This window comes from Tamandua tetradactyla, chromosome 17 (genome assembly GCF_023851605.1).
Source record: "Tamandua tetradactyla isolate mTamTet1 chromosome 17, mTamTet1.pri, whole genome shotgun sequence".
Lineage (NCBI taxonomy): Eukaryota > Metazoa > Chordata > Mammalia > Pilosa > Myrmecophagidae > Tamandua > Tamandua tetradactyla.
This window is the reverse complement of record NC_135343.1, coordinates 50,554,156-50,698,334: the sequence shown is the minus strand read 5'-3', so window position 1 is coordinate 50,698,334 and position 144,179 is coordinate 50,554,156.

The following is a 144,179-nucleotide window of genomic DNA, read 5'->3' as shown; positions in this document are numbered from 1 at the left end:
TGCACCCCCAAATCACCAGTCAACCTCCTGTCCCTTCTCTAACTTTTCCATGGAGCAGGGCTAATCTCGAGCTACTCTAGTCATGCATCTTCCCAGAAGTCCACCTGTTAAAGGATAACTTTTTAAAAGGGTAAAATCATATTTGCTCATACAAATATGAGCAAACATGTGTTAAAGATTTTATTTAACTCATAATGAGGGAACACACAGAGATTAGTACTGGTTCAGAAAAAAAGTCAAAGAAGCATGAATTTGAAGTGAAAGAATAGTGAAAATGAAGTTATAAATAGATGGAAAATGACTTTTCCACGGAGGGGAAGAGAAGTCAATTGAAACGCCACCTGACAGAATCTATTTGTAGTCTGCAGACAATCATTTAACATAGTTGTAAAATAATTCTTATTGAATCAGAATCAGATAACCTGGAAATGTGCACTATAGACAATGCCTAGTTTTCTGCCAAAGCACAGGTTTTCCTATTACTCTTTTAATCCTCACAAATCCTTTATTTTGCTCCATAGAAGCTTCCTTTTCTTTCCTTATCCCTATATTTAACCCCCCAGTCTTCATTTTCAACTAAACAACTTAATCAATAAGTATTTGATGCTTACCTAAATAGATTAGTCTTTCTGCTTGAAAAATCTGATCTCGAAATGTATAAAATAATGGAACATGATATGTGAAAAGATCCAGAAACAGTGATTAGAGCAATTTAGGAGGGTACAAAAGAGGGGGTGTTCACTATGGACTGCAAGATGCCAACTGATAGCAGGCTAAGGATTTTTAATACAAATTCTAATCTCCTTATACCAACTGTGTAATCTGAAAGTTTTCTCTGTAATAATCTTTCTCTACTCAACCATCATGTTTCCCCAAATGATCGTTATTTCCCAAGTTCTTTTTCGTCGGCTTAGGTGAAATATCCTTTGCTGTTTGACAGGCCAGTTTCCTTGACTGGTGGATGCTGTCCTTCCACTTCCTTTGGTGCATGTTTTTTGTCTTGTGGGTAACAAGATGGGAAATTTCCCCAAAGCATTCCTGTATGCTTTCTTCGGATATACCTCTGGGTTCCCCTAGTCACCTGGCCATGGCTGGAAATAGAAAAAAATGACAGTTAAATCTTTTCCTGAGGAACTTTTCACTGTGTTCAGCCAATCAGGGTGTCAGCAGCCTGCTGACTAGGATGGCTTTGATTTTGATTCTACCAGCAGGAAGAAAAGAAATTGCAAGGGAGGCAATATGAAAATTCAGGCCTCTCTGCATTCTTTAAGCAAACTATTTTTGGTTGTCAACCAAGAAGATAATGTATTCCTTTGCAGCAGCCTTATAGCCTGTTGACACAGGGTAAAGAAATGAAAGGGGACCGCTTAGAGAGCAGGAATCAAAGAAGTGGGAGAAATTGTGTGAATTCAACTGCACCTCCTCCACATATTTTTAAAACTAAATTTTAAAAAGCTGCTACTAGCTTTCTTGCTATTTTGTTCTCCTGTATTAGGGTTAAAGTAGAGGAAAGGTAAAGGAAAATTGAATCAGACAACTTCTTCAAGTGCTGCAGGACATATAGTCATGATTTTCAAGCTATAAATTTAACCATAACCAATTTTATTTTTAGAACAGAATGGCAATAAAATGAATAAAAGAATTGACAATATTTTATAACAACTTGTCCTTGGTAAGATTGTTTTTCTTGGTTTATTTATCATATTGTGTTTTCTTGAGTTTCCTTCATATATTCTAAATATTTTCAACCTTTGACATTTTGATATTTATAATCTAAGGAAAACCGATCACTTGGAAAAGAACGTTTTAAGTGTGGTTTATTTTAATGGTTCATGGTCCTCGGGAAAATAGGCTAAAAACTTACTTTCTTGTTCTATGAGTAGGAAAGAATTTGTATGTTTCTTTCAATCAATGTGGCAGGTTTCCCAGAAGAAGTTGAATTTGAGGTGAAAGTTGAAGATGTAGCTTGCCAAGACACTCATGTACCTTATATTTTCTGGAATCACAAACTATTAAAAAGGTAGGAGCAACGAAGTATCATCCAACTAAAGTGCATTTTGTTCGGAAATCAATCAAGCAGACTATCTCTGATTGACTTTTGCTGCAGGTATCTCTAACCCTGACTCATTTTGCTTCTGCTTTAGACACAGGCAAGGCTTTTTCTTCCTCAGGCAACACTGTACACTTCATCCACCTGGACTTTGTCTTTTAATATTCATCATTAAACATAAACTAAGAACACAATGGCTTAAAGTCATGCTATCAGTTTATATATGGATTTGTTAAGCTTCTTGTACATCAAAATTGACTTTATTTTCCATTAAGTCTTTGAAACCTTTCTGTTACATGAATATGAAAAGGGTAAAATAAATTTCTCTATTCTTCAACAGCTTAACACATGCCATCTGACCATTTGCCTTACTTAATGGCCCCTTATGAAGTCTATTATTAATATATGTTCACGCTGAAATATTGGTAGAAAATATAAACATTAGAAACACACTCTAAGTTAAATAGAAGATCTTTCCTGGATCACTATACTCAGGCTGATTGAAGTATCCAAAAGATCTAAAATATGATTTGCTTCTTTTCCCAACCAAAATTCACTCTCCCGGAATGCGTCTTTATTGGAAGTACTCCTTAGCTGTTTTAATAAATATCCATCTGCTCTGTAGAAAGGACATCGTTGTAAGTAGATGGTCTATTTTGCTTAATCCCTCTAATTATTAGTTTTATTAGGCCACTTGTTCCAAGTGCTTAACCTCAGAAGGGAAATCTTAGATCTTCATTTGAGAAAAGATTTCTTTCAATACAAATATTTCAAAGTCAATTGCTAAAGCCATTCTCATTCCTAAAATCGGGTGCAGACTATTCAAAATGCAGATGTCAGTGGAAACACAAGATAGGAATTTTCAATTAGGTGTTTATACTGCCTTCCAGGAAAATGTATGTAGCAAAATATCTTTGAAGAACTTGTATCTAAAGAGTTGATTTCCTACTGAAAATTGAATTGAATGTTGATACAGTCATCTTATAAAAGAACAATAACTAGGAAAAGTTGTTAGGGAATTTAAATAGGATAGAATAAAATGAAAAGTCCCAAATTGCTTCAGTGCATCTTAAAGTACAATCTGCCACTCAGTTTATGAGTTTCTATTTGAATTGAATTAGTTTGGCACAAAATAATTGATTTCATAATCAAAGCTTTCACTACATACTGGGCTAAAGTAAATAGTTTTCCTTAAAGCATATTTACTTAACAGTCTTAGTATTTGATCATTGTGAAAATAGGTTAAAAAAATACAGGAAGAAATTCAGTCTGAACATAAATATCCATCATATAAATAAATACACACACATACACATATGTACATATGACATGGTGAAGCCACAAACTGGAATATCACAATATCACAAACACAGTTATTATTATTTTAAAAAGCAGTTCAGTTGTGGGATTATGTTATTTATAAGTTTGTAGGAAGCTATTCATGCATGTAGTGAAGACAACATTGCCTTCATCATTTCAAAATCAGTGTCCATAACAGATACAAATGGAACAAAATTACATAAAATGCCTCATTTGAAAATATGGTACTTATGTAGTTATAAAAGATCAGCTTAAATTCCATCACTTTAGTGACAAACACAGCAGATACCTATATGTGTTAGATTTATTTCACTGTGTTGTTAAGACATAGTAACTTCTAAACTATATTTTTAGAGTATATTTGAAAAACATTTTCATGACATCAGATACGGTTTTCCATAATTGTTCTCAAAGTTTGCCTAGAATTATGTTACATGAGTGAAAAGTAGTGTAAACTTATTTTCCAGACAGCATATTTAGGAACTGAATTCTTGGTTTCTTTTTTTTTTTTTTTAATTAATTGGGCTCCACCTGTGCTTCTATTTTGTGAAACAATTGTTGTGAAGACCAAATATTAAATCAGATATACATGAAAATATCATAAAGTTTGGGTTATTTTAGCTCAGAAAATAAAAATTGTATTTGGGAATTATTTGCAAAATATAATTACTCACATTTTCTCACTTTCATAATACAAATAATGCCAGTAGCCAAGAAGTATAAAATTCATACATTTTGTTTACTTTCCAGTTCTGTTTTTTTCTAATGGAATATTTAGATATTATCAAGCACTTTAGTTGTGGGTCATTTATAGTGTAAACTCATACACATCTTTCTCGCATTTCATTCTGAAATACTCATCACTGAACATTGCAGTTAAAATATAGAGCACTGTTCAATTCATTTCTAACTCACTAACCTCAGATAAGCAAAATGTTTGCAAGAAATATCCAAGTGGAGCAAAATGTTTATATGGGAATTAATGTTGGTATTGTGAAATTTGGGAACATAGTGGCCTGGTTTTAAATCCTGACTCTGCTGGTAACAGGCACTATAGTTAATGTCAGTTAAACCATCTGGAAAACAATGAGAATACATACTTCAGAGAATCATTCTCAGGAGATGAAATGGGCATACGTCCCAATGCCTGGCACACAGTAGTCACACGATGAAAGGGAGCTAATTTTATCGTGATTTAATTTTCTAGTGTAGTTTACTGAAAGATTTGTCACAATAGCAGTTTGTTCTAAATAGATATAAAATAAAGCACAGATAACTCTTTCAAGTTTTTATTTTGTTTTTTTTTTTTTTTTGCCTTACATTTGCCTATGTTTGAAGTCAATATTATATTTCCTGTGGAAAATCAGCTTCCCAAGTGTCACCCACACAATTTGCTGATAAGACGATGCTGAGTTTATTGCTTATGGCAGAAAGGGAGAATATCTCCTCAACAGAGTTATAATCAAGAGGAGAAGGAAATGTTGACTTCATTTAGAATATGGAATTGGTTTAATGAGGGTCTCTCAACATAAGAAAAGGGTAAGTATCATTAAGTGACAATTTAGGAATGGTGGAAACAAGAAGACAAAGATTTTAAGGCCTTTTGATACTTCTCATTGAGAAATTAAACAGTCAATTATTTGTTTTGGCCAGAGTCTCCTGGAATCACAAAGTTATGCTAGTGAAGACAATGGGATAATAAAGTCACATTAATATGGAGAACAAACTCTGTGTTGGGGGTGGGAGGTGGATTGGGAGGGCTGTGAGACAGGTACATTTTGTCCTCGAAGTCCACACTATGTGTTGGGGTAGTTGGCTGTGGTCTTACTCCCTATTTTTTTAACGTTTGCATTTGGATGGTGCGGAAAGACTATTCAAGTTGAAGTCCAAATGCTTGAGTCGTGAAAGTTCTTCACTGCGTAGTCGGAAGAACCCTCCCTAGATTCATCTCCCCGCCTCACACACGCACATGTCACATTGGGTTTTCACTTCCTCAGAAATGCCATTGTCTTGCCTCCTATCCTTTGCATTTGGATTTCTTCTGCAGGAAATGTCTTCTTCCCCAGCCCACTCTCTTTACTGGGGCACCGAACATCACAGGTCATTTGGATTAAGGAGCATTCTGTCTGTCTTCCCTTCATACCTCTATGACTTCCTAGTGTAATTGCTGTACTATTTGTTTCTTTTCTCCAGCAGACCATGAGCTAAGATAGGGAAATTGTTTTGCCAACTGTGCATACCCTAGCATCTGACCCAGTGGCAAAACAATTATTAAATATGTGTTAAATGAGTGCATGGTCACTGAAGACAAATTAGAATACACAGATAAACAGAAGAAAAACTAGCAAGTCATATTGTATAGCTGTTTTCAGAGAACCAGTTCAATTATTTATTCAATAATATGTTGTCTCTCATTTAATTCAATAATTTGCTAAATTCCTTCTTGAGACATGGTCTTTCCCCCATGGATTTAATTCATTATGATTTTTAAAATTTGCTTTCTTGAAGCAAATGTTGAGTTCACTTACTTTCATTCTTTCTTTATGACACTAAAAATATTTAAGGTTTTACATTTTTTCTCTGAATGAAAATAATGCAATTTATGTATTCATTCTCTGTTGGAGAGATTTGAAATGTTCCAAATAATAACTAATGCTGGACATTTTGTGCACAAGGTTTTCTCTGAACACTCTTTGAATGTGTAACTTCCCATACCGAAGCACACATATATCTAAGATATATATATTTTCAAAGAAGCAAAAGAATAAATGTTAAAATATACTTTGAAGAAATCGATAATCTTTGATAAAGGCTTAAACAGTTGCTATACGGTGTGCTATTGATCTGAAGATATACTTTTCTATCCCCACAATTTTATGATTCTGAAATCAGTAAGTGACTTAAAATCAAAGCAATATGGTAGTATTTCTATATTGTTATTTTTTTCTTCTGAACAGCTATAGTTATCTTAAATTAAAGCTGTATTTGGCAAGAATGGGATTTCAGAATTCTGGAAATATGTTATGCCTAAGAAATAAAACTTACTGATTCCAAAGTTAAACTTCCTGTATCCTTATTCACTATTTTGTCAGCATAGTCTGTCAAAAACCAAGATAAAATATTCCATTTCTCTTTGGATTTCCACTATTTCTCTTCCTAAAATATTTTTGGTTTATAGATATATATTTTATTGATGAGCTATTCTGCATAAAGATAATAACTCTGAACATTTTAATTTTATTTTTTGTCTTTTATTATCAGTTGTTGCCTTTGCTTTGAATCCTTTGTTTGGATTTTTTTTTTCTTTTAGTTCAACTTCAAGGATGAAATCACCTTCCTGTGTGATTTAGAATTTATCATTTTCTTGCCCGTATGTATATACCACACAATATAGTAGCTTTTAGTTGAAATGATATGGGTTTTGTCACTAGTTGGTTATTCTCTTTTTCAATAATTCTTTTCCATTATTTTAATACCATATTATCAACATTTGTTTACACATTCCTAAATGTCTTGTCCTCACGGCCACCACCACATCTTTCCCAGTCTTGGAGCATTTACTTTGAATGCTTGCATTTGTCTCACACTTGGTCACAATGTTCTGATGTTTTTCTCTTTCTTTGATGAGATGAAGAAAATCCTGGACCATAGCATTCCTCAAAGTCACCTGGGTAGACTTTCCTTCAAATCCCTCACGGTTCCCAGGGATTGAGGAAGCTTTCTGGGTGGCAGATGGAACACACCCCCAATGAGGATCCTTCCACATTAGCAGCAAGGGAAGGACTCAGAGCCTGAATCTCTCAGGTAAATCTGTGCAGCTTTGGGCTCACCTCTGTGTTTGCTACCAAATGAGGTGCATTCCAGGTAAACTGGTTTTCAGTTTACCTGGAAAAGATTCCAGGAGAGCACTTGCTTTCCTTTTACCCCAAGGAGGTAGTCTAGACAAAGCCCTCAGAAGTGACAGTGTTGGGGCTCCCAGGTATTTACATGGGAACGTGGTGGAGTCACAGTGATGAGATAACTCCAGAAGGAGTCTTTGCTTTGGCCCACCTCACCTCTAGTCCTCATTCCCACGTTATGGTCATGTTACAGGATATTGCCTGATTCTTTTCTGAGTCAGAATGGGTAGTTGTGCATCTGCCATTGTTTTCTTTGTTAGGTCTAGCTCCTGCTGCATTAAATCCCACGGGAATCCTCAAAAGCCGTGGTAAACGGGTGGTCTTCTACACGGTTTCCAAATGGCTCCTGTAGCCATTGCAATTCCAGCCTCCCACCACTTTTTCTTCCTTTGACTCAAGAGTGAGATAAGGTTTAGGAATCTGTGATCATAAAATCTGTATTTTCTGTAATACTGAGTGTCACCTTTTTGGGGTGGTGGTGGTATGGGGGGTGAGTTCAACCTGGCTTAGAAGCTAACCTGGGAGAAAGGAAGACATTCAGGCACCAGGAATTACACTGTTAACCAGAAATGTAACAGCTGCAAGGGCTTGCAGTTGCTAGTAACAGTCAAATTTTTCTTTAGATCTTTTCTAACTGTTCTATAAATGAGGAACATTTGCTAGCAATCTATTTTTTGAGGATTGCAGAGACAGGACTAACTTGGGCTCTTAGAACACTAAGAATGCACAGTGTGAGTACTTAGTTGACCTAGAAAAACTCTCCCAGGGACTGAGCAACAATTAGAAATTTAAATGCATGAAAATGGAGACATATTTCACATTATGTCAAATGTTTGAATTGTACCACTGGGTGGGGGAAGACCTTCTTTGACTTTGTTGATGAATGTTTTAATGCTCAATATATAAAAGGAGATACATGTAATATACTTTACTTTAATCAGAGAACCCGAAGTGTTTTACAGATAGCTATTCATCTTCAAAAGCTATTCATCTTTTGAAAATTAGAATGACCTTTAAACAAGAAAAAGGAATCTAACTCTCCATCTACAAACATAAATATTAACAAATAGAAAACACAATATTGGACATCAACAGTCCCATATATAGTGCCAGGTAACTGGAGGGATCAACACACAAATCCTGCCACCCAAAATCTTATGCATTATACATGCATATGCATATACACATAAATACATATGCACATATATATAAATATATGTATAAATATCACTATCTAAATATGTATGTACACACACACATATGTATTCTAGTAGAATGAGTTTCCTGAAGGAACTGGTTGATATTTTCTGTAAGTTTTGAAGGATGCCAGTCCATCATACATATACCATGCCACTAATCCTTCCAAACATGACAATGTTTATGTAAATATGTTATTTTCCTTTCTACGGCCCATTATGGAACTTAGGTTTTCTTCTTCTCTAGTAACTCCAGTCAATATGCTTTTTGTCTGATTACCTACATCTGGTGACTCTACATTTCTTATGCATCAGAACTACCTATAGGACCTGGTGAATCACAGGTTCCTGGGTCCCAAACCCAGAGGGTCAGTTCACAGGTATGACATGTAAAGGTTCCAACCTTTGCATCTCTAACAACTTCCCAGGTGATGATGTTGTTGCTGCTGGCTGGGAAGAACCACTTTTCTGGGTTCGAAATAATTACCTTTATTTTTTAAAATGCATTTTTAAGTCAGCCTTAATGGAAACACAGGGCTGTTATCCAGCGTAAATATAGTTGCCCTTCTGGTAACTGATTACTGTGAACAACTGACCCGCTAAAGCAGTGCTGCTGAAGCTTTAATATGCATATGCATCACCAAAGGGTCATATTAAAATGTTGATTCAGATGCAATAGGTCTGGGGTGAAACTGGATCCTTCATTTCCAAACAAGCTCCTGGTGATGCTTATGTCACACCTGGGATGAACTGGCTACAAACAGACACTGAACACTGCACCAAAGCAAATATATTAGTATTTTCTAGTTGTAAATGAGCTTCCCTTTGTGGATATCCCAAATCTGCAATTCATCTAATTAATTTCACAAATTCAGTTACATTATCACTATGAACAGCTCCCTATAGAATAGACTTTTTTATATTCACAGAATACACCGAATAATAAGGCAAAATGCATCTTAAAACACTTCCAGATTAGCCTTATCATTTTACTTATAAGGAAGCTTTTTTCCTAGTCCTACATCTGATTAGGAATAAGAACAAGGTGCAGTTAGTGGAGACCTCTTCTTTTGTGTTTTTTATGGTAGGTTTAAGTGATTTGGAAATAGAAAGGGGTTCCCTTAGTAGCAGCTGTAATTCAGGGAAGCACAGTAGCAAAAACTGAGTCTTTCAGTCCATGGGAGATGTTAATGACCTTCTCCTGTCTTTGTTCACAGTTATGAAATGAAATACATAATTTACAATCCCACCGGTCTTGAAACTAGTTGATTATTATGGGGAGGTCCTCAAAGGAACACGAGTCATTTCTTAAGCAGTGCAGCAACATGCTTTATTTGATATCTTTGTTCAGACTCCTCTATACCACTAATTAGAGTGAGGTATACATCAAGAAAAGACATTTCTGTGTGTCTGTTTCATGTGAAATTCGATATAGTGTGTCCTCTGCACACTAAATTCCCTACGAAGAGTGAACGAAGAATCTTTCCTGATAGAAATCCATCTTAAGCAGGAGGAAAAAACATCCTGATTTCAACGACGTCTCTTAAGTGCCATGCGAGAAAGCCATGGTGTTTGTCTTCTGGGGGAATATTTTCAGAGAAAATTGCCATGAGAATTGGGTTTTATTTTCTTAATATTTGAGGCTTTACTGTTGGCTATAAAAAGACAAAACAAAAGAGTGTTTTGAATTTACAAGCATACGCTTCCAGTTTTAACTCTTTCGAAATCCAAGTTTAGGACAAGTACGTTGTGCCTTGAAATTGGAAATGCTTTCCTTTTGGCAAAGAAAACATGTTTACCTTCAGAAAGAGTATTTAAATCTCTTTAAAGAGACCATCAATTCCTAGGTAGTTCTTGTGCATGCTATAAATTTTGAGTTGACCTAATGAAAAGCCAATATTTACTCTAAGACAAAATCTTATTTCACTCATCCACCAATGGATTCATTTATCATTGTGTCAGCCGGACTCTCCGCTTTTAATATTAAATATTGTACATATTTGTCATGAAAAATGGATGGGATAGGTCACCATCCTTAAGATTATTGCATGTAAAGCAATACCTTTTCCCTTACTATCATAATTCCTTATAGAAAGAGGCTACTTGCCCAGTTTTTGAAAGTATTTTCAGAGAAGCTACCGCTTTCAAAATCACCATTTTATATTTTTAAACCAATGCCCTTATATAAAATAGAGTACTTCATCCTTTAAAAAAGTTTTGTATCTCTGTATAATATACATATAAATTAAAAGCTACTTTTTTTCCATGTTTCCTAAATTTAGTCTTTAAGAAGAAATCGATTTTATGGTCACAGACTCCTTATGAAGTTAGCTTATATCGTCATTTCAAGATACTGGCACTTTGAAAACGTAACCTTTAAATGATTCTGTGCTTAACATTTCATTAAATACCAGGAATAGGCTTAATTAATATTTCACATATTCTTTTTCTTCCTGATGGCTTGAGTGTCATTCTGATTGAAAATTGAGCCTATTTCATTTTAACATTTAGTGCCACTGGCTTATAGACCAGAGGCAGACCAAAGTTTTGCAAAAATAGGTAAGAACAAAAGAAAGAACAAAGTAGAAATGAAGACGCATGTGAGAATAAAGAGGAAGGAAGAACAAAAGAACAAAAGGAAGAAAGGTGACAAGACAGCAAGTACAGAAAAGTAAAGTGAATACAAAGGAAGCACAGGGTGGGAATGTGGCATACCATCAACACTTGGCTAAGATGCCACTCTGAAAATTCCTTCTTGCTTTCCCATTTAAATGATTAACTAGAGCCACCTGTAGCTTTCTATGTTGCCAATGTTATAAAGCTGTTTATTTCTAAAGGCAGAATACCCGCATGAGGTAGTGGGTAGGTACCCAGGCTCAAAAGCCAGGTATTCAGCATGTGACTTGGGCAAATCATTTCATCCCCCGTGCCTCGTTTTATTACCTTTTAAACAAGGATAATATCAGCACCCACTTCATATGACTCTTTGAAGACTAAATTAATTAATTCATATAATGCCCTCATGAAAGTGTGTAAAACAGAGATAGCACCCCATAAATGTTAGTAATTAATATTGGTGAAAGAAGTTTGCAATTCTATCTCCAATTTAAGCAAACTGCATGTAATGTTAAATGTCCATATCGATTTCTTCCTGTGAGTTTAACGTGTTATGTGAATCAGAGTTCCAGGAGAAACATCACACTCTCAAGCATTGACCCAACAAAAATTTAATGAAAGGACTTTTATAGAAACGAGAGCAGAGTTAAGGGAGAATCAACAAGGGATGGCAACGTACTTCAGGCAAACAGAAGATACAGGTACCAGATCTAGGAAACAACTATATCCATGGAGACAGCCCATCTAATAGGAGCTGTAGCCATAGCACAGAATTTCTCAACAGTGGCCCTGTTGATATTTTGGACCAGATCATTCTCTATTGGGGGTTGGGAGGATCCTGAGCATTGTAAGATGTTTAGCAGCAACTGTGTGTGGCCTCTGCTGATTGGATGCCAGTAACAACTTAGTCTTGACAAAATCCAGACATTTCCAACTGTTTCTCAAAAGACCAAATTGCCCCAAGTTGAGAACCCCTGCTTTAGAGGAAAGCAGCCTTTGCCAGAACTGTGGAAAGGCCAGAATGGGGTAGCAAGGAATAAATCCCCTGACCACGTTCTCCAACTACCACCAGGTGTCTCTCATTTACTGAAACTAATCAAGGCCAGCTAGCAAGGGAGCTTGGCAAAGGATGCTGGTCATAGAATGAGCCTTTTTCCCATAAGGGTGGGAAAAGGGTCTAAAGGAGCAAAAGGAGAACAACCAACACACAGTTCAAAAACATGCATTAAATTACAGCTACATGGACCCCTTTTCAGTAGCCGTGACCCTTTGGGGTAACATTAAAAAACAAGGAGTTCTTTGGCTTGTAAGATCTTTGGTAAATGTATTGAAGTCATGGGCCCTAGCTAGACAGCATAGGAAATTTTGGACCGATGGATATACATGTCTCTCACTTGAATCTCAAGTAGGCATTAAAAACAAGGTTCAAGGAAGGAAAGAAAAAAGATACCACCATGTATAATCCCTTTAGCCTCATTTAAACACTTCAGACATCAACATTGTATAATGAAGTATGGGGGGAAGATATTCAAGAAATGCACCTATAACCTCTGCCCAGAGCTCAGAGATATTTTGTCTTGGCTATCTTGTGACAGCCAATATATGTATCCTCTGTTTCCTCCTCTCCATCCAGCATCAACAAATCAGAAAAATAATGCTGATACTGCTGCATGCTACTATTAAATAGCAGGATTTCACTTGTCCTTCAGAAATTGGTTGAAGTCATCTTGAAGGTCTGTAGGAGCAACAATGATACTTTCTCAGAAAATAGTCCATCAGCTGTAGTCATATTTCTCCCTTCACTGTGACAGCATCCACCAGTCCTTGTGTAGAGCTTTATAGCACTGCAGTACCGCTATCCTGCCCTGAGAATACTCCTGATTATATCAAAGGTGCAAGAGAGCTAATCTTCAGAAGTGGATGTGGGGCATGGACTCCTTGCTGAGTCTATCACATATTTTGAACTCAGTACTTCAAATCCCTTTCATGAACATTTTCATCAATTTCTGGCATCTCAAAGCAGAAAATGGACAGGAAGGGGATGCCATCCCATTGTCTCTTTATTCCCCCCATTCTTCCCAGCCCCTGCCTACACACCAAGTTCTCCCTCTTGTCAAGGAGATAAAAATGATCTTGGATTAAGCACAAATTTCCTCTTTTATCCAATGAAGTGGGCTACAATTTTTTTTTTTTTTTATTTTTTATTTTTTTTTTATTAATTAAAAAAAGAATTAACAAAACAATTAGAAATCATTTCAATGTACATGTACAATCAGTAATTCTTAATAACATCACATAGTTGTATATTCATCATTTCTTAGTACATTTGCATCGATTTAGAAAAAGAAATAAAAAGACAACAGAATAAGAATTAAAACAATAATAGAAAGAAAAAAAAACAAAAAAAACAAAAACAAAAAACCTATACCTCACATGTGCTTCATTCAGTGTTTTAACATAATTGCATTACAATTGGGTAGTATTGTGCTGTCCATTTCTGAGTTTTTATATCCAGTCCCGTTGTACAGTCTGTATCCCTTCATCTCCAATTATCCCTTCTCTTTTTTTTTTTTAATTAACAGAAAAAAAGAAGTTAACCCAACATTTAGAGATCATACCATTCTACACATGCAATCATTAATTCTTAACATCATCACATAGCTGCATGATCATCATTTCTTAGTACATTTGCATTGGTTTAGAAGAACTAGCAACATAACCGAAAAAGATATAGAATGTTAATATAGAGAAAAAAATAAAAGTAATAATAGTAAAATCAAAACAAAACAACACAAAACAGAACAAAAACCTATAGCTCAGATGCAGCTTCATTCAGTGTTTTAACATGATTACTTTACAATTAGGTATTATTGTGCTGTCCATTTTTGAGTTTTTGTATCTAGTCCTGTTGCACAGTCTGTATCCCTTCAGCTTCAATTACCCATTGTCTTACCCTGTTTCTAACTCCTGCTGAACTCTGTTACCAATGACATATTTCAAGTTTATTCTCGAATGTCCGTTCACATCAGTGGGACCATACAGTATTTGTCCTTTAGTTTTTGGCTGGATTCACTCAGCATAATATTCTCTAGGTCCATCCATGTTATTACATGGTTCATAAGTTTATCTTGTCTTAAAGCTGCATAATATTCCATCGTATGTATATACCACAGTTTGTTTAGCCACTCTTCTGTTGATGGAGATTTTGGCTGTTTCCATCTCTTTGCAATTGTAAATAATGCTGCTATAAACATTGGTGTGCAAATGTCCGTTTGTGTCTTTGCCCTTAAGTCCTTTGAGTAGATACCTAGCAATGGTATTGCTGGGTCGTATGGCAATTCTATATTCAGCTTTTTGAGGAACCGCCAAACTGCCTTCCACAGTGGTTGCACCCTTTGACATTCCCACCAACAGTGGATAAGTGTGCCTCTTTCTCCACATCCTCTCCAGCACTTGTCATTTTCTGTTTTGTTGATAATGGCCATTCTGGTGGGTGTGAGATGATATCTCATTGTGGTTTTGATTTGTATTTCTCTAATGGCCAGGGACATTGAGCATCTCTTCATGTGCCTCTTGGCCATCCGTATTTCCTCTTCTGAGAGGTGTCTGTTCAAGTCTTTTTCCCATTTTGTAATTGGGTTGGCTGTCTTTTTGTTGTTGAGATGAACAATCTCTTTATAAATTCTGGATACTAGACCTTTATCTGATATATCATTTCCAAATATTGTCTCCCATTGTGAAGGCTGTCTTTCTACTTTCTTGATGAAGTTCTTTGATGCACAAAAGTGTTTAATTTTGAGGAGTTCCCATTTATTTATTTCCTTCTTCAGTGCTCTTGCTTTAGGTTTAAGGTCCATAAAACCGCCTCCAGTTGTAAGATCCATAAGATATCTCCCTACATTTTCCTCTAACTGTTTTATGGTCTTAGACCTAATGTTTAGATCTTTGATCCATTTTGAGTTAACTTTTGTATAGGGTGTGAGAGATGGGTCTTCTTTCATTCTTTTGCATGTGGATATCCAGTTCTCTAGGCACCATTTATTGAAGAGACTGTTCTGTCCCAGGTGAGTTGGCTTGACTGCCTTATCAAAGATCAAATGTCCATAGATGAGAGGGTCTATATCTGAGCACTCTATTCGATTCCATTGGTCGATATATCTATCTTTATGCCAATACCATGCTGTTTTGACCACTGTGGCTTCATAATATGCCTTAAAGTCAGGCAGCGCGAGACCTCCAGCTTCGTTTTTTTTCCTCAAGATGTTTTTAGCAATTCGGGGCACCCTGCCCTTCCAGATAAATTTGCTTATTGGTTTTTCTATTTCTGAAAAATAAGTTGTTGGGATTTTGATTGGTATTGCATTGAATCTGTAAATCAATTTAGGTAGGATTGACATCTTAACTATATTTAGTCTTCCGATCCATGAACACGGTATGCCCTTCCATCTATTTAGGTCTTCTGTGATTTCTTTTAGCAGTTTTTTGTAGTTTTCTTTATATAGGTTTTTTGTCTCTTTAGTTAAATTTATTCCTAGGTATTTTATTCTTTTAGTTGCAATTGTGAATGGGATTCGTTTCTTGATTTCCCCCTCAGCTTGTTCCTTACTAGTGTATAGAAATGCTACAGATTTTTGAATGTTGATCTTGTAACCTGCTACTTTGCTGTACTCATTTATTAGCTCTAGTAGTTTTGTTGTGGATTTTTCCGGGTTTTCGACGTATAGTATCATATCGTCTGCAAACAGTGATAGTTTTACTTCTTCCTTTCCAATTTTGATGCCTTGTATTTCTTTTTCTTGTCTAATTGCTCTGGCTAGAACCTCCAACACAATGTTGAATAATAGTGGTGATAGTGGACATCCTTGTCTTGTTCCTGATCTTAGGAGGAAAGTTTTCAATTTTTCCCCATTGAGGATGATATTAGCTGTGGGTTTTTCATATATTCCCTCTATCATTTTAAGGAAGTTCCCTTGTATTCCTATCTTTTGAAGTGTTTTCAACAGGAAAGGATGTTGAATCTTGTCGAATGCCTTCTCTGCATCAATTGAGATGATCATGTGATTTTTCTGCTTTGATTTGTTGATATGGTGTATTACATTAATTGATTTTCTTATGTTGAACCATCCTTGCATACCTGGGATGAATCCTACTTGGTCATGATGTATAATTCTTTTAATGTGTTGTTGGATACGATTTGCTAGAATTTTATTGAGGATTTTTGCATCTGTATTCATTAGAGAGATTGGTCTGTAGTTTTCTTTTTTTGTAATATCTTTGCCTGGTTTTGGTATGAGGGTGATGTTGGCTTCATAGAATGAATTAGGTAGTTTTCCCTCCACTTCGATTTTTTTGAAGAGTTTGGAGAGAATTGGTACTAATTCTTTCTGGAACGTTTGGTAGAATTCACATGTGAAGCCATCTGGTCCTGGACTTTTCTTTTTAGGAAGCTTTTGAATGACTAATTCAATTTCTTTACTTGTGATTGGTTTGTTGAGGTCATCTATGTCTTCTTGAGTCAAAGTTGGTTGTTCATGTCTTTCCAGGAACCCGTCCATTTCCTCTAAATTGTTGTATTTATTAGCGTAAAGTTGTTCATAATATCCTGTTATTACCTCCTTTATTTCTGTGAGGTCAGTAGTTATGTCTCCTCTTCCATTTCTGATCTTATTTATTTGCATCCTCTCTCTTCTTCTTTTTGTCAATCTTGCTAAGGGCCCATCAATCTTATTGATTTTCTCATAGAACCAACTTCTGGCCTTATTGATTTTCTCTATTGTTTTCATGTTTTCAATTTCATTTATTTGTGCTCTAATCTTTGTTATTTCTTTCCTTTTGCTTGCTTTGGGGTTAGCTTGCTGTTCTTTCTCCAGTTCTTCCAAATGGATAGTTAATTCCTGAATTTTTGCCTTTTCTTCTTTTCTGATATAGGCATTTAGAGCAATAAATTTCCCTCTTAGCACTGCCTTTGCTGCGTCCCATAAGTTTTGATATGTTGTGTTTTCATTTTCATTCGCCTCGAGGTATTTGCTAATTTCTCTTGCAATTTCTTCTTTGACCCAGTCGTTGTTTAGGAGTGTGTTGTTGAGCCTCCACGTATTTGTGAATTTTCTGGCACTCTGCCTATTATTGATTTCCAACATCATTCCTTTATGGTCCGAGAAAGTGTTGTGTAAGATTTCAATCTTTTTAAATTTGTTAAGACTTGCTTTGTGACCCAGCATATGGTCTATCTTTGAGAATGATCCATGAGCACTTGAGAAAAAGGTGTATCCTGCTGTTGTGGGATGTAATGTCCTATAAATGTCTATTAAGTCTAGTTCATTTATAGTAATATTCAGATTCTCTATTTCTTTGTTGATCCTCTGTCTAGATGTTCTGTCCCTTGATGAGAGTGGTGAGTTGAAGTCTCCAACTATTATGGTATATGAGTCTATTTCCCTTTTCAGTGTTTGCAGTATATTCCTCACGTATTTTGGGGCATTCTGATTCGGTGCGTAAATATTTATGATTGTTATGTCTTCTTGTTTAATTGTTCCTTTTATTAGTATATAGTGTCCTTCTTTGTCTCTTTTAACTGTTTTACATTTGAAGTCTAATTCGTTGGATATTAGTATAGCCACTCCTGCTCTTTTCTGGTTGTTATTTGCATGAAATATCTTTTCCCAACCTTTCACTTTCAACCTATGTTTATCTTTGGATCTAAGATGTGTTTCCTGTAGACAGCATATCGAAGGATCCTGTTTTTTAATCCATTCTGCCAATCTATGTCTTTTGATTGGGGAATTCAGTCCATTGACATTTAGTGTTATTACTGTTTGGATAATATTTTCCTCTAACATTTTGCCTTTTGTATTATATATATCATATCTGATTTTCCTTCTTTCTACACTCTTTTCCATATCTCTCTCTTCTGTCTTTTTGTATCTGACTCTAGTGCTCCCTTTAGTATTTCTTGCAGAGCTGGTCTCTTGGTCACAAATTCTTTCAGTGACTTTTTGTCTGAGAATGTTTTAATTTCTCCCTCATTTTTGAAGGATAATTTTGCTGGATATAGGAGTCTTGGTTGGCAGTTTTTCTCTTTTAGTATTTTAAATATATCATCCCACTGTCTTCTAGCTTCCATGGTTTCTGCTGAGAAATCTACACAAAGTCTTATTGGGTTTCCCTTGTATGTAATGGATTGTTTTTCTCTTGCTGCTTTCAAGATCTTCTCTTTCTCTTTGACCTCTGACATTCTAACTAGTAAGTGTCTTGGAGAACGCCTATTTGGGTCTAATCTCTTTGGGGTGCGCTGCACTTCTTGGATCTGTAATTTTAGGTCTTTCATAAGAGTTGGGAAATTTTCAGTGAAAATTTCTTCCATTAGTTTTTCTCCTCCTTTTCCCTTCTCTTCTCCTTCTGGGACACCCACAACACGTATATTTGTGCGGTTCATATTGTCCTTGAGTTCCCTGATACCCTGTTCAAATTTTTCCATTCTTTTCCCGATAGTTTCTGTTTCTTTTTGGGATTCAGATGTTCCATCCTCCAAATCACTAATTCTATCTTCTGTCTCTTTAAATCTATCATTGTAGCTATCCATTATTTTTTCTATGTTTGCTACTTTATCCTTCACTTCCATAAGTTCTGCGATTTGTTTTTTCAGTTTTTCTATTTCTTCTTTATGTTCAGCCCATGTCCTCTTCATGTCCTCCCTCAATTTATCGATTTCATTTTTGAAGAGGTTTTCCATTTCTGTTCGTATATTCAGGATTAGTTGTCTCAGCTCTTGTGTCTCATTTGAGCTATTGGTTTGTTCCTTTGACTGGGCCATATTCTCAATCTTTTGAGCGTGGACAGTTATCTTCTGCTGCTGGCGTCTGGGCATTTATTCAGATTTCTCTTGGTGTTGGACCCAGCAAGGTTGTAATATTTTTCTGTGAAATCTCTGGGTTCTGTTTTTCTTATCCTGCCCAGTAGGTGGCGCTCGTTGCACACGTTTGTCTGCGGGTCCCACCAGTAAAAGGTGCTGTGGGACCTTAAACTTTGGAAAACTCTCGCCGTCCGGGGGGTTCGCTAGCCGAAACGGCTTGAGCCGGCCCGGGGTCCGAACGCAGGGAGGGTTGCTGGTCGCCGCAGCCAGGGAAAGAGCCCGTCCGAATTTCCTAGTCGGCCCTGGGCAACAAGCGTGGCGGGAGGGCGCCAGCGGCCGCGGCCCGCCCGAGAGAGTGCACGTTCCCCGGGAGTCACGGGTTTGGAAGGGGCCTCCCCCACCCGTCACCGTTCTCCGCGGCCTGGGGGTTTCCGATCCAATTCTCTCAGTTGGTCCGGGGGCTGCGCGTGGTGTGGGCGCCAGCCGTCTTTGTTTCAGGGGACCGCCTCTCCAATTCTCCCAGCCGGCCCGGGAAGGGGGAAGGGAGTAACTCCGGCCGCTTGCCACCCCGCCCGGTAAGGCCCGCGCGCCTCGGCGATCTCACCCGAGCTGCTTCTCTCAGCCAGCCAGCCGTTCCAGGATGGGGTACGCTGTCTTTTTTATCTCTGTTGTGGCTTTGGGTGCTTTCTGTATCGTTTCTACTCCCCTAGTAGGTGTCCTGGAGAAGAAACTAAGATCCGCGCGTCTTACTAAGCCGCCATCTTCCAGGAAGTCCCTGGGCTACAATTTTTAAATGCTATATAATTTGTGGTTTTATTGAATGATCATTCCCTAGTTAGTCTGAATCAATAAGATTTTAATGAATGTTTAGTTAAAAATATATAATGAGACCTCCCACGTTTTCAATTGGTTAAATACAAATTACCTGCCATCCATGCTGTACTGCTGTGAAATTGTTAGGTACCCTCAGAAAAGCCATGCTCTTTTAATCCAATCTTGTGGGCACATGTATTGTAGGTGGAATCTTTTGATTGGGTTGTTTCCATGGAGATGTGACCCACCCATTCAAGGTGGGCCTTAAGCAATTTACTGGAGTCTTTAAAAGAGCTGATGGAGGGAGAGACAGCTCAGAGCAGATACAGAGAGCACCAGAAGTTTGAGCAAACAAAAGTTTGAAGATGCAGGAAATAATGCCAGAAGCCAGAAAGATGCACAGGCGCTGGACGAGCCATTTGAAGCCAGAAGCTGGGAGAAAACAGCAGATATCACCATGTGCCTTCTTATGTGTCAGAGAAACTTCAGATGCCATTGGCCTTTCTTCAGAGCCAAGGTATTTTTCTCTGGATGCCTTAGTTTGGACAGTTTTATGGCCTTAAAACTGTAAACTTGTAATTTAATAAATTCCTTTTGTAAAAGCCAATCCATCTTTGGTATATTGCATTCCTGCAACTTTAGCAAACTGAAACACTGGCAAATGATACTTTGGGTTGCCTTCTGGTATCCACAAAAAATTAAACCCATCCAAGTATGTTGTGAGCCCATTCTCTCTCAACTCCCAAAGCTAGATGCAATTACAAGCATCTAGGTCTTCCCTGAGGGAGTAAGTTTATAATGAAATAGGCCAGAACCACACTTCTGTTGGCACTTTAAACAATTAGGCATTCTGTCAAGCATTCATAGTACCATTCAACAACTTGGGGCCCTTCTTGTTTTAAGACTTTGCTTTATCAGCATTTAGTTACTGTTCAGAGTTAAGAATTTCCAAATAAAATTGTAATGAATATGTGAAAATTAGGAATCTAGGCTTAGCGCCCAATCTAGATTCCGATGCCCAAAAGTCAGGATCTAGGGAGAAGCAGATGCAGAACACTAGACAACAATAGAAAATTATAAATGATCTACTTATGTGAGGTCATGAACAAAAGGTATCTAAATCATAATAAATAGAAGAGAAAGTTCGAAGCATTATTTTAGTTGGTTTTGGATGGAGAGTAACCGTAGAACCAGAATTCAAGAACACAGGGTAGAATTTTGGGTAGGAAATGCAGAAAAGAAATTTGAGCAAGTATAGAGACATAGAATATCATGGAGAGGAGAGCTTACATGCTCAGAAGAGGTCAAATTTTGGGTTGAGTAAGGAAAGCAATGAAGGGCAGTACGGTGGGTTTATCTAACTCCCCTGGAGCATGAAGAACAATGCAGCTACTCAATTTAGTTTCATTCTGAGAAGGGACCAGTGGAGGCAGTCTGAAAAGCTTAGTGTAATCTGGGGAACTACAGGCATTTGAACCTTGTGGCCCTATGGGAAAGCATGGTAGTAAGAGCCAAGTCAATACATCCCCTGGTTTTTTGGCAGCTGGAATTGGTGGTGGTGGGTAGAGGGTGAGAGAATAGCTCCTTCAAGCTCTTCTCTGTAATCTCACACATCTGGATCCTTTCTTCTTATAAATTACTACTACAGATGGCTAATTTCATCAATTATATGTGGACTCATTATTTTAAGCATCAGAGGACACTCTTTTATAGCACCCTATGCATATGACCATCAGGTTGTTTCAAAGTAAAGAAGAATTTAATGATCCTTCTCTAAATTTCTTCTAGTCATTATTGCTTACTTGTAAACACTTTCGGCTTTCAATTCTTTTGGTTTCCTTTTAAATTTATCGCTGATAGAAAATAATTGGGAGGTTTGAATATTTTTCAACAGTGGGAGTCTTTATTAGCTTTTAAGCAGATAAAAATATCTTTTCTTCCCTATAGTGCAAAGTGGAATGGGCTATTACTAGCATCCTAGTAAATTAAATTACTTAAAAAAAATAAAAGAAAGAGGTTGTGAAAATGTTTAGTCAAAGGAGTTCTCCAGCTGACTGAACATTTATGGGCACTTCGCCATCAAGGCAAGGTAAATTCACTGACAAGTAGCTATTTTAAAAAGCCTGTGTATAATGATAGTTGTTAAACTTATCCAACTGAATTACACCTAACTTTAGACAAAAGAGTTAAGTATATACATAAGCAAATTGCTGATGTCTAAAAGGATGGCAGAATAACAGACAAATATATGAACAGAACCAAGTGAAAATGCTCAGATTGGCAAGACAGAATAATTAGTCATAACAAATTAAACATAAGAGAAAGTAAAGCTTAATTGAAGAGTAAAAATCCCCAAATATGTATCTTATGTTGGGTGGCTTCTGATGGAAAAATAATCTGCTTTGTTTTGAGCTGGCTTTTCTCCAGGAGGGTGTGGGGAATTAGGTAAATCAGACCATGTACTCCCTGCAGAGTCCATATCTTTCAGGGAAAGTAACCTAAATTTAGCATGAAGAAAGTGTTCCCAACCTCGACTGCACATTTGAATGACCTAGAATGCTTAAAAAATATTGAGGCTTGGTCCTTCTTCAGAAATTCAGGTTTAATTGGCCTGGGATAGAACAACTTACAAAAGTATTTTTTAAGTCACCAAAGGCATGTCAAAGTTGAAGCCAGGGCTAAGAACTACTGCTTTAAGGACAGTTAGTGTGGTTGAAGAAATCTCAAATGAGGAATGAAAAGAAGGGGAGACATTCCCTTCCTTAGCTTCCTAATTTGGGGGCAGCACGAGTTGAATGCTTTGCCTTTCAGCAGCTCCAGAGAAAGCAGCTGTAGACTGTCCTACTCCTTCCACAACCTGGGTCTCTGATCAGTCTCTACTGCTCAATAGAATTAGAGATGATTCAATTGCAAGAGATGAAAGCAGTCTGTTTTGGTTTGCTAATGCTGCCAGAATGCAATATCCCTGAAATGGGTTGGCTTTTTCAATGAGGATTAATCAGGCTACAAATTTACGGTTCTAAGACCATACAAATGTTCAAACTAAGGCATAACAAGAGCCTACCTTCACTGAAGAAAGGCAGATGGCATCTGGGGCTCCTCTGACACATAGAAAGGCACGTGGTAGTGTCTGCTGATCCTTTTCTTCTGGCTTCTGATTTCAATGGTTCTTTCCAAATGTCTCTGGGTATTTCCTTTCTCTCTAAATGTCTCTGGGCTCTCTAGGCTTTAACTGTTTTTTATCCTCTCACAAATGACTCTAATAAGTAGGATTAAGACCCACCTTGAATTGGACAGGTCACATCTCCATGGAAACAACTTAATCAAAAGGTTGCACCCACAGTAAGTCTACACCCAAAAGAATAGATTAGAAGAACATGTTTCTTCTGGGATACATTAGCAGTTTCAAACCAGTACATAGTCCTAAGCTGAGAAGTTAGAACAATGGGTGAAGAAACCGGGACATGGAAATCCAGTTTTCTATGAGGCAAGTCCTGGCAGAGCATTAAGATTTGAAAAATACTCTTTTGGATATGTACCACCTGGCAGTAGGCCCCAAATGGCACATAAACTGCCATGTGCCATGGCTGCAGGAGCAGAAGGGACTGTCGGTATATGAAAACTTCAAGTGCCACCAGTCTGCCTCTTGCTGGCTTAATAAGTGTAGATATTTGGGATCAGAAACCACCTGATAATCATTTCACCCTCTCTTTTGTGCTGCACTGTCACTTTATCATAGTCACAGTATTGCTTTTTGCCATGAATTATGTTATGTTGTAAACATCTACTTTCATTTGTCTTCCTTTTAGGATACAGTTTTCCTAAATTGTTGGGCAGCTTTAGTCTTTCAGATATCTTTGGCTCTCAGCACAATGCCAGGCATGCAAATATGCATAGACTGAAAATATTTGGGTGAGCTACTAGATCCCTTGCTGAAATTCAAAGTGAGAATGGGATGGGAGGTAGTAGAGGAGTAAAGAGGAAAGGGAGGAGCTCATAGTTTTTGAAGTAAACCTCTCCATAAAGACTCAATTCTCTAACAAATATCACTCACAAATTCGTATACTCTTTCAGTATCTATTTATTGAAGTACTTTTCAGCAGACAGCAATGAGCCAGTCAAAAAAGGACTTCATAGACTGTATGTTGGCAAAAACAGATGGCAAGGAGCAAAAAAAATACACAGTGAATGATATTTAACATTCGGATGCATGCCTTGGAGGAAGTGAACGGGCAATAGAAACAGAGATTGGCTTACACGTGTGAAGAGACAGGGTGGTATTTTAATCAAGATAATTAGACAGATCCTCTCTAGAAACATGGTATTCAACCTAAGAGTACAACGATCAGCAGGAGAACACTGCTAAGAATTGGAAGTAGACTATCCCAGGCAAAGAATGGTGAGTACCAAGACCCAGATATAGGAAAAGGCCTGAGGAGATTGAGGAATAGAGAAGAGGTTTATTTTTAACTTCTCAGCCAAAAACTGTTCATAACTAGATGACTCGGGCACCTAACGTCTTTTATAAAAACACCAACATTCTCTCGTGCCTTTTGTTGTAAGCCATTATGCACCCAGGGGCAATTCCACCAGTTTAAGAGTGTCATGTAACAGCCTCACTGAAAGGTCACTGGGATTTTATCCTGCCAGAACACGTGCTGTGGAAATAATCTGAATAGAGGCTCAGCTCCTTCGCCTGAAGGTTCAAGCTTGCCTTCCAAATGTGAGTCCAGCTCTTCGTCCCCGTCCACTGCAGGCTTCATGCTAGAGTGAGAGATCTGGGTTTGCACAAGGAAATCTGTAAGGCTCATCCACCAATTTGGTAATGCAGTCTAAAACACAGGGAATTAGAATCAGATTTGTCTCATTTTATCACTTCTTGGTACGCTTCTTGAGTGAAGAGGTCTTATTTTCATCTTTTTTTATATCAGGACCTAGCACAATGCTTTGCTCACAGAAAACATCAGATAAATCAGGAGGCAGCAAACTACAGACCACGAACCAAATCCCACCCATGCCTGCTTTGTTATGACCCACAAGCTAAATCTTCACAAAGTGTATGGTTGAAAAAATAATCCAAAGAAGGTTATTATTGTGTGACATGATAAATCTATGAAATTCCCTGCCCATACATACAGGTTTCATTACATACAAGTTTTCTTAAAACAGAGCCACGTTCATTCGTTTACACTTTGTGCCTACTTTTGTTCTGCAGAGTTGACTAGTTGTGGCAAATTCAGGGGTTGCAATGGAAATGGTATGGGTCCCAAGATGGAACTATTTACTAATGGCCCTTTATAGAAAATGCCTGCCAATCCCTGCAATATATATTTGCCATGTGAGTGAAGAAACACTTAAATAAATGAACTCTGATGGCAAATTCACTTTTATATAATTACTTCTTAATTGTATATACTTTGTGGCTGGGATCCAGGTATTAAATTAGAGTTTAACACATTTAAATATGAGACCAACATTATTTATACATCACCTTGCCATGCTGGTTCTAAACTATATTCAATCAGAATAAAATATTGAAGTTCCTAAATAAGCTTCTCCTCATTAATTCAATATGTATCTCATTGCCTCATTTTGTTAAGAACAGCAAGTATCCCGAGAAGCCCCCAACTAAACTCTGTTAGAGTCACGTGACTCATCTCATTCTATCAAGCATGTTGACATCACCCTAGAGTGTTTGTTGATTCATTTTGAACTTTTACACTGGAATAAGTGATTGTGTTTAAAAAGGTACATGCTGGCCAAAAATTCAGTCACCTTCCTTATATCTTAATCTTATTTCATTCTCTTTTACATTTTTTTTAAATTTATAGTATTTATAAAAGTCCAGTGAAGTATGGGATAAGATGTAGTGGGGGAAGGGGTCACAAATTCAGTATACACACAAAAGACAAACAGATCCAGTCATATTCTGGTTAGACAAGATGCATGTCCATACATAAAGCGAGTAAACCATTTAACACAAATCTAAACAGACCACTACACAAAGCCATGGAAATGCATAGAATACAAGTAGATACAGTTTCTCTGAATACTGTGGGAAAAATAAAAGTGGACTTGAAAGGGATACAGCTCTATCTCCCTTCCTATTGCTAGCATCTTCCTCAAGTTGATATTTTGTCATTTTTATTTCCTTACCAAAATGATGAAAAGGAATTCAAAAGACAAAACAAATTGAATACCTTACATGTTCTGATAAGCTTTATCATTTTTGTTTGTTTTCTTTGGGTACTGTTTTTTCTAGAAGTGGATTTGAGCCCAAGTAATGATCACCGTCTTGGATTTTAAGATAGACTTGTCTTCTAGGCATCATTGCAACTGTGGCAATCTTTTTCCATAGGGGAATAAGAAGTGCATTTTGAAATTTCATCATCTCTATTTTTGTGTAGCACCTTGAAGGCAAATGTATATACATTTCACTTAAATAGGATGCTTGCTTGCCTTGTACTGCTGGGGATCTTTCTCTCTCATAGAATTCAGAGGCCAGAGCTACAGAAATAAAGCTTTTACAAGTTAATACCAGCTAATTAATCCAGCTCATTAGCCCAGAACCTTACTGAATGCTGAGAGTGCTGCTAATGTAATAAGCTTCCCAGTTAATGGAGTCAAAGAACTTCAAAGAACAGCTAGTACCTCATTCATTAACTTAATCAACTCTCCCAACACCTCACAGACAACGGGTCCTGGTAGGAGAGCAATAAAGATGCAAGCGGACGTTCTGCTCTGTTATCCCATGACTGACTTAAGGTTAAAATTTGGATGAACATGAGTGCATAAATAGTACACATTCCTACCTTTAAATAAGAACAGATCAATAAACACAAACTCTACAGAACAACTGTTACCAGAACTTCAGTTTAAACTAGCCTGTAAAGCCCAGTTAGCGTAAAAAATGCAACACCTAGTGTGTTTATTGTTGTACAGTATATGTGCTGGAGATAAGACACATATTTTAGCACATAAGCAAAATGGAAGTGGGACACTGGTTATCAATGTGTGCCATTATCTTTATGTTTTTCTTTGAAGGTATGCAAACATTGTTTATTCAAAATAAAGGTCATTAAATTTAATGACTGAATTTAACAAATAAATTATTTTACATGTCACATTTATCATTCATTTAATCTTCAAATCAAAGTAAAGAAACAAGGTTGTTCTTGTTCTTTCACTCAGCAAACAGTTGGGTACCATATTATGTATTCAAATGCTGTGTAGATGATGAAGTTCAATGAAAATACATTTTTAATTGCTTCTATTTTTATTCCTTTTCAATAAAACTTGCTAAGATAGTCCTTATTGTATAGTAGAGGCTGATATGTTGGTTTTGCTGTATAACACACCGATCCAAAACATAATGTGTTTAAAACAACAACCATTTACTTGGCTCTGTTGGGGTTGGCAGTCTGAACTGGGCTCAGCTGGGCAACTGTGCTCTTCTGGGGACCGCTGGGTTTCTTTTTCCTGGGCTTGCTCACATGCTCATAAGGAGCTTCTAAGGGCCTTGGGGTGGGAGGGGTGCTAGCTGGTCTGCAATGTCTCAGTTACACCACAAGGTCTTTCACCTTCCAGTGGGCTAGCCTGAGCTTATTCACGCAAGTGGTATCTGGCCAGGCTAGGGCCCTGAGAGCCTTGGAACTCAAATAATTTCACTTCCACTGGGGTCAGTCAGCTAAAGCCAACCTGCATTCTAGGGCAGGGATAATATTCTCCACCTCTAGATGGGAGGAGCTAAAAAGAACTGTGGCCATTTGTGCAATCACTATGGCTATAAAATGTAAACCTCGGTGTATTAGTTAGGGTTCTCTAGAGAAACAGAATCAACAGGGAACACTCACAAATATAAAATTTATAAAAGTGTCTCACATGACCGTGGGAACACAGAGCCCAAAAGCCGCAAGGCAGGCTGTGAAGCCAACGATTCTGATGGAGGGTCTGGACGAACTCCACAGGAGAGGCTCACCAGCAGAGACAGGAAGAGCCTTTCTCTTCTAAATCCTCCTTAAAAGGCTTCCAATGATCAGATTAAGTATTACTCATTGCAGAAGACACTCCCCTTTGGCTGATTAAAAAATGCTGTGGATGCAGCTGACATGATCATGATTTAATTCTATGAAATGTCCTCATTGCAACAGACAGGCCAGCACTTGCCCAACCAGACAAACAGATATCACCGCTTGGCCAAGTTGACACATGCGCCTAACCATGACACTTGGTAAAGGTCGAAGTCACAGGTCCAGTCATGTGGAGAAAGCCCATTTGGCAGACAGGAGGTGAAGGTAACATGTGGAGATAATGGGGGGTGGCCAACTGAAAGGACCCTGGTGTCATTTGTGTTCCTTATTTCAGATGTTACTGACACCCAGTAATGGCCTTGCTTTTCTCTCAATTTAGTTCTTACATTCTTCCTTGTAGTCTATGAGCCAATTAGGTTTCCCTTTTATCCAATTAACTTAAATGAGTTGAGCTTCTGTCACTTTAACCAAAAATCTAGAGAAAATCACTAACCAAACTTGGTTAGGTTTTCTTATTTCCCACCAGGTCTGGTCACATACCAGCAAAGTTAAAAGAATAAGGGCCAAGGTAGATACTCATTTAGCTATTGCCCTTCATTTTTTAATCAGTTTTACTTCCACTAAGCTCAGTGTCCATCCTCATTAAGCAATTGAAATGTATGGAGTCCTTCATGTGTGTGTGTACCATGGTACTTTTTAAATGGACTGAAGTAGTCAGACACTATACTTTAATTTGGGAAATTAGAGACCAAATGTCATTTAGGAAATTGAAAATCACTTTTATGACTTCAATTGCAAGAACGCATAGTGGCGTGTGGACAATGTTCATGAAAAGTTAATATATATGACTAATGATAGTTCATGGTAATTTTTTTAATGATCAGGTTCTTTCAATTACTTCCAAGTAATACTAATACTTTTAAGACAAGAGGGTAATGGTATTGGAATTCCATGCCCATAACAAAACTGAACTTCAAAAGCCTTTCACGATCACATTTATCGAGTCTACTTCACATGGCACTCACGTTTACTACACAGACACATTCATTTCTCACTTTAAATATAATTATTATGGATGTAAAATTAAGGGATCTGAAACAATTTGCAGACTTCTGAAACTCCATCAGTCCCTCTATAATTTTGCCTACCATCTCAAAATTCTAAAACATTCCCTTTCCCCATCTTTGCTCTTTGTATCACTAAAACACTGTAGATCTCTGTAATTGAGAAGAGGATGTCCTTAAACCCTCCCTCCAGGGTGTTAGGAGAAAAACCTATCCTGGGCAAAGGGCAAGTGATATTATTAGAAAACCAGAACTGCCAGAAGCTTAGTCCACAAAGTAGGACGGAAAGCCTGGGTTGCTGAGCAGCACTTGGACCCCGCACGCACTTTCGTCTCTCTGAATGGAACCTATAAGATGGATGGGGCAATTTCCAAGAAAGGCACTCTCAGTGTTTGGGTAAAACTAAAGAGTATACATTCTTTCTGTGTTATTTCTTCTTTCCTGAGAATCAGGGAGTATTTCCAGAGTTGTCTGCACTTTATAGAGGTACAGGAGGCTTTACTATTACCTTTATCTTCGGGAAAGTCCTGTGAAACATAGGAACGTTAAGTGATTTACAAATGTAGTGATAAAAATGGCCCTTCCCCTTTGTAACCTACCTCAGATTTGGCTATGGAATACATCTCTGTAGATGAGAAGTTTAAATTTGCTGTCAGTTAAAGTGCTCCTACTCTTGATAGGAGAAAATGGTGGCATTTCAGGACCATATCATCTCCAATGATTTTTCATGCCGTCCAGTACATCCATTCCCTGTAAATAAAATGCAGCCTCCAGTGCAGTCAATGAGCAACCAAGCATGCCGAGGAGGCCGTCCTTAAAATATAGCACAGCTTTCTGCTGTGCTGTAAAGTGAAGTCCCTCAGAGAGCTAATGGAACAGGGGGACCATTCGGAAAAGCTCTGAGAGCCCTTTAGAAAAACACCATATCTATGTTAAGCGGAACTTAAGGATACTTTATTTTGACTACTGGAAAGGAAACGATGATACGCATAGGGACCCAGGCGGTTAATGTACTGTACATTATTACTAGAAAGTGCGAGACCTCCGTTTCTCAGTGCCTCAGAAACCCCAAATTCAGTTGATTACATAGTGCCGTACAGAACAGACTTTAAGAGTAATGAGCAGACACTGCAGCTACCCTTTCAAAGCTTGCCAATTCACTTGGCTTTTGAATTCTTTCCATTCTGGTCACTGCACAGGCAAAAAACCTACAATGGTCTCTAGCCTGAAAGAGGTTCTAATTCTATCTCCAATACAAGGGGCAAAAATGTCATGAGCCCTTGTGCGTTTGAGTTTCAGAATAAATAAATTCTTAAACTGCAAGAATCAAAACTGTAACAGCAAGTAAATAGCAGCTATAATAGCCAAACACATTTTCTTAAGTTCAGAGAGGATGTAATACATAAACCTAAAACTCTGTGATTTACACAAGCTCCTTGAGATTTGCATCAACTTCATTTGAAGACAAATGCTCTGGTTGCTTAGACATGAAATTCTGCTTCCCCATTGTAGTTTAATCTTAAGAGCTGTAAGTAAATACTGAAAATTCAACTATGTTCATATATGAGCTACTGGCTTTCACCTGTAAACTAACCTGGCAGTGCAGAAGGCCCTGTCTTCTGGCGTACACTGCTCAGGTGTGTCGTGAATTCAAGTGTCTGCTGATTGAAATGACAGGAGAAAGACCATCCACTGTGCTACAGGTACACATAGTAAAACTGAATGCTGCTGTCATGTGGAAATAATTTGGTGAATTTTTAGGTTGTTTTTCGGGTTGTGCCACCCCATCTATGCACAACAAAGAAGTAAGAGTGGACTACGTTAAACTTAGGGAAACTTTTTCTTAGCATTATTCCTGCTGCAATGTCAGAACAAAGTGTCTATATCCTTTTCTATGCTTTTTCAGTTTTGCTGACCCCCGACAGCAATCACAGATATCTGTACCTATCTGACACACTGCAAAATCCTATGAGATTTCCCAAAACAGAACTTGCTGACAACATTTCATATCTGAACTTGAACTGATTTACAGAGAGAGGTCAATGTAAGTTAAAAAAAAAAAAAAAAAAAACAACCATACAAAAATGGACTATAGATTTGGGGAGAGGTGAAGCAGACCTAACTTTACATTTAGTATTTATCAATTCAGCCATGTCACTTTATAATCTGTTCCTTGTTTTCACTGTCAGACATGGAAATTAATGTCTAATCTGTAAAATATCTGTATATCAATCACAGTGCTGCCCTGGCAGGTAATGTTTTTTGATCTCCTTTATTTGGGAGGAGAAGTACATATTTAAGGTTTTATATCTACAACCTGTTTGATGAGAAAGAACTTCTTCATTTCTATTTCTTAGAAGATTTGCTGAAACTACATTGTTTGCCTTCCACGGGAAGTCAAAGTGCCTGACCCATTTAACAAAGCAAGATATTGGTCTAATTTTCCAACTCACAATGAAAAATAGTGAATCATACACATTTTAAAAAGGAACAGTAAAAGCATGATGGAAATGCATCCAGGCTTTTCCATTCAATTTAAAATAAACTGAAATCTTAATATGTGCTTCAATCAACACTTTTCAAAGACGACTTTTACTATGATTTCCAGTTTTTAAAAAAATTCATGATGTGACCCAGAACACTTACACACTCAGATGCACACATATAAGTGAAAAAATGAATCAAAACTTGTATGACACAACATACCCTTTTACATATGGTATACTCTGATTCTCTTTATTCCGATTAATTTAATTTCACAAATGTTTATCTGAATTCATTAAACTGATTTCTTAACCTACTACTGAGTTGGGATCTGTCATGGAAAACCATGCTTTATATTTCAAAAAATGTGACAAGGTGACTTTTACCTTGATAAGCATAAGAGGTGTCAAAAACATAATTCACATTCAAACAGTGCACTTAATTCACATTTTTATTTATCACACTAAGTTGAAGAGTTTTTGAGGGAGAGTCTTATACACATTGACTATTTTAACAAGGAATCCATATAAAGAATTGCTAACTAGCTATAGAGTTAAAAAACTACTGACTGAACGCAACGCAAATGCTCAAAGATATTCTACAGTCCCACAGAGACCACCCCTACCACCAATAGGGCGTAGGAAAAGGAAGAGACTGGAATCATGAAAACCTAAAAGCTTGGAGAAAGGTCTCGTGCAGGTGAACTACAGACTTTTCAGGAGCAACCACTTCCTGGCTGGGGCTGGCGTCTGACTGATGGGGGGATGCTGAGATTAGTTCTGCAAATGTTGAAAAGAATATACACAGAAATCAACTGCTGTCAGGGAAAGAACTGTCACGAGCCAGAGTGAATTGTTGGCGGGATAACCCCGTGGAGCAGAGAGGGAAACCAACAAAATAAGCAAGTCCCTCTCCTTCCTCTACCCTTACCTTACCATTCCCCTCAGTGGGCCCTACTCGCAAAGCCTAACCTGGAAGCTACTGGTAAAACAACAGGGCGGTTTGCAAAGCGTCAGCCCTGGATGGTGGTTTAAAACTACCATGATCTATAAACCTACACCAAGCTGCAAAACGTTTGCACATTTATCATCTGTGGATTTTAGACAGAGAGCGTCAGTTTGGATATAGCAGGTAATTAAGGGCTCTAGCATGATATAAAAAAATTAAGCAATCACCACTCTCCTTTTTCTAAATTTGGAATACATCTTTTTCTTTATCAGAGATTTGTGGTTTAATATAAAGCTACACAGAGAATTGAAATTAGGATAGCTAATATTTTCAGCTTTTTCTGTAAAAGGGATTTCTCTGGAGTACAATTCAGGTTTTTTATGCTGACAGTAAACATGTTTTTGGCTTGTTGACTTAAAAGCAAGTAATATCACATATTACAAACACAAATTTGTGCAAATGTTTCTAGACTTCTTTGGTCCAGAATTTACAAGTGCTGAAGTGTAAAAGTTTAAATAAAAGTTATGCATGACCGTAATAGGTATTCCACCTATAAAGATATTAAATGAAAAGTCAAATTATATATATTCCGCTATATTTATGTCAAATGGATTACATATACATTCTCTTGCACATCGTTTACTTAAAAATTCCCGATTGGTTGGCATTTAGGTTGCTGCGGTGCTAGCTAGCTAGCATAGCAGTGACAAATCTTTGTATTTGGTTTTATCTACAAAGTCCATACATAAAATTTGACAGACAAAAAATTATATATTGAGCTAAATAGTAACGATCATTATTTTGATAAATTAATATGTTTGGTAATGGATGAATCAGCCGTAGATGACATTAAGCCAAAATGAAGGAGAACAAAAATGCAATCTGAAAAGTGCTATCTTATCTTTTCAAAGCGTTTTTATACTCAGTCTTTCTCTTTTCCCCACCCAGATCTCACACCACGTGAAGCCCTTGCCGTATTACAGCTACGACCCGCCGGTGATCGGGTACTGCCAGGCGCACCAGCCGCTGCACGTCCACCAGGGCTATGACGCCATGTCCGCGGAGCAGGACGACACCCCCGGCCTGGAGCTCGGGCGCGATCACAGCTTCATCGCGACCATTGCTAGGTCGGCAGCCCCGGCCATCTACCTGGAGAGAATAACCAACTAACGCCGAAGCCCTCTTCTTTTGGGGGAACTCCGCGGGGGGGAGGGAGGACCTTCATTTTAAAGTATCCAAAACCGGGCAACCACGCAAACTCATCGTTCCTGTTAAAACATTTATAACATAGAGAAAAGAAAATTGAAACTGCATTAAAAGGACAGCGGATGTACCTGCAGCATAACCGGGAGAAACTACAGAGCTTTCTTTACTTTAAGACATAAAACAGACCGACAAACAAAATGCTCCTGGATGTAAATAGTGAAAGTGTCAAGTTCTTATAAAAATAGATTTCATCCTAGCTACATATAGGTTTGTTTGTATATTTGGTTTTTCTATACTGCATGGTTCCTGGGCTGGAGAACCAGGGGGGTGGGGGTAGAGGAGGGGTGTGTGGAAAGTTGGGGAAAAAATACAACTTTCCTTGAGTGTGCATAACTCTCACAGACTTTATTTCCATTCCTTTCTTTTTCTTTTACTTTTTTTTTTTTTTTCTTTTTAAGATGCTGTTTGTTCCTGTTTGGTTTGTTTTATTTTTGTTTTTGTTTTTCTGGACAAGTGTTTCTGTTTCCAGTTCAAAACATCGGCATTAAACTTTGTTGTACCTAAAGAAAATCTGCTTTAGCATAAAACTGGAAAAAACAAAGTTGACCACAGAGTTTGATAAAACTACTGGAATGAAAGTCCAATGAAAACTGGGTAATGTTCCTTCAAGAGACATGTAGTGCATATGAGGCGTTTGTTTTTTTCCCTTGGCTGCCCCTCACTCTGAGGCTCCCTTCTGTGGGAAAGCAGAAAGGGGGACCGGTGAAGGCCTCCAAATGAGAAGATCAGCAGAGCAGGTGAAGTTCAGAAGAGCTGGGACCATGTGGTCAATGAAGAAAATCGCCAATCCGGCACATTTCTAAACACAAAACATAATGTGTAATGTTGTTTTTTCAATTAATTATCAATTAGCTTTTTGTGTTTTTTTCTCAATAAAAGAAAAAATGTTGGAAAAATAAATATATTATTTTGTGGTTGGTACACCACAGCCCATTTAATGTTGAGTGTTTATCTCCATATTATGGCATGCTCCTATCTTTATCTGGGCAATTGAATGCAAATCAGTCAGAATTACTCAAGTGCCTTATGAGGGTTTTGGCGTACTGCTGGGGCAACCCTATGAGGTGTACAAAAGAAGTATGAAATGTGGCTTTTGCAGGAACACATTTCATAATTTTTTCAGAAGCATATGACCTTACTATAATATAATGATATGAGTAAAAGTAAGTATCCATGTAAGGGTTAGAATTTGTACAATCTCACAGGAGAGAAAGAAATGTGTAGAAATTGATTACTATTTGGGAAGAGCCATGGTGATCACCCATTTCTTCATAAAGGAGATAATTGCATGCACATTAGTTGAGCCATTTTCTTTTGGCTTCCTTTGTGTGTGATACTGCAAGAAAATTCAGCAATTCTCTGACTCGCTATAGACATTCTTCTGATCTAACTCCTGATTGCTTAGTTTCTTAAAATGAAATTTCAAAATATATGTCATCCTTCATTAGGACATATTTTGCATTCTCAAGAGTGCTAATATAGCATGGCACTACTGGGTTTTCTTAAGAGCTAAGTCGATATCTGATCTCCATTTAACTCCAAATTCTACTACATAATAATAATAAAAGAACCTTGTGAATATGTTCACATCACGGTAACCTAGCATAGAATTTTGAACATTTTCCACTATTTTGTTTCACCATCATTTAAAATTAGACTTGAAGTTGAATTCTATATTAATTGATAAATAAAATAGAGAATGTCATATTAGAGGAAAATTCAGTCAAAGGTGGTTTTCTTATGTTGGAATATCGGGCCATTACTATCAAATTCATGTGGCTTTCTTCTTAATTATTTATAATCTAGGTTACTTATTTTTTCCTGAACATAGGAATGAACAAATTGACCATGAGTTTAAAAGTTAAAGATAATTCTTTGTCATCGAAAATTTTCCTTTAAGAACTGTTTGGTAGATTTTGAGCAGAATGCTTTGGGGTGTCTACCCAAAGTGCAAGGATTTTCTTAACCCTTTCCACCTCTCCATCTCTCCACATCACCCATATTCACAATCTACCACCCCACCCTTGCCAGAGTTGACTTATCAAAAGTCATTTCTGAAATATCTTGATCAAAGGTGTCTTAATTCAACTCCAGATTATTATTGTTTCTTATAATCAGGAGTCTTGAATAGATAATAAGATTATCCTAAACTGCCATATGTGACCAATAGTTGCCTCAAGTCTAAAATGAAATACTAAATGACTTGTATTTTAATTTGCTAAAGCTGCTTGAGTGCAATATACCAGAAATGGTCCAGTTTTTACAAAGGAGATTTTTTTAAACAAGTTTACAGTTCAAAGGTCATGAAAATATCCAAATTAAGGCATCAACAAGAGGTTACCTTCACTCAAGAAAGGCCAATTCCTGTCTGGGGGTTCTCTGTCATATGGAAAGGCACATGGTGACATCTGTTGGCCCTTTACTCCCAGATTGTATTGCTTTCAGTTCCTGGTTCTAGTGGCCTCCTCTCTGAGTTTCAGTCTGTTTCCAAGCATTTCCAAATGTCTTTATCTGCGTGGGTTCTGAACTAGTTCTTTCTCTGTGAGGTGTCTTAAAGACTCCAGTAAACAAATTAAGACTCACCTTGAATGGGCACCGTCACATCTCCAGCTAATCGAAAGATCACACCACAATTGGGTGTGTCACGTATCCATGAAAATCTAATCAAGAGGTCCCACCCTACAATATCAGATTAGGATTCAAAGAACATGGCTTTTCTGGGGGAACATAACAATTTCAAACCAGCACAAACTGCTAGCAACACAGGTATGGAATCTTTCATGGAACTCATTTAAAATCGTTTACATATGTCAGAATAAGTTTACACTGAACTTTGCAAATCTATTAATGATTAAAACAAAACAAAACCCCAATAACCTTTGCTTGAGAAGACTTTGAAAAGTCCTTCAATGACAAACTCTGCCTTGATTTTTTTGTGAGGGATCAATTAGGTTCTTAGAGAAAACAGCATCTTGAAAAAAGAGAATGATCTTTTAACAAAGGATTTAAGAACAAAATATTGAATTATTGATCCTTTAAACCCAAAGTCAATTGTGTCTGTGCTGAAACCCTGTGTAACCAAGGAGGATGCAAGGTTTCCATGAATCAATGTTTAGGCCAATTAGTGTCATGTCTGCAAGTGACAGAGAGCAAGCTTGACCATGCAGGTGATTTTATCACTTCTCTCTCATTCATAGAGATTTTCCAGGCAAGCTGATTGACCTTTCTCCTTCAACGTGGAAGGTTTGTAATTTTGAAATGTGGCACTATTAGAGGTTCCGCGCAGTGGATCAAATAGCACATATGCTATCTTCCCACTGCACAGAGAAATAAACATCATACCTATACAAACGTCTTTAATTTTTGCTTACTCTGATTCTAGCTAATATGAATTTTTTTTACTATCTTGGGAATTCAAAAATTAAGTTGATTCTTTTAATTTTTTATGTTGAATATTAGAGTCCTCTCAAAAAAGGTTACACTCTATTTCAATATGATACTAATTAACAATTTGCTCATATATCATAATCTTCATTAAACCTCCAAAGGCTATGTAGGCAACTAATTTCAAAGTTGAGCTGCATCATGGAGTATTTACATAGCCAGGATAGTAAAACCATGCCTAGAAGGGACTGTAAGCATGCCATCTAGATTGGAACATTCTTATTGACTTTTTTCCATAAATATTCTTAATAATGCTGACTTTCATTTTCCTGATATGCAATAAGGAAAGCAATGAAGTTCGGAGGTATGAACACATCTGTGTGTCTAACTGAGATAGACACACAGATCCTCTTGTAGCTCTACTCACACTTCATATATGACTTCCTGAGGTTAAAGATATAAATTATAAGGTCACTACTTTCAAGATGCCAAAAACAGGAAGACCTTCTAAAATCAAAAGCAAATTAAGTTATAATACTTCAAAGAGTTCCACTCCATAGAGAAGCAGTGGAAAAAGGGCTCTAAGAGCATGCCACTGACATCTGTCATTGGCCTTTATTTCACACCTATCAGCAGCTTGAGTGCAGCTATGGCATATCCATATTACAGTGAAGTGATCGTGTCCTACAGTTGAGAAGGAAGAAAATTGTAGCAGCTCAATATCTAAACTTTGCATTTTATGAGCCATCAATAAAATGCAAGATGACAGGTAGGTTAACATTAATTGGTGGTATATTAAGACCACTTAAAAAATTCCGAAATGAAGTGTCCAAAATAAAGAAAGTTGCCATTCAAATGTAGGTTTTGCTGGTGAGACCACACCTGGAAGTATGTAATGGTGTCACACTGCCAAAGGGGTCATCTGAGAGCATCACAACCAGAATATTGAATGTTATGCAAGCCGTAGCATCTGCCCTTGCTTAATATAACATCGGAAGCAGGATCACTCACTGGGTGAAGCTATCAAAGCATTACAGATAATCAAGCTGTGGAGAAAAGCAAAGGAAAGCAGATTTACTCTGCTCTAAAGGCCCATGACAGCCAGGCGATGTTGGGGATTGATTATTTAACTGAGGAATCCAAGGTTTTTGTGGCAATAACCTCTCTGAGTCCTTGCCAAACTCCTCATCCTTGCACTTCTCTAATTTCTGAAACCACATGACCTCTCTGGAAGGCATATTAGCCATATCCCAGGTTATATAACCTTTAATTGCCTTTTAGTCACAAGAGCACAAACAGTTCAAGCTCAGAAACTGGTTTAATTTAAATCAATTCAAGTTCCCACCTCTGGTGACATTGCTTCTGCACTGTCCCTGTAACAAAATACTCTAACTGCTTCTGCTTTGTTCCCTGGAGTTCTACGTTCCTTATACCTTTACACAGCTCCCGGATCCTGGTTCCTGTAAGGGATGAAATGCTTTCTTTCTCTTGCCCATAACTCTGGGCATCTGATTTCTACCTGTGAATTCTAGTCACTTGTTACCAAACCTGCTCTGCTCACCTCTTAAATGGTCTCTGCTCTGCAGACATGTAGTGTGTCCTGCTGGGCCAAACTTTGTTTCCATTTGTAGTACCTCTTAGGCCAGGAACCACCTGTCTAATATAGGTGCTCTATTCTATTGCTAAGTTGCCCTGCTAGGTAGCTGTATTCCTTCCAGGCTGCTACAGTTGAGTGTGCGCCACTCCAGGAGTAAAATCCAGTTCCCAAAACCTGCCCATTGCACTCTGCTGAGATCTGAGTTTCCAATCTGATCCTGACACCTGAGATCAGTGGTTCTCAAATGTTAATGCACAAAACAGTGATCCAGAAACCGTTTTAAAACAGTCTACTTGCCCATACCACAAGGGTTTCTCACTCAGGAGGTTTGGGGCAAGGCCTGAGAATTTATAAGTTTAAGTTGCACAATGATGGTGAACTGCTGGCTTGTGGGCCTCATTTTGAGAATCACTGCCATAGAGCAGAGATATTTATATCCTTGTAAGTTCATGGCTCTGTATGGAGACTAAAAGTTTGAATTTGTTGTTTTCTTAAGACTCCAAATTTACTGAACCTTAAAAATAAGAATTGGTTAAAAACAAGGAGTAGCATTATACCAGCATGCAATATGTTAGGTTTATGCCTTCAGTAAAGAGTATTTTCTAAAATGTGCTCTGTGTAATACTAACCAAGGGTGCTCTCTGTGATTGCAAAGATGCAAAAATAAGCATCAGCAACAACAATGCCAAAAGAGATTTATATATTCAAATAAAATTCTAAAACTTTTGTATGTTATATGCCCCCTTTGGAAATTTACAAGATACTTTAGCATTTAAAGGATATGGAGTCTTGCAATCAAGAAACCTATTTAACGTTGTTTAAACCTGGGTTTTCTAAATGTATTCAACCATGATACCTTTCTTTAGTTTAGTACCTAGCAAAATCCTGCAGGACTAATGTTCTATAGAACTCACTTGGGAAATGTTGATTTGAGAAATATTTTTCTTAAAGCTATCAGTGAAACATAAACTTTTGCAGAAAGCTACTTCTACATTTTCAAGCAACTCTCCTTTCTGAGAGGTATGAAAGCTTTTTTTCTTAAATGAAGGACTCAGTATATTTTAATCTCTCTAATAATGTAGCAAATGTCAAATTCAACTGGATTTAGTGAGAATGAATAATTAAAATGATGAGAAACTGCTATCATGAATGTGAAAAGATCTGATCACATATGACATCCCTCTTACCTTACAGGAAGTTAGGCCCATTGTTTCTACTATGTAAGGCATTACAAAAATCATAATCAATCATCAAGAGTGCACAGAATCCTGGGAAGCCCTTATTAACAGAGTTGACAAGTACCTGATCAGTTACTATGCTCAGGCAATGTCGTCCATCTATCTTTTTTGGTCCAGAGGTTTTCCCTGGACAAGGCAAAAAAGAATGAAGGAAGAAAACCAAACGTGGATCTTGACTCATCCTATCTAGCTCATTTGCTCAACAGATCCAGGTTATTGATTGCCACGTTAGATTGGATTTTAGATTTCCTACACGCATTTTTTTTTTTTTTTGCTTTTTTTCAAAATCACATAAATGCCTGTATAAAAGTGAAGTCAGACATGAGATCAGATTTTGCATGGGTTAAGAAGTTACCCTACTGGAAATAATGGAAGAACTGCATGGCAACTATTTCCTGGAAACAAAAATTTTCATGTTATCCAAATTCTTGAGCTTGGTTTTACCCTTTTGGATAGACACATATTTGATTATTGACAACAGAGGGAATACAACCCGGGATGACTAGAACCCAGGAATTTAATTCCCAGGTGGAGATTAATCAGGCAAGAAAACAGAACAATAAGCAGCTGCAGTATACCTACTGGAACAGTCCAGCAGACTTCATGGAGAAAAAAAAAAAAAGTAAGGATTTAAGCAGAAGAATGCATGAAGGAAAGTCAGATTGGCTGGTATTCTGAATGGGTCCAAACTCTAAATGGTTTACTATCTGTTTCAGACATATGGAATATTAAAATATCCCTTAATAAGGTCATCAAGAAAGTTAATTAACTTAATTTTATACAGTATTTTCATGATTTTTAATGCAATCTATTGCTTAGAAAAAGCATTTCCCAAACTGCTTTCCACTAGTTCTGTGCTGTATTCTGCTGAACAAAGGTCCCGAGGTCAAGTAACCCAGAGGGAAAGCTGCATATTTTATATACCCTCTTAAATATTCCCAGTGCTCATGAATACATTAAAAGAATTGAGAATTCCTTTAGTAAAGAAGCTTTTTTAATTCAGCATTTCTAAATTTTATTGGATTGTGGAATATACTTCAATGAACTAACAGCTCCTGAGAACCTGTGATGTCAGCTTACCAAAGAGTGCATTCAGGAGTGCATTGTACATCTGAGGAAGGGCTCACCTAAGGAAGAGAGAGAGGCATGTTTGTCGTGGGTATAGAATTCTAATACCTACAATTTTAACTTTCTGGGAGAGATTCCTCTCTAAAAAAGAAGTACTCAGTATTTCTTCAAATGTGAATATTCAGGAAAAAAAACAAATATTCAGAGTTTTCAATCAGACTGCATTATGTAAATAATGTATAATAAAGCACCAATTCCTATAAAAGCAGAGTGTCCCATTTCTCAGTATTTTGCTATTTTAACCCAAACTGGAATACTGTGTCGAATTCCAGCTTGAAATTCACTAGAATGGGGTGAAAAGAACACTGAGATATAGTAATGCAAATCAGAATTGTAGAGTAAACTGGAGAATTTTAGGCTGAAAAAGAGGTTCAGGTTCTGTGCAACATGTTCACGTCTTTGAAGACTGAGAAGATTGGACTGCAGCAATGGGAGTGCTATGTTGCTTTTTCCAGATTAAAAAAAAAATGGTAGAAAATACTACAGGATGACAACTTTTAATTAAATATATCCATTCATTAAATAAGTAGTTAACAAGCATTGAAATAAGTGTATCTTTGTCCTTTTTTGAGACTATAGTACCTCTGGAGATACTTCACAGAGAAGGAAATTAGCAATTTTATTCAATACCAAAAGTGCTGTAATAGGGACAAACTGGTAGAATTGGAACACATACCAGAGTGACATAATTAGAAACAGTGGACGTATAGTTTGGGAATGGTTTTGTTAAGATGAAATGAATATTTCAAGTAGAGCGACAGGCAGCCTAGACATGAGAAAAAACCTGAATGGCGCAAGAAACTGAAATGCAGTAAGCAAAGAAGACGTAGCACAAATGAAATTGGAGAGCTAATCAGGACCCAGATCAGCTGGTATAGAGGCAACTAGGCTAAAAAGTTTGGACTTTAACTTAAAGAGTTAAGAGTTTACACAAGCAGCAACCTAGGGGTCACAGAAGATGTTAATAAGTGAAATAAATGCATCATGTTGGTCATCATATGAAGCCTGGAAGTGGGGTTGGGTGACAGACCAGAACCTTGAAAATAAATTAAGAGTCTATAGCAGTAAAGCACTTAGGAGATAATGGAGAAATTCTCTAGGAAAATGCAAATGGGAACCAAGAGCGTAAAGAATAGGGAGAAAAAGAATAGCCAAGATTTGTGTAGTGCTTGTTATGTAGCATGCATTGTTCCTAGAATTTTATATTTAATAACCCAAACAATGCTTTGAAATAGATATTATTATTAGTTCCATTTCACTGATCAGGACACAAGTTACAGAGATGGTTAGGTAGTGAGTGATACAACTGTGATTCAAAGCCAGAAAGTTTCCTTCAGAGAAAGGGATTCTCACCTCCTGTGTCCTATGGCTTTTTAAGAATTTACACGGGGACTATGTAAAAGTAGAACTAACAGGGCTTTCCCATTACGAGCAAAAAAGGAATGAGAAAATGAAAGGTACTGAGGATAGTGCCCATGTTTCTGGCATGAGGAACCGAGATGTGTTGATGCCAATTTCTGAAATGGCAGCCACAGAAAAGATGACCGGATTTGCGGCAATAATGAATTCTCTTTTGGACATGTTGAGTTTTAAGTGCCTGAGAACCTTCAAGTGGTGCCCTCAGGAGCCAGTGAGATATGAAGATCTGAAATCCAAGAATGATAGTGGTTTATATCAGAGACTTTGGGATTGAATCCATGAGTAGAACAGCAATGAGTCATGGTCAATGCGTAGATTGAAAAGAGATCCAAACCCTGGATCATGGCAAAAATGACATCGAAGAAGAATTAAAAGGATTATCCAGAGAAGTAACAGGATAAAAAGAATAATAGATTCTATGGAAGTCAAAGGAAGAGAGAAGTTTCCAAGTTTGACTAGTTACCGAAAGGGCTGTCTTGGTAAGTAATGAAAACCTGATGCAGGTGTTATTGACATGGAAATCTTAAAGACTGAATTCACAGATAATGTACAAGGTGAATGGTGTTAGTGAGGAGTTTGATGTAGATGCCACCTTTATTCTTTCTAACCATAAAATCTCTTATAATTCTGTACATTGTGTCCACGGTTTGCAAGATGATATAAATCCCCAGCGCCCCAAACAGTGCAATGGCTTTTAGTATTTTAGATGAAAAACACATTCTAGAGTTCGTTTTCTCAGTCTCAATTCCTACCAATTTTCAACTGGGTATGCAGGTACGGTAGGTGGTATAGACATAATGAAACTCAAGTGATTTGTCAAACTTGCCAATTCCTCAATGAAATACTGAATGATTGTGTTACTTCTACTACACTTGTATGAAATTGCCTGTGGGTTTTCAAACTTGCCAAGATTCTGAGGCCTGGTCTACAGTACGACTCCAAGAAACACTTGTTAGAAAATGAATGAATAAAAGAAAGCTATGGTATACTTTTCATGTTTGAAATTAAACAAGAGGATACAGCTTTGAATATAGTTCTTTTTTGTTTTTTTCTAGTTCCAAAAAGCATTCCAATTTTCATTCCATGGTAAATTCGTGCCCCAAGAACAATCATGACCTTGCCTGATAGAAACAGAATGACGGTCTGAGGGTTCTCATAGTTTTTACTTTTTTAATATTAAATACCTATGTGTGTAACGAGCTTCAAAGCTTGCCTAGGGAATAATGTTAGATCATACAAATTAAATTGGCTGGTCCATCATTAATATTCATAATCACCACACTATATACTCACAGACAAAAAAACGTTGGAGCAGACTAGGATTACCTGTGATATTCATACATTGAGACTGAAACAAATGAGATCATTTCCAGAAAAATAGTCATAAAGGGTCTGACTCCATTTTATTGTTTGCTGATAGCTTCCAAGTTCCACCAATTCTCTTTACCATTCGGGCATACTGACAGGGAAGCCTGGGTGGCTTCTTAGGTGCAATGGAAAAGTTAAAACCAAGAAAGCCTGGCCCCATCCCCATCCATTAATCACCAAACACCCCTTCCCTGGCTTCTTTCTTTTCTCTCTGAAGCCATTATCAGAACACATGAGAGCTTACCTTATTCTCCCCCAGAAAAGCTCATTATGTGAGTAATTAAACTTTTCATACTCCTTTGGTGTCATCAATCTCAACAACCAAAGAAAATTTGGGGTGTGGGTTATCCCAATTCTTTGGAATTATTTTTACAGAACCCCCTTCCCCACAGAATGAGCATTACCTGAGGATTACCAAGATTTCTAGTCCTGTCTCTGGGTCCGTAATTTAACAGACTACTATTTCATGCACATTTTTCTGTGAGAACAGTATTTATTAATGATCATATTCTTCTCTAGCGTATAATACATAATCAACATTTTTCTCCTTTAAGAATAGTTCTCTTCTGCCATTTTTCTTCATTGGTAAACATGTTTTAACTCACACATTCAAGTCTTCTTTCTCTTGGTATATAAAAAAGATTCATAAGCATACACATGGTGCAGGGAAGGCTGCCTTTGCAAATTTCAAAGCTCTATCAACTACCTAAAAATAAATATACATGTAAATGCATGCACATATGTATACATATAAATATATGCACGTATGTGTGTATATATGCATGCATACAGACACATATATGTGTGTGTGTATAAAATAACAAAAGTCAATCTTTTTTCTTTGATAACTCTCTAGCTCTGTTTTCCACAATAGAGTGGCAGAGACTATGGTAGATGTTCAGCACATCATTTTCCTTTCCTGTAGAGCATCAGAAGTCTACATTTCGCATTATCTCCAATGTTTAGATTTGAGCCACATGATTGGATTCTTGCCAGTTTAAAAGCGAGTGGAAGTGGTACGTCATTTGCAGTCTGAAACAGTTAAGAATAAGTGAGAGTCATCCTTTCTCATCCCAGTCCATGTCCTGACAAAAACATCCTGGCTTCTGGAGTTAATGCTAAGGGAAAAATTTTAAGCACAGCTTACTGAACACATCCAACTGTGCTGCAAATTAGAAATGAATCTTTCTTTTTCAAAGCCACTGGGATTTCAGGGATTGTTTTACTGCAAATCTTAACTTAGTATGACTAATACCAACAGCAAAACATTAGTCAAAAATTTATTGATAGGAGTCCCCTATAGCCATTAATGACTGTGGGCAATTATTTGAATGTCAAAAAGGATCAATCCCAAATATCTGCATCCACTGAAGTAGTATTTTTAAATGTTCTTTTTACAACAAACCTTCTTGATTTTCTGCCCTCAAAATCTCATAATTGCTCTCACTCATTCCAATGCCTCATTCATTTTTCTCGATTTTAATGTCCACTTCTTTTTAAGCTTTTTGTGTTTTTCATCTCTGTTCTGTGTTGGCTTTTCAAAGAATATCCTATCTCTTCAGAGTCTACCTTCTTAAAATGAGTATATCTAAAGGGGCAGGACATAGGCATCCTTACCCTGGTGCTAGAAATGGTCCCCAGCACAATCACAGAACTTGTTTAATATTGGATCCTCAAAAGCAAGATGAATTGTTTTGCATGGAATGTGTCTTTAATTTGTATATGTCTGTTCTCAAGATTCTAGTTCTTATTTCTATCTGTGAAGTAAATTGTCTGCTTGTATACTAACAAAATCGCTATTTGAAATCATTTCTCCTTTACATGAGTCCTGCTGGATCCCTCAGGATTTGAGTTACTTTTAGCAGCTAAGTGTGACTTTATCCTGCTCTCTGTGCAGAAATTTGGGAAATATTTACTTGCTGCTTCATGGATGAAGTAATTTTCTTTCTCACGTATTTTTTGTGTGTGTGTGAAAATATATCGTCTGGTTTTTATAACTCTTCAACTTCGATCTCTTTTTAAGAGAGATCGTATGAACCCTAATATTAATGTTACTTCTTCAATGTGTGGACAAACAAATAATAAAATGTAATGCTCTGTTAAGCTATTTGTGACAGCTGCTTAAATCAGCTTTAATTGACTTGTAAATAATTCCCTTTTGAAGCTAGAATTTTGCATGGTTTGAAAATGTCTTTTGCAAAAATTGTGCCATTTGTTGAAGAGACAGAAGCATTTGGATATTGCAAATCTGGAAATAAATTTTAAGGATATGACTTCTCCTATGATGTTTTAGACCTAGTCCAAATTAGTGGCAGTCTTTTCTGTTGACCAAGGTTATACCTTATTTAAATTGAGTTTCTAAATGTTAAGATAGATTCACATTGAATGTTCTTTCTTCCTCTGTATTCCTGCTGTTCATATGATTCATTTGGTGCTTAACAGGTGTCAACTTATAGACATCTTTTTTATTTTCTTAGTTTAATAATTTTATATTGTTATTTAGCAACACTTATATGTAGTTCTTGATTTCCTACCCAAATCTCAAAGCACTTAGAGAACTGGCACTTTATATCATCTAACGACTGGCAAGTAGTAAAATATCTGTAAATATTATGTCCTAAAATATGTACCAAGTTACCTCCCCTTAAATTTATATGGATGTCCATAAATTGATAGAAATAACCAGAATGCATATACCTACATGCTCTGGTACATATTTATCATAATTATGTCATGATCCCAAGAATATCCCAAATTGTAGGATTCTGTGGACCATGGCAGTCTGGCAGCAGTTTTAAAAACTACTCCCTGTTATACTTTGCAAAAATGTTTAAGTATTTTAGTGTCAATACATTGAATGGGTTTTAAGAATTTTTCTAAATAAAGAAGACAGGTCAAAACGGGTAAGAAATTATACCAGGAGGGCCTGACCACAGGGGAGCAGTTCATTTTACCCAGTATCATTTGGTTCACAGAGCCTTAAGAGGGGATTCAGAAACTGTAGTAACCCACAATGGTCCATCCATTGTCACTTGGCTAATGAAATGGTAAATGTCAATGAGAGGATGATGATTTTCCGTGGCACCCCTGGCAAAATTGTCCTTGCTGTGCTGCACAATTCATGAAGTTTGATTGCCTGATTAGCATTTAGGAAGGACAGCTTTGCAAATTTTACATTTGAGATTGAAATAATTTTTACGGCTGGATTCAACCTAAAAGAGAAGTTTTTGAAATTCTGCCTTTTGCTTACCAAGATCTGTCTTCTTTTCTCTCTAGAGATGACTCGGCATTTCTCTTTCTTTCACCGAATACTTAACACAGATTTCAATTGCATCGTAATAAGTAAGCAGTGCATTTCCTCCCCTACATGCATCACAATTTCCATATTCAGTTGACATATCTCTTAAGATGCCAGATAAAAGGTTAAATAAAACATTGTGGAGGGTGGTTGGCTCAGTGGCAGAATTCTTGCCTGCCATGCCAGAAACACTGTGGAATAAATATAGAAATTTTGAATATATATATAATTTTTTTCTAATTACAAGAGTGTTTTGGTTTGCTAAAGCTGCCAGAATGCAATATACCAGAAATTGGATGGCTTTTCTAAGGGGGATTTTTAAAGTTACAAGTTACAATAGAAATGTCCAAATTAAGACATCTACAAAAAATACCTTTGCTGAAGAAAGGCCCGTTGTGCCCTGGTTCCTCTGACACATGAGAAGGCACATGGCAATGTCTGCTGGTCCTTCTCTCAAGGATTTTTTCAGAAATCATTTTTTTAGCTCCTATGGGTCCTATGGCTTCTGCTGGGGTATTTCCTTTCTCTAAGCATCTGTGTTTCTCCAGAATGTCTCCTTCTTAAAAGACTGCAGTAAGTGGATTAAAACCCACCTTGAATGGGCAGGGTCATATCTCTACATAATGAACCTAATCAAAAGGTCCCACCTAATTAAAAGGTCTGCCCCCACAATATTGGATTAAAAAATTTTGAATTTTCTATGGGTGCATAACAGTTCCAAACCATCACATTCTACTCTCTGGACCCCCCAAAGACATATTCTTTCTATATACAAAAATACATTCATTCTATCCCAACACAAAAAGAACTTAAACCACTTCAGTAACAATACAAGTATAATACCAAGTCAAAAGCAGTACAAAGTCTCATCTAAATCAGATATAGTCATGGTCTGTCCTAAGGCAAAATTCTTCTCTGGCTGTGTAACTGTGAAACTATGAGCAAGTCATTTCCTTCCAATATACAAAGGAGAGTTAGTCATAGAATAAACATTCCTATATGCATAGGAAGAAACTGGAAGGGAAACAGGGATCACCAGAACCAAACAATTCTGAAAACCTGCAGGGCATACTCCATTAAATGTCAAAGTCTGAGAGTCATTTACAGAATGATGATTTATAATCAGGGCTTGAGAATGTGGCAGTCCCTTCTTTTCCAAGGACGTACACAGCAGCTCTGTCCTCTGCAAACACTGGGGTGAGGGTTGCAACATTGGGGAGTATTGGAAAGATCACCTTGCTCAACATGTCCTCAAGCATCTGTGAGACACCTAGAGATTTTGCCATCTCTGGGGCACATGGTCAACCCCTTTAGAAGATTGGGGTGATAACCAGGCTTTCCAGAATCTCCAGGGACTATGCTCCACCTTTTCTGAGACCTGAGGTGGCAATACTTTTCCTTAAAAATGAGGTTGATGAGCAGCCCTCTGTCTCCAGGGAAAACTCACCCTATCCACATGCATGGTTGTGTCCGTTCTCCTGGTCTGAAACTTCTTGGCTCCAGACCTTAGTTTCCATAGTTCTGTCTTTGAAGTCATTCTTCCTTCAGTCTGCTATTTTTTTGTCCTTTTTAGCTCAGATTGGTAGTGATTCCATTCATACAGATCTTGCAAAAGCTTGTTGGCTTGGCATGCAGCACACAGGGGTAAAAACTGTCAGAGACTAGGACTTTCCACAAATCTTTCTTGGATAATTCCATCTCCAAGAGTGGCTCATTCTCGGACATGGCTGACTGGCTCCATGTTTGGTTAAATCCTCATGTGGGGTTACAGCCTCTGGGGTCTTTTTGGAAGCCAAGAATTTTTCAGACTATCAATTTTTGGTTTCTTTGTACCTAAGAGTTCTGTTCTCAGCTTATCTCTTTCTTCACTGTAAGTTGCAAGGAGAAGCCAAGTTACATTTTCCACTTTTAATTTGGAAATCCTCTCAGAAAATACCCCAGCTCACTGCTTTTAAATTCTCCCTTCTTTCTAAAACTAGAACTTAATTTTTCTAAATTATCTGCCACTTTAAAACAAAAGTCACCTTTCTTCCAATTTCAATGACACATTCATCATTTCTGCCTAAGCCTTCATCAGAAGTTTCTGTACAGTCCATATTCCTACCAATAGTCTCTTCAAAGCAATATAGACCTTTTTTATCAAACTCCTCACAATTCTTCCAGAACCTTCTTATCCATTTATAAAGCTGTTCTAACATGTTTGGTATTTGCAAACTCAATAGCACCCCACTCCAGTTACCAAAATCTTTTTCAGCTTGCTAAAGCTGTTGAAATGCAATATATCATAAATTGGTTGGCTTTCACAAAGGAGATTTATTAAATTATAAGTCACAATTCTAAGGACATGGAAATGTCCATATTAAGTTATCAGCAGAAGGATACCGTCACTGAAAAAAAGCCCTATTGCATCTGGGTTCCTCTCTCTTATGGGAAGACAAATGAAGCTGGCCTTTCTCTCAAGGGTTGGTTTCAAGAATTGTTCTTTCAGCTCCTATAGGTCCTTCTGGCTTCTATTAGGGTGGTTTCTCTAAGTGTCTCTGTGCTTTCTCCAAAATGTCTCCCCTTTAAAGGACTACAGTAAATGGATTTAAACCCACCTTGAATAGACAGGGTCACATCTCCATAGTAACAACCTAAACCAAAGGTCCCAACCAAGAGCAGGTCTACCCCCACAAAACTGAAATTAAAGAACATGACTTTTCTGATGTATATAGCAGTTTCAAACCAGGACAAAGAGTATTACTAATTTATATGTAGAACCCTTAGGCTAAAAAAAGGTGAAAAATAAAGAAAAAAATACTCTTAATCTCAATAGTCTAGGGGGGTAATCTATGAAATAATTTCATATACAAGTGCACTTGATTTCAAAAATGCTTCTAATAGTTTACATACTGACTTTGACTTGCTTCTAATAAGTTATAAACATTTCCCCAAGTTGAAAAGACTGTTCTACAATTTTTGTTTTTATAGATAGTTACAGTTCATAGGGAGGTGCCTTATATCACCATTCTGGGCACTATTTTAAAGGCCACACATCAAAAATCATTCAGTTCATAAGCTGAATGATGACCAGCTTGGAATGAAGAGTGTTAACTTGTTTATTGTTGTTGCTTTCTTAATCTGTATTCAGATATAACGAGTTATAGGCCAGAACAGAAATGCAGGAGTGCTTTTTATTTTTGTTAATGCTTCATTTTTTTGTTGTCAATATGATATAGCTTCATACTTTTCTAAGAATTGTGTTTAGCTGCACATTTAATTGCATCTGTGTTTACTGGGGTTTCATTTATGTCTCAAATTCATCAAGAATTTGCTTTTGCTTACAGCCTTCTGATAAAGACCTCTGGCTCTGTGGTCAGAACTTGAACTTTAATGATTTTTTTTCAGCCTCTATGCAAACCTCAGTTTCTTCCTTTGAAAAATGGGATAATTATATGACTCACTTTTGGGATTACTGTAAAGAATAAATGAGGTACTCAAAGTATTATGTTCAGCACAAAATGAATACACTTTCAATAAATGTTAGCTACCCTCAATATTTTTTTTCCTAAATGCTAGTCAATTATTCCAGCACCAGCTATGAAACAATCGATCATTCCTTCACTGATTAAAAACACCGCATTTATCATGTAGTGCACTCGATGGCCTAAATTATTAGCCGAGGCCCTTTCTTGCCCTGGGAGTCTACAAAACAAGTGGTTGACTCTGTTGCAAAGTGAGACAAAATGTTGCAAGCATCAAAGGATGAGTCAGACTTGCTGATTCTTGCAGGAGGTCACAGATGTCAACTGAGCAGCTTACGTCCTCTGTCAGTCATCACTCCTGATAGAACCTCTACCAACACTCAAGAAATATGATGCCTTACATTCAACAATCTTGATTAGCAAAAAGGCAGCCTTCAGCCACCTTGCCATCACAGATGTGCAATTGCTCACATAACAGTTACAGCCAAGCAAGAAGGGATCATTGAACACCCCATGCATTCTCACAAAGAACTCCATTTCTTACCCTCACTACTAAGAAACAGGCTTGACAAAGCAAGCTGCTGACCCAGGAGTTGACATAGTACACCCCACTCTACTCTGCAAGTCAAGCCTAAGGTTGGAAATGAGAGAGTTGTCAGGAAGAGGGAAAAATCTTCAATTGAATTTTTTAATGAACTGGACTTTCTTTTAATAACCATAAATTATAGTTATGGGATTGGACCAAGATGTCATTAAAGGAGTCCATTGCTCAAGAGGAAAACAGGCTTTCACATCTTGGCATTTTGGAAAAATTGAATCATTTCCCGATAAGACCACAGTAATAAAATATATAAATATATTATTGTATCTGATCATGGACTTTCTAGCCAATCTCATTAAATTATCTCTTCATTAGGAGCAGAGTACCAGACTACTTGAATCACTGTAGCTTCATTGTATGATAAACTATGTAAAATCTCACCATCATTAATATTCTTTTCAAACATATTTCAGGGGAGAGGTCCTCGAATTGTAGACGGGGGGCCTGCTAGTCATGAATTAGTCAGGGACCCAGAATAGAGGCACAGACACAGCTTCTGGCCTTGTTCATTGCCTTGTTGGAGCAAAAAGCCAAAAAATATTGATAACTTCCAACAATAGAAAGGATCAAGGGAAAGAGTCATAAACATAAAGCAGTGAATAATAACATGTGCATAGAACTCTCAAAGAAAATAATGTCCCTGCCTTTCTACTTAGAGTCAGCTCAAAGCTACCTTCTGTTCTATAGGTATGTGTCTGTAGAAACCCATTTAGTACTAAGCTTCCAAGTCTTATTTATTACAAATACATTAGTGAGGCACCACAAATCTCAAAAGAAGAGTAATGGCAGATTTAACACTTTAGCCCCTGAAAATTACATTTAACCATATTTCCATTTTCAAACCATGTACATTTATTAGACATGCTACAATAGAAGAATTAGCTATTAGTGAGCTTTAGATCTTCTCTGCCAATATATATACAAAATAACAAAAACCTGACCATCCATTGAATCTTTTCAGCTGCAGATCTGTTTTTCTGTTAGCTTCTAATATGAGGCAAATCTCTCTGACCCAAGATAAAAGGATATGGTGATTATTATAGATGCAAGTTTGCACCTTATCTGCTAATTCCTTCCAGTAACTAAGCAATCCAAACAGACACATATAAACACACACAGATATGCATCCTAACATTCCACAGTAGTATCTTGGTCCAAGTTTATCATGTGTCATGCACAACCCCACTGATGTCTTTTAGATGTCCTGTTGATATAATATTAAATTAAATTAAATAATATTTCAGAGATTGGGTTGAGAGATAGGGGAAACAAAGTTAAGACAAGTGATACATTCAAAGACAAGGCATATGCTTGGATGGATAGAACACACTTGATGGAAAGGGGCTTATGAGAGCTGGGAATGTAAACAGAGGGAAGAGGTAGAAGAAACAGGAATCAGCTCCCTGATTCTATATCTTGCACCTGAGTCACGAATTTCTTGCACTTTATTTCCAAAAGTTTGAAATTCAATAGATTTTATGATAAATACAGTAGACCTCAATGTCGCAAAATTACCCTAAAACTGGAAATAGGGCAGAAAAGGTAGATGGCACAATACTTTCAATATTATCTAGGGGAAAAAAGCTACCACCAAGGAACGGGCTGAAGGAAAGTCCATAGTTCATCTCATTATTTATTGTTTTTAAAGGTCTCAGATTAAGTAAAGTTAACTGAATTTTTGGTAAATGTGCAAGTAACTAACACTTCCTTGTCAAACTGACTAAAATTAACATAGCTCCATGAATGCTTAATGAGCCAGGCATAGCACTTTATTGAGTGTGAGGATCTGAAGTGGTATGTACTTCAGAAAAATACACTCTTAAATCTAATCCATTCCTGGGGGTGTGAACCCACTGTAAATAGGAACTTTTGATGAAGTTTCTTCCGTTATGGTGTGATCTAGTCCAATTGGGATGCATCTTAATCTTATTACAGAGCCACTGCTAGCCTGAACTAAAATGATATAGAGAAGGGAAGAACTGATGGGAGAATAACTTCAAAGGCAGAACCATAGAAACCACTGTGGTGTGGATGAAAGAGATCTCCTTGGGACAAGAGAGCAGTCTCACTCTTGTATGTGGAAGGGTCAGTCTCTCCCAGTGCTTGGAGAGGGTGGAACTTCCACTCCATTGTTCAGGAAGAATACTTTCATTCCAGAGAGGATGGGGACTCACATTGTCAGAGACACTGGCCATCATGCTGATGCTCAGAGAGGGTAGAGCCTTCACTCTAGTGTTTGGGGAGAGCATCACTGCTGTGCAAGTACTTAGAAGGGGCATGGCTGCCACTTCATCAGGACCAGAAGACCAAACATTGTTCCAGAGATGACTGTCAGACATTAAGATCTAATGGAGGGCAGGCAACGGTAGTTTAGTGGCAGAGTCGTCTGCCATGCTGGAGACCCAGGTTTGCTTCCCAGTGCCTCCTATAATGTGAGAAAAGAAAATAATGGAGCTTTCCCTGTGGGATTTCAAAATTGTTTGGGATCTGTGACTCCTGCTTTCTCCCAATTCTCCCTTCTGGAATGGAAAAGTTCATCCCATGTCTATTCTCCCTTGTGTATTAAAAGCAGATGACTTGTTCTCTAGGTTTCACAGGTTCACACAAAGAGGGGAATTGTGCCCCAGGACAGACCCCGGCCATAAATGATTTTGATCAGTCTTTGTACTAAGCATTGCTTCTGAAATGAGTTAAGATATTTTGGATAATGTGATGGAAGTAATGTATTTTGCATATAGAAAGAACATGTCTTTGGGGGTCCAGAGGGTAGATTGTGGGGATTTGAAACTATGAACTTCAGAAAAGCATGTTCTTAAATCTGATCCATTCTCATGAGGGTGAACCTACTGTAAATAAGACCTTTTGATGAGGTTTCTTCGATTTAGTTGTGGCCCACCTTAGTCAGGATGGGTCTTAATCCTGTTACTGGAGCCTTTATAAGTTGAATGAAATTCAGACAAAGAAAAAGCCTCAGGAAACAGAAGCAGAACTTGAACCTGAAGAGAAGGGAGAGATCAGGAGACCCTGCCAGGTGCCTTGCTATGTGACAAGCTAAGAATCAAGGGTTGCTGGCAGCCAGCCCCAAAATGACAGTCTTTTGGAAGAAAACTTCACCAGATGATACCATGATTTAAACTTTTTCCCAGCCTCAAACCATGAGCAAATAAATTTCCATTACTTAACCTGACCTATTTCGTGGGATTTCTTAGAGCAGCCAAGGAAACTAAAACACTGGGTTCTTCATCATTCTTGGGTTAAGTGAAATCTTTCCATGTGTTCATTTGATATTTCCCTTAGAGTCATAATTTACCTTTTGAAAATTATACAGAGTAATGATACATTTGAATCTATGACTAGAAAATTGATCTCTCTCAACATTTGAGAGTGGTCTTGTTATTGTTTAAGACTCAGGAAAAAAAAGATTCCAAAAATATATACATATGCTCCTCAAACTCAAAAGCAAAAGAAGAAAACATAAAAGGTTCTGTCCAGCAGGCAAGAGACATGCCAATGAGATACAGGAAGTTTGAACATGGCTTAGGGTATTGGGGTGGGTTGAAGGAATAGAGGCTCAAACATATTTTTAGACAAACTTCTAGCCAAACAATGGCTCTATTTTTTCTCTAAGGCTAGACAAATTAACTTAGATCCAAGAGATTGAAACTGAACCTAATTCAGAAGGAAACAAGGAAAATAAAGTGGTAGAGATATTAGGATGGGGATCTGAATTGCATATGACAATCCGTTCCTTCAATACAACTGCCTTGCTCATAAATACTGGGAAAGATGCATCACTTTTTATTTGAACCCTTTTACATCTATCCATCTCCCATTCCATGGCTTAATTGATAAAACAGAAAATAACATCACCCAAGATTAGCTAGTCCATTGATTAGTCAAGAACACATATGACATTTCTGTTAAGAGCACAACCAATCAATTGTGTGCATGTGAACTGTAAAATTAAACATTCCAGAATAAGGTATGGGGTGAATGAGGCTGATATGCAAAGTAAATTCAGAAAGTAAATTAATATTACACTTGTTCTTTTAGAAAACCTGACTCCACTGAGGGCAAAGTTTTAAGTAATTGTGGGTAGAGTGCAGTGGATTGATTACTCCCTATGATGTTAGTTAAATATTATACAAAAAACAGACCATCTCAGTTATAGTCAGATGATGGTAGAAATGGAAGAAGGATTGGCTCCTTTAGCAGGAATCCTCTGTGGAGACTGATGCTTTGAGAGCACAGATATCTGGATACCAATGTGATAAAAATCAAATTATAGGTGCTAAGTCCTTGAGAAGAATCACAGCAGGGAGGCTAAATGTGTGAACTTTGTAATTGCACTGTCAGGGTTCAAATCTTGGCTCCACATCTTGAGAGACCTGTGTGACCTTAGTGCCCTCTGCCTTTTCCAACCATGGAACTGTGATGTAATGCACTTAGAGCAGCACATAAAATAACTGCATATTATAAATAATATCATTATTTTCTTCATACCAAGATTATAGGGTCAAAATTAACGGCCTGATTGGATATATCTTGGATTCTGGCAATTGGAATGAGACTATTTTGAAGGAGCAGTAATGACTGGAAAATATTGACCTGCTAAGGCTCTACATTCTCTCTAGATCTTTCTTTCTCCTTGCTGAGCAAACTGATAAACTGATCTTTTTGATTGTGACACAATCCAAGTGACAATACATTAAGATGGCTGGAAACAAAATGTGCTCCCACCCCTTCCCATGTCATTATCATTCCCAAGATTCTGGTGGCAGGACTTTCACTAAGAAATTCATGGGGAGGGCAAAGTCTTGCCCCAGATCTCAGTTAAACTACTGAAGTACTGAGGGTGTGTGTGTTGTGAAATTTATGCACTTATCAAGATGGGTAGTCTGTCAGGTGTGGGGAATCACAGAATCTGAGTTCATTTTCTTAAGTAGGATGGACACATGCACTGTCAGAGCCAGGACAGTAAAAGTTTACGCTGATATCCTGACGCCCTATCTGATTTTGATGATTAATTTTATGAATCAACTTGACTAGTCACAGTGTCCAATTGCTTGGTCAAACAAGCAGTGGTCTGATTGTTACTGTGAGGGTAATTTGTGGATTTAAATCATTAGACCATTGCATCTATAGCTGATTATATCTGCAATCAATAAAGATTGCTTTCAGCAATGAGAGAAATCTCATCCAATCAGTTGAAGAACTCAAAGGAAGAACTAATGAAAACAGCTGTCAGAAAGAAGAACTTCCATATCTACTTCATGGGCCATCTTCTCCTGAGGAACTCTCTGAAACCTACATCAGAGTTAGTTCCCAACTTGTAGCCTTGACTTGCCAATCCTCATGGTCCTGTGTACCTGTTCCTATAATAAGTCTCATTATATGCATCTATATTTCCCTGGAGAATGTTGGCTAATGTAGAAGTTGACATCAAAAGTGGTTCTCAAGAAACAAAATCTTCAGGAGTTCTGGGAAGATGGCAGAATGATAGATTGAGTTCAACCCTGCTCCAAGGAACAGCGACAGAAGAGATGAAAGGGTGACTAAGATGACAATTCCAGGGTATATGTGACCTGATAGAGTCTTCTGCACCATGTAGGGCAGTCCTGGTTGCCAAAGCTGAGGAACTGAGAAGTAGAGAATCGGAGACAATCTAGCTGGTGCAAACAGACTAACGCAAAAGACCAGAGCCCTCAGGAGTGCAGGGACAGGGAGATGGGGAATAGGAATTAAACCAAGCTGAGTTCCTTGAATGTGCTACCCTCACCAGCACAATCTTGCGACCTGCAACTCACCCCACACCCCACGCACCTGAAACCCCGTCATTCACCCCCCACTCCCAGCTCCCTGAGCACCCCCATCCAGCCAGAACTTCCAGTGTGTACACCCCCACCACAAATACTCATATGTCTGCTCCAGTCCAACCCACCTTTCCTGCACAAGTACAGTCTCGTCCCAACCCTCATGAGCCCTACCTCCCAGTCCCTGGCACCTGTAGGCAGGCACCAGCAAGTGAATACTGCAGCACTTACCTACATATCCAGGTTATGTCCGTCCCCAGCTTATACAGTTGGGCAGCCCCACCCCACAAACCATAGAGCTCTGGGCACAGAAACATCAGTTTGCATTCTCCCAGATCCATGCATGTGCATGGCCCCCAGTCACATCTCCCAGCTCTGGGAAAGCACTGACCTGCACAGCCAGATCACATCTGCCCCCCAACCTATGCAGGCACAAACAACAACAATCCACTGCCCTAGCTCTGCAGGTATGCACATCTTAGACCAGTGTATATGAAGAACACAGCCCCCAGATCCCTGCAACAGCATAAGACACAGCCACCCCACCTCTGGGCACTCACATTCACAGGCTTCAGTGTAGCATCCCCAACCTGCACCTATAGCTTTACTGCAATGCATCACTGCACTGTTGTGTCCCACCTTGCACCCTGCATCCTGCTCCACATCCATCCCACAAATACAAGGCTTTAGACCATTGAAGGAAATCAACTTCCAAAGTTAATCAATGAAGATATTTATATGCCGTGAGTCTTCAGAAGATCAAGAAACATATCATGATGGAAACAGTTATAGCCCAACCTAATGACCAAATTAAAACACCAGAGGAGATACAGACATTGGAACAACTAATCAAAGATGTTCATGTAACACTACTAAATAAAATAAATGGGGTGGCTAATGACACAAAGGAGATCAAGAAGACACTAGAAGAGCATAAAGAGGAATTTGAAAGAATAAATGGAAAAATAGCTGATATCACAGAAAAAAATCCTGTAGAACAAATAAAAAACATACTAGAGACACACAACAGCATATTTGCAGAGGCAGAAGAAAGTATGAGCAAATTAGAGGACAAAACAACTGATTTCGAACACTCAAAACAGAAAAGCATAAAAATGATGAAAAAACTTGAATTGGATCTCAAGGAGATGATGAACAAAACAAAGTACAGAAATACAAGAATCACTGGTATCCCAGAAGGAGAAAAGAAGAGTAAAGGGCTAGGAAGAGTAGCTGAGGATATAATGGGGGAAAAATTCTCAACCCTTATAAAGGACATACAATATGCAGGTCAAAGAATCTCAGCGAACTCCAGATAGAATAAATCCAAATGGGTCTTCTGCAAGACATGTACTAATCAGTCTGCAAATGTTGAAGAGAAGCAGAAAATCCTGAAATTGATTAAGATTATGCAATCTACAACATACAAGGGAAACTGCCTAAGATTGAATTCAGACTACTCAGTTGCCACTATAGAAGTGAGAATGCAGTGTTATGATATATTTAAGATCCTGAAAGAGAAGACTTCCAGCCAAGAATTCTGTACCCACCCAAATTTTTATCCTTCAAAATTCAGGGAGAGAATAAAATTTTCACAGACAAACAAATGCTGAAAGAATTTATCAACAAGACACTGGCCCTACACAGGGGAGTTCTGCCAGTTGAAAAAAAAAAAAAGACAGGAGAGGGAGGTCTCACAGCAGGCACAGAATTGAAGATACAGTAAGGGTAACTTAAAGGATAAAAAGAGAAAGATGTAAAGACATCATAAGCAACAAAGATGGACACTATATATTAATAAAAGGGACAATTCACCAGGAAGAAATAACAATCATAAATGTTTATGCTCCTAATCAAGGAGCTCCAGACTACATGAGACAGATATTGGCAAAACTGAAGGGAGTGAAAGATGTTTCAACAATAATAATAGGAGACTTCAATACACCAGTCTCCTCTATAGGTAGAACAATCAGACAGAAGATAAACCAGGAAAGAGAGAAGCTAAACAACTTGATAAATGAATTAGACCTAACAGACATATATAGGTCATTACAACCCCAAACACCAGGATGTACATTCTTTTCTAGTACTCATGGAACATTCTCCAGGACAGATCATATGCTAGTGCACAAAACAGGTCTTTATACATTTAAAAAACTGGAATTATTCAAAGCACTTTCTCTGATTACAGTGGAATGAAGCTGGATATCAATAACCACTAAAGAACTAGAACATCTGCAAATATATGGAGATTAAATAATCTCTTAAACAACCAGTGGGCCAAAGAAGAAATTGCTAGAGAAATCAGTAGCTATCTGGAGATGAGTGAAAATGAGAATACAATATGTCAGAACTTATGGGATGTGGCAAAGTCTGTGCTGAGAAGGAAATTTATTGCCCTAAATGGCTACATTAAAAAACAAGAATGACAAAAATTGAAAACTTAACTGTTCACCTGGAGGAACTTGAGAAAGAACAGCAAATTAACCCCAAAGTAAACAGCAGAAGAGAAATAGCAAAGAGTAAAGCATTTAAATGAATGGAAGAATAAAGGAATAATATAAAGAATCAATAAAACCAGAAGTTGGTTGTTTGAGAAAATCAATAAAATAGATGGGCCACTAGCAAGACTGACAAAGGAAAAAAGAGAGAGGATGAAAATAAACAAAATCAGAAATGAGAAGGGGTGCATTACCACAGACCCTGAAGAAATAAAGGAAATCATGAGGATACTATGGACAACTATATGCCAACAAAACTAGATAACATAGATGAAATGGATAAATTCCTGAAAACACACGAACTGACTCAGGAAGAAATGGAAGATCTCAACAAACCAATTACAAGGAAAGAGATTCAATCAGTAATCAAAAATCTTACTACAAAGAAAAGGCCAGAGCCAGATGGTTTCACAGGGGAATTTTAACAAACATTCCAAAAAGAACTAATACCAAACCTGCTCAAACTTTTCCAAAAAAATTGAGGAAAAAGGAACAGTACCTAACTCATTTTATGAAGCTAATATCATTCTAATACTAAAACCAGGTAAAGATGCCATAAGAAAGGAAAATTACAGGTGAATCTCTCTAATGAACATAGATGCAAAAATTCTCCACAAAATGTTAACAAATCGAATCCAATGACATATTAAAGGAATTATAAACCATAAGAAAGTGGGGTTTATACCAGAAATGCAAGGATTGTTCAAAACAAGAAAATCAATTAATGTAATACAGCACATTAACATATTGATAGGGAAAAATCACATGGTCATCTTGATTGGATATTGAAAAAAAGCATTTGACAAAATTCAACATCTTTTTCTGATAAAAACATTTCAAAGAATAGGAATCAAAGGTAACTTCCTCATTATGATAAAAGACACATATGAAAAACTGATAGCCAGCATTGTACTTAATGGAGAGAGACTGAAACCTTTCCCCCTAAGGCCAGGAACGAGACAAGGATGACAATTGTCACCACCATTATTTAACACTGTACTAGAAGTTCTAGTTAGAGCAATCAGGCAGGAAAAGAAATAAAATCCATCCAAATTGGAAAGGAAGAAGTAAAATTTTCATTGTTTTCAGTAGACATGATGCTATGCTTGGAAAATCCTGAGAAGTCTACAACAAAGTTACTTGAGCTAATAAACAAATTCAGCAACATGGCAGGACATAAAATTAATGCACAAAAATCAGTAACCTTTTTATGCATAAGCACTGACCTAACTGAGGAGTCAGCTAAGGAAAAAATTCCATTCAAAATAACATCTAATAGAATCAAGTACTTAAGAATGAACTTAACTAGGGACAGAATGGACTTGTACACAGAAAATTACATAACATTTCTGAAGAAATCAAAGAAGATCTTAATAGGCAGAAAGTCATTCCCTGTTCATGGATAGGAAGGTTAAATATAGTTAAGATGTCAGTTCTACCCAAACTGATCTACAGATTCAACACAATACCAATCAAAATTCTAACAGCCTACTTGGAAGACTTGAAAAAACAAGTCACCAAATTCATCTAGAAGGGAAAGAGACCCTGAATAGCTAAAAGAAGAAGAATGAAGTGGGAGGATTAATACTTCCTGACTTTAAAACTTATTATAATGCCACAGTGGTCAAACAGCATAGTATTGGCACAAAGCGAGAAGGATTGACCAACGGAATCAAATCAAAAGTGCAGAAATAGACCACTACGTCTATGGTCAACTGGTTTTTGACAAGGCTCCCAACCCCACTGAACTGGGATAAAATGGTATTTTCAATAATTGGGCATGGGAGGACCGGATATCAATAGCCATAAGAATGAAAGAGGACCCTTAGCTAACACCCTATACAAAAATTAACTCAAAGTGGAACAAACACTTAAATACAAGAACTAGTACCATAAAGCTTCTAGAGGACAGTGTAGGGAAACATCTTCAAGATCTAGGAATAGGAGGAGCTTCATAAGCTTTACCTCAAAAGCACAAGCAGCAACAACAACAACAACAAAAAATAGATAAATAAGAACGCCTCAAAATTAAATGCTTCTGCACCTCAAAAGACATTGTCATACTTTATAACCTATTAAAAAGCCACAGTGGACAAAACAGCATGGTACTAGCACAAAGACAGAAGCATTGATGAATGGAATTGAACTGAGAGTACAAAACTAGACCACTAAATCTGTGATCAACTGATTTTTGACAAGGCCCCCAAGTTCTCTGAACTGGGTCAAAATAGTCTTTTCAATAATTGGGCATGGAAGAACTGGATATCAATAAGAGAATGAAAGAGTACCCCTCTTACAACCTACACAAAAATTAACTCAAAGTGGATCAAACACCTAAATAAAAGAACTAGCACCATAAATTTAGAAGAAGATTTAGGGAAACATCTTCAAGACTTAGTAATAAGAGGTAGCTTCCTAAACTTTACACTGAAAGCACAAGCAACACAATAAAAAATAGTTAAATGGGAACTCCTCAAAATCAAGTGCTTCTGTACCTCAAAAGACTTTGTCAAAAAGGTGAAGAGGCAGCCAACTCGATGGGAGAAAATATTTGGAAATCACAGTTCAGACAAAGGTTTGCTTTCCTGCGTACATAAAGAAATCATACAACTCAACAACAAAAACACAAACAACCCAATTATAAAATTGGTTAAAGATATGAATAGGCATTTTTCTGAAAAGCAACTACAGATGGCTCAAAAGCACATGAAGAGATGCTCATTTTCATTGGCTATAACGGAAATGCAGATCAAGACTACATTGAGATACCACCTGACAACTATAAGAATGGCTGCTATTAAACAAACAGGAAACTATAAAAGTTGGAGAGAATGTGGAGAAACTAGGACACTTCTGCACTGCTGGTGGGAATGTACAATGGTGCAGCCATTATGGAAGACTGTTTGGTGGCTCCTTAGGAAACTACATATCGAGCTGCCCTATGACCCAGCAATAGCACTACTTGGCATATACTCAGAAGAGCTGAAAGCAATGACACAAACAGACATTTGCATACCAATGTTCATAGCAGCATTATTTACAATTGCCAAAAGATGGAAACAAACCAAATGCCCATCAACAGACGAGTGGATCAACAAAATGTGGTATATACATACGATGGAATATTATGCAGCAGTAAGACAAAATGATTTGCTGAGGCACGTGACAAGATGGATGAGGCTTGAGGACATAATGCTGAGCAAAATTAGCCAAAAACAAAAGGACAGATACTGTATGATTCCACTTTTATGACCAGCATAAAGGTATCATTAAAGGCTTATAATATAGAATACAAGGGACTTAGAGATACATAGAAGCTAGAGATGGGTGAACCGTTAGCTAATGAGGTTGAACTCCAAAGTAAGGAAATAGATAGGAGTGAATGTGGCTCTTTAGTGGATCTAGAAGTAATATTACCATATTGAAGATGAACAAAATTTAAAGGGGTTGTATAGACCTATGTGCCCCACTGACTCACACTAGAAATATATTCATATTGATAGTTCTTGTAAGAATTACTTCAAAGATATGATTCTTGTATAAAGAGTGTTTAAGTCCAGGATACAGGGGGAAAACTGCTATTACGTGCTATGAGATATGTTCAAAAGGAAGCCATCAGCACTACCACAGCAACAGTAGAGGTAAATAATGGGGTGAGGGACAAGATTGAAGAGGAGGTTTAGATCTCCTTTTTGGTGAGGGTGTGTTTATTGGTTTTCTGTCTCTTGGGAACAATGAAATTACCTAAAATTGAGAATTTTGATGGACTGTGAACTTTGGTCATTATACATGATGTCCGATGAATGCAGGTGGCTGAAGGATGCAGTGACGGAGAAGTAGAATGGCAAAAGATGGTGTATACTTATGAACGAAGGCTGTGCTGCTATAAAAAAGAACATTGTCGTGAGGCATGTAACGATGTGAGTGAACATGTGGGATATATGGTGAGACAAAATAAGTCAGAAACAAAAAGCAACAATAGTATGGTCACCTTTAGAAAATGCTTATAAGAAAGCAGGGGCCTAGATTATAAATTGTTAAACCAGACACATTAAGTCCGGAGTGGTGATTTTTATTTCTGGATTTTGGGAGGTTGTTTTATATATATAACCTGATATTTAGAGATAAGAGTGAAGCTGAATAGGGTGGGGTTAAAGTAATTCAGAACATAGGGGTAAAGAAGACAGTGTCTATATTTTAGAATCACACATACTCTTTGTGACCAGTGGAAGAAAGGTTTACTTGGTCTGGAACTGAAATTTTCTGTAGTGCATAATCTAATTCAACCTATCTGTATAGCTCATTTGAACAACTGAAAACAGAAAGCACAGAGTGAGAAAGAGGTCCTTTAATCCTGTATAGATTATTGTAATGCCTGGAAACATCCTAGAGTATATTAACCAGATGATCAAAAAGTATTGGCAAAGTCCTCTGAGGAAGGAGAGAAAGACTATGGAACTATTAAACCTTAGCACCAGGGAATCCTCTGTTACTGTGTCAAACTTTAGGGACACCCAACTCAATAGGCCATGCCCTCAATCATGAGGCTTACTCCTGTGAATCTTATGTAGGTAGCACAGAAGCTTAGACTACCTATGGGCATTCCTAAGAGTTACTTCTGGAGGACCTCTGCTTGCTCAGATGTGGCCTCAGCCTCTCCAAGCCCAACTCTGCAAGTGAAATCACTGCCCTCCCCACTATGTGGGACATGACATCCAGGAATGAAAGTCTCCCTGGAGACGTGGGAGAGGACTCCCAAGAATGAATCTAGACCTGGCACTGTGGGATCAACAATTCCATCCTGACCAAACGGGGGAAAAGAAGTGTGATTAATAAAGTATCAGTGGCAGAAAGTGTTCAAATAGAGTCGAGAGGCTCCTCTGGAGACTGCACTTATGGTAGACCTTCAAGTAGGCCTTGCTACTTATCATAACCTGCCAACCCCCAACCAGGACCATTCCAGCCAACCCTAAAGAACACCTAGGGCAATATATAAGATTCCACAAGGGTCCCATTCACTAGAGTAACTTTCTAGAACCCTATAACCCTATAACCCTATATGGGTCCCTGGTCCAGATAAGTCCTGACACCTAGCCCAGTCTCTCCAGAACATAGATAGTTCCATCTGCCTACCCCATATTAGTGACAGACCCTGCCAATATAAAAAATTTAGAATTGCCATAGCCCCAACAACCTCAATGAGAGGTTTGGAAAGATCAAAGGTGATGATGGAATTATACATAGAAGATAGGACTTAAAAATGAATATGAATGATAAATTATCAAATTGATATCTTTTTTAGTATCCAGTATTTTAGAGCAGCTAGAAGCAAAAACCTAAAATTGTGACATTGTAACCCATGTCAAAGTCTGAAATATGTTCTGCAGCTAATTGTGGTGCTGTGCTTGGAAATTTATAGCTTTTTTGCATACATGTTATTGTTCACTAAAAAAGAAGGGAAAAAATGTCGATTGTGATGATAGAAAAGTATTTAAGCCCTTTAGCCTCTTATATTCTGGAATGGCTAGAAGGAAAACTATGAAAGGATTGTATGGGAGCCCATGACAAACTCTGGTATCTATCCTGTAATCACGTTTTGAAGAGTGCTTTGAAAACTATTGCTTTTTTATTTCTTTACTTTGTATATATGTTATACTATACAATAAAACAGTTTTAAAAAAAGGCTAGGAATAGATGAATCATTAAATTGATATCTCTTTTAATCTCCAGTATCTTAGAGCAGCTAGAAGTAAAAACCTAAAATTGTAACCCATGTTGAACTCTGAAATATATTCTACAACTAATTGTGGTGCTGCACTTTGAAATGTATTACTTTTTTGAATATATGTTATTTTCACAAAAAAGAAGGAAAAAAGTCAATTGTGATGATAAAAAATATTTAAGCCTTTTAACCTCCTATATTCTGGAGCAGCTAGAAGGAAAAAAATCTGAGAGGATCATATGGTAGCCCATGACAATCTCTGGGATCTGTCTTGTAACTGTTTGTTGAAGAGTGCTTTGAAAACTATTGATTTTTTATTTCTTTGCTTTGTATATATGTTATATTATATAATAATAGAGGTAAAAAAAAGCTAAAAAAAGGCTTTGTCATAAAGGTGAAGAGGGAGACAACTCAATGGGAGAAAATATTTGGAAATTGCACATCGGACAAAAGTTTGATATCTTCTATACATAAATAAATCATTCAACTCAACAACAAAAACACAAACAACCCAATTATAAAATGGGCTAAAGATATGAATAGGAATTTTTTTGAAGAGCAAATACAGATTGTTCAAAAGCACATGAAGAGATGCTCATTTTCATTAGCTGTAAGGGAAGTGTAGATCAAGACTACATTGAGATAACACCTCACACCTATAAGAATTGCTCCTACTAAACAAGCAGGAAACCATATATGTTAGAGAGGATGTGGAGAAATTGGGACACTTGTGCACTGCTGGTGGGAATGTATAATGGTATAATCACTATGGTAGACAGTTTGGTGGTTCCTTAGGAAGTTAAATATCGAGTTACCCTATGACCCAGTCACAGCACTACTTGGTATATACCCAGAAGAGCTGAAAGCAACAACACAAACAGACATTTGCACGCCAATGTTCACAGTAGCATTATTCACAATTGCCAAAAGATGGAAACAATTCAAATGCCCATCAACAGATGAGTTGATTAGCAAAATATGGTATATACAGACAATGGAATATTATGCAGCAGTAAGATAAAATGATATCCTGAAGCATATAATAAGATGAATGAGCCTTGAGGACATAATTCTGAGTGAAGTAAACCAGACACAAAAGGAAAGATGCTGTATGACTCCACTTTTATAACCACGGCAAAGGTAAAATCAGAGGCTTATAATACAGAATATAGGGGACTCAGAGATACATAGCAGCTAGAGATGGGTAAATGGTTAACTAAGGTTGAACTCAAATATAAGGGAATAGATAGAAGTGAAGGTGGTTCTCTAGTGGGTCTGTAAGTATTGTTTACATATTGAATGTGAAGAAGATTGAAAGGGGTAGTATAGACCTATGTGTCCTACTGATTAACGCTAGAAATATAAATAAGTTCTTGCAAGAACTATTTCAAAATGATGATTTGCGCACAAGGAGTGTTTACTTCCAGGGTGCAGGGGGAAGATGCTATTGCATGCTATTGACTATGTTTAACAGGAAAACAGCAGTGCCACAGGAACAGCAGGGGTAAATAACGGGGAGATGGACAAGAGTTATGGGGAGATTTACATTTCCTATCTGGTGATGGTGTGTTTATTGGTCATCTTTCTCCTGGAAACAGTGAAATTATCTAAAATTGAGAGTATTGATGGACTGTGAACTTAGGACACTATACATGATGCCTAATGAATGTAGGTGGCTGAAGGAATCACTGACTGAGAAGTAGATTGGTGAACAATGTTATATACATACCATCGAATGTTGTGCTGCTACAAAAACGAATGAAGTTGTGAGGCATGCAACAATATGACTGAACCTGTGGGACATTTGTTGAGGCAAAATAAGCCAGAAATGAAAGAACAATTATTGTACGGTCTCCTTTAGAAAATGATTATAATAGAACAGGGGCTTATATTGTAAGCTCTTATAGCAGACACATTTAGTCCAGCATGGTAATTGTTATTTCTGGGTTTTGAGAGGCTGTTTTATATATATATAGCCTGGTAGAGATACTTTTTAAAAAAATTTTTCTAATCAGAAACACACACACACACATAAGAAATCTTGCTATCATTTAAGAAAACCATTTTGGAAGACTGATGGGGAACAGAGATTTCAGCGGGTCCAAGAATGAAGGATATAATAAAGACATGAAGACAAGTAAGCTGTTTGAAAGTAAAGGGCATAGCACATGCAGGGGAAAACAGAGATAACTTTTGGCTTTGTTTTTAAATAAATTCTGTTGGCTCAAAGGGTAAAAGTCAGAAAAAGTTCAAGTTTATAGAAAAGACAACTCTAAAAGACCTTTTCAGAAGTGACTTTGAAGCAGGAAGATTTCTTGGTAAAGTGTGTGGATCTTTGAGAATATTATTTTGAAAATGGACACTCACTTACATCTGTAAATTATTTGTCATTGTTAAAAATAAGCAACCTCACCATTAATAATCACAATACCTAAATACCTAGAAGCATAACTATAGACAAAATTGCTAAGATGAAAACAAACAAACAAAAACCGTGAAGCCTTTTTGCAATTCTGCCCATTCACAAAAAGCTACAATAGATTGCTTTGGACTTTGGTAGTTTTAAATGGACTTCCAGGAATTTAAATATTTATGGTAAACAGCAGACCATAAGTGTGTGGTAATGTATAAATCACAAATTATTTATGGGCTGTTATATAAGATAAATTGTTTGCAAATATTTATAAACTATTCACAAGGCATACTAACCTTTTGAAATGATTTATCATGTAATAGAACACATAAAATTATGACAAGGCAACAAATAAATCCCTTGTAAAATATTTACAATGCATCAGTTGCACTAATATTAATTAGTCTACTCATTACTTCAACTAATTGGTGAGTGATTTTCACTTTCATTGTCAGCCAAGCAGATGAGCATTATGGCTGCATACAAATGTATTGTAGGAAAGTGTTAGATGGTCCAATTTGAAGATTTTCCTGCTTAGTTTTCCTGTTAAAAGTTGAGTGCCTTATTATATATGGGGACAGTAGATGAATCGTTACATGTGGTGATTGGTTAGTCAGTGACAATTTTGGTAAATGGATCAAGAGAAATCATTTGTTTTCCAGTAAAAGTACTGTGTGACCTGTGCACACAGATTTAATGATTACTTCCTCCAGGCTTACTATTAAATGGATAAAGGAACACGGAAATAGTGGTAATTTCCGTGTTCCTTTGGAATTTCAAGAAAGGCACTTTTTTTTCACATTTCTGTCATTTAGACTTGAAACAGAATCACAATGGGGAGTCACAATAAGGAGAAGAGAATCCAAGAGTGGAAGGCCAAAAGTTTTGTAAAAAGTCAGAAAAAGTAAATTTACATATTTAAAAGGCCTCTGAAAAGCTCATTTGGATGGGCATGTAGACATTGAGTAGATACCAGTTTCATTAGGATTTACTTAGTTAAAAAGAGTTATACCAAGCAAGAAAGAGTTGAAGAATCAGGGTGTGTTAAATAATGCAACAGCTATAAACCCCCTTAATCATAGTGGCTTACTATAACAAAAAGTTTATTTCAAGCTTATGCTATAGGGTCAATGCAACTCTTCAGGGGCTGTGCTCCTTTTGGGAGATAATTCTCTGTGGATCCCTGACATTTATGTCTCTTTCCAGAATTGTTTGTATAGTGAACAGTCCTGGAGGATAGAAATAGTGTCTACCTTCAAAGCAAAGGGCAGACTTGTTTCTATCCAGTATAATGAAAATAATATCTCCCTCCATAGAACATGGCATGCATTTAAAAAATATTTGGGTTCCTAAAGCTGTTACCAAATCCGTTGCATGTGCAGATCCACTGGACTCTTCTGGGAATCTCCCATGGAACTGGGGGGAAAAATAACCCTACACAGACATAAATCTCCTGTGCTTGATGTGCTATCAATAATAAGTTTCTTGTCTCAGACCCACGAGTCTTGTACCTTCTGTCATCAAAAGATGACAGGCTAAATTGTTAGCGTGCAAGTATACTACAATCTCAGAGTCCTCACATTTTTTTGACAGTTCCACATTATTTTCACAAGCTAAAAGAGTGGTCTCTATCTGGAATAATATCAGAGAATTTAATAATTCATGAAATTACTCTTAAATTTTATGCTTGGAAGGGACACAATTAATTTCTTCTTACATTTTATTGCCTGAAGGTTGGTTTCTCAATATTAGAACTACTGACATTTTGGTCTGGATAATTCTTTGCTGTGAGGAGATTTTCTGTGCTTTGAAGACTGTTTTAGCAGGATCCATGGTCAGCCCACTAGATGCTAGTAACAACACCTGCCCCTAGTCGAAACAAGAAAAAATATCTCCAGACTTTTCCAAATATTTCTTCAGGGCTAAAACTGCCCCTGGATGAGAACCACTGGTTTAAAGTAAGTCACACGGTCAGACCTGATTTTAACAGGACATGGATTTATAATCTTCTCAGAGCCTGGGTAGGGCATTGCATGGAAAGGTACCAATTATGGAGGAATAGCAATTTGTTTTACTAAGGAGAGTCATTCATTGCCAATTGCATGAGTTAATAAAGGATGTTGGGCTCTGTCTAGCTTTGGGCTAACCCAACAAATATGGAAAATATTTTGCTTAGTGGGAAAAGTATATCCTTTGCTTGCATAGCTGCCACCTAGGGCTCCTATAAGGATTGTGCAGCTGCTGATTTTCTTATTGGTGAAATAAGAGTGCAGTGATTCTCTGCCATTCTCTTGTTCCTTATTCTGGGTTAAAGGATGCAAAAATTCACTCACACATGTTTTAGCAGGAACCACCTCTACTTCCAGTATAGGATAAGCATATAAATTCCTCAGTAAGGGCACTCAATCAGAAAATGCCATCAGGTCCAAAGAAAATTTAGGGAATTAGAGCCATTATCCCACTACAGAAATTGAAATATACAATATAAAGGTAAGGCTTAGGGAGAAAATGTACCTATAATTCGCAGGTGGATTTACCATAAAGCTAGATGGAGATGAATCTACTGTAAAGCCAAATTGAGCTTGAACTTCAGGGTCCCTTGTTTTCATATTCCACCCATAGGGAAAATGCCTAATAATGTGTCCATATAGCCATTGGGTTCCGGAAAATTTGCAAAACTAAGATATTTTAACTGTGATTGGTTAAGAATATCATACCATTCCATTCTGCATCTTCTCAAATCACACTTCCCCTATTTTTAATGGCCCTGGAGTTGTCATGGGCAAATTGGGTCTGTCATGGGGTTTAATAGAAGGGTCAATAAGGTAAAATTCTCTCCACATATAAAAATTTGGATCAAAGAGTACATCTTTATGTTCTATGATTAGCATTTTTTCAATTATCAATGGAGGTGATAAACCACAGTAAATTAGCAAATCCTGTGTTTATTTTTCAACAACAGACATCATATGTAATTTTATATCATCATAGAGTTAGAATAGCTACCTCAAAATGTCATTTATGTTTATTACCACTTTGAAATTTACAAGAGTTAGATCTTACTGTTTAAAGTAATAAAAAGGAATCATATATATAAATATAACAAAACTCTATTATTCTGATATTTATTTAATATGATTTGCTTTTTTATGATATTATATTTTTCTTTTTCTTTCATTTTATTTTATCTATATCTTAACCTATTAACAAAGGAAAAATGAACATTTCTCTCTAAACGTGTAGTTCATAATTTAATCTATCATTGGCTAACAACCGAAATAAATGGCATTTATTATTCTGAGAAGTCCACAGACTTGCAGAATGCCAAAGAAGCCCAGGATGACAGATTGCAAATCCTTAGGTAAAGAGGGAGTAAGGAACTGATTGAGCTGGGTTTAGAGGAATATGATTATGTGAGCCATGGTCACTTCTGTATATAATGAAGTTCTAGCTCTCTACTCCACAGTGGGAATTGCATACAGGTCCCACCTAACTGCAGACACTCAAAGACAAAGGTGCAGAGACAGCGATCATAGCATAGAAGGAGAATGCCATAGAGCACTTGGCATTTGAGACATGTGAACAGGGAAAATCCACCAGTTTTAAAATATATAGAGCCTGATATTATGTGATAATATGTGAAAAATTATTCTAACCATCACATTTGGAAAACTGCATGCAGCTGATGCAGCTATCATGGAACCTAATTAAAACAAAAGGTTGCTTTTGTCAGAATATGCTTTAAAATGCAGTATCTATACTTACAGGCATGCTTTTTTTTTTAATGGAATGTAAATGTAATGATTGCATCTGCAGTGCCCATTTCTGTAGCAGCATCCGAAGTAGAGGTTTTGTCTGAGGTGGAGATGCATGCTTTTTTATCCCACTGGGGTTAGAGTACTTTACTTGTACAGCTGGTACTGATGATTACTGAGGTTTCACCTGCATAGAAAAAGAGCCTGCAGAAACAAGTGTTCCTGTTATAAATCTCTCACAACAGTGAGTTAATGCAGCATACGATGTATAAGATCAATTTGATCACACAATTATGCAGAGCAATACAAGTGCCAATTTTTAAATGCATTTGGAGTGTTACTGTGTAGGCCTTATTTTTAGTTTAATTTTAAATATTATCTTCAGAGTTATAATCACACCAAAATGCATATACAATGCAACAGAAGAATCTTAGTGGAAGTTAAGTACGTGAACTGAAAGAAAGAAGACTGACAGAAATTACAATACAGGAAACCAAGGTCTTATTTTATGAACAATGGAAAGAATAGGAAAGTTCTATAGGAACAGATAGGGATTATGTCTATTTTTCAGTAAAGTAAAACGCATGAGGCAAAAAAGTATGAAAATAGACCACAAGTTTTGGGATACAAAAGAAACATATGCATCAGTATATGTAAATGCCTGGATTATGTCCGATATGACCCACAGCTCCCAGGGGCTATCATCTCTGAGAGCAGAAACTGGCTCCCTAAGAAACAGGAGAGGGACAAATTTACTTTTTCACATTTACCATAATGTACATTTTAAATTTTTCAACTTGCTAAAAATGTTAGCTATTCAATAAATACATCTCTAAGCAAATAATTTGAAAACATAATCTGCAAAAAAAAGGGTCAAGACATAAAATGCAACCATATGATAATTGTAAGAGATACATCAAAAAATAACTCTAAAGGGTTATTTTTTAAAGGCAAAACCATAGCAAACAAATGCAAAAATGTCAATATTAATAGGCAAGTTGGCTATCCAGGTGAAGAAATTAGATAAAGAGGATCATATTATTTTTATTACAATTTCACTTCATGGTAAAGAAGTATTGTCATAAGCATCTATGCGATTAGACACACAGATTTGAAATGCAACAAAATGTTGCACAAATCACAAAGTTAGTGGAAATCTTTGACCTAGTTGTATTAGACTTAACAAAGTAAAAAGAAAATTAAATAAATTTGAAAAACAAGGAATGGAATATTAGGACAAATAAAAGTGTTGATTTAATAGTTTCATTTTAAATGCTGTACCTCACAGAAAATACAAACTGCTTTTAAATGTGAAGAATGCATTCTTAAAAAAGGAGGTAACAAAGCAAATGTTATGGAGATCATATTATCTGATTCCCACTAGATGATTCTAGAAGTTAATAACAAAATAAATCAAAATAATCAAAGTACTTGGAAGCCGAAAGCACTAGCCTTAATAACTATTAGGTCAAAGAGAAATCAAAACTGAAATTACAGTCTTTTTAGAAAAAATGAAAATGACAAGACTATATATCAAAGCATATGAGTTACAAATAACTCTAAAATAAGATGAAGAATTGCAGCAACAAATGCTTTTCTTTTGAAGCAAGAGAGAATAAAAAACTAAATGAAGTCAGCATTCAATTAAATCAGTGAGAAAAAAAGAACAGATTTGTATTTCTAAGGACTATAAAATAAACATATAGGAAAAATACGATTAAAAATAGAAAGAAGAATAAAAGCAAAATAACTGAATTACAAAATATAAGGACGTAAGAGTTGAAGAATCCAGTCGCTGATTATTTGAAAAGATCAATGGAATGGACAGTCTTCTAACAATGCTAAACAGAAAACACCAATACACAGGATGAGTAATTAGAAATGGAATATAACCACAGAGAGCTGTAACTTGAGGTGACATGTGAAAATTAGATTTTTTTTTGATATGGGAGCAGCTTGTGCATTTCTAAATTTGATGGAAAGAGACCAGTAGATAGAAATACAAGGGGAGAAATCAATAGAACAAGGTCTGGATGAAAGCAGGAACACAGACAGAGAAATAAGCTAAAAAATGGACAAAAGGCTATTCTATTACAAAACGAAGAAAGAAAAAGGGGTAGGTGCAGAAACAGGTAAATTGATGGGTTATGTGGTGGGAAGTTAAGGAGTTAAGTGCATAAGAGCTTTTCTTTTCTTTGGAAATAGGAGGCAGGTCATCTGCTTAGAATGAGAAGGAAAGCAGAAGTATCTGAGGTTTGAGAATAGAGGCAGAGGTTAGACTTAGCAATTGTGAAGAGTCTGGATGAGGGAAACACCACCTAATTGCTGGGCAGTGCCCAAAAGAAGATGCACACAACACCCTGGTGTTAACTGAGAGCCAGACTTCCCGCTGAGCCATTGTCCCCTCCAGGCTGCAGCTGCTAGGGCTGCCCGGAGAGGCAGTTCTTTGGAGATAGAGGGCAAGTAAGTCACTTCTGCATTCATCTAGAGCCTGCTATCTAGGATGACTGGAAAGAGTCCTTTCCAGTCATATTTGATTTTTTAAAAGGGATTATGGGGCCTGACAATGATATTACCTGGTAAGAGACTATTAGCTTAGGATATAGCTCAAAATACTTAGAAATTTACTGAAAAACAACTGTGCAGGACTTGCATGAAAACTGGTCCATTCATATCTTGGAGGACCAGAGTCTTGAATAAAAGAGTCACGTTGGAGAGGAATTAATATAGCGGTGATTCAATTCTCTCCAAATTAAGTTATACATTTCAAATTATATTTAAAATCTTGATGGCATTTTTATGTTTTTGAACAACCCACAAGGATTCCAAATTTGTGAAAAAGGCCAATAAGATAATTGTATGAAAACAGCCAATCAGATATTGGCAAGGAAGGAACGACAAAGGAAGAGTTACACTTTCAGAAATTGAAAATGTTATTAAATTCCAATAGTTTAAAAAGGGCTACACTGTGTCCAGAATAGAAACACAGTTCACACAAAACCTGAAATTCCAGAAACGGACCTAACAGCATATTGTATGTGTGTAAGTACATATGCTATGTTTATATGTATTATATAATATTTCATAAAGTTGTCTTTTTCAAATTAGAACAGTGCGTATTATTCAGCTATTTATATTGGGAAGATTGTTTTGATAGCTACAACCACAAAATAAAGTTAGCATTTCTGCTTTACGACATACGTCAAAATAAAATCAAAGTGCAAATATTTAAATGTGAAATTGTAATTGATTTAACAAATGCAACATATACCCATTAAATGTGCAAGAATAATACAGTGGATGATATTAGGAAGGCACTAAGACAGGAGCCATAAAAATAGCATATTTAATAAATAAAATATAAAGCTCTGTAAAAGAAATACTTCAAACAAAATTGAAAGTCAAATGGTCTTTTTAAATGATTTGCAGCTTTAAAAATAGAGTGTGTCCTGGCTCATGCACTTCCCAGAAAACAAACCAAAAAAGCAAACAAACAAACAAACAAAATCTCAACAAATGGTGCTGCAATAACGGGATTCTCACATGGAAAAAGAATGAAATGTGACCCTCGCCATATAGCATACCAAAATAGATAAATAAATAAATGAATAAATAATGTGTACTATCATTACAATACAAAGAATTTTAAAAAGTTAAATTAATGATGCCATTTATATAGCATTAGTGCAATGTCAAAATTACAGAGATGAAGAACAGATTAGCAGTGTCCAGGGATCAAGGATGGTGGGGAGAAATGGGTGAGTGTGACTGGAAGGGCATATTAGAGAGATTTATGGCGATAGAATCTTCGTGTACCTTGAATGTAGTGGTGGCTACATGATATGCTAATATGGCATGGTACTATAGGCATACACTGTATCAGTACTGATTTCCCGATTTCGAAAATTTACTATAGTTATTTAAGATGTTACTATTGAGGAAAACTGGACAAAAGGTACAGGAGAACTTGTTGCAAAATTCTGTGGAGATATACTCATCTCAAAATTAAAAGTTTACAAAATGAATTAGTTACATCAAACAATAAAAGAGGAAAATAGTCAAAATTTTATAAATAACCATTTCCTACACGCATTCACACACAAACACATGCAAGAAATAAAAATGCCCAATGATTGTATGTTTAATCCATCGGTAATAAAATCAATGTTAATGAAAACCACCACAATACTCTTATTCATTCCTAATGTATTAAATTTCCAAAAGAAAAATATTCTTAGGTGTAAGGAAGTAGAAGTTCTTACATTCTACTACTGGACATTTAAATTCTATGTTATCTTAAACATATTTTAAAAGTCTCAAATTACTTATGTCTTTTTTAGTCATTTATCATAAGGAAATAATAAAGGAAGTCTTCATATATGTACCTTCAGGGTTGTTTGTTAAAATATATTTTAAAACCTAAAAATTACCAAAAAAAACCTCCACAAATTGCGACAATAGAGACATGAGGAGATGAATTTTAAATGCCTATTAGAGCATTATACATTACAGCAATAATGTATAATAATATTTATAAATTGCAATAGGTCATATATTTGTTCAAAAACAAATTACTGAATGGTATAAGCCAGACATGTGGAGAATACACACACACATGCACATGCACAAACATATATATCAAAAATTGTTATTTGGTGATAAAATTACTAGTAGCTTGAAATTTTACTCATTATGTCAATTCTCACTTTGTTTCCAGACTTTCTTCAACAGCATAAATTATTTTGGTAATTAGAAAAATAAATATTTTAGCTTAGCTTGAAATCTATTGAAGTTTAACAAGTAGAATATGTTCAGATCAAGTGGTTAATAAAATCCCCTACTTTCAGAATGTGTTCCTGGTTCTCTGTTCCAGGAGTTAAAATAACTTGATTTATTTCCTGTACATCAACATAATATGGCATTAACGATTTTATACTGATTAATACGAGAATGTGACGTTGGACATCGTCATGTATTTTAACTTTAATATCTGCTCTCTAAATGTTCGTTGGTTTCTTACGTATATAGTTTAGCTGTGTTGTTTCTTTCTTTCTAGAAAGAAAAATCTTTCCTCCTATTCTTGCCTAAAACAACATCGTCAATCTAGTTAACAGTGAATAAGAATATTAGAGACATATGTGACAACTGATGTGGAAAAATTAGATTCCTGCTGGCAATTACCCATCAAGAGCAGGTTGACTGATAGCCAGAGTTAAAACACATGCAAACTGTCAGCCGTCATAATAGGGCAAATATCCCAGAACCTTGGAGCAACATAGGTAGAAACTCAGTTTTCACTGCAGGGAACCTTCCCCGGATGCCACACATTCATAATTTTCTCCCATCAAGTCAGTTCTACACATTCAGAGACGTCCATCATTCCTGCATTCAAATATATGTCCTGTCAAATACATTCAATGGCTCTCATGATAGGTCGGATAAGCAATGACACGCTACACATGATTGAGTAGAAGGGCATACCGTCTACAATCCCTGCTGTCATACTTTGTCATTCTATTTCTAGATCTAGGTGAGGGACTTAACCTTGACATTTCTTAAGTTCAGATGCTATAGGCACCTAACAGTTAAGACAATTGTAAAACGTTTATTCTAATAAGTTGCTTATAATAATATGCTTATGATGATAAAATAGACAAGTGAAATAATAGCATTTGGTTCATTCCTTCGTGTAATACATAAAAGAGATTGTTAACTTTGAATTTTGAAAACAAGTGCACTAAGATCTGATAAAAACTTAAAAATGCAAAGCCTATGAAATTCAACTTCAAATTTTGCCTAAATTGCCGAAGACATCTCAAGAACCAGGTACTGGGCTGGATGGTATTAGCTCCTTTACTGTAGGGAGAATACTTCTAATTACGCAAATGAAATAATTGTAAATCAACATTGTATTCAAGAAGCACTCACTGAAATCTGACTTCCAGCCAAATCCTGGGTTAAACGAAGTGATCTCTTTGTGACAGGTAATGCATTCTAAAATTAACCAAGCATTGGAGTGAGTGAATGGACATTTCCTTCACTTCTGACTCTTCTAGAATTTCCTAACAGAAATGGGTTGGTAGGGACTTGCCAACTTCCCTGGCTGAACCTTCCGTTTCCCCAGTTCAGGGCCATGAGAAAGCAAGAAGCACACTCCTAACATCTGTCTTTCGTCCTCTGCAATTATTTTAGTCTCTCAATTAAAATTAAAAAAAAAGAAGTAGAAAAAGGAGAAAGTGAAAAAAAAAGAAGAAGAAAGAGAAAAAGGAAGAGGAGGGGGAAGAGGAGGAAATGAAGACAGGAAGAAAAAGAAATGAAAGAAGAAAGAGGGAAAAACTTCTCCCATTTGGCACCACTTGGTTATAACTTGCTAGCTGGTACCTACAAAGCTGTACATTCCTCTTTGCCTTTGAGATCCTACCTGTGATCCACACGTGTCTTATCAGCACAGTCTTTACCCTCTCTTCAGAAAACGTTACCCCTCTTCATCGTATCGCTCACACCTCTACCAATACCATCAACTTTATCTTTCCATTTTCTCTCCTTTTTTATAATCTTTTTTAACATACAACTGATTACAGTGTCTTTCTTGCTACACTTCTAACCCCCGCATTCCCACCAGGCCTCTGCTTTGAGACTCTCTGAGAACGTAATTCTTTGGTCCCTTTAATTTTCCTTTCCTTTCAGTGGTAAAGTCAACTTGGATCATTCTACTTATACTTTCAAATGTCTCTCATCTCTTCATACTACTACTTAGTATTATATTTTCTTTTGACACTTTTCCTTCTTAAGTAAATTTTTTTGAAAGAGAAACAAGCTAAAAGTGAGAAAGCAGACATAAATGCAGGTAAGTGCATGGGGCTTAGTGTAAAAAGTTGTCCACAGGGTTCTTAGAAATGGTTACTAGAACTGAAGGCTGCGGCTGGGGGTCTAAATGCTAAGACTGAGCAGGAAAGAAAAACCATGGAAGGCAGCTGGACTTGGATGAAAGAAACTCCAGCCTTCATTCATTCATTAAGTATTTATCAAATACCTAATTGACACAAACTGAATCTAGAAACTTGTATAATCCATGAACAAAGTAAAAACTCTGTCCTCATGGACCTTATATTTTAATGGAGAGAGACCGAGAAAACAACAGACATAATAAGTAAGCTAAAATTATATAGTAGATCAGCAGATAAAAAAATCTACTTAAAAAAATAAAGAGAAATGTGAGGCAGAGTAAGGAGTTTTGGAGTGACAACAAATTCATTGTTGGTCGCCTGTCAACAGGGTAGCTCGTTCTGGGGTAGCTTCCCTCTCTCCTTGCGGGAGAGGCCATCTCAGAATCCAACATCCCGTGACCCCTTTCTTCTGCTAATAAGAGGTTCTACAAATTCCCAGGGTGCCAAAATCTCCAGGTGCTGGGCAGCTGGCTTTCTCAGACAATACTTATAGATCAGGCTTCCAGACGTATCTGCCTGACATTCCAGTCACCTACGGATCCCCCTACTGAGTCCACTGCTTCTGTTCCTGCCCTGTAAAAAGGGAGAGCACCAGGGCCGTGGGGATGTGCCCTGATTGCAAACCCGCACTGCCTGGCTTGTCCCTCTGTGGAGACGATGGGAGCTTTGGGGTCTCTTTTCTTCTCTTCTTGTGGATCCCAGGTTTATAAGTTTCCTGAACAAAGCTTGTTTCTTAGCTCATGCAACATGATGTAGTGGAATATTTCTGAGACCTGGTGCATCAGGGATGACAACTGTAAAAGGATGCATCTTGCACTAAAAGTCATTGTATCTCTCCCTTCCTAAAGATTTGGAATTTATTTATTTTCTTACACAACAGGTTCATCTATATGGGCTTTATTATTCAATTTATAATACAAATTATTTTGAAGTGCTTTGTAAATTTTTTTTAAAAAGTATTTAAAGTTGGTGTCTGTCAGGAAGGCAAACCTCACTAGGTACCTGAATAGAGAACTAAATATGAAGAATTTATGGAGCAGGCTTTGAAAATAATAAGAAAAAGGGATTAGTGGAGATAGTAGAGGCAGGAAGTATTCACTCGTAGGGCTGGGGAGCAAAAGGAAGCAGTAGGAGCTATCAGATCCCAGGAGACTGGAGGACGGTCCATGGAACGGAGGCACTGCAGGGCTAGTTTCACATCTTGAAGAAAAATCCACCCTATGCTTCCCAGAACTCCGTGGGGAGTGCACTTCTCTTTTCCTAACTTTTTATTTGTGTAATTTTCCTATTCATGACACATTTTGTTTTCCTTTGCAGTGCCTTTTTCTCTTGTCATATTATACTTCATTCATATTATGCAAAAGACGCTACTTTTCTTCTAGTCATTTCATGGTTTTATTTATTTATTTATTTATTTTTACATTTCACTTTTTAATATATTTAGAATTTATTGTTTGGGTTAGAGTGAATTAGAGATGCAGCTCTCTTCACGAATGGGAATCAATTTTTCTAATGCCATATGATCATCTTTTCTTAACTGAGTCAAGCTGCCAGCATTATTGTATACTAATTTTGCCTATGTTTTTTAGCCTTTTTCTGGACTTTCTCTCCCTTTTATCAAAGTCTGTCTATTCCCATGTCATTTTCATGTTGTTTTGATCAGTATGGCTGACCCCACACACACGCACATGTGTACATACACATATGTGGTTATACAATGCTTCTCACAAAGTACTCCTCTACTTTTAACATGTTAGATAATCTAAGTTAGTGGTTCTCAAACGTTGACACGTACCAGTTTTCTGGAGAGTTTCTTAATGCACTGATCCCTGGGCTCCAAGGCCAGCTTCTCTGATTCAGCAGGCTTCAGATGGAACCTGACAATTTTCAAATCTTACCAAGTTTTAAGTTTGCTAACAGTGCTGGTCTGGGGCTCACCTTGAAAAACACCGTTTAAGGCATCCATTCTCTAAAATAAACTTTACAATCTTCTTCACCATATTTCAAGAAAATCTAGTCATGTATTTTATTCAAATCATATTAATTCTTCTTGAATTTATTGGAAGACATTGTTCTCATGAACTTTTCCTCCAAACCCAACAAATAATATCAGTGCATTCCTCTGTCTGACAGAGTAGATTTATAACAGGAAACCTTAGGTTGATGTTCAGAGTCCTGTGTTCAAATCCTGGTTTCTAACACATTTATAGCTCACTGCATGAACCCCCCATACCCAGATCAAATACTCCTTGCACCTGCTGCCTAACTAGCTGATATCCCAAACAAACATGGCACCCTAACAATTGCAATATTACCACACATTGATAAAGCAGATACATTTATTTATATCCAGCCTACATTATTTTTATCTTGTAGACTAAACATTTGCTACATTACCATCAGCACCCTTTCCCCCACAGCTCTACATCCATCTCAATTCTCATTGCATCCTATCCAATACTTTCTAGAATTTGAAGTTCATACTTGTATATAGCCAGATGGGGAAAGCAGGATTAAGGTCCTAGAGGTGTAAGAATAACATTCAACTCAAAACATCTGGGGAAAAAGAAAAAAAAAAAAAACACAAGACAGTTGCCTGTTTTTTCAGCTGGCCAAAGCCCTGTATTTCTGAGACTGACACAGATGGTGGAGAAGATGACAAACGCCTGCCTACCTTTTTTCATGAAAAGATTCCATCCGTGGCATTCTGGTAAGTACGATCTCAATATAGATCCATCAGTTTGTAATTATTGTCACTTTCTTCTCAGCGGTTGAAATTGGATTATCTGCTCATCTTAAGTTCTTTTTTTTTTTAAAGGAAAGACAGAGAGAAGGAAGGAAGGATAGAAGGAAGGAAGGAAGGAAGAAAGGGAAACATCTTTTAAACATTTTCTTGTTTTATTGTATTCTGTTTCTCCGTTTTTGTTACATGGGCTGGGGCCGGGAATCGTCCTCCGGCATAGCAGGCAAGCACTTTGCCCGCTGAGCCACCGCGGCCCGCCCCACATCTTAAGTTCTTAAGGTTCTTAAATTCTTAGCCCTCCTCCCACTCTGAGGGTAATTTAAATGAGTAGCTGTGGACGGGCAGGAGGTGTGTAGCTACATGCGATTTTAAGGCAGAAGTCAGATTCCAGCGCTGACGCTTTTATACAAAAGACAATTCAATTTCAAACTCTTAAAATATTATTAGAAACAAGTAAAAGGCATGACACACACAACTTTAGTTAATCAGAGTCTTGTTTGAGAGGGGTTGTATAACACAGCAACTGCAAATGTATTTACCACTTGCAGACACACAAATAGAGTTTGTTCTCATTACTATAGCTTTGGATTACTTAATCTTTTCTAAAAACCTTTGTTAATCTCTCTTTGAGCAGTTCTGAAAAACAAGAAACAAGGTGAAGTTTGTCCAGTTCAATCAGAAACTTAAAATAAACTGGAGAACACAGATTTTATCTGTGTCATCCACAGGGACATGAGAACATTTGTCTTTAAAGATAAACTAGTTAAGATGCAGATCCCGTGTTTAGTGTTAAACACAAAATGCTTAATATAATGAATATAGTCACTAAGATAACGCAAAATTAGGTAAAGGAGGTAGAATTTCTTATAAAAGCACATATTAGTCTAAGCATAGCAAATTACTCTTTTTGAGGTTTTTTTCTTGGAAGTGAATCTTGACCTGATAAATGGTGTCATGTGTAAGTTATTGCATTGCTTCATTGTAAGAATTAAATATTTTAAATGCAGTTTTCAATCCTTTTATAGTTGAATTATTTTTTTTCTGCTTTCGGAACAAGAGAGGATCCTAGAAGAGGGAGTAGGGCAATCAGCTAGTTTCCGCAAGGTTTTATAGTGGCAATGATGTCTTTTTCTGTTTGGGAGAAAATAGGGGCCTTAAATACCTAGCACTTGCTTTCTAAGTAATCTTTCGTTTATTTTAAAAATTTATATAGTTTTATTTTTAAGTTTACCTCTTATAAAATGCTGATTTGGCCTTTGTTTTGTTACTCAGTTTTAGAGTATTAGATAAAAATCACTAGCAAAGTGAAAGATAAATGTATCTCCCTAAGTTTGAGAACAAGGAGAGATGCGATCCTTTCTCATCACTCCTATTTAACATTATACTGGAAGTTCTACATAGTGCAATAAATCAAGAAAGGTAAATAAAAGCAATGTAGCGTGTGAAGGAAGACATGAAATTGTCTTCTTTTACAGATGACATGTCCATCACTATGTGCAAAATTCCAAAGAATAAACCAAAAAACTTCCTAGAACTAATAAGCAAGGGCAGCAAAGTTGCAAGATACATAGTTACTAAACAAAAGTTAACTGCTTTCCTTTATATTGGCAATGAACAATTGGTATTTGTAATGAACACAATTCTATTTATATTAAAAGAGAAGAAAATATGTATTTATATATGATCCCAACAAAATATATGCACTATCTATATGTGGAAAACTATAAAACATGGGTAAAAGAAATAAAAGATGACCTAATAAATGGAAAGATGTCTCAAGTTCACAGATTGGAAGTCTCCATTTTGTTAAGATGGCAAACTACCTGATAGTATTCAACACAATTCCAATCAAAGTCCCCAGCTACTATTTTGTAGATATTGAAAAAACAATTCTAATTTGGGATGTCCAACAACCTGGCATAGCCACACAGAAAAAGAACAAAGTTGCAGGATTTACACTATCTGATTTTGTGATTTACTATAAAGTTACAATAATTAAGACAGTGTGGTATTGAACAATGAAAGTCAGCATTATCCCATTCAGCAAATGTTAAAAAAAAGCTGTGAAAGTGATTAGATTTGATCTAGAGATATGAAGGAAGCTGAGGATAGGATTAAGGCAAATCAGAATACTGGATAAAGGATGATATGGTCCTTATCTTAAAACTATGTGAGATCAAAAGGAGAGGTGTTTATTTGGTGCAAAATTTGTTAATTTAGGTAGCATGCAATCTAATTTAACTTGTATGGTGCGTTTACTTGAACACCGTAATTACATGGAATAGGGTGTGAGATCTTGATGGCTTGTACAAGTTAGTGTGATGCCCCAACATATCCTAGAGTAATTTGGGGAAAGAATAAAAAGTAGTTGTGAATAAAACATATTTGCAAAGTTCCCTTAGGGGGATGGGGAGAAAAGAGGAATATTAAACTTCCCCATCTGGGGAATTCTTGATATTCTCTCAAACAGTAGGGACAACCAATTCAATAGGCTTGATGCTTCAATCTTGGGGCTTGTCCCTGCAAAGCTTATTTCTACAAAGGAGAAGCTAAACCTATTGATAATTATGCTTAAGGATCACCTCCAAAGAACCTGTTTTGTTGCTCAGATGTGGCCTCACTCACTTTTAAGCCAACTTGACAGGTAACTCACTCCCTCCCTCAAACATGGGACTTGACTTCCAGGGGTCACTCTCCCTGGCCATGTGAGACTTGATTTCTGGGGATGAGCCATGACCTGGCAGCATCAGAATGAGAAATCCTGCTTGACCAAAAGGGGGAAGAAAATAATGAGACAAAATAAAGTCTCAGTGGCTGATAGATGTCAAACAGAGTGAGGAGGTTATCCTGGAGGTTATTCTTGCACATTATTTAGATATCCATTCCTAGTTTATGGTGTATTGGAGTAGCTAGAGGGAAGGACCTGTAACTGTTGAACTGTATTCCAAGAGCCTTGATTCTTGAAGTAGACTACAACTATATAGCTTTTACAGTGTGTCTGTGTTTGTGAAAACCTTGTGTCTGATGCACCTTTTATCCAGGACATGGACAGATGAGTAAAAATAATAATAATAATAAGGATCATAAATAAGTAAATTGTAAGAGGAGAAAAAGGGTAAAAATTGGGTAGATTGAAAAACTGTAGGTCAATGACAAGGAGGGATAAGGTTATGGGATGTATGAGTTCTTTTTTTTTTCTTATTTTTTTTCTGGAGTGATGTGAATGTTCTAAAAATGATCATGGTGAAGAAGACACAACTATGTGATAATATTGTGAGTCATTGATTGCATAATATAGTTCGCCTATACGTGTGTGGATATTTCTCAATAAAAATATTTAAAAATAAATTACAGTGTGGTATTAGAAAAAGAATAGATGCATAAATCAGAATCATGGGACAGAATAGGGAGCTTAGATATACACTCACAGAAATATAGTCAACTGTTCTTTAACATGGGAGTAGAGGCAGTCCAACAGCAAACAGATTATTTTTTTAACTGATGATGCTGGAAAAATTCAATGGTCATGTGCAAAAATGAATAAATAAATAAAATAAGCTAGAAATCACTCTTAAACCTTTTATAAAAATTAAATCAAAACGTATTCATACAAATACAGTAAACTCAGCCCTGACAAAGGAATGAAGACAATTCAGTGGAGAAAAAGATAGTATTTTTAACAAATGGTATTTTAATAATTTGGTATTCATGTGCAAAAAAAAAAAATTCCTGAGACTCTTTGCAAAAAATGATATACAGATCTAAATGCAAAATTTAAAATTATAAAGTTCTAGGTAAAAACATAGAGAAATTGTAGATGATTTTGGATTTGGTGATAACTTTTAAATTTAACACCAAAATCATGATCTATGAAAGAAAAAAAAATGATTAGTTGGACTTTGCTAAAATTAAAAGCTTGTAATTGACAAAACACACTGTTAATGAAAAGGCAAGCCACAGACTGGGAGAAAACATTTGTAAAAAAAACATATAAAGAACAAGCATCAAAAATATCCAATGAACTCCTAAACTCAATAATAAGAAAGGAAACAACCCAATTTAAAAATTTGCAGAAGATTTACACAGACACCTTACTAAAAAGCATATACAGATGGTAAAGAAGCATATGAAAAGACACTTAACATTACAAATTAGAATAGCAATAAGATATCACTATCTACCCATTAAAATAACTAAACTCCAAACTCTGACAATACCAATTTTGGCCTGGAGCAACAGTAGCTTTCATGCGTTGCTCATGGGAATGCAAATGGCACAGCCATGAGAGAATTGTAGGAAGATAGCCGAGTAAGAAGTTCCAGGATTCAGGCCTCCACCAGAGCAACTCTTATCAGATGGGAACTGTCTGAATCAACTATTTCAAAATTTTGGAGATTAGTATAACACTGTGCAGCCTCCAGAGAAGAGTGAAAGGCTGGTAAATTATGGTAAGAACCAATAAATTGCTCTCTCTGCACAAATTACTGGCAACTACCCCCCACACTCACAGCAGGCTAAGGAATCCTCCAGCCCCTGGCATAGTTTTTTGGTGCCAGAAAGGGATGTAAACATCTGTTTCTCCAGGATCTAAGGTGGGCCTGGGCCAATCACTGATAACTGCTTTTGATCCATGAGTTCAGATCTCTGGGGGCCCAGGTCTGAAGTCAGCCATTGTTTCAATGGACAGTTCAAGGGCTGGTCAAGAAAGCACAGCTTTGGGGAATTGTTGAAGAAGCTTCTTGTGCCCCTTTTAGCCCCACCCTCATCCCCTCTCCAGAACAGTTTGGAAGCAGCTGGATCCCTGGCTGGAAAAGACTAACTTGGGAAATTCCTCTTCAGCATACTCCCCTTCCTGAAAAAGCAGCTTGAAACAAGGAAAGCAGTAAAAGAAACTATTGAGGCAGATGGTGGACCTGGGGCAAAGGCTTACCTGCTTTTATCTGCAGTGGATTATCTGGAAGAGGAAGGAGGTCTGTCTTCTGGGGAGTAAAGGGGCATTCAAACTCCTATAAACAGGTGAACTCCTAAGTTACTGGAAAGCACAAGCCCAGGGCAAGATACAAGCCCAGAAAAGACAGGGGGTCCCTGCACTTTGCATTTGCTTTGGGCAGACCTTTGTGATAGGACAGCTGACATTTAAGAAGAAAATCTCTGTCACATCACCAGTTGGTCGCAATCTCAAAAAACAGACATCTCAGGGAATCAGTCCCAGAGTTGACATTTTCAAATATCAGAATGTACAATGTACCACAAGATGTTAAGACACAGAAACAGGACTGACACCCATCCAAAGGAAGAGGATGAAAATCCAGAAAATATCAATGATAACAACCCAGAATGTGGACATACCATACAATGACTAAGAAGTTGATCTTCAATATCTTCAAGGAGATGACACAATATAGAGAGAGAACTAAAGGATATCAAGAAAACAATGAAAGACCAAACTGAGAATCTCAACAAAAAAGACAGAATTTTTTAAAAAAGGAATTAAATATAACTACTGGAGTTGAAGACTACATAACTGAAAAGAAAAATTCCCAGGAGGGTTTCAAGAGCAGATTGGAGCTGGCAGAAGAAAAAAAACCAGAAGATTTTCCTGTTTCAATTTCATTGATTTTTTTCTCTAATTTTTATGATTCATTTTATTCCTTTGCTTTAGGTTTATATTGCTCTTCTTTCTCTAATTTTCTAAGGTGGCAGCTTAGATGACTAATTTTAGATTTTTCTTCTTTCTAATATATGCATCCAATAATACTAATTTCCTTTAAGCACTGTTTTCACTGCTTCTCAGAAATTTTGTTTTATTTTCATTTTTATTTAGTTAAAATATTTTAAAAATTGATCTATATTCTTCTTTGACCCATTTGTAATTTGGATTTTCTTTAATTTCTAACTATTTTGATATTTTTCAATTGTCTTTCTGTTATCAATTTTTAATTTAATTTCATATTGAATGCCAGCTGTCCTATCAGGAAGGTCTGCTCAAGGCAAATGCAAATCATACTTTGCATGATTCAGTTCTATTAATTTTGCTAAGGATTGTTTTATTGCACAGAATGTGCTCTGTCTTGGTGAACAGTCTATGTGAGCTTGAGAAAGATGTGCAATCTGCTATTGTTGGATAAAGTATTCTACAAATGTCAATTAGATCCAGTTGATTGGTGGTGATCTTCAAGTCAACCAAACTCTTACTGATTTTCTGCCTGCTGGGTCTGCAGTCACTGATAGAGGGGTGTGGAAGTCTCCAACTATAATACTGGGCATGGCTATTTTTCCTTGCAGTTCTATCAAATTTTGCAGCTTGGGTTTTGGAGCTCTGTTGTTAGGTGTATGCAAGTTAAAAAAATTGACCTCTTTGTTGTTATATAATGCTCTTTTTATCCCTAATGATTTTCCCCTATTCTGAAGTCTGCCTTGTATGTAGTTAACATAGTTACTCCAGTTTTCATTTATTTAGTGTTAGCATGGTATATTGTTCTCCAACCTTTTACTTTTAATCTATGACTTTATACATAAAATAGGTTTCTTGTAGACAACATATAGTTAATTCTTGTGTGATTTTTATGTTTTGTTTTCTACTCTCACTGTCTCATTTAATTAGCATGTTTAGACTGATCAAATTCAAAGGCTTTTAATATAAGTTTTTCTACTAATCTGGCAAGGAACTGTGATGCGTTTAATATTTTCTGTACAATCAATGGCTCACAATATCATCATTTAATGTTTGCTGTAGCTATAGGTTCCAGAGGCTTCAGATTTCCCCAGTCCATTTCTTTGCTGGGTTTCCCATCCCCTATTATCTTTGAATTTCTCTAAGAACTCCTTCTTCAATACAGTCTGTGCCTTGCAGCTCTCTTAGTTGTAATACACTGTTGTTATACTATAGCCGTGTCGATATGATCAAAAGTTGTTGGAGCATCAGAACCCATGGGGATTCTCAAGAGTAAAACCCAAGAAAGTGTGGGTAATCTCCCTAAAACTGGTCCCATAGGAGATTTTAACTTTCCAGTCCAGTTTGCAATCAGTCTCCAGCAATTTTTCATTTACATTTCAAGTGTTCTTACCAATTGCTGGCACTAGGAAGGTGATCCTGGTTGTGTTTTTCTGTATTTGCATATTGCTCCAGTTTTTTAGGGTGGTGACTTTCTCTGGAGAATCTAAGAAAAGTCATTGTATTTGGTTGGCTTGGCTTTTTTATTTTGTGGGGATAGGAGTGATGATCTACATGTTTTCCAAGTTGGAGCTGTAACTGACATCCCCATTGAGTTTTTAATTATGGTTATTTTATCTTTTTCAGCTCTAAAATTTCCACATTCCTTTTTTTTATCATTTCAAGTTATAATCCTTAAACTTTGTAATAATGCTTATTTTCAATACTGGTAGTTGAAGCCTCTCTAAACTTGTTTTTATTGTCCAATATTTTCGTTGTTTTTTTAAGTCTTGTTTTGGTTTATTGATCTTTGTTAATTTTATTACATGTAGGATATTTATTTATTTGTCAACTTGTTCACAGAAACAATTTCAGTCCAATAATATAGTCATCTTTTTCTGAAGAGGATATTTATTTCCTTCTGGCAAGCACCTGTGGGCATAAAGACGATGTGATTATTTTAATGCGATTTCATGTATTGAGATTAAGATGATTTTAAGCTGAGGTACCCTGAAATAGAATGCCAACTTCTAATTCATTACTCTTCTTGGTGTGAGACCCTGCAGGTCCCAACATAAATGAAGAAGTATTCTCCTAGACCACATCACCATCTGGGTGGACTTTGAATTCCAATTGCTCTTTCCCTTGACACAATGGGTTCTCAGAAGTGTTTATAAGCTTCTAACTCTCTCATCCACCTCCTCGGCTATCAGCAAACTATCTTCAAGAAGAACAGCTGGCCCAATGGGAAGGACCGATAATTATTAATGAAATTGTTAATTTTCTGATGCCCCACGCATATTTTTAAAATATTTTGTGTATCTTTTGTCTCTGTCCTCATCAGAAATCTTGTTCCAATTCTGCCACAAGTGGAAGCATTAATCTCATTTAATGTTTATGGTAAGCCTGTGAGGTAACTACTCTTAGTTTTTGCATTATCAGATGAAGAAACTAGTCATCAAGATAATTAGAATCTTCTCCAAGGCCACAAAATTAATAAATGACCAGAGAATAGGTAGTGAACATGAATATTTCACATCATGTATAAAAATTGTTAGTGGCTGTATCAATATAGTAGTTGCAGCATAGACTATACACACGAGTTGGATATTGTTTTGTCGTTTAAACTATCTGTAATATAGTTATTATCTACCACACTGGGTGCATGAACAAAGCGAATAATTTGTTTAAAATATAAAAGCACTTTTCTTCAAATACTTAGAATATGCTTACAAATATATATTTGTACCGTTTACAAATACTGTTTGGTCAACCACACTTTGAGTAAAATCAGACTGGATAGTAGTACTTACAATCCACCTCTGGGAAGGAGAAGGGAAGGAAAGACTAGGAGCTCTGATTTCTGTGTGTGCATGTGTGTATTTATTGTAACTGGGTTTGCAGTGTGCTTGTGTGCATATATGTTTTCAAAGCTTAAAGTCAGAAAAGTAACTTAAAATCAATGTTATGTCTCAAAATACATGGAAATACTGAAAGCAGTGTGACAAGAGGTAAATTCAGAGGACTAAAAGTAGACAAAAATAATGAAAATGAGAAAGGTAGAACAAGGGAGAATTAATGAATAATGAAGGATTAAAGAAAGGGTAAATATATAAAACAATGGTCGAGAGACAAATTAGTTAAAATTAAACGTGAGGGCGGGCCGCGGTGGCTCAGCGGGCAAGAGTGCTTGCCTGCGATGCCGGAGGACCCCGGTTCGATTCCCGGCCCTAGCCCATGTAAAAAACAAACAAACAAACAAAATATAATAAAACAAGAAAATGTTTAAAGATGTTTCCCTTTCTTCCTCCCTTCCTTCCTTCCATCCTTCCTTCCTTCTCTGTCTTTCCTCCTTCCCTTCCTCCCTCTCTCTTTAAAAAAAAAAAAAAAAAAAAATTAAACGTGAATGGGGAAGATAGAGGAAAAATAGCAGGGGCTAGAAGAAGCAGGCAAAGGAGGAATTTGGGATAACATGTTTCATTTGTTCAAATTGAAAGTTTTGAACAAGAAATAGATTAAAGATTAAAGAAAAACTATATCAGGAGCAGGAGATAAGAATAATTTCAAGACTTTGTGGTGCAAGGAAATTCCAGATACACATGTAGACAGCTCCATTTGAGCAGACTCGGAGTGTAAGATGTTGAGAATGTTTTTTCAAGGTTGTTTGTAATATTTTTCTTAGAATTGGGTATAGAAGAGTGTTGGGCCACTGAACTAAAATTTCTTAAGCAATGAATTTGTGCATTGCCATAATAGACACTTAGAAGTACTTGAGTTAGGGATAATTCAAATATCAGTGATTTACAAAATATCTCTTAGAAGGTATTAAGATATGGGGTATAGAGATTGTAGTGAATGATTCTTAAAGATTATCAATTTTAAGATTTTTGATTTTGTGACTATTGATATTCTTGTTTTAAAAATTCCTTTTGCTATTAACTTGATTGCATCAAATAAGCAATTTGTGTAAACTTTTGAACACCTGAATCGAAATACAGCGATGCTCATTGCCTGACTTTGCTTAAGCAGTCATCCCACAGGATGATTAAAAAAAAAAAAGTAAGTTTGATATTCTGAAAATCAAGCTGCCTAACTGCTGTGTTAAAATAATGCTGAAAACGGTATTATTTTAATTAAAAGGTAAGTACTGCCTATAATATACTCTACTCTCCACTATTCTGGTGTTAGCAAATAATGTTTTAACTGTCGTTGTCTCAGCCCATTAGCTTCTCCATCTGGTTATCTTATTAGAGTGGCTCAGTAAATTAGTCAATGTTCTTATAACCTCCAGGAAACCCAGAACAGGTCATGTCTTTCACTAGATTGACTGGAAATTGCTGTCATTAGGTGGTATGGCTGCATGCTCTCCAAGAGTTAATGGGCACAAGTGTAGACTGCATCTGGGCCTGTGGCCTGGTTGTTTTCTATCTCTCTGGATAAACCCTGGAGCAATGCAAAGATATATGACCAAGGATTTTGCAGGTTTATTCCTGAAAGCACTCCATTAGCCTCACCTGTTTTAACTTTATCTTAACACTGAATTGCAGTTGTACATTAATATAAAACCTTGAGTGCCTTGGGCTGGGATGATGTACAAAAGCCTAGCAGAGAGCTTTTAAAGCTCTTTATCATTAGGGACTGCCACCAGGTTGCAGGTGATGCCATGTGGGACCAGATTATTATTAGCTTTTACATTATCGTCTGGCTTCTCTTCATTTCTGAATGAGCATCTATTATATTTAATGGTCAGCAACATCTGAATAGCTGCATTTTTCTATATACTTTACTCTTTTACTTTTATTATCCCCAAAACCCTACATCAAACTGTAAAAACAGAAAATCAAAAATTTCCAGAGTATTTTTTATAAGTTTGGAACTATCAGGCAGATGCATTAAAGTCATATAAAAGTTTGTACGTATCTGAATCCAAATTTAAGATTTTAAGTGTTTACCTCATTAGGCTCTGTATTATGATGATCTATATCAAAATGCTTTGTTCTATATTCAAAATACAAATGCCAGGCAAGGAAAAGAGAGCACAGAGGGGTTGGTAAAGAGAGATAGTTATGGCTGGATGAGGAGATGTGGTCAGATGGTGAAAACTCCCCATGGCTAAAGAGTTTGAAGATACTACTTTAATTCGGGGAGGCAGCAGGATCAAATTGAGGCTTTGGGAAGAATGATCTGACAATCTGGAGGGAATTAGGTTCATTTTCTTTCTCCTTTAGAATCCAGGAAGGCAGCATGACGTTTATTACACAGAGTATTGAAAGATGGAACCATTTAAGTTTAAAATACAACTTACCCGCAAACAAATGATAGAAGTACCAAGAGATGGTGTCCTTACATGAGCATCAATCACATTTGAAATAACAATGTGGCTTTTATTTCTCAAATTGGGTTATTTACAGAATTAGGAATTCTTAGAACAGAAGAGAATATAGTACCTAAACGGTTTTCTAGTATACCGTTTTCCTCCATAATATCTGTTTTAGCCTGCAATGATGAAAACTTTAGTATTTAACAAAACAGCAAGTCTTTTGGTGGACATTTCTATTTGGAATGGGGGTGGGGAAGAAATCTTGCTGGGTTTGAAATGTTAAGCATCCACCTGTTAATCCTATCTCTTTCTTTGCAACAGAACTCACATCCGTTTTAACTGAATTCTATAATAAGGAAGCTTTCCTATGTTAAAATACATGTATATAAATGCATCTTTATTGATATGATTTATTTATGTAAAGGCTTGTGAGTGAAATATGCATCTATTTTTTACAGCACAGATTAAAATAGCAGGAAAAAAAGAACACATAAAAAGAATGGACCAGTTTGTTTAAATCTTGTCCTGAAACATTGAGAATGGGGAACAGTTTGCTTTGTTTTATCAAATTGTGGAGCATAGTTTTACTTCTCAAAGGCTGCTTCCTCTGGTGTGTAGGAACCAGTAGCAGCAGGCGAATGCACCAAAACAGCATGGAATAAGCGCAGGGTCAGCCAAACTGATAACAATGCCAGCAGGGAAAAAAAATTCACCTCAACTCAAGGAGAATTCATTTAGCTGCAGCTATAGCTGTGCTTTAGGTTGTGCTTTCGGAATCCACTATATGTGACATTGTCTGTGAGTTTCGTGGTTTGTTTTTGGGTTTTTACCCTCTATAACTGATCAGATTTCTTGTGCTTCAGCCACATCCTCTCATGTGGTTTACCTCGGGACGGTACTGCAGAGGCCCTGAGAAAGGCCTGCGGGGTGGAACACACCAGGAAGACCTGAGTGCCACCAAAACACGGACTTCCATGGGCCCCCCATGCCCTGAAGAAGGTGGTTATAAGACAACATAAGGCAAAATCTGGGTCAGAGGACCAAAGAAATTTCCTCACAGTGTTACGGAGTCTTCCTGCTTTTCCTATTTGCGTTCTTTAGACCTTGAATATATATTATTTGTGTTCTCCAGTTTTTCCTGCTTTGATTAAACATTCAACTTGACGGTAGTCATCAAACAATGGAGAGAGGGCAATGAGCGGGGACTTTTCCAGTCTCCGATAAAAACTATCTCCATTCTTGTAGGAGTGTCCATGACGTCTCACTTGTGGGTCAGAAATACACATGTAATATATAGACAACAGGAAGTTTTATATCCACAAGGATAAGTTGATTAATTTTACTATCGATTTACATAAAAACTAATAGTGATAACAATAATATTAGCTACCAATATGAGCATCTCATATATGACAAGTGCCATAACCAGACCTTCACACCCATTTCTCATTTCATCCACAAAGCAGCAATAAGAAGTGCAGTCCACTGACCCTGTGTTACAAATGAGGGACTCACACGAGGAAATTCACTTTCCCAATCTCAAACAATCATTGAGAGGAGGAGGAAGTTGAACTTGCCCTGATTTAAAAGCCCTGAATAATCATAAGCAATAAACTTGAGTACCACATACCGATTCTCTGTGGTGATTTTCCATTTGTAAGTATTTCATACATCTATTTTTTAAAAAATAACTCTTTTCTGCAATATTTGTTTCCACTTTCCTACAGACTATATATATTTAACATCTTTTCCCCTTACCTTTAAAATTAAATGCATACTCATTGCTCTAGTTTGCTAGCTGCTGGAATGGAATATACCAGAAACGGAATGGCTTTTAAAAATGAATTTAATAAGTTGCTAGTTTACAGTTCTAAGGCCAAGAAAATGTCCCAATTAAAGCAAGTCTATAAAAATGTCCAAATTAAGACACCAACAAGAGTGAACTTTCACTCAACAATGAAGTTAAGGATTTCTCTCTCAACTGGAAAGGCACATGGCAAACATGGCAACTTCTGTTAGCTTTCTCTCCAGGCTTCTTCCATGAAGCTCCCCTAGGGGCATTTTCCTTCTTCATCTCTAAAGTTCTCTTGCTGCATGGGTTCTGGCAGTTCTTGTGGCTATTTTGTTGTTCTCAAGCTTTCTCTCAAATGCTTCCTCTTTTAAAAGATTCCAGCAAATGTATCAAGACCCACCTGGAATGGGTGGAGACACATCTCCTTCTAATCCACAATTGGGTGAGGCACATCTTCTTGGGGATAATCTAATCAAATCTCCAACCTAAAGTGTTGAATAAGAATTAAAAGCTATCTCCACACGATGGGATCAGGATTAAAACATGACTTTTCTTGGGCACATAATCCTTCCAAACGAGCTACTCACATAATTGACTTTTTATTTTTTTTATTTTTTGCATTATCAATAATGTCCCACGGGGGAATTTAAGGATTTTTCTCCTGTTTACCAACACTAGCTCCTTGCTCATTTCACACAATTTTACATGCATTTAAGCTTCTCCTAGGTCCATTTTCCTAAGATGTCAAAAATTTGGATTGTCCCTATTCAGTACATACTCGGTACACATTTGTTAATAATACATTCAGCTGAAACATGTAGTATCCTATATTTATATTTTTGGTCCTATACAACTTTTTTTTCCCTACTGAATAATATTCATCTTGCTTTAAAAAAATATTTTATGTACTTTTCGTTAATTCAACCTACAGTAGCTATTATCTGAATCTCCTCTCCATATGTTGAAATATAAGAGAAGTTGTATTTCTTTCATCTTGCAAAGTCTCTCCTAGAATGTTATAATCTCTATAAGATTGGAAGGGGAGCTTCCAAACCTAAGTTATAGCTGTCATTTTGGGGTCTCCTTCCATAGCCCTATGGGGGATTTCCTTCTCCTCTATTTTTGGTTGGATTCCTTTTTCTTATGTGACATATGCTTTTTTTTTTCTTTTTCTCTTTCTTGATCACCTCCCTGATTTTAGAAGTAGTATTCTGAACATTGGAGCATTCTGAATTTGCCTTAATTCTGTAATTTTTCTGTAATTGATACTATGGGATTCAGTATAGAATTCAAGGTAAACCATCATCTGCTTTCAGAAATCTGAGGACATAGCCCATTGTTTTCTATATTCTAGTGTCTGGACTGCTTTTAAGAAGTCTTTGAAGACAGTTTGTTTCCTGACTTTCTCTGCCCCTCTTCTGCCTCGTCCCACTGAGGGAGTTTTAGAACTTTTGTTGCAGAATTCTAAAAGCTCACAGCCAACTATGTTGGTATGATTAATTTTTTTTTTCAGGTGCATGGTCCAGGAATTGAACCCGGGTCTCCCACATGGAAGGTGAGCATTCTACCACCAAACCACCCATGCACCCTGTGCGATTATTTTTATCCATTATAATGCAGTAGTAGGCATTTTAATCTGTAAATTTAACGATTAAAATGAAGTTAACTGTTTCCTCGGTTTTCCTCAATTTCTTTTCTGTTAACTCCTATTTTCTCTACTTCTGGAACCCTTAATTTTGATGGTTAAATCCCTGGGAAAGTTTTCTAAAATTCCTTTCCTCTCCTAATTTCAAACCTGTAGTCTCTTTGCTTTACTTTCTTCAGGATTTGCTCAACTGAGTTTTTATCGCTGCTATTATTTTTTTCAAGAATTTTTTTCTCAGAATATTTATTTTTAAATAGTGAAATAATATTTCATTTTTATTTTTTCTTATCTCTGTGGCTATTTTTTTCATTAATTTTGAAATCCTCCTTCTCCTTTCATAGTTTCCTCCATGTTTTGATTTCCTATTTGCCTGTGTTGACCTACAAATTTCACATTGGAGGTTTTCTCAATACGTTTGCTGATCTTTGGCTGTTTTGCTTTCCTTTAGAGAGCTCATTGGAGCTCTAAAAACATAAGTTAGTATGTGAGTTCCACTGAAAGGTCATCTCTCTGACAGTTTTGTTAAGGTCTTTCTGATATCACCTTCCTTAGTTCCTTCTTCTAGAGCTACCCAGAGAAGACCGTTCCAACAACCTGCCAGGATAGCGTAGGGCTGGCTTAAAACATCCGTGCTGTGAGTGGGAGATGGTGGGTTGATTCATCCTTTTGGCGTGTTGTCATCTAAATCCCTTCTTTTTTGTACATATCCCTGCTATCAACTGTGCCTTTGGTGGTTGTCCACTATTTCATGGTCTTCTCTCTGGAGGAGGGGTGGTCTCCAGCTGCATAGATGTGGGTAGACAGTTAATACTACCCAAACTCCCTATTATTCATGGTAGCTAACTCATTACTTGCCTTAATATTTTGTTTTCCTTTTAGATTTGCTCCAGCTTGGGACCTCTCTGTTTTTAGCCTCATTGTTGGCCTGACTTCCATAGGACCTGTTGCTATTTCTGAGCCTTTTTACTGCTATCTCAGCTTTTTCAACCTGTAGGTCCATATGCTAAATCAGTTACCACCCAATGCTTTTAGCTTCTAAAATGTTTTTTTTAATTCCTTGCCATTCTGGTTTCTTTTTGAGATTACACCTTTTTAAGAAATTGCTTTATTGTTATTATATGAGATTTCAAAGAGGGACTCAAAGCTAACATGAGTGTTCCTGCCAGTATTTTCACCAGCCAGTGTCAAAAATTTTTCATAATGCTACTGTAGTTTTTCTGAAGGTCCTAACTTCATAACGGAATGTTAGTATTAAAATATAATAGTTCATAACCACAATTAATTGTATTTTCATCTTCAATGTATAGTAGGATTATCTCCCCAAGGAAATATGGTGAGCTGCTGTCAATAGATGGAGAACAGTGGGACAGGGGTGGGAGTGGAGGGGGGTGAAGGTCTGCGCTCGAGGTCAGCTTGGTCCCCAGCTTCCCCCTGCCAGGCTGTCCAGTCAGCGACTCATACATCCATCGTCACCCCTAGCTCTGTGAAGTCTTCTGCACAGGCTCTCCCGTGCCCTGCTTGCCTTCTTCCGCTTGGCCTGGCAGCTGTGTGTGAACTTTTTGTATTTGGACAATGCAAGCTCCATAATCCTCAATAAATGCTTGTAGGAACCGGCTTGGTGGAGGGCTACAGGCTGCTGGGGGTGAATGAAGAAGGAGCTGAACATGCTAAAGTTATGATGTGGTCAGCATACATTTCTTCCTCCCAGAAGAGTAAACGTCAACAATCAGAAACTCAGGTGAAAAAACAATTACAATGTACAGGAAAGGCATTCTTGAAATGCCAAACAACTTAAAATGCTACAGGATTTCTAACAATGCTGGGAGTGTTAGAAAGTGAACTGAACTTCATTGTCCTTGTGGGTAGTTATTCAAGGACAAAATCAAGACCTTGGAACCACAGAGAAGGAAATGCAATCACAGCACAAAGCTTGGCTGTTCATGAATCACATTAAAATCATCACAATAATGTAAGTACTGTTTATATTTTTCATCTTTTAAGGGTTTAGAGACCCAGGGACTGGACTCCCCCTCCTCCTTACTATATGCAATAAGTTACTGCTCAAAGTCACCTACATGACCGTGACAGAGTTAAAGGAAACCAACCTCAAGGAGTAAAGATTGTCCAGACAGTATCACACACCACATACTTGTAATGCATTAAATCTCCTCTTCCTTGATCACTGTTGATAACTAGTCTCCAAACCCTTGTGTCACAAGATTCTGCTGAAACTCTGTTCTCATACCCTATGGAATGTCCTCATCCTAAACCCTTATAAGCTACCCCTTGCGCGCGTGCGCACACACACACACACACACACACACACACACCCCAGAGTGCTGCCTTCCATTTCCCAAATGGCCACCACTGGGAAGAATCTTCTCCTGTTCATAAGTCCTAATAAAATTCATATCGAGCTCTGTGCCTGATGTGTTCTTTGGTCTTGGGAGGTGGAGGAGGGTGCTGACCCATGCCCTTCAAAATCTTTGTTGAAACAAAGGGAATAGCTAATTATGGTTACAAAGTAGAATGCAAATATTATCTTAGCTTTGGTTTTGTAAAATAATAGGTTGACAAGTGGGAATCTTGAAGAGGGAGGAGAAAAAGTAAATGAAATGATAAATGAAATGACAGTGGTATCCTTATGAATTGGGAAGTTAAGAGATACTATGTGTTGTCGAAGGAAGAAAAGATTTATTTTATTAAAGGGTAACCACAGGTCTAAAGTAGTATATCACTATATTGAAGACAGAGGAGATTAGAATAGCATGAAATCAACAGGAAATGCCTAAAGATGGAAAGTTCAAGTGAGATATCTCATAAAGAAAAATGGTTAAGAGTACTTAGTGTATTTGCATGCACAAATAAGAGGTTTTTAGTTTTTCAAAGACTTTGGAGGTGAATTTACAATGTTTCTAATTAAAGCAAGAAGAAAAAAAAACTGAGGCAATTGTGAACTCTAGGAAAAATTAAAGGTTGCTAATTGACTATACCGCAGATCTCAATGGTGAGTAATACTAGTCATATAAAGTAAGTCATGATTCTGTAAACTTAAGTAGTGATTTAACAAGAAATGATTGTATAACATCGGGGGAATGGAGAGGGGAAAGATGTTTGTGTAACTGAAGACAGTCAATCAAAATCTAATATTTAAAAATGTTCAAAGAAAGCAGTATAAACATGGCATTTAGAAAAATGGAGATGACTATAATAAAAGAATAGCTAAGATAAACATGACTGTCTATGGAGAAAGGAAATCAAGGGTTGAAAGAGAAAAAGCAGAGAAACACTGTATTTCATTATCAGTGGTATTTTTAGACTTTTTTGGAACTTTTATGTGTATTTCTCTGAGTAAAGTTAATTTAAATACATTTCAATTTTAAAATAGTTCCCTAGGCAATTAAAAGTATACGCCACTGATTAAGATCCACCAAAGTAGGATGGGATTGAATTTCTAAATCAGGCAAGGCTCTGTTAAAATACAAACTAGTTTTGTGGCCCTGGGTGAGTCAATTTATCTATCTGAACTTTGGCTTTTTAAACTGTTAAATGAAGGAAAAATAACCACCTGGAAAGGTCAGTCTGAGATTTATCAATAAGTCTGCCTTACCTGTAGAAATGTACACTATAAGTGTTATATGTTATAACAGAACATCACACTAAGATCTAAATAAAGCTTAAAGCTTACACACACATAAAGGATATATGGATTGAATTGGGAACTGGAGGGCTAAGCTCTACCTGAACAACTGGTAATATCTCAATCTGCTGACATGGCATTTCCCCTGGGAAATAACCTATATGCACCTAAAGTGATCTTGCTTTGATGAGGTTAAGATATTTGCTTCAGGGACTAATAAGATTTCTCTCAAAATTCAAACTGCTATTGCAATTAACTACATTTCTTGCTGACCTAGTCTCATAGGGAGGGGAAGAATTTAGAAGATAGGACTGGGTCTCGGCAGGAATGAGATTTAATTTCAGAATTCAAGCAGACTTCTCTAGGCTCTTAAACTGCAAGGCAGCTGAACCAATATACTCAAAGTCCTTTCTGGGGGGAAGAAATTAGCTGAGCAAAGTCTTTCTTTCTAGGGATGGGGAAGGAAGAATAGCCTGAAGAGCCCCAATAAGAGGATTTGTTTTGGCAGTTCTAGGTACCAGTGGTGGCATATTATTTAGGATTCAAGGCTGTCTTTTCCTTTGGGGGTAAATGACTGATAGGTTAACCCAGAGGAAAAAAAAAAGTGGTATGCCAGTTTGAAACTATTGTACTCCAGAAAAGCCATGTTCTTTAATCCTTATTCAATATTGTTAAGTGGGAACTTTTTGATTAAGTTGTTTCCAAGGAGATGTGACCCACCCACTTTTTTTTTAAATTTATTTATTTTTTAAATTTTTTTATTAATCAAAAAAAAGAAAAGGAATTAACACAACATTTAGAAATCATTCCATTCTACAAATGCACTCAGTAATTCTTAGTATCATCACATAGATGTATGATCATCATTTCTTAGTACATTTGCATCGATTTAGGAAAAGAACTAGCAAAACAGCAGAAAAAGATATAGAATGTTAATATAGAGAAGAGAATTAAAATAATAATACTAATAATATATATATATAAAAAGGAAAAAGAAAAAAACAAAAACAAAAGATACAAACACACAAACAAAAAACCATATTTCAGGTGCAGCTTCATTCAGTGTTCCAACCTAGTTACATTACACTTAGGTATTATTGTGCTGTCCATTTTTGAGTTTTTGTATCTAGTCCTGTTGCACAGTCTGTATCCCTTCAGCTCCAATTACCCATTATCTTACCCTGTTTCTAACTCCTGCTGGTCTCTGTTACCAATGATATATTCCAAGCTGATTCTCGAATGTCGGTTCACATCAGTGGGACCTTACAGTATTTGTCCTTTAGTTTTGGGCTAGACTCACTCAGCATAATGTTCTCTAGGTCCATCCATGTTATTACATGCTTCATAAGTTTAGTCTGTCTTAAAGCTGCATAATATTCCATCGTAGGTATACGCCACAGTTTGTTTAGCCACTCGTCTGTTGATGAACATTTTGGCTGTTTCCATCTCTTTGCAATTGTAGATAATGCTGCTATAAACACTGGTGTGCAAATGTCCGTCTGTGTCTTTGCCCTTAAGTCCCTTGAGTAGATACCTAGCAGTGGTATTGCTGGGTCGTAATCCATTCTGCCATTCTATGTCTTTTGATTGGGAAATTCAGTCCATTAACTTTTAGTATTATTACTGTTTGGATAATATTTTCCTCTACCATTTTGGCTTTTGTATTATATATATCATATCTGATTTTCCTTCTTTCTACACTTTACTCCATACCTCTCTCTTCTGTCTTTTCGTATCTGACTCTAGTGTTCCCTTTAGTATTTCTTGCAGAGCTGGTCTCTTGGTCACAAATTCTCTCAGTGACTTTTTGTCTATAAATGTTTTAATTTCTCCTTCATTTCTGAAGGACAATTTTGCTGGATATAGGAGTCTTGGTTGGCAGTTTTTCTCTTTTAGTAATTTAAATATATCATCCCACTGTCTTCTAGCTTCCATGGTTTCTGCTGAGAAATCTACACATAATCTTATTGGGTTTCCCTTGTATGTGACGGATTGTTTTTCTCTTGCTGCTTTCAAGATCCTCTCTTTCTCTTTGACCTCTGACATTCTAACTAGTAAGTGTCTTGGAGAACGCCTATTTGGGTCTATTCTCTTTAGGGTGCGCTGCACTTCTTGGATCTGCAAATTTAGGTCTTTCATAAGAGTTGGGAAATTTTCAGTGATAATTTCTTCCATTAGTTTTTCTCCTCCTTTTCCCTTCTCTTCTCCTTCTGGGACACCCACAACACGTATATTTGTGCGCTTCATATTGTCATTCAGTTCCCTGATCCCCTGCTCAAGTTTTTCCATTCTTTTCCCTATAGTTTCTGTTTCTTTTTGGAATTCAGATGTTCCATCCTCCAGTTCACTAATTGTAGCTTCTGTCTCTTTAGATCTACCATTGTAGGTATCCATTGTTTTTTCCATTTTTTCTTCTTTGCCCTTCACTCCCATAAGTTCTGTGATTTGTTTTTTCAGATTTTCTATTTCTTCTTTTTGTTCAGCCCATGTCTTCTTCATGTCCTCCCTCAATTTATTGATTTGGTTTTTGAAGAGTTTTTCCATTTCTATTCGTATATTCAGCATTAGTTGTCTCAGCTCCTGTATCTCATTTGAACTATTGGTTTGTTCCTTTGACTGGGCCATATCTTCAATTTTCCGAGCGTCATCCATTATTTTCTGCTGGTGTCTGGGCATTTGATCAGATTTCCTTGGGTGTGGGACCCAGCTGGTTGAAAGCTTTTTCTGTGAAATCTCTGGGCTCTGTTTTTCTTTTCCTGCCCAGTAGGTGGCGCTCGCGGCGCTCGTCTGTCTGCACGGCAGTCAGCCCGGGAAACCGCGCATGGAGGCGGGGGTCGCTGGCCGCCGCGGCTTGGGAGAGTGCCGGTCCTAATTGCCCAGCTGGCCCGAAACGCCAAGCGTGACGGGAGGGCCCTGCTATCCAACGTTCCCAGTCAGACCGGGGAGCCACGTGCGTGGAGGGGACCCCAGTCGCCAGCCGCCCCGGCCGGGAAAACGCGCGCCCCTCGGGTATCTCACCGCAGCAGATTCTCCCTGCCCGTTCAGCTGTTCCAGAATGGGGTACGCTGTCTTTTTGGTCTCTGTCGTGACTCCGGGAGCTGTTTCGTATTGTTTCTGTTTCTTTAGTTGCTTTTCTGGAGGAGGAACTAAGACCCGTGCGTCTTACTAAGCCGCCATCTTCTCCGGAAGTCCAGTTATTTATTTTTAACTGGACTTCTTCAAGGGACCTCAAGGATTGCTGGCAAACACCAGAAGCTAGAAGAGGCAAAAAAGGATTCTTCCTTGTAGACTTCAGAGGGCAGCTGGCACTGTGGACACCTTGATTTTGAACTTCTATTCTCCAGAATTTACCAATATGACTTGAGTCCTCTTCTATCGGCTGGACACACGTGCCTCTAATGAGACTTTTCCTTGGTTCCTTAATATTGATTTGGAGTCTTCTTCTTCAAGCCCCATGTTGGGCGCCAAATGTTGCTTCCTATTGAAATGGAGCTCGAAGGATATTAAGGAATGAAGAGAAAAAAATAAAGGAAGAAAGAAAGAAAGACACAGACGGGCTCAGGGGGTCTGAAGCTTGAGTTTACTTCAGACAGACTTCAGACCGACCCACCCACTTTTGTATGGGATCTTTTCCATGGAGAAAAGATCCAACCAAAAGATCCAACCATCTCCAACTATTCAAGGTGGGGTCCTTAAAAGGGAAAATTTGGGGGAAAGCTTCAGACCTGACACAGCTAGAGACCTTTAGAGATGCAAAAGGAAAATAGCCCCAAAGAAGTTTTTTTTTGAAATGAGAAACCGAGAGAAAAAGATAGCAGAGATCGCCATGTGCCTACCCAGCTGACAGAGGTGTCCAGAAGCCAAAATTCCCAGAAGATGCGAGCCCTGTGCCTTCCCAGCTGACAGACACATTAGCTGTTCTTAAGTCAAGGTATCTTTTCCCTGGAGGCTTAGATAGGACATTTTTGTGGCCTTAGAACTATAAACTTGCAACTTAAAAAATTATCTTTTAAAAATCCATTCCATTTCTGATATATTACATTCTGGCAGCTTTAGCAAACCAAAACACTGCATTAAAAACTGAGATTGCAATACTATATTTGTGCTGTCTTTGGAGGAGCCAATTTCTAAAGTCAATGTCAAGTACAGCTTTTAGAGCAGCACTTGACTGAAGGTCACAAATTGAGGAAGAATCATCAGAAACAGCACTAGATGCTAAAGTCTTGAGGATGTCGCCAAGCAAAATATTGGCACCAGCTAAACTTATGGGGATCTCTGGAAGCGAAAGAATTAAGACTGTGTCCCGCAGACATAGCCCATATAAAACAATCCACCCAATCATTGAAAGGACAGAAAGACAAAGGCCAAAGGAAAAATAAGATAATTTTAAATTAAGGAGATAAACAGAATAATGAATGATATGTCCTTAAGAGAACCTGAGTAAAATACTTTTGGGGTTTGATGATATTTTAGCATTCTCATGGGCATGAGGTCAAGGCTTTGATATTTGTATATGATACGTATCCTGTTGATTCAGTGGAACTTCAGAAATGTGGGAAAAAATGAGCAATTTGGGGTTAGAGTGATCCCTTATCATTGAAGAAGCAAAAATGGCTCCATTGGAGACTTCCCAAAGAAGACTGAGTATGATCCCTCTGCACGAGAATTGCCAGTTTAAGAAGTAATGAGATCTCAATAAAATTGCATTTAAAAATGAAGTGACTGGCCGGGCCACAGTGGCTCAGCAGGCAAGAATGTTCGCTTGCCATGCCAGAGGACCCGGGTTCAACTTCCGGTGCCTGCTCATGTGAAAAAAAAAAAAAGAGTAATTATGATAGAAAGTTAATTTGTACATATGCTACAAACTTATGTTTTAAAATAAGTTATTTCTTAAAGCAAAGATCAATTCAGAGCATTTTTTAGTGTGATTATTATAGTACTTGGGAGATGTTATCATCTGGCTCATATTGATGAGCTTCAAGAATTTAACCACGCATTTTTTGAGATGGGATAGAATAAGCGTGATTTCTTGTTTTTGAATATCATTCCAGATAATGTACCTTAAGTAACATTTATTTAAGACAGAATTGCATGATGGTTATGGATACATACTCAAGTCAGTAAAACTTGAGCCTGAATCCCAGCTCTGGGGAATTCATGTCATTTAAAAGCTTTCTAATTCAGTGTCCTCATCAAAAAATTGGGAATGATAAATGTATCTATCACATAAGGTTCTTGTGAGGGTTAATGGAAGTAACATACTTTGCAAATCATAACTCATCTATTCAGGTGTTAGTTTTCCAAATTTTGTGTGCACTGGAATCCCCAAAAGAGCTTTTGTTTTAAAACTTGCAGATGAATGTAAGGGTTTTCATTAAGTGTTCTTAGAGGCATGCTGATCTAGATACTTGTTTTCAGTAACTGAGTGTGGTTTGAAAGGGAATCCATTCATACCTTTTATAGTAGTGAGAAGCAAGTGGACTTAAATCTCCCTCAGTTAGGGTTGCCAAATTTAGCAAAAAGCAACTAAAACCCAAAAATACTAAAAAGGGGATGTCCAGTTAAATTTGAATTTCAGCTAAACAATAAATATGCAGTGTTTGAGACTTACACTAAACATTTATTCATCGTTTAGCTGAAATTCAAATTTAACTGGGTGTCCCACATTTTATCAGACAACCCTTTCCTCAGTGCACAAAACTAAAAGACTCTTACCTTTGAAGAAGAGTGTCTGATGTGCCCAGTTGTGTATATGTACTGTGTCTTGCCTTAGAGCAAAAGTAGTCACTGGTTTTTCTCTACTCAACACAATATGAGTTGAGAGAGGTTTAATTAAAGTATGACAGGACTAAAGGAAACCCAGCCTCTAGACTAGCCCCCACTCTGTTTACAGCAACCCAGCCTCAGTTTTAAAGGGTTTCTGTAAATCATCACAGTAAGAGCCACGAGATGCTGCACGAAACTGCATCACAATACTGCCTTTGGAATGAAAGCTTTATCTGTGTGCATGGTTTTCCCTCCATGCCTTACACGACCCATCTCTGCCTAACTTCAACATGAGGCTTCTTGGCATAAATATTACAAATTCAGTCCTCTTTGACTCTTCAGTTTAAGAACTCCCCTACATTTTATAAGGAAGGATCATTTTCTGACAATCATTTTCAAAATTTTCACAGTTCTCGGGAAGCTTGTTTAATTGTTCCTTCTCTGTGCTATAACAGCCTGCCTCCACTGTCCCGCAGCCCCTTAACCTCGTGCCTGCCATGACAGTGATCATAAAACTAACAGCTTGAGAGCCAGAGCATATGCCAGGCACACTCTGTGCCAGGCAGGCACTACCAGAAGGATTTTACAGACATTGCCTCATTTAATCTTCTGAAAAACTAATAGGTGCTTGTGTAATATTGGTCAAATGAACAAGTGAATGCATTTCAATAACTTATCACTTAATTGGCTCGGTATCATTAAAATAGTGTGTTAGGTTTATAAAATGCATAGGATAATTTAAACCACAATTACGTCAGGTGTTACTTTAATAGAATTTACCGAGATGCTCACTTAATGAAATGAGCTTATCTTTTATGCTGCTGTCTGACCTTGTAATATAGTAGTAGAGGGAATGCTGGGTGATAAGCTTCCAAGACTAAGAAGAGTGCTGGGACCAAAAGGATCAGCATGACAAAACTGTTCTGTTAACCATGCTCCTAGATTAGAAGAAACCGAGGAATTTAACATTAGAAAAGACCTCTGCTGTAAGCAGGCTGTAAGAGAGGCACCTGGAACTGGAGAAGGAAACTGGTATAAAAAAAGACATGGTGGAACACCCGTGCTAATAAGTTACATTTGTGCCCAGACAAGGGGGAAGAAAGCAATTTGCAGTGAAGTAGAAAGAGGGCTATGAGAGGTTTTCCCTTTGAACTCTGAAGGGCAATAGCATGCATTCCCTATTTCATAGTAGAATTGTAAAGAGATAAAGGAGCAAGCACTTACTGGAACATCTGCTGTGCAAACCACTTCAAGAAAAATAAGCATATCTGCCCGACATTCAGCACGTGCAGCAAGGCTGTGAAAAGGGGACAACAACAAAAGGCCTAGTAAGCAAGGGCTTTCAGGGTGCAGTGTCCTTCAGATTTCCCCAGAGTTTTGGATGGAGGGATGGAAGAAGGTTTAAGCATCCAAAGGGTCTTTCAAGATTAGGAAGATACTCCTCTCAATCTGGCTACCAAATGGCAAGCTGCCTACCAAATAAATGCCATCACAGCAAAAGGGAAAAAAGCCAGTTGATTATCACACTTGTAGAAGTTGCCATATGGAATAGTATAGCTGGAGAAGATCCCAGGACTTCTTAAATTCTAAAGGGATAAGTCTGTCTGTGGAACCATGACATGGTCCAGACAAAAGGACTTCTAAGTATCAGTGTTTCTCAATCTGAGCAATGCACCATTTCAAATATAAACAAATCTTGAGGACATGGTCAAGGAACAAGCTTTTCTACAAAATGACCCTGGAGGCTCACAAGGGTGTCCTAAACAAGATGTTATCTGTAAGTGAAGGTCCACATGCTCCTGGTTGAGAAAACTGTAACATCCCATCAGCTCCAAGTTAAAACTCATCGTAAATGACCAGGCACGCATTCATAATAAGGTCTAAATGACAAATTGGTCAGGAGACATGTTTCTTCCTTGATTGTAAACTGTAGAATTTCAGGCTTGTCCACATCCTAATCTCTAAAATTTGTCTTGTTACCTTACATGACAAGGGGGATTATGAAGAGGTGATTTTTAAGGATGTTGAGTTGAAGAAATGATTCTGGATTCTATGGATCAGTCCAATGTAATCGAAAGGGTCTGTAAAATTAAAAAAAACAAAAACAAAAACAAAACATTCTTGGTTGTATATAGAGAAAGAGATGTGACTTGGGAAGCAAAGTCAGGGGGATGCTACACTGCTGTCTGTGAAACAGGAATCAAGGAATATGGGTGGCCTCTAAAAGCTGAAGAGGCAAGGAACAATATTCTTTCCCAGATCTCCCAGAAAAAATGTAGCCCTGCCAACATTTTGATTTTAGTCCAGTGAGACAATTTCAGCCTTTGATTTACAGAATTGTAAGATAATAAATGTGTGTTGCTTAAGCCTCTATTTGCCAAAGAAAATTAATACAGTCTAGCCATTTTATTAGGTAAAAGATTTTCAGGAATAAATGCATTTTAGCGCCCTTTTTCAAGTACCTCATAAATTCATCCAGACTTGCTAAATGGAAGTTATGTTCTTGTATTAACTACAACTTTCACAGGAAAATAAAATAATTTAATACTGAATAAGTGAAAAAAGACTACTTACCTAACCAAACAGTGAAACCTAATAAATTTCCTTCTAACTTCCGATTGCAGAAGAAATTTCACCACAGATACATTAAGAGTAGCAGTAAAATAGCTCTTGGAAAATTCTAGGGAAAAATTAATTCTATCAATTCTAGTACAAATCATCAGAAAAATTAAAAAAAAAATTAAAGAGTGAAAATCCCTAATTGGTGCTGGAATTAGTCCTGCCTGAATATCAACCACTATGAAAAGTCTATTAGATGTAGTATGGATGGGACATGGATAAAAAATGAACTCAGGGAGAACATGAAATGCACCAGCCCCAAAGTGCAGCATGACTGTGGGACTCAACAGAGAATATCTTGGGATTTTCTAGCTTAGAAAATCAAAGACTAGAGGCAGGACTGGTGACCTATGGAGAGGGAGGCCCTTGATGAAATGATGAGGGAGACCCAGGGTGAACGTTCCATTTGGAATACCTTGACCCACTGGGCTTGAGGAAGTTGTAGGAAGTGGTTCTAGTTCAGCTTGCTGCTTTTCCCTGTGACCCACAAATAAATCCCCAGGATCAGGAATATATTACCCTGGCTCCTGGGAGGGATGGTCAATATGAGCTGACTCCCTTCTTTAGAGTTCCCAGAATAAAACATATTCCCTAGCAGATGGGAATGTGCTGCCACATTCCTACCCCCTTTTGCCTGGAACATATGTAAGCATTCACTGGAGACAGTCTGATTAAAACGTGTCCATTTTTTGGCATCTGGCTACCTCCCAGTCCCATGATATATCTGTTGGTGGTGGGGAAAATAAGAGATCTCTCCACTATGGTGGAAGATGTGCATTCATTGATCAGATCTCTCTGCATCAGCTATGGATGGAAAGTGTTGACCGTGAGAGACCAATGGCCACCAGTGAAGCTGGCCTTGCTAGGTCTCTTCTCTATGTGAAAAAACGCTGTTCCATCCTGTCCCTATGTAAGTTGTGCTTTTGCCGATGACTCCAACCCCTGCAGAGCATGGAGTGGGTGGGGACCCTAGGTCTGCTGTTCCTGGTGGCAGCCATTGTCATGCTCCTGCTGTCCTCCATGTGGGGAGACCCTTCCCTTCGAGATAGCAATGAGTGTGTCTCTGATTTATAGCATGGCACAGTGAGCTGAGTCTGAGAAAGAAATAAGGAAAGATGGGCACTGAGCTGCTTCCTTAGACTAATGAGAGTCACAATGAATATAGGAAATACTTAGGCCAAATCTCCCATAGATGCAGATCTCCTGCTGGGATAATGTTAGCCCCATTCCCAAAGGGCAACTGCAACAATGAGCTAGAAACTCCCCCCATCTCCACAACAGAGTGCTGAGCAAACAGCTTCTGAACAATGAGCTTTTACCTAAATATAAAAATGGAAAACAAAAACCTTCCAAACATACACATCATCAGGATATTTTCTACCATGTAAACTTCCTTACTACATTATTCAAAGAAATTTGATAATTAGAATAAACATATCTATAAAAGGTAACTCAATGGTAGACCCGGGTTCAATTTCAGGTCCGTGCACTTCCCAAAAAACAAACAACAAAAAAATTCAACAAATGCTGCTGCAATAACGGGATACTCACAAGGAAAAAAATAATGAATTTTGTGACCCCTGCCACACAGCATACAAAAAAAAAAAAGATAACCTAAACAGAGAAGTCATGTTCTAACTATAATGACCTGACTGAAGGTAGGATGCAGATCTATTTAAACTAAAATAAAATTTAAAATGTAAATGTAGCTATCATTTGTATTTTGCCTTAAACATATCACAAATTAGAAGATACATACATTTTGTTTGTTGAGTTATTTTTACTAAAGGATTTTTTAAAATTCTTGAATGTTTCATTTGTGTATGCCAATCCAACACATGGATTATTAGTAGTGCACCCATGACATAAATTGAAGTACAATTCCCTAGTAAATGTGTTTCCTCTGGGTAAGCAAAAATCGCTTGAATAGCGTACCCAGTTGGAACATGTTCTTGACCTTGCTCCACAGTTTGGTAGGTATGGACCCATTGTAAATAACATCACGTCAAGGCGCTCCTTCTGCTAAGGTGCAGACTAACAGAACCAGATTGCACTTTAATCTGGGTTACCGGAGCCCTTTATAAGCAGAGTGAAAGTCAGACTGAGAGAAAAGTCCCCAGGAGCAGGCAGAGTTGCAAGTCAACGAAACCTTAAAGAAAAAGGAAAAGATGCCGCCATGTGCATTGTTATATGGTGGGAAATCCAAGGAGCACCAAAAGAATACAAGGCAGTTCGAGGATATAGACCCTGGGAGGAAGTAAACCTTCTAGCTTTTGTAACGACCAGCCAATAAATTCCTGTGGTGAAGCTAACCTTTGATACGGTATTTGTTTTACCAGCTGGGAAGCTAAAACATCTCATTCAAGATTCATCATTTACTAGTTGCTTACACACTTTCCATCACAAAACCTCGTTGATATTTTCTGTCATTTCTTTACCTGTTCTCTCTTTTGTTACAGGTTTATCTATGTTTTTGTTTTATTTTTTAAACTCCTTTATCTACTTTTACTGGGATTACAGGAATCAGCAGAGATAGCCATGTGAATTAAATACATGAAGTTTAGTTAGAAACCAGATCAACACACTTTTAAGGAAATGGGTGTGCGCAATTAATATTAATTTAATATTAAATTTTAAAAAATTCAAAATGCACAATGTGCCAAAGCAAAAGAGAGAGGAAAGGATTGAAGAAATAGATACACTAATCATATGGAGAAAGTTAATAATATTCTATTCTTGAAGGTAATAAAGATCTTCAGTTGAAGCTCAAAATTTTTCAAAGGCAAACATCATCCGAGTTATATTAGGATGAAAATGTACAAAACTAAATAATATCGGAGAAAATACACTCAAAATAACAGAGGCATATCTGAATAAAGACAACCAGTGAAAACTCATAGCAGAATAAGAAAGCTAATGGAAGTCAAATAAAAATATTTTAAAAATTAAAATGGATGCTGATACTCATTAACAAATAGAAACATCTCAGATGATGTTAAAAGAAATTCCCTCTATGTGCCGTCATTTTAGAAGAAATAACTTTTTGTTAAAAATGAAAGACTGTGCAAAAATACACAATGCATATGCAAGAAAAATCAAAGTAGGAGCCACAACATTAAAATAAAAAATAGAAGTAAAGTTAAAAATCAATATTTGAACCAAAAATAGATTGAATTCATTTTTGACATTTACAATCTGTGTATGGGAGCTAGAACTGTCAAGAAGTTTATTTTCAAAAAAAAAAAAACAAAAGAAGCATAAACACAAAACGTGAGAGGCACATGGTGAAAAAAAAATGGCCAGAAAGTAGGAGATTTAAATAATATGGCTCTCTAAAATGTTGACAGAACAAAAACATGGTAAAAACATAGATATGTAAAAACAAGAAAAATCTCTCTCCTGTTCCCAGAACATCCAATTACTAAAACAGTGAAAAATAAAGATTCCATGCTAAATTCTAGCCAAAAAGTATTTTATTCACATAAAATTTACCAACACAAAATGTTTAAAAACTTTTGGCACCCATGTGCCAAATAAATAAAGAAAAGGTTGTTTTTGAGGTTGTGAAGACAACCTCAAATCTTGGCCACTGTATAAAAACTAATTTCTGACTCAAGAAATACCCAATCAGAGGGCAGGCCACAGTGGCTCAGCAGACAGAATTCTCTCCAGCTTGCCGGAGACCTGGGTTCAGTTCCTGATGCCTGCCCATGCCAAAAAAAAAAAGAAATATCCAATCATCTAAAAAAAATGAGATCCAGTATCATAACATAGGTATTTCATTTGTTTAAAGTGATGCTTGAATACATCTTAAAGAATATGAAAGTAAATTTTGACAAAGAACGATTTAGGTGACTTTTCTCTGCAGTTATTATACTACATTCTATAGCAATGACAATTTGAACCAGACAGCTCTGGTTCCTGAATAGATAGGCAGGTAATGAAGCTGAGCACAAAATCTTAAAATACCCACAAGGATCACACTTAAGTTAGACTTTAATTAATTAATCAATAATTTGTGCTAATATATTTGGCAACCTACATAGGAAAATGAATAGAGTCTTTACCTCACAACATGTGTCGAACTAGTATGAAATCGTTAAATATAAACAAATAAAACCATGGAAGGACAAGAATAAAATACAGGAAATGTATTCATTCATAACTTTTATAGGGGAAGTCTTTCAAAGTGTAACATCAAAAGAGAAACTATAGGAAAAGGTAGATTTTTGAAAAAAGTTTAAGAATATCACAAACCATCATAAGCAATATTAAACCAAATGGGGAAGTTACAATTTATGGAGAGGAGGACAGTGAATCCAATAGGAAAAAACAAGCAAAGGTCCTGGTGGTGCATTTAGCCACGTAGAGCCTTCCAGACCCTTGCAGTTGGCCTGAAAGCTTGAGAGGGACTGGGAAGCCAGAGACCTCATTTATTAAATGCTCTTAGAGTTTGGGGTCCAAGCTTCCACCAAGAAGATGGAACAGTATAAAACATTCAAGAGACGAGTGTGGGGAAAGCTATGATTTGCTTGTCCCTGTTATTACCGAAGGCACATTTAGTCATGGAGGTGATGGGTTAGTGTCCGCAGCGGCCAGGACACCAGGGTGAGTTCCTAACTTTTTAGAATTTAGGAGGCAGGACCCATGGCATCAGTTACTGCTCATCGCATCCCGAACTTTGGAAATGGTCCCTCAGCTCCCGTGGTGGGCCGATTTTGCAGCATTTTTCTCATGGTCGCTGTTTTCATTCAGGTTCCTTAGAAGCAGAGTCAGAGATGGGGATTTCTGTGTGAACGGTTTGTTGAGAGGATTCTGTGGAGAAAAGGGGAGAAGAGCAGGATGGTGGTAGGGAGAGGCTAAGCTTGAGCAAAGTTTTAGCTTATCCTGCAGGGAGCTCTGGGTCACAGATAGCACCACCTGGAGGCAAGGGACCCTTGACACCTTTTGTACATTATCAGTAATTGGCTGTGGGCTTCCTCTGGTGAGGAGAGTGACTTAATCTCCAAGGTCTGGCACTTCCCATTCGGCCAAAGGAATTTCTCTTGGAAGTGGGTAGCTGCGGGTCAATGCTCAAGGCAGCCAGGCATGGCATGCTGGCCAGGCGAGGGGAAGGTGTGGGTCACTGACAGCATCTAAGATACATGCCCAACCTGAAGGCTGTTTTAGTGACACAAGCATTATATTTCTGTCGCTTGTGATAGCTGCAGTGGTTTTTGTTGTGTGCCACTAAACCTGACTAAGAGAGTTGTCAGCAAGGACTCACAAAATAGGAACTATAAATTGCCAACAAAGTGATTAAATATTGTTTGGTCCCCCTAGTAATCGAATAGTGCAAATTAAAGAAAAACTGATGAAAATCCCCTTATTGGATTAAGAAACGTTAAAAAAAGGTAAAGTTCAAATTTGGCAACATGTAGGGAACTGGGCATTCTAATAAGCTGGTGGTAACTTAAATTCATGTAGCTTTTCCTGACAAAAATTTGGCACTATATGTCAAAATCCTTACAAACGTTCATTTGCATTCTCTTTGACCAACCAACTGTACTCTAAGAATGCTAATGAAACAATTTCAACTACTCAGAAAATTTACAAAAACATTATCTATACCAGACAGTTATTCATAACAATATCTATAGTAACAAACATTAGAAATAATCTAAATTTAATTTAATTTAATTTAATTAAATACTCAGTATCTGCGGTGTAGTAGGAGCTACGTGCATACACATAGAGCAATGTACATCTATTAAAATATAAAAATCCAATAATATTGAAAGTTGTCAAGAAATGTACATGGAAAAGCAGCTTACAAAAAAGCAAATAGGAAACAAATTTTATTTTGGCAACTATAGTTATGTATGTATAGGAAAAAACAACACCAAGATGTTTATCGTCCTGATTTCTCGGTAGTGGAATTATGGCCAGTTTTTATTTTATTCTTTTTTGGTTGTCTTTATTTTCTATTCTTTCTACAATCAGCTTATATTACTTGTGTGATTTAAAAAAATGTTTTACTATTAAAAATCGGGGGCTCTCTGCTTATTAGCATTTAGTCTCCGTAGTTGTAGAGTTCAGGTGGCTGTGCTGCAAAATTTGGCATGGGCTTTAAAATCTTTTTGTTTTTTTTTCTCTTCTTTGGATTTCTGAATCTAACACAAAAGACAGAAGGAACAAATTACTTGTCAATAGTCTTTTTCATGCTTCTCCAGAAAGACTGTTCACACTTAATGCTGCAGCTTTTATCTGCCCAGTGGACCCCAAAAAACACTATCAGGAAAATACAGTGTTCTGAGAGGGTGCGATGATTCAGGGATTGGAAATCTTTATCACCTAGCAATAGACTGGCAGTTCAGAGAGCCAGAAGGCTTCAGGTTGTGATAGGAATTGGAGCTGTAAGTCTCCTTTCTGTGCTGTTTCATTTGCTCTTTTTGAATGAATGGAACAAAACTGAGAATTAACCACCCCTTCCCCAAACCTCGCTTCGTATTGCAATTTTGACCTTGCTCACTGCATCAGCTATTTCTTGTAGTTGATCTGAAGCAGGAGCAAACTGTGGATTCATACTACATAAATTCATCATCTCCAAACTTATGTAGCTATTCCAGAACATCCTGCAGGGTCGTCTTTTGTTATGACCTGCAGTAAAACCTGATGGTGTGTGTACTGTAAACACTGCAAGGTCTAGCTAACAAATGGGTGTCGAGTCATTTCTAAAAATCCATCCCTACTTTAAGATATTTTACTTGTGTGGTGAAGTACATACTTTATTTAGAAGTTCTTTTATTATTATTTTTAGGGTTTTAAAATTATTTCCTTCTCAAATGTCACAAAATGTCTTACCATCCATCTGCTCAAGAGACATAATTATGAAACTGACAGTCTTTTCTGACACCTCCCTGAAGTGGGAGGATCGAACACATTTTCATTCAGTTTGGGAACTCATATTCTTGGCTTCCTACTTTTCCCCGTAGGACTGGGCCTTTTGAACAGGGTCCATATTATTCAAGATTTTGCAAGATGTGTAAGAAAACAGGCATTCTTTGGAAGACGATATAGCCTGTTGGCATGCTCAATAATTCTACGCCATGAGTGGAATTTTAAGCAATCACTGCAACCAACAATTGGCTAACTTCAGCTGAACAGTTGGTCAACTCATACACACATTACACTCACCTACATATGTGTCTCTTCATTGTTATGTAGACAGTATAAGACCTTGTAATATTCGTAAAATTCTAACAGAAAATATAAGATTTATGAATAACATCAGACCACACACTAAAAATATCAGAAATGATGTTTACTTTAAAAAAATCATCAGTTCTAGCCCATAACCTGTTTTTAAAGTACAATACACAATTTTCTCTACAAGAGCTTCTAAGCATCTTCATCTTGTTTATTTAAAAAAAGTCTTTACTAAGACCCTGGAGTGGCACCAGTCACTTAAAAAAAAACACTTTGGGACAAGATAGATGTTCATGAGAAGCTGATTTAATTCAGTATGGCCACTGGTATACTCTGATAAGGTGATCAGTCTTAGAGGGTTTTTCAGCACCAGTAAATCAGAATTTTTGAGGTTGAGCCTCATTTCAGAAATAGCTATTTTTGTACAACTGAACAGATTTCAATTCTGGTAGCAATAGCTCTGAGTAACAAGTTATCTGCTTTTTAATTTTTTAAGTCATATTTTAAGAGTGTACCAAAAATACAATACAATACAATAAATAAAAATACAGATATAAGAGCATGAAAGATTATTTTAGAACTTAAAATCCACAGTGATTCAAGAAAGTGGTTATTTTAAACTCTAGATATCAGGTTAGATTAATCAAAGCAAATTTAGTTGGTACAGTACGATATGCAACAAAACATGGAACATAAGCCCTGAGACCCTTTGCTACTCCATAGTTACAGCTTATAATGTAATTAAGAAACATAAATATTTGGAAAATGTAGGAATTACATCAGAGTCTGAGAAAAGAGTTTGCCAATGTTTTGTCTCATTAGGAACATTTATAATTGCCTTTATAGTATCTTCAGAAGAGCTTATGGAGAGAACCTAAGAATACATGCGTTCCTATAAGGCATCATGTTCTTTTATATGATAGTCTCTCCCTGTTGAAGTCTTCCAGCCCAGATAGAAAAGATGTCGTTGGAATACACAGGGCTGAACTAACAATAGCCAGAATGAAAACGATGAAAACAGATAGGAAGTGACAGTTTATTGAGCACCTACTCAAACTGTCACTACTGGTGCTAGTGACCATTAGACACACAAATGTTCTCATTTAATTGCTTCCCAAGGCTGAGAAGGCATTCATCTTTCCATTATTCACATGAGAAAACCACGGACAATCAGAGCATGCCACTCACACAGAGGTAGGATGTGGCTGGGTAGCACGTGTTTGGTTCTACTGCACCCTGCGTTTCGATGAAATATGGCTACCATGGAAGAATAAAAAAGACACAGAAATGGTTCAGATTTTGGGGACGATTTAAAAGTAATACCAGCATATGACCATAAATTGAAAATGGTAATATTAGTTGCAGTTGCAGTTTTATTTTTAGCAAGCTTCTGGATTTAGTATGTGTTTGTTTGCTTTTGGAAGGAAAACTGGTTTGTAGTGGAACATTCAAACAGAGGTATACATTGGACAACTAAAATGTGTGTATGTGGGTGTTGCATAAATCAAAATATAGTTCTTTAAGGTAATTGGTCCCTAAAAATAGTTTTAGATTCACCTACAATAATGATGCCAAGAGTTGTAAAATAAACCATGTGCTTTTATTATTGTGATGCTTTTAGTTCCAAATAATTCCTCACATTCTCATCCCTGCGTGTGCAAGGAGATAAAAGAGAATAGGTGGGGTAGCTCAAATCTTTTCATACATGTAGCTTGATACCAAGGACTATACAATTAGAGTACAGTACAGCTGTATCAGTCAGAATTCAGTTGCAGATAACAACTTTAAAGAAGGAAGAGATGTAATACTGGGGTTTAATTATGGATTTACAGAAACCACCGAAGGGTAGGCAGAAATCACTGGGCTGAGATGCATAAGACGCCCACAGAAACTCCATAGAACTGGCCAACCAAGAGAAGTACCAATTTTGCCTCAATCCAGAATCTTGAAAATGGAGTAGCTGCTGACCCAGAGGCTGACTCAGCTGCTGAAACATCGAACTGAGGACCAAGGAGCTGCTGCCAGAAAGGTTGTACCCAGATTCCTGTGCAACTTCTTGATGTGCAACAGCAAAGTGGATGTGTTGAGGGCTATTGCCTGTCTCTCTACCTAATTGCAGATCCAACACTCAGAAGAGTGCATCTAAATACTGGACCCTAAAGTACATGTGAAACCCCATCAGCAAGGGAATCTGGGAAATATAATGTTTGGCTGTCAAGCTTCTACAGTAAAGGAGTGTGTGGAACAAGATAATAAAATTTCTATACTGCAACAGGGAAGCAAGGTCCACTAGAGGATTTCTCCAATTCACGTGGCTGAGGTAGAAGGGAGAAACAGTACTTCTGGGAGCTCATCTAGGTCTTAGGTACATAATCAATGAGGAAAAATATGACTCCTGAGTCCTGGACAGCCTCGGAAACCATTAGCATAATGAGAAAGACATAGGGTTTGGGGGATTTTATAAAACCTCTAGTGTAAACTTGGAACCTTCATTTCCATCCTTTCCAAGATTCCTTTAGTGAGCTGATAAGAGTGCCAGAAATAAGACCATTTTAAACAACAGCCAGGGATTTTCTGAACTATACTCTTTCTTCTTTTGCATAAGTGTAAAAGGTGAAGAACTCCATTAAAGAGATTGAGTAGATTGATCCCAGAGCCACAATGATGAAATTTATTTCAACTGATTTTTCCCAGTCCAGTTGTACTGTACGTTCCTGATGCACAAGGAAAATGATCATTCCATATGATAAATTCATACTGCAAACCCTTGCAATGTGCCAAATGAGCTTTTATGTGACACAGTAACTTTTAAAGCTTGCCAAAACTTTGAAATGTTGGAAAAGGTGTTGCTAGCTTTCAACATGTGCTAATTGGGTTTGCCTACCCAGATGGCATAGGAGGAGAAGGGTACAAAAAAAAAGGTTCCAGCTTCTAAACTGAGCTAAAAAAGAAAAGAATAGGGAGAACCCACACACACACAAAAAAACATCATTTAACCTTCTTCAGACTGCTGAATATAATAGGGTGATTTTAATTTTATTTATATTTTAACGGATTTGTGTATACCAGACACTATTTAGTGAAAAAAAATAGAACTATAACAGCATAAGATAAATAACTGAAGTCCTATAAAGATTGTAAATGCAGTTCAACTTAAAATGAACCATCCAAATTTTGCAATTATATGAAAGGTGTTTAGCATAGCTGCTTAAACAGAGTGGCTTCTATGTGAGAAAATTGGTCAGATTTTCTTGTTGCTTTATATGAATTTTTACTGTATTCTACAACAATAACCAGCTTTTCTTTTCTTTGTTTTCTTTTTGTGTTGGGCTTGATACAATTCTTGAAATCTACAAAACTGAGACATAGCTACTGCCTCATGTAGAAATGACTAAAAATTAAATATATGAAGAAAACATGCCATTTCCCGTTTTAATGGTCAGTGCTTTATATTTTGTGTGAACAGTGTATATATCATCAGATTATTTAAAATGATTTCTAGCATCCAGATTTCAAACAATAATTTTCAAATCAATCACCAAACTAATTAAGTGGCTTTGCTTTTCATTGAATCTTACTTCGAATATTTTCTGATATTTGATTTGCTGAGAAGTTATAGCAGTCTGACCAAGAACTTGGACAGCTAGACTATCTGATATTCTTGGAAATGTAGTGAATGACTGATTTGGAAAACAAACAGGGCACTGAACTGAAGTCAATTCCATCCATGATAAAAATTTAATTTAAAATTTAGTGGAAATTATGTGACCTTGTCCTCTTTTCATGAGAAAAATAGAAACTATGTTTTTATTTATGTCAAGATATTGAAATGAAATAAAATTTTTAATTTTAAGCATCTAATAAAATCTGCATAGGAACTTAGTTGTTCACACACTAGCCTCAGCCTTTCCTTGAACCTCCTTGAAATGACCAAAGGAAAAGAGGAGAAAGACTTGAACGACTCTTGGAACCCAGGGAAATGTGATCAGATTTGGAGTCATCCTAGTACATATAATAACCTTGAGACAAAATGAAAAACCAACAAAAGGGAATACATAGAGCTGAATCGCAACAATCCCCCTCTCTGAAAGAAAGGTGGTATTGAAGGAAACTTATAAGTAAGGAGATTGCGAAGCCACATAAATGCCCTGTCATTTGAAAGATTAAAGGCTAGAGGTGACACCATGTCCTTGTGCACAGTTTTGTTTTGTTTTTGCCACTGTGGGTGTAGATTTGGAGGCCGTTTTGTGCAGGGGCTTAGCACAAATGTGGCACAAGTGAGAAGGCCTTTATCATGACACAGATTTTCTCTCATGTAATAATTAGAAGAACCAAATTATATCTTATTAAAAAATACTCTCCAGATGGATGAAAGAATTACATGTAAAATAAATGGAAATAAAAAGGAATTGATAAAAGGGATGAAAAGGATGCATAAGATGAGTAGAAGAAAATATGGATATTGTATACGTTATTTCCTGATGATGAAGATGTTTTCCTAAGGCATGGCAGACTACATAAAATAAAATGGTAAATAAGTAGGTATATAAACAGGTAGATCGATGTGTAGGATTATTTTAATATCTGTTGGTTAAAAAGCCCTAAAACCTAATTATAAGGGAAAGTACCCATTGGATGACAGTACACATGGATTAGCATACGTAAAATGTAAAGAACAGTTAAAATCAGTTTAAAATGCTCCTAATTATCTTTACAGTCTTAGAGAAAAGTTATTTAAAATTTCTGAGATTGTATTGTTTCTACAGAAGCTAATAAAATGTCTTCATTTTTTTCTGTATATTTGGTAAGTTAAAGTATGTAAAACTTGCTTTAATGTAGCCCGGCATGTAGTAACTGTCCAATAATAGCTATTTTTTTTTTTAATAATAGCTATTTTTAAAGATTGTTTTCAAGAGCTCATTGATCTTAATTTCTTCCTGAGAACTATGCAGTCCTGCAAGATCCAGTCCCGGTCAGTTCCCTAGCGCTCCACTCCTGGGGGACACCACCCCTTCTTGTTGCTTGGAACTTCTTCCACCAGATCTCTGAACAGTTCCTTCTGCTCCAAAGGTCTTCCCTGGCCATTTCATCTAGCTTCCTGCCCAATCCTGGACCTTCTCCATCACAGAAATTGAAGTTGAAACCTGCTTTGTTTGCCTCTTCGGGTTTGTCGTGGTCTGAAATGAACTTGCCTTTTTTTTTTTTTTCAGTGTTCTGCTTCTTACCTGTCTCCGGTCAGGAGCTCCTATGCGCTGTGAGAGCAGAAGTTTGTCTGTCTTGGTCACCACTGTATTTCCAGCGTCTAAAACAATGCTTCCTGGGGCAGAGTAAGGATGTAGTTGAATAAATGAAGGAATGAATGAATGAATACAATAAAAACATAAAAGATGATTCCTTACAAATGATCCATGACTATAATAAAGCATTTCCCCTTAACTAATAATCAAAGACCTGCAATTAAACAAAAGTGAGATAAAATCTTTAACCTATTAAATTGGTAAGCATTGTTTAAATGTTGATAATGGCCACTCTCAGCAATCATGGATGCATAAACAATTTTGCTTCACTGCTTGAAGGTATTTAAATTGGTAGAACTTTCTAGAAAATACAATTTATTAGTACACATCCTTTGATCCTTTCCATTAATTTAATCTAAGAAGCTATCATTTTTTTTCCTGTAAGTATATTCTTCTTGAGACTTTTTATAATTGTTTAAAATAAAAGGTAACAGAATATTAACTGAATAAATGTTGCTGTATTATGCATTTTACCTCCATAAATATAAGTTCATATAAAATATTTTGATAGCATATGGATCTGCTCCTGGCTTATTGTCAAGTGAAAGATCACACTTTAGAGCAATGGCATACTATTACTCTAATGTTGTGAGATGTACATGCTCATGACATTTATATATGTAGTTGTGTTTACATACATGTATCAATTTTTTCCAAGTTTTCTACAATGTTATTATAGATATAAGCAAAAAAATGATTATGAAATGGGAAGAATTGAAAAAAATGTGTTAATAGAATCACATTAACAGTTGATACTATGAAACCGCTTTCATTTTTCTCACTTAGAAAAGTATCCACCTCCCTTGTACTAGTCCCCCAACACTGATCAATAGACTAGTGGCCCCTTCCCGTTGCCTTATTAGTTGGGAGCCAACTTAACTTTTGTGTTGATATATCATCTTCAGAAGGATGAATCTACACCTCCTTGATGTGCTGCTGCTGTAATTACCATCAGAGAAATGCAGCCACCCCAAATTATATTATACCAGGTCAAAGAAAGGCCAAAACCAAGAGTCTTTTCTTATCACCTGAAAGCTAGTGGCATATTCACTGGTTATACTCAGCCTGTTTTTTTTGTCCCCTGTATTTTAGCTGTCTCTTGGACTTAAGCCATTGGTTGCCTGGATCAGCATGTTCAGTGGTTCTCAAACCCTTTGGCTTGAAACATTGGCATGTAATGAGTTAACACAGGATGGTCCCAAATCAGTCTGTCTATCCATTTATCTATCTATCTATCTATCTATCTATCTATCTATCTATCTATCTATCTATTTACCAATCATCTATCTACCTACCTACCTCTTATCTATCTATCTTTAGAAAGAGAGGGAAGGAAAGAAGGAGAGAGTAGTATTAAAATGCTTATTTTCAAATAAAAACATGATTTTCAAATATACGCTACCTAAACCAGTTTGGAAATGTTTGAGACCTTTCAACTGCATTGGCCTGTAAATCCAGTCTTTCCATTCCTCTTCTGTTGATCCATTTTTCTTTTGGTAAGCTAAACATTAATTATAACTGGCAAAATTTCCTTCTTTATTGTTCGAGGATGAGGCTCAGGGTTTTTGAACCCTGAAAGTACAGTGTACTCAACAAACACAACCTCTAAGTACTGGACACATTTGGTACACAATGATTATTGATTGATTGAACAAATAAATAAATGAAATACTGAAGGACTGTGACAATGATAGTGTCTTCAACAAAGGGTCTGTGTTTCCAAAAAATTGTCTTCAACTTTGTGTCAGATAGAGGAAGAGAATTCCAAAATCATTAGAATGATTATGGAGAAATAACCAAAGTTCCCTCTAATTCAGGATGCCTTCGCAGCTGTTAACCAAAGAGAGTAAAAGAAATCAGCATCAGGGATCTGTTTTTCTAATACAGTTCAGACTTTGCTGAAGGGACTCCAGTGAGGTAAGAGCTGATTTAGAATTACAACTACAGTGCATCCATCAATACAGCATACTAGTCCCAAAGGGAACTCAGAAAATGCTCCTACTGATTGTTTCCAACCTTTGCTGTGTTTTCTATCTCTTAGGCGTACTAAAATGCACAACAACAACACAAAACAAGTTTCACATGCATAATCTTAACTTACCAAGTAACTTTTGTTACTTTTCATTTAACCTAGACTTTTCCCCCAAATCATTTTAAACATCAGACTTCATCTGCATACATCTCCAAGGTTACCCAAGTTTGAAAAAACTTCAGTTTAGGGACAGTGCTTTTCTAAAGATGAGGATAAACATTTTTAAAAAGGTACGCTAAATTGATTGTTGTAATAAGGCACTGAAAATACCATAAAACGTATAGGAAATGACTCAGCACTATCTATTTGTTTTTGTAAAATAATAACCTTTTCTTTATTTTTTTACTTTAAGCTAAAATGTGCTTGCTTTCTTCTTGTTGGTATGTTTACATTCCGTGTAAGTCCATTAAAATGTAGTGATCGCATGAACCTTCGTTGGAGAAGTCTCTCATCTGACTCGGTACTGAGTGAGTCAAGTCTGGGTAGGGTGCTCTCAGCTGTGGATGCATTAGAATAACGTGATGCGACATTGTCAATTTCACTGACCTAAGAGCCATTATTAGAAGAGTATTTTATATATATATACTGTGCAGAGTACTAATATACGAAGATATAATGATTTATCACCCCCAGTGAAAGATACGTAGCTACATCCTATTTTATATGCTCGACTTTAATCACCTTTCAAGGACCAGGACTTCCTCCCTTCAGATATTTGCAGTCATTTTAAACAGCTGATCATTGGGCTGTGATCAGATTAAAAGGACAAAAGAATTAAATAGCCTTTTCAACTATGGGCAATGATTGTTCTTTCCAACCACACTATTAACAGGAACATACATTGGCTCTTTTACAAATTAAGTTGAAATTTTGAAATAATTGCAATTCATTGTATCAGATGGACAAATAAGAGGTGCTGCTGCAAGTGCTCACACAGGCACAAAACACATTACACGATTGCAATGTTTTTTTGTGTAGACAATGCTTCATTTATACCCAAAGTACATGGAAACACACACACAGGAAGATGGCAAAAGTGTGACTATAAAGCCTATTAAAAGATCGGGTCGATATCTTCTTGCTGAAAACTAACTGCTGTTTGGCCTTGACATGACCTATAGAATTTTACCTTGGCAGGAAACCAACTTTGAAATTTGTTCTCTAGCAAATCATCGTGGCGATGTACTTCCAGGAATTAAATCCTTTACATCGTGTGGCAGTGTTGCCAGAGAGCGTGGAGGGTTTCTTCTGATAGGAACCGTGAAGGAGTCTTTGGCCAGAAATTCAAAGCCATATGTTAGTCCTGTCAAAAGTGATATGGATCTGCTTACAAAAACCTTGCTGGATGGCTCTGCCAGGAACCCCATGGCTGTGTCCTGCCGGAAAGCCACTGCATGCGATATCACTGCCAGCAATTGATGCTGCTCTGGGATAATCTAACAACCCTAAAAGTTCCACCTCTGGATGTCTGCTGCCAGACTATTAACAGAGGCTGTGAGTATATTACAGGGAAATAAGGCCTATTTGCCCTCTCTTTGGTGAGGGTGGGCAATCCTCTTGGCTTCAACTACTTGGAGTTAATTAGCTCTTTGGAAAGGATTCCTGGCTGGGATTATATTATTTGTTTCCTGATGTACGTGAGCTCTAGTTTACATTTTCCTGAGAATATACCTGAATGAGAGTTTCATTTATAGAAGGGTAAAGGAAAGGTAAAAGTAAACAAGATATTTTGTTTATAGTAGAGTAGTTGTGTATTAGTTAGGGTTCTCTAGAGAAACAGAATCAACAGGGAACACTTGCAAATATAAAATTTATGAAAGTGTCTCACGTGACCGTAGGGACGCAGAGTCCAAAATCCACAGGGCAGGCTGCGAAGCCGATGACTCCAATGGATGGCCTGGACGAACTCCACAGGAGAGGCTCACCAGTCAAAGCAGGAATGGAACCTGTCTCCTCTGAGTCCTCCTTAAAAAGCTTCCCATGATTGCATTTAGCATCACTAATTGCAGAAGACACTCCCCTTTGGCTGATTACAAATGGAATCAGCTGTGGATGTAGCTGACGTGATCATGACCTAATCCTATGAAATGTCCTCATTGCAACAGACAGGCCAGCGCTTGCCCAATCAGATGAACAGGTACCACAACTTGGCCAAGTTGACACCTGTCCCTAACCATGACAAGTTGCTACATTATAAAATACACTAAGTATCAACTTTGTGTTTACTGTACAAGACCTAGAGTGACAGTCAGTTTCCAAGTTTGATTTGTGGTTCAAAGTCAGTGTAGACAATTAACTTGCATATTCTGCAATATGGTATTATACATAGAGACTTGATTTTCATGAGAACATACCAAACTGAAAAACACTCTCAAGTAAGCCCATGCATATATTTGACATATTTTGGGCTTTGACTGTTTTAAAAAGACATTTCAATTTTGGACCAATAAACCAGCTTATCAAAGCTGTATAAAACTGTGCTACACAAAGTATGGTCCTTGGGTTGGGTCCAGTTTGTGAACAGTTTGTAATTAGTCCACGAAGAGGTAAGTACAGAAAATCAGGGGAATATGCTTAGAATATATGTAAGTACTTGATATTGCTGAAAAAATTATTGTCCTTTATGAAAGATTAGTGTGCAATAGATTGAAATTGGAAAAAATATCTCTTATCACAGATATTTTGAGGAACACCACCTCTGGAGATGGCAAACTCATCATTTCCTCCTGTGCTCTCCATTGCTAATTGATCTCAGATTGATTTAATCATTCCTTTATCACTGTCCATCTGGTTTTGTCCACTGTTATTTTTTTCCCATTATAAGGAACTCTGTTATAAAACCTTTCTACATAAATGTTTGGGTGCCTCTAAATTTATGTAGAAAACTTGTAATGGATCAACCAGCAGACGCCAATGGGAATCCTTTCTCCTTACTTCGTATTATTCTGGAGAACTTAACAAAGGAGGTTATTCTTTCAAAAACGAGGAGCCCTTGTCTATAACTTCCCTTACCTGCACTATTGACCCCAGTTGAAGAACCAATATGTAATTCCTCAATATTGGAAGAGGATTTTGGCCAAAACATACAATAGGGTATAATGATACTGGATTCACGGTCACATGGTTTAATGGGACGGAGCTCCTGTCATTTCTATATCACCCATTATCTTTACACTCACATTATTAATAAACCTCAATTGCAAATCCTGCTCCTGGCCCCTAATGGCTGTGCAAAATCACTCTACTTTGTTTTCCAGTTTTAGGTCTCTTAAAGTCTAAACACTGTCTTTTCCTCAACAGCTACTTTCAGAGAACACTGCATGAGTTGGGCACCGTGCCAGGTCCTGGGATTACAGCAGCAGGGAACATGGCACGAGCCCTCCCTGATGTCAGGACACTCAGTAGTTAGCAATAGAGAAAAGTGGTATCAAATAATTATACACATTATTATATAAATGCTAATGGAGAATAAAGGAGCTGATTAAGTGAATTTTCATATAGGTCTGAAGTGGAATAATATATATTCACTTAATATGATGGCATAAACTTACATGTTTTGGGATGAAAAGATTTCCAGAACATACTGCTTAGGGAAAAGCAGATTACAGAACAACATATGTAAAAAGCAAAATTATATTCTTTCAATTTTATGTGTATGGATTAGGCAATTATCTGTGTAGAAGTTTGGGAATAACATTTTTTTAAATTTTTTACACTTTTCCAAGTTGCTTTAACAATTTACAATTACCCTTATGGTTCTACAAGAAAGGTTAAGTTTAATTTTGAGTGGAATGTAAACATTTTTTTAATTTAAAAAATATTTAGTTTTTCAATGATAGAAATTTTTCATTTATCAAGACTTTTCTTTGTGATTTCTATGTTTAGTTTCATGTATAGATAGGCCTTCTCCAGATAACATATTCTATTAGTATTTACATTCTAACTGTAGTTTTGATTTCATGTTCTATCATTAATTCTGCAATTATTTTGAAATTTATTTTTATTAATCGAAGTAAGAAAGCATTTTATTTTATACCCCAAACAGCTGATCAATTATTCTGATACCAGTTGCAGAATAACTTGACATTTAATGCTCTATCATTCAGCAAGTACTTAAAAACCCTCATTCATTTCTGGGGTTTTTGTTCAATTTACTTATCTGTCTAATCAATGGCCAGAATCATATTATTTACATTATTTTATTTTATAGGTTATTTTGATATTTTTTAATATTAGTATCCCTGCATTCTTTACATTTCTCTTCGCCTTGCCCATTTTTAATCAAACCTAGCTATGAATTTTTCCTTGGGACAAATTACATAAAGATTATTTGAGGGAGAACTACCACACACTTTTATATTGAACTTAGAGGAATTTTGGTATAATTCTCTAAAATTTTACAAATAAATGCATAATTAAGATTTTGACTTGAATTAAATCTCAACAAATTTGAGAATCACGTTCACATTTGGATTATTCCGTCTTTCTATTCAACATCTCTCTCCTTAAAAGTTGGTGTCTGACTCTTTTCCTCTAGCTTTAGATGGGAGGTTTCCCATTTGATCTATTGTTCTTTCATCCCTAGAACCATTTCATCTCTCCGCAACTTGCCAGAAGGAGAAAAAAAGATCATGTTTCTCTTTTGAGCACAGTTTTAAAAATTAAATGAAACGTTATTAGAACAATCTCCCAGCGTGGGATAGGATGAGGTGGCACCATACTCAATAGATGAGCGCAAATAGTTCGAATCCTTAGAAACAGGTCTCCAAAATGTTGAAATGTTAAAAACATATAATTAAGGTTTAAATTTCAGTGCTTTAATAAGGGTCCCATCTAATACCGAGAGTAGCCATGTAGCCTAAGAACTCGCATGGTCTATTTTGTTTCATTTTTGTTGGTTGTTTCCTCAAGTACATGGCAGCTTATTCTAAATGTATTGCAACATTCTAGCATTTCTGAAACCTGCGTTGTTGGGAAGAGTGACTCAGTTTTGCTTTGTACATCTGCTATTATTAAACAAATATTTTTGAGCCATTACTGTATGCCAAGAACAGTTCTTATTGCTTAGAATATAGTGGTGACTGCACAAAAATACTGGTTTCATGGGTTCATTTTTAGAGGATGGATTGTAAATACATAAACACATACATATTGTTGGGTAATGATAAATATCTCTAGATCATAAAACAAGGCAATGAGTTAAAGAGTGACCAGTGGGACACTATTGCTACTTTAGCTAAAATTGTGTGAGGCCTTCTGAGAAGGTGTCATTTAAACTAAATATTGAGAAGAAGAGAGTTATATGAAAAGTGTTCCAGAGAAAGTCCAAAGAACTTACGATAGGCCTAAGTATGGCTTTCTTCAGAATCTGGGAAATAAACCTGTGTTTCTGGAAGAAACTGGACAGGAATTGAGAAGAGTTAAGTTCACAGATCTAGGCAAAACCTTGCTGACAAGTAAACTAGCAAAGAGCTAGCACAAATACACACCTTATCAATCATCGTATCTTGTTGCCTACCTCAGCACCTAATAGGTAGTAGATGCTCAATAAATGTGTCTGGAAATAAATATAGTCTCCCAAAATGAGAAGCATTCAATTATTATAGCTATTGTTTTAAAACATAAGCATACAAAACTAAAACTTGAAGTCACTTTAATAGCATTGTTTTCTGTAGAAAAACATGGCTCAGAAGCTGGCTTATTTTCCTTTTTTTCTTTTCTCACAAATTCTAGAAAATGAAATATAATTAATTCTCAATAAGAGTTTCCCATTTGCTTAGGCAAAAACACTGACAAATAAAATTACATTTCCCCTGAAAATTAATTGTTCATAAAGGAACCCTAAACATTATGGAGTGTTCCTATTTCCAAGAATAATGAGTCACATTTTTATTCTGTTTAAAAGCTATTGAAGTACTGTAGTGCTTTGAAATTTCAAGGATATCATTTGCATTCAGTTTAAGGTTCTCCTCTTTCTACACTTCTCTCATTATTAGTGGAGTGTTTTGGGGGGTATTTTTGGGGGCAGATTAAGTTCTCATAGTATGAGTCTTTTCATGTTTGGGGTGATTTATCTCTATCTGCTTATCTGTTCTAAGGGATTCTACACTGCTTATCAGAAATGCCCTTGCTACCTTTACCACCCCCTTACTACTACTTGTTTCTGTTACTGGCTTGTAATCTGCTATTACACTCCAGCTGCCATTTGTGAAACCGGTGGTCTACTCCTTCATGGCTTGATTAAGCACAGCTGCCCCAAGATTTGCACCTGGACCCTGCTTCCTCAGCCCCTTCCTGTCTCCTCTGGACTTCCTCAGTATCCACCATCAAAGGAACCAATGTCAGGACCCTAAGACTCTGCTCCAGGATCAAGGCCTGAATCTGCTCTGCTTGATCAAGTGACCTTGTTGTCCTGGTTGCAAAATGTTTTAAATAATACCCCTGTCCCAAAAGTTAGAGCTCACGTATTACCATACAATATGCTAAGTACTTTAACAACATTATTACAAGAAAAAAATGCAACACTGCTGTGTGGCAGGTGCAATCTCCATTTTACAGATGGATAAATGGTAGCTCCAAAAGTGGTAACTGACTTCCCCAAGATCACAGGGTCAGTGACACTAATGGGTATGGCTAAAATTTACCCAGTCTGGTCTGAGTCCAGTGTCTGTGATGCTAACCAGGGTTCACTGATTCTCTGGTATTGAAAGTTTTGTGTGGTTTTTTTTCCCCAGGGAATTGTACATCCTTTGTCAAATATTTTAAACTGAGATCAGAGGAGAAACAAAATAGTTTAATCAGCCTTAAATCTACTAGATTTGGGAGATACTTTCTGGAGAAGGCTTATACCCACAGACAGAGCATTTCAACATTCTGGGTGACAGGGGGTGCTCATATGATTAGCCATAAAATATTTGCTTCCCATTTGGAACCTTGTTTGTTTAGAAATTTTAATACTTAATGGAGTAATATTTCCACTAAGAACACAACAAGCTATTTCCCCTGAATTGAAATCTGAGCTGCCAGCAGCCATTTTGTCTTAGTAGATAAATAAGCCAAGGGTGGGTGGGGAGTATTCTGGTGTTGTCCAAGTAATAGATATTGAATATCAGTGGGTAATTGGGTTGCTGTTGGGCTGTGGGGTCACGAGGAAGAGAGAAGGAGCCCAGGGGATTCCTGGAGGTATCTACTATTATTACCAGTTTCCAGAGTAATAGGGGATATAAGATGACAGCAACAACCATCAAAAGCTCAGATATGTTAGGACTGTGGACCTGCCCCACCCCACCCCCCTATAGAAAGATCACTGGGAAGCTGGGTAAAGATAAAAGGAAATTTTATGTGTTACTAGAGAAGTCAGAAATCAAAAACCCATCTCTTATGACTAGTGGCAGAATTAAGGACTGATCTCAATACATTTCCTTCCTTCATGCATGCATGTGTGTGTGGAGAGAGAAAGATTCATTATTAAATGTTATGGTATTGGGGATTGAGTCATGTCCCCCCCCCCCCCAAAAGCTATGTCAAGGCCCCAACCCCTGGTCCTGTGAACATGAACCTCTTTGCAAATAAGACTTTGGAAGATGTTATTAATGAAGGTGAGCCTTAATCCCATATGGCTGAAGCCCTTATAAGCAAAGGGAATTGGACACAGGGAGAAACCACCCGGAGAGCCAGAAGCTGGAAACCAACAGAACGTGTAAGAGAAAGGAGTGGCTAACACCACGTGCAGCGCCATTCGGCAGAAAAGCCCAGGAACCCCAGAAATTGCTGATCAGTCAGTAAAGAAAGACCCCGAGAGGAAGCAAGACTTCTAGCTTCTGAAATCATGAGCCAACAAATTCCTGTTAAGCCAACATATTTTATGGCATTTGTTTTAGCAGCCAGGAAACAAAAACAAATGGGCTGGCTATTGTTATGATTTAGTTGGTAATTTGTCCACTACACAGGTGGTATCCAGTCAGAAGTAAAGGAACACCCAAGTGCACAGGTAGTTCATGGATTTGGATGTTTCCTTTTGGTGACAACATACGATGTTTTGCTTATAATATATAGGATAGCTGAATTGTGGTAGACAAAATCACCACTTTGAAACACATACAGTGGTGTTGGAAAACCAAAGTTATAGATTATATAAAATAATCATTTTGCCTGCCCATATCAGAACCCCCTTCTACGCATGGGAAATTCCTCTGTGTTTAAATCTTCATAGGAACCAAATCTTTCTCCCACTAAAGAAACTGGGATACCAACCTGTCTTGTAGGAAAAGGGTAGGCAAAAGTATTTAGGCATAAATATTTGCACAAACACTCGAATCTTGAAAAGGGACTTGGCTATACATAGAAGCAGGGATTTTGTAAACTCACTTTTGGGTACAGATTGGACAGCAACAGTACCAGTTTCCCAGAGGCAGCAGTGCCTGCCCAGGGGTCTTGTGTCCTGTACATCAGCATCTATGGGACAAGTAGAACATCCAGCATTCACTGATGGATACATCTCATCATGCATAGCTCCCCATCATTCCTCCTATTTCCCAAATTGATCATGAGGATGTCCCATTCTTCTTTGAGCAACTTCATATCCTTTCAATACATTCAGGTTTTCTATTAGAAACTCTAAATGACAGAACATTGGGTTTTCCTGTTATGTTTGTTTGGTCATTTCAGTGTAGATGTTTCAAGATGATGACATATTAACCACATGAACTCTGGTTTTTATCATGGGCAGGAAGTTGCTGTTATTTTCTCTTTGAATTCTAAATTAGAACTCTAAATACACCACTAATGAATGTGTGCAAGAAATATGACAGTCTCCAGCTAAAGTTGAAAAGTCGATTCTGATAAAACGAAACCAGCCCTGTCTGTTACTTTATTCCATTTTTTTTCCGGCGACCATGAATGTTTCAGGCTTTTCCCCTTCATTTAAATTCCGTAGTTTAGTTTCAAATAATAACTGGGTGAAAACAATTTCTATTCCTCTATCGCCGAGGCCTCCAGTTATAATGAACCTTATTTTTAGTGTGTGCGAAAGAAGTTTCCAATTAATGAAATTAAAGAATCTGAGCTTTCACCCTTTTCTCTTAAGCAGATTTCATAATGCTTTGTAAAGGTTAACTTACCACTTCTTCAGGGACCCATGTTTCAGGTCTATGGTCATCTCATTATTGAAGTACATTTCATTTTATCCAGATTCATCATGAGTTCCAAAATACTGTGCCGTCTCCAACTCTTTCTCTAACATCTGGGGTGCTATAATTGTTTCATTAAACAGCCACCTCTGAAAGGCCAACACTTTATTAAGTAGCCCATTAATCTGCCTGCTTGGGGGTCTGAAAAGTTCCATGTTAATTTCCATTGACCTTGTATTTCTTATAATATATTTTTGGCAATATGTACCAACAATGATGGTGTAGCCATCAAACTCTACATCACTGCTTTGATATTTGAGTATCTTTTCTAGAAAATATTTGCTACTCATCAATTCTTCCATTGTTCTGAAAAGTAAAGTCTGCTTCATATTTGGAGCATAAAGACATTTTAAGAAGTATCCTAAGAAAAATATTTGCCATGTCTTTCCCCAAGTATTTAGAGGCTAGCTTGCATCTTGCTCTAATAAAGGTTTTTCTGCAATATGCCAGCCTGGGGCCCACTTTTCACTGGAATAGGAAGAATTCAATTCTGTGGAACTCCAACTAACAACTATCCCATCCCTTTAAGGTTTTGTTGTAGTCAGTTTTCATTACAAAATCCTACACATCCTTTTAAAGAGGCTGAATCTTAGAAAAGTGTAAATAAGAAATAGAAAATAACTTTTTTTTTTTAAATCTACAATTTCCTGAGTGAGAGCAAAAGGTGATCTTTTGGGGTTTGGCCATATCGTCCGTCTCTCTATTATCCATCTGGGCATAGACTTATTCATTCATTCAGCTGCTTTCCAATACATACTAATAACAGGTTCAGAACCTGGAGAGCCAGTGGTACACAAAACAGATAAACAAAACAAAACAACACCCTGCCCTTATAGGGTGTATAAGCTCATGGCAACCCACATTCACCCACCCCAAATTCTAACACATATTCTGTTAACATGTTGGTTCAGCATTTTTATATGTCAAAATATTTGAAACAATTTTCAATGTGGTGAAATTCACGACATGAAATTAACCATTTTAAAATTAAACTTGGCTCAGTGGCATTTGGTAAATTCACAATGCTGTGCAATCACCATGTCTAACAAGTTCCAAAACTTCTTTATCACCCCAAATGTAAACCCCATACTCATTACGCAGTCCTTCTCCTTTCCCACCTCCCCCGAGCCTCTAACAATCAACAATCTGCTTTTGGTCTCTATGGATTTATCTATTCTGAATATGTCATATAAATGAAATTATATGATGTGTGAATTTTTGTGTCTGGCTTCCTTCATTTAGCATAAAGTTTTTAAAGTTTTTCAAGTTATAGCACGTATCAGAAATTCATTCCTTTTCATGACTGAAAATATTCCATTTTATGTGTATACCACTTCCTGTTTATCCATTTATTGGTTGATGGAAATCTGGTTTGTTTCCGTCTTTTGACTATTGTGAATAATGCTACTATGAATAATCCTGTAAAAATATTTGTTTTTGTATCTGTTTTCAATTCCTTTGTCTACATGCTGAGGAATGAAATTGCTGGGTCACAAGGTAATTGTGTTCTTAGCTTTTTAAGGAAGTGCCAAACTGTTTTCCAACATGGTTGCATTGTTTTAAATTCCCACTAGCAAAATACAAGCATTTCAATTTCTCCACATCCTTATGAAGACTTATTTCCATTTTTTTCTTTTTTATTATAAACATTCTAGTGAGTGTGAAGTAGTGTCTTAGTGCTTTTTGACTGGCATTTCCCTAGTGACTAATGAAATATTGCTCACTTTTTTAAGGGTTTGCGGGCCATTTGTATACCTTCTTTAGGAAAATGTTGATGCAAGTTCTTTGCTCATTTCTTAAAATTGGGTTACTTATCTTCATTGTTTAGTTGTAAGAGTTCTTTATATTCTGGATACTAGACTATTATCAGATATATGATTTGAAAATATTTTCACCCATTCAGAAGCTTATCTTTTCACTTTCTTGATAATGTCCTTTGATGGACAAAAGTTTTGAATTTTGATGAAGACCAATTTATTTTTTTTTTCCTTTTATTGCTCATGCTTTTGGTATAAAAATCTAAGAAAGTTTTGCCAAATACAAGGCCCTTAAGGTGTTTCCCTGTATTTTCTTCTAGGGTTTTGTAGTTTTAGGTCTTACATTTAGGTCTTTGATGCATTTTGAATTAATTTTTGCATATGGTCTGTAAGGTAGGACTGCACTTCCATTTGTTTCCATACAAACATCCCAGTACCATTGGTTGAAGAGACTATTCTTTCCTTGTTGAATGGCTTGCATCCGTATCAGAAATCAATTGGCATAGAATGTTTATTTATGATTGAACTCTCAGTTCTAGTCCTCTGCCTGTATGTCTATCCATATGCCAGTACCTACACTGTTTTAAAGACTATTATTATAGTAAGTTTTAAAACAGGGATGTGCAACTCCTCCAACTTTCTTCTTTTTCAATATTGTTTTGGCTGTTTGCAGTCACTTGCAGTTCAGTGTGAATTTGAAGACTAGGGCTGCCACTTCTGTAAGAGTGGTGATTGGACTTCTGATAGGGATTTCATTGAATCTGTAGATAACTTTGGGCAGTATTGCCATCTTAATATTAAGCTTTCCAATCTATAAGTACAGAGGCCTTTCCATTTATTAGATTTTAGATCTTCTTTGATTTCTTTCAGCACTGTTTTGTAGTTTTCAGTATGCAAGTATTTTACCTCCCTCACTAAGTTAATTCCTAGGTATTTTATTCTTTGGGATATTATGTAAATTGAGCTGTTTCCTTAATTTCTTTTTCAGATTGTTTATTGCTAGTGTGTAGAAACATAACTGATTTTTCTGTTTTAATCTTGACCCCTTTAACTTTGTTGAATTTGATTATTAACTCCAATAATTTTTTCTGTATTCCTTGGGATTTTCTATATATATAGAATCATGTCATCTATGAATAGAGATAGTTTTGTGTCTTCCTTTCCAATTTGGTTTTCTTTTATTTCTTCTTCCTGCTTTATTTATCTGGCTAGAGCTTTCAGGCAAATGTTGAAAGCAGTGGTAAAAGAGAGTAAACTAATCTTGTGCCTGATCTTAGGGGAAACCTTTCAGTCTTTCACCATTGGGTCAGATGTTAGTTGTGGGCCTTTTTTCATAAGTATCCTTTATCATGTTGGGTAAGTGCTCTTGTATTCCTAGTTTCTAGGTGTTTTTATCATGAAAAGGTTTTTGATTTTGTCAAATGCTTCTTCTTCATCAATTGAGATGACCATGTGTGGTTTTTCCCCTTCATTCTTTGAATGTGTTATCTTACATTGATTCTTTTAATGCCCGGACATCCTTGTGTTACGGAGATAAATTCCACTTGGTCATGGCATATAATCCTTTTAATATGGTGTTGGATTCAGTTTGTTAGTATTTTGTTGAGGATTTTTGCATCTATGTTCTTAAGAAAGAATAGTTCACAGGATTTTTTTCTTGTGATGTTTTTGTCTGATATTTATATCAAAATAATACTGGCCTCAGAAAATTATTTGGAAAATTCTCCCTCCTCCTCTAACTTTTCGAAGAGTTTGAGAAGGATTGTTAATTTACCTTTTGCCTGCAATTGCTACATCTTATTTTGTTAGTCTTCATTTATTCCCACTTTAATTTTTATTGTCTTTCCTTCAACTAGCTTTCAATTTAGTTTGCTATTCTTTTTCTCATTGTTATGGTGTAAAGTTTGGTTATTAATTTGTGATCTTTCTATCTTCCTTTTGTATTATTATGGCAGGTGTTTATAGCTATAAATTTCCCTCTAAGCACTGCTTTTACTACATCTCATGAACCTTTTTTTTTTTTTCGCATGGGCAGGCACTGGGAACTGAACCCAGGTCTTGAGCATAGCAGGCAAAAAGTCTGCCTGTTGAGCCACCGTGGCCCACTCCATCTCATAAACTCTTATATGTTGTATTTTCATTTTCAGTCATCTCATTTTATTTTCTGGTTCCCTTTGTGGTTTCTTCATTTTCCCATTGCTTACTTAAGAATATATTATGTAATTTCCACATATTTATGAATTTTCCAGTTTTTCTTGTTATTGATTTCTAGCTTCATTCCCTAGTACTCAGAGAAGAGTCTTTGTATGATTTAAATCTCTTAAATTTATTGAGAGAAACAATAGTTTTCTGATCTAACATATAGTCTATCCTGGAGACTGGTCCATTTGAGCTTGGATATGCTGAGTCTTCCTTGCTGCTTTCAAGATTGTCACTGTTTTTGCCTTGGCAATTTGATTAATATGTCTCAATGTGATCTTTTTGTGTTTATCCTTCTTGAAATATGTTGACCTTCTTGGATGCATAGATTCATGTTTTTATCAAATTTTAGAAGTTTTCAGACATAATTTCTTCAAATATTTATTCTCACCCTTTCTTTCCTTCCTCTTCTTCTGGAACTTTCATTTTGTATATGTTAGTGTGCTTGATAGTTTTCCACAGGTATTTTAGGTTCTGTTCATATTGTTTCATTTTTTGATTTTTAATGCTCAAACTGGATCATTTCAATCAACCTATGTTAAAATTCACTGTCTTTCTTCTCTCTGCTCAGCTCTGCTATGAAACTTTCTAGTAAGATTTTCATTTTATTTATTGTACTTTACAGATCCAGAATTTGTTTGGTCCATTATATAATTTATACCTCTTTATTGATGTTCTCTATTTTTCACACATCAATTTCTTGATTTCCTTTAGCTTTTTGCCCATAGTTTCCTTAACTCTTTGAGCATACTTAAGACAGTTGACCTGAAGTTTTTAGTTAGTAAATTCAACATGTGTGCCTCCTTGGCTATAATTTCTAACTCCTTCCAGAATGGACCAAATCTTAATATGATTTTGAAAACTGAACATGTTTAACATTATAATATAACTCTGGAAATCAGACACTTTCACCTTCTCAGGGTTTGTTTTTGTTGTTTATGTGGACTTTAGCTCTTTGTTTAGTAACATTTCTACACTATTTTTGTAAAATCTCTATTCTTTGTCATTTGTGACCTCAGAAATCTCTGCTGCTTTAGCTTAGGCTCAGCTAGTATTTTGACAAGAGATATCCTTAAGTGTCAGTAAACAAAAGAGAGACAAGAGAGGGAGAAGAGAGGGAGAGAAAAAGAAAAAAAAAGACAAAGAACTGTCTGACAGTTTTAGGAGCTGCATTATCTTCTGAGGCTTAAGCATGTAGAAGGAGGTATTAGTTTCCTTAGGGTTGACCGTTTAAGTTACATCAATCAGGACCTTTTACTTTCTGTGGCCAAACTGTCATTACAAAAAGTTTTAAACCTACAGTACTGTGGTGTTTTTAAAAATAAAAGGAGATCATCTATCTCCAGTAGGACACATGGTCACCCGACATATAGACAGTTGTTTGTTTTCCTAGTCCAGCTCCATCAATCAAGATTCTGGCAGTCAGTCTTGACTTTTTTTTTCTTTTTTTTATTGGGTTGTACTTTCATATTCATTTTTGAGGAGAATATGAGAGGCCACATGACATTTTCAAATGTAAATTATTCCTTCTCTGACATATAGTCAGTGTGGTAAGTTGCATTAGGGTTGAACATATTTGTTGCCCTTTCTGGGATGACCCTCCTTTTGGTGTCCCTGCTTTTGGAATGTATTATCTCAGTTCATTTGGTCTCAAGCATGAATACATGACTTGATTTGGCCACTAAATTATCAGTAAGGTTGAAGAGCCAGGGTAGAAAATAACATTTCTCCTTTCCCTCCATATGAGGCTTCTCTGTCTACCTGAGTCCTGCAGTAAGACAGCATGAAACAGATTCAGAGCCAACTCATGATGGCCATGTAATGAGTAAAACACTTTGTTGTTGTAAGTCACTGAGATTTTGGTAACAGCATCATAACTCAGCCTAAACTGAGTGATACAGTCAGTTTACTCACGGAATGGTTTATTCCAAGTTAAGAGAATAAAATAGTTTTGAGTATTATCTCTCATTTGACAATTCCCTCATTAATCTGGCCTTGTCACCTTCTTACCTGATACTTCATTATTCTCTGCCAACTGTGTTTCAATTATCTATCACATTTTCATTCTTCATAGATGCATAGCTCAGAGTAAAATGTCCTGCCAATTAATGATTCATAATCTACAGCCCTAAAATGAGTTCTGTTCTTAAAGACTGACTCTCTGGACTTCATGGTTTACACACAGGAAAACTCAGATATGTGTGCCTTGACTTCCCCTGGACACCAGCTCAATTGTCTCCAAGGTTTCTACTCATTCCAAGGAATTAGTTCAGGCTAGATGCCTAGAGAAGTTTGTAAGGAAATCTTCATTCTATACCTTCTAAATTTTAGGGACTAGGGAAAAATCTCTAAGAGTTAGAATTGTCGAAGGAATGACACAGTTGGATAGAGTTATGGAAATCAAAATCTTGAATAGGTTCTCAAAAGTTGGGGGCAAAAGGAAATATGTTAAAAATATATAATCCTCAGATGCTTACCTTTATTTAAAATACATTCCAGAGGTAAAATTTATCCTACAAGGTATGGATTATAGCTGTAACCTATGGGAGTTGGACATTTCTACTATATCCCCACAACTAACCTTACAAATCCTATACCACTTGGGTTGAGTGTTGTAAGACCTGAATACAAGATGAGTTCCCCAAATAGAAAGTCAACACAAACAAATTTCAGTGACTTCTGAAAGGTCTTTTCATTTTTTTTATAATTTATTCTTAAGTTAGGTCTTCCACAAGGTATTGGATGATGCCTGGAAGTTTTCTTCTTTGTAAAAGGAAGTTATTTGACTAAAATTTTCACCTTCTAATCTAAAACTAGTTATATACTATACTCCTTTTCCTATCGAGGATGCCAATGTTTGCTTTAATTCCTAAATTAATGTTAATTTTGAAAAGGAAAAGACTCCAAGGCCCATCTAACCTAAAACCCTAATTTGAGAGATGAGCTCTGGCTTTGGTCCAGGGACCAGTGAATTTGATAGCAGAGGAAAGTCCATAGCTCAGCCCTGGGCTATGGAAATGCTAGAGAATGCATTCCACCACTTCCATTGCACTGCTGTTCTTATTAGTTTATTTCTAATAAAGCTGACACTGATGTTGTGCTGGTTTGAAAGGATGTATGCACCCTAGAAAAGCCATGTTTTAATCAAAATCCCATTTCGTAAGGGCAGAATAATCCTTCTTCAATACTGTATGTTTGAATCTGTAATTAGATCACCTCCCTGGAGATGTATCCCAATCAAGAGTGGTTGTTAAGCTGGATTAGGGAAGATGTATCTCCCCCCATTTGGGTGGGTCTTGATTAGTTTCTGAAATCCTATAAAAGAGGAAACATTTTGGAGAACGAGAGAGACCCAGAGAGAGCAGAGCAGAAAGACATAGCCCCAAGAAGCAGAGTCCGCCAGCCAGCGACCTTTGCAGATGAAGAAGGAAAATGCCTCCTGGGTTGCTTCATGAAACAGGAGGAGAAGAAGCTACCAGATGACACCATGTTCGCCATGTGCCTTTCCAGATGAGAGAGAAACTCTGTGTTCGCCATGTGCCTTCTCACTTGAGAGAGAAACCCTGAACTTCATCAGCCTTCTTGAACCAAGGTATCTTTCCCTGGATGCCTTAGATTGGACATTTCTATAGACCTGTTTTAATTGGGACATTTTCTCAGCCTTAGAACTATAAACTAGCAACTCATTAAATTCCCCTTTTTAAAAGTCATCCTGTTTCTGGTATATTGCATTCTGGCAGCTAGCAAACTAGAAGATGTCTTCTCTTCTGCTTTCCTGCCCCTGGCTTCCAGTCCAGGCTTTTTTCATGAAGTATACAATATCTTCCTGGGAAAAGAACACACATAAGGAAGACTTGAGAAACAGCAACAGATACTGGCAGCAGCAACTCCACTGGCAACTGAGGAGAAGAGGTGGCTGGGGAGTTGGTGTTCACAGCTCTGGTGAATGTACTGAGCATATGCAAGCCCTGCACACTTCCTTATCACTTACAGGAGTACTAGTGGATCCAAATAAACACAAGCTGGCTCTTTCAGGTAGACGGAGGGAATATTTATATAACAAAGAGCCATGCTGAGTGGGTTTCCAGAGATTTACAGTACAATGTAGGGCTACTCCAAATGCATCATTCTAGGTTAAACTTTGGGAAAGCTGGAGTGAATATTTAGAAGGCAAATCTGCTAGTGCTCTTTGTTCTTAGATATTAGTCCTTCAAATATATAGATATGAATGCATATATAGAGGGAGAAAGACAGTAACGTGGGCGGGTACAAATTATGAGAGACTGAGAGAAGGGGAGGAGAGGAAATGAGAGAAAAGAAGAGGAGGGGAGAGGAGAGGAGAGGAGAGGAGAGGAGAGGAAAAGAATTCAGAGGAGAAGAGAGGGAAAATACAATTAAACACAATGTTATTCTTGAGCTTGATGTGGTGGTTTAAAAGCTGCAAGGCCTGCCTTGGAAGAGTCCTATTACAGACAGCAAATCATGTCTTAGCCAAGCATTTCTATTAGTAATGATTTGTCACACAAGTAGCCCAGATTTCTCTCAGAAGAAAGCAAGCCAGAACTAAATCTCTTGTTTTCATCAGAGCTCTTTTATTGAAAATCTTAGGACTCATATATCTTGGAGATCATCAGATATGGTATTATATTTTCTGAAAATATATAATAGTCAGTTGTTAGCTGTGTCTGTAACAAAGGAAACATTTCTACTAGAACCCAAAAAGGCCAGGACTGCATGTGGATTCTTTTTAACTGCCTGAGTTTCCTAAAATATGGATAATCTATTGTTTTTATGAAGAGTTAAGTAATTTCATTGAGGAAAATTTAATATATATTATGGAATTCAAAGAACATTTGCTGAACATCATCTTTGTGGCAAACATTCTGCCAGGTTCATCTGTCCTTAAGTATGGTCAGGACCAGAATAGACAAAAATAAGAGGTAATGGTCAAAATAGCTAACACATATGGAGAGCTTACTATGGTCCAATTTCTAAGTGTTTATTTGCATATTTTTGCATATATTAACATTTTCACTCTTCATGACTACATAATGAAGTAGCCGTTATTGTGATACCCCATTACTCATGAGGAAACTTAGGTACAGAGACTGTAAGTGTCTCTGAAGACCACGCAATTAGAAGTACCAGAACCAGGACTCAAACCACCATCTTAACGCCCACATTGTAAAAAGAATATTTGGAATGTATTCTGTGATTTATATGGACCATGATACCACTTCTTGCTCAGCACACCAGACCAAATACAGCCATCCCACTTCTGCTGAGAGACTAGTTGAGACTCAGCAAGCTGATCTGAGAGGCCAGACCTAGTTTTGGTACCAGTTCTGGGATTCTAACCAATTGTGGCCGGCTGGGTTCATCCTACTACTTCCATGTCCTTGTCTGCTTACTCTCTCTCATTCTTTCCGAATCACCACTTTCCCTTCACTTGCTAGTCATGCAAAGTTCTCACAACTTAATACTTTTCCACCTATCTATTTGGGGCACAAAAATAAAGTTCAAAGGGGAAGTTTAAACTTTGATGGATTTAACCCCAGAAATAGATGCTGATATATTATTGAGATTAAAAAATAACTGTTAGAAGTATCAATATGATTAAATGTAGAGTATCTCATCCATTTATTTATTATTAAAGGCAGAATGTATTATTTTGAAGAGTGCCAATCCTAGAGCTGAAAACCCAATTGTGAGTAATCTGACTTAAAATCTTAAAAATATTTCAATGGAATAATTTAAACATTGCATGAAACATAAAAATATAGACCAAGAGATAGTCTATGCAAACATATTTTAACATATGTCATTCATATGTTAAATCATGAAAAAATCATGAAAAACACTGGGAGGGATTATAATGAGGTACTTCACAGTATGAGATCTGGAATTAAGATGATCTCACTTGAAATTCACATTTCCTCCTCTCTTTCTTGTGTAGCCACAACCAAGTCACTTCTTTTGACTGGAATTTACTTTCTTCATAAATGAATATAGTGCCAGTTTAGTGTCTTTTTCAGATAGATGTTGTGAAAATTAAATAAAATAATGAAGGTAATTGCTCAATGCAGTATCTAACAGAGAATAAGCAGAAAAACCTAGAGACTACACCAAGAAAGACTGATGAAAAAACTATAATGATTAATCATGATTGTATTAAGCCAAGGGTGGTGAAACGCCACAAGATATTTCTAATACCACATTTGCCTGTTTGCTGGGTTTTATCTTCCCTAATTGGATCTTAGCACTATGTGACTCCTTAGAAAATCCCTGCACACTGAGCTGACTAGCTGAATTTCTGACTTCCATGGTTTTCACAGGGCATATTATCAAAACCGTAGTGTAAGCGACAAGTTTTCAACTTCAGTCATATCTTGGGTCTATCTGAAATGAACAGTTGATTCTTTTAAATAATATTTGTATAATGCCTTACCATGTCAATATGCTTTTATCTTTTAACACATTAATTCATTTGCTCATCTTCATCCCATTAGTCCTATATGGAACTCAGTACGATCAACATTTTTAAAATTGACTTTCAACAAAATTCCATGCAACTTGAACCCAAATCATTGGATTCTAAATCTTTTTGTTCTTTCAATGTTGACTAGTTTATATAGTGAATGTATATTTTAAATATATATAGTTTCAAATAGATTGCTTAGTAAATGTGATAAAAAATACCCAGATAACTCTGTGAGGGTCTAGACTCTGTATCCATCCCCAAACTGTCTCAAACCGTCAGATACATTCAACATTTTCTAATCTGACTGACTCACTTACACAGATTGGTTTATTTGTTTTTTTTTTTCCCTTCATAAGTAGCCTGTTGAGGGCAATTTGGGTATGCTAGTAGCTTCGTTCTGCCAACAGAGTAGAGAAATACTGAGATATCACGCATAATCAATCATGCAAATATAGCATATGTCCATATGCCCAGGGACCAGAAGAAATCACACCACACCTTGAACATGCTGCACATTCTCACTAAATATTTATTCCTGATTGATGGATTGCTTAAAATATGACCAGGTCACTGGGAAATCAGGCAGCGAGCCAGTCAGAATTTTAATGAGCTTGGCTTCCTGCCCACTCCTATCATAATGCGTGCCCTTCGTTCCCCACTAACATTTAAGGTTGTGAAGCACAACCTGTCATCTCGTTCTCCATTTGGCACTTTTTTTTTTTTTGGCTTCTACTGAATGTGTAAATAAATTTGGTTATATTGTCTCTCAGCAAGTGGCTTTTAAACTATAGTACACATAAGAGTCACCTTGGGGAGCTTGTTAAAAATGCAAATTTCCTGCTAGGTTCCTCTTTAAAGCTCAGATATGAGCACTGTTAACAAGCCTCTAATGTGCCTGGTCAGGGCCACACTGCAAGAGATGGTACAGAGAAATCTTTACGTTTAGTTTTGTAAAGGGATGGGGGATATTGATGAAACCTTGTACATTCCAAAATAGTGTGCTATCCATTTTCTATGGCAACTTTAATATACGTTTTACCATTAAACCAACTGGATTTTAGATGACCAACACCATTGGGTGGCTTTGTTCACCAGCATTATGACAGCACTTCTTGGATATTTTGACCTACAAAATAGCTATTGGGTTCATGTCAGTGACACTAATCAGCTTTGGACATCATTAACATAGACTGCATATTGGGCCCTTAAACAGAAAGGTATAAGGCATTTTAAAATTTTCTTTCTCATATACAGTAATTTTTTATTTTATGCTGTTATAAATTTTAAATTCACCTTTTCCGTGAAAAGATTATCACAGACAAAATTAAGAAAAACAGGGGCAGAGAAAAAAAAAGAGAAAGACATTTTATCATTTATCGTAAGTGTACCAGAAATTGATTTTAAGTAAAATTTTATGAGAATTTAGTGAGCTGGTGATAATACTGAGACTCACCAATGGCTGTTATATTCAAATCTGGCTATAATATTTGAACCTAAGAAAAGTATCTTCTATTAGGATACCATTTTGCCTATACTGATATTAGAGGTAGTTGATTAAATTATCTCTGCAATTTTTCTATTTTAAATCAAGGTTAATATACATGCTTTTATTCTGCTGCAGTCCTTTAATAGATATTTCTCCTTACCCCACCAAAGTTGATGGCAAATTTTTTTGTATCTCAGAAAAATATTAATTTTCCGTCTATAAAAAGATGAACTTTGTTGTATATTGTGGTCACTTGCAGGTGTTCTATTTAACTCTTGCTCAGAAGCTATTGACCACAACTGCAAGTTGTTCCTTCCACCCCCTGGCTAAATTTGTTGGTCAAAGTGTAGACCCCTGCTTAATGTGGGGCCAATCGATTTTCTCATTAACTTATTGGAATAGTTACAAATGATTCTAACAGTTTAGGCTGCCTTTTGTGTGGAAGAAAAGGAGTGTCTCATCTCTGAACTGAAGAGCAGAGAAGGTTTGACAGAAAGAGAAGAACAAAACAGATATGATTTCTAATATCCCCTGAACTTCAGGTTTATGTAGCCATTTGTCAATTTACCTCCCCATTTAGATGTCCAAAAAAATCCTCTTGGCCTTTTCCACAAAATATATTCAGAATCACATCACTTTTCATCATTTCTACCACAACATCCCTGGTCCAAACATCTCATCTCTCACCTGGGTTATTGCAGTTGTCACTTAACTGTCTTTCCTTCCATCTTTTTCCCTCTACAGTCTGTTCTCATAAAAGCAGCCAGAGTGATCCCTTAACCATATAAAATTATGTGACTTCTCTGCTCAAAACCAGTCAATTCATATTCAGCGTCTAAGTCATTTCAATCACCTACAAAACCCACATTAGAATATGCAAACTGGAAAGCCTAAATAATGCTCCCTAAGGACCCTGAAACCCTATAAGAGATGGTTTTCACTGACTCTTATAATTTACAGCGAGCTTTTGCAAATCTTCTAACCTTCAAAGTCTCAGTTTGCTCCTCTGAAAAATGGGAATAACATGTGCTCAGCTATAAACATAGGGCCCTTTTGGAGTTCAAAATTGGGAGTTTAGGCAAGAGAGCCACGCATATGTAAGTATTACCCTCAGAAAGTAATGTGCGTCTTGTTCTTTAGTTTTCAGATAATAAGAGAAGGAGTTAGGGAATCTAAACAATGCAGCT